Source organism: Styela clava, chromosome 5, assembly GCF_964204865.1.
Source record: "Styela clava chromosome 5, kaStyClav1.hap1.2, whole genome shotgun sequence".
In the NCBI taxonomy this organism is placed as follows: domain Eukaryota; kingdom Metazoa; phylum Chordata; class Ascidiacea; order Stolidobranchia; family Styelidae; genus Styela; species Styela clava.
The window spans coordinates 18,971,856-19,116,034 of NC_135254.1; the positions used below are offsets into that span (position 1 = coordinate 18,971,856).

At 34.7% G+C, this 144,179-nt stretch overlaps 9 protein-coding genes and 1 long non-coding RNA gene across 20 annotated transcripts; 8 read left to right on the forward strand and 2 right to left on the reverse strand.

Moving 5' to 3' along the window:
- Positions 1-1,755: 1,755 nt before the first annotated feature.
- LOC120344333 (uncharacterized) lies at positions 1,756-17,994 on the forward strand. The gene is made up of 5 exons (XM_039413499.2): positions 1,756-2,372; positions 2,712-3,817; positions 4,197-4,717; positions 12,756-13,115; positions 13,670-17,994. Exons 1-5 carry the CDS (start codon positions 1,931-1,933, stop codon positions 14,079-14,081), a joined length of 2,841 nt encoding a protein of 946 aa, XP_039269433.2. The 5' UTR covers positions 1,756-1,930; the 3' UTR covers positions 14,082-17,994.
- A 4,024-nt stretch (positions 17,995-22,018) lies between these two features.
- LOC120344764 (whirlin-like) lies at positions 22,019-33,035 on the forward strand. Its single transcript, XM_039414076.2, has 18 exons — positions 22,019-22,242; positions 22,931-23,089; positions 23,552-23,652; positions 23,723-23,785; positions 24,124-24,345; positions 24,856-24,980; positions 25,544-25,671; positions 26,637-26,843; positions 27,227-27,352; positions 28,035-28,163; positions 28,530-28,640; positions 29,226-29,477; positions 29,615-29,743; positions 30,042-31,100; positions 31,393-31,499; positions 31,764-31,815; positions 32,105-32,350; positions 32,605-33,035. The coding sequence occupies exons 1-18, from the start codon at positions 22,108-22,110 to the stop codon at positions 32,791-32,793; spliced, it is 3,540 nt and encodes a 1,179-aa protein (XP_039270010.2). The 5' UTR covers positions 22,019-22,107; the 3' UTR covers positions 32,794-33,035.
- A 1,808-nt stretch (positions 33,036-34,843) lies between these two features.
- LOC120344369 (serine/threonine-protein kinase Nek7-like) lies at positions 34,844-44,493 on the reverse strand. Of its 3 annotated transcripts, XM_039413562.2 has the most exons (9): positions 44,353-44,493; positions 44,055-44,213; positions 42,883-43,060; positions 41,458-41,520; positions 40,475-40,585; positions 39,787-39,881; positions 39,033-39,154; positions 37,884-38,092; positions 34,844-36,724 (listed from the first exon to the last, which is right to left on the reverse strand). In XM_039413562.2, the coding sequence occupies exons 3-9, from the start codon at positions 43,048-43,050 to the stop codon at positions 36,602-36,604; spliced, it is 891 nt and encodes a 296-aa protein (XP_039269496.1). In that variant the 5' UTR covers positions 43,051-43,060; positions 44,055-44,213; positions 44,353-44,493; the 3' UTR covers positions 34,844-36,601. The 3 variants fall into 3 exon arrangements, with proteins under 3 accessions (XP_039269496.1, XP_039269497.1, XP_039269495.1); XM_039413563.2 differs by lacking the exon at positions 44,055-44,213 and having other exon boundaries at positions 44,353-44,373; XM_039413561.2 differs by lacking the exons at positions 44,055-44,213; positions 44,353-44,493 and having other exon boundaries at positions 42,883-43,183.
- Positions 44,494-48,865: 4,372 nt separating this feature from the next.
- On the reverse strand, positions 48,866-66,526 carry LOC120344330 (histone-lysine N-methyltransferase EHMT2-like). Its single transcript, XM_039413495.2, has 28 exons — positions 66,197-66,526; positions 65,346-65,531; positions 64,887-65,056; positions 64,289-64,345; positions 63,763-63,874; positions 63,113-63,218; positions 62,518-62,638; positions 61,882-61,960; positions 61,337-61,431; positions 60,521-60,655; positions 59,933-60,082; positions 59,109-59,197; positions 58,350-58,457; positions 57,695-57,862; positions 56,233-56,406; positions 55,802-55,868; positions 55,539-55,706; positions 54,941-55,025; positions 54,160-54,356; positions 53,735-53,824; positions 53,477-53,605; positions 53,240-53,377; positions 52,752-52,886; positions 52,098-52,291; positions 51,321-51,486; positions 50,847-51,022; positions 50,410-50,546; positions 48,866-50,156 (listed from the first exon to the last, which is right to left on the reverse strand). The coding sequence occupies exons 1-28, from the start codon at positions 66,438-66,440 to the stop codon at positions 50,134-50,136; spliced, it is 3,699 nt and encodes a 1,232-aa protein (XP_039269429.2). The 5' UTR covers positions 66,441-66,526; the 3' UTR covers positions 48,866-50,133.
- Positions 66,527-68,965: 2,439 nt separating this feature from the next.
- LOC144422773 (uncharacterized) lies at positions 68,966-70,112 on the forward strand. The gene is made up of 2 exons (XM_078112573.1): positions 68,966-69,118; positions 69,198-70,112. Exons 1-2 carry the CDS (start codon positions 69,022-69,024, stop codon positions 69,461-69,463), a joined length of 363 nt encoding a protein of 120 aa, XP_077968699.1. The 5' UTR covers positions 68,966-69,021; the 3' UTR covers positions 69,464-70,112.
- Positions 70,113-74,818: 4,706 nt separating this feature from the next.
- On the forward strand, positions 74,819-83,359 carry LOC120344345 (proton-coupled folate transporter-like). 3 transcript variants are annotated; one of them, XM_039413517.2, is made up of 10 exons: positions 74,819-76,655; positions 77,370-77,485; positions 78,343-78,504; positions 78,685-78,810; positions 79,065-79,450; positions 79,649-79,833; positions 79,909-80,071; positions 80,246-80,329; positions 80,580-80,733; positions 81,186-83,359. In XM_039413517.2, exons 1-10 carry the CDS (start codon positions 76,638-76,640, stop codon positions 81,229-81,231), a joined length of 1,440 nt encoding a protein of 479 aa, XP_039269451.2. In that variant the 5' UTR covers positions 74,819-76,637; the 3' UTR covers positions 81,232-83,359. The 3 variants fall into 3 exon arrangements, with proteins under 3 accessions (XP_039269451.2, XP_039269450.2, XP_039269453.2); XM_039413516.2 differs by having other exon boundaries at positions 74,824-77,125; XM_039413519.2 differs by lacking the exon at positions 74,819-76,655 and having other exon boundaries at positions 77,367-77,489.
- A 2,106-nt stretch (positions 83,360-85,465) lies between these two features.
- On the forward strand, positions 85,466-87,894 carry LOC120344368 (solute carrier family 35 member G1-like). Of its 2 annotated transcripts, none has more exons than XM_039413560.2 (2): positions 85,466-86,802; positions 86,941-87,894. In XM_039413560.2, the coding sequence occupies exons 1-2, from the start codon at positions 86,023-86,025 to the stop codon at positions 87,064-87,066; spliced, it is 906 nt and encodes a 301-aa protein (XP_039269494.1). In that variant the 5' UTR covers positions 85,466-86,022; the 3' UTR covers positions 87,067-87,894. The 2 variants fall into 2 exon arrangements, with proteins under 2 accessions (XP_039269494.1, XP_077969100.1); XM_078112974.1 differs by having other exon boundaries at positions 87,468-87,894.
- A 3,325-nt stretch (positions 87,895-91,219) lies between these two features.
- On the forward strand, positions 91,220-101,096 carry LOC120344352 (proton-coupled folate transporter-like). Of its 5 annotated transcripts, XM_078112629.1 has the most exons (11): positions 91,220-92,495; positions 93,165-93,268; positions 93,436-93,542; positions 94,141-94,302; positions 94,459-94,584; positions 95,180-95,514; positions 96,429-96,610; positions 97,054-97,216; positions 98,039-98,122; positions 98,217-98,373; positions 98,558-101,096. In XM_078112629.1, exons 1-11 carry the CDS (start codon positions 92,462-92,464, stop codon positions 98,595-98,597), a joined length of 1,494 nt encoding a protein of 497 aa, XP_077968755.1. In that variant the 5' UTR covers positions 91,220-92,461; the 3' UTR covers positions 98,598-101,096. The 5 variants fall into 5 exon arrangements, with proteins under 5 accessions (XP_077968755.1, XP_077968758.1, XP_077968756.1 ...); XM_078112632.1 differs by lacking the exon at positions 98,217-98,373; XM_078112630.1 differs by lacking the exon at positions 98,039-98,122.
- An 81-nt stretch (positions 101,097-101,177) lies between these two features.
- LOC120336230 (proton-coupled folate transporter-like) lies at positions 101,178-114,293 on the forward strand. 2 transcript variants are annotated; one of them, XM_078112633.1, is made up of 10 exons: positions 101,178-104,894; positions 105,055-105,161; positions 105,849-106,010; positions 106,169-106,294; positions 108,655-108,989; positions 109,906-110,087; positions 110,768-110,930; positions 111,794-111,877; positions 111,954-112,110; positions 112,251-114,293. In XM_078112633.1, exons 1-10 carry the CDS (start codon positions 104,796-104,798, stop codon positions 112,297-112,299), a joined length of 1,464 nt encoding a protein of 487 aa, XP_077968759.1. In that variant the 5' UTR covers positions 101,178-104,795; the 3' UTR covers positions 112,300-114,293. The 2 variants fall into 2 exon arrangements, with proteins under 2 accessions (XP_077968759.1, XP_077968760.1); XM_078112634.1 differs by having other exon boundaries at positions 101,179-104,137.
- A 14,629-nt stretch (positions 114,294-128,922) lies between these two features.
- LOC144422936 (uncharacterized) lies at positions 128,923-138,661 on the forward strand. The gene is made up of 7 exons (XR_013475459.1): positions 128,923-129,023; positions 129,500-129,561; positions 129,965-130,026; positions 131,051-131,169; positions 133,245-133,284; positions 133,867-133,988; positions 135,929-138,661. It is a non-coding gene; the product is annotated as an uncharacterized LOC144422936 (long non-coding RNA).
- The last annotated feature ends 5,518 nt before the right edge of the window (positions 138,662-144,179 follow it).

The following is a 144,179-nucleotide window of genomic DNA, read 5'->3' on the forward strand; positions in this document are numbered from 1 at the left end:
AACTGCACTAAATAAAACCCACTGATTGCGATGGCAGCGATAAATAATGAAGCGGTAATAAATTATGGACACGAACCCTCTCTGTCGAGGAAGACGAGTAATTGGTACCGGATACTCTTGTATCATCACAGTGCAATGCATGTAATGTATTGCATGATTTGCAATTGTCTGTGATCTGCGAGAAGAATATTTTAGCAGCTATTTCCTAAATCAAACGTTCGGAAGTCTGTCTGTATTTTGAGTGTATGTTATGTGATACAAGTTTGTATTCTGATTTCACTACCGGCAGTTTTGTTGCGAAGGGTTACACAATTCTGTTAAAACATTCTGATTTTCACCGGGGAAAATATTAACGTGACAAGAGTTCAGATAAAAATTAGAAGGCTGAGACATGTCTACACATTTTCTTCGCAGTTTTTGTGTATTTTTCAAATATGTAGCCGTGATAGGCGATTGATTTGGTTGTTGTTTATATTTAGGTATGTCACTGCATAATGAAATAGACAATATCCCAAAGTATATATAGTTTTTATTATTTATCAGGCTCATGTAAGTTGACCTGTTATTAAAATCGCAATTGAATTTTTGCGCGATGCAGACCAAAAATCGACTTCGATTACACCTGGGAACCAATAACCAAGCTAACGAAGTCGATGACTGTTTCATTTTTTTCGATTTCGCCATCATGGATTATCATAAAGCCGCCGGCCTCACTAATAATGCAAACATCTGGCAATACGATTGTTTTTAGCACATATGTCGGAGAGATGAAATTCTATTTTGCCTCTCTCCCTTCGCCACAAAATTAACGTTACGTTCCCCGTTGGCCCTTATTGATAAATCGATTTCATCCTAGTACACGTGCACCGTCTGACTCAAATATATATATACTGATATACTACTGATTGATATACTGATACCTAAAGTTCAAGCTTTTCCCCCAGTTTATATTTGTTATTGTAAGTACTCAGGCTAGCTTTCGCAACTACTCGACAAGTATAATATGTCAGGCATAAAAAATATTAGTGAGATTTTTGTTGCAATTCAGACTAATTTTGTTGCCCGCATTTTAACTGAATATATCAAAATTTATATCATTTTATTGAAGGATTTAAAACTGAAGGAAAGGATCCATAAGATGAGGAAATGTGTGGCGATAGCTTGCCAGGAGATTATAATATATATATATGTACTCACAATAAGTGACAGTGGGAGGCATAAGTATACAGAATGTTAAGAAATTAGTTGTTCATCAGTCATTATTATTTGCATGATGAGTCCCTCGTATATATATTATAGTGCCATGAAGTAATGACTAATCATTATCTAGGAAAGTGACTGCAATATGCAAGTAACTTCAGTGTGGACCTAATATAGTATAGTGCAAGATATATTTAGCAAGCGGACCACGTTGCATGTAAAAAATGCAATAATGGTGAAATAAAACCTGGCTTGAAGGTGTGTCATTTATTATATACATTTGTATACACGTTAGTACCTGGGAAATCCGCATACTCAACGGTATGCATTTTCCGTTATTGTAACTCGGAAATACTAGCATATATAAATATTACTGTATATAAATTGGTTCATATTTAGATATATTAGTGCATTTATTTGATTTTATTCTCTCGGGATTTCGGCTACCATTTAAAGAAGTTTTTGCAAAGAAGATTTTTTTCAACACACAAATGCAAAGAAGATCACAGTCTCAAATCACATTAACCTTATATTTATATATATTCTTACAGAAAAAATAGCTAGCAATACCATCGGCTCAGCTTTATAAACAAGATAATAGTTATCTATAATGCTTGCAGTGGCGCTCGTTTCAACAGCGAAGCAAACTAAAAGAGCGCCAGCTCCAAACGCCACACAAAGTTCCTGTTGCGCTGCCTTTTTCGGCCAGCTCCTGCTAATGTTTGACTAGATGATTATAGAGGCAGCGCCTCGTCTGGTGGTCGAACCATTGGAGAGCTATCCATCACCTCCACACAGATTGAAATTTGAAAAAACCCAAATAACTCGTGACAACAGAGAACAAAGTAAGCCCTACCAAAAACTATTTGCAACTAGAAATAACTGCAGATCTACGATTTCCGGCAACAGTGAAGACTTATTAAATTGTGACAGAGGGAACAAATCACGAAAGTGTTCGCACAGGACACATCCTTACGACTGCTCGGCTCAAGGGAAGCGCGCACATATCAAGTGGAATTATTTTTTGAATAATCTTCCTTTTCATGATAAGTGTCCTTTGTTATTGCCTGATTTCCGGATTCAGAAATCTTTGTATCGTCTTTCCACCTCCAACAAGAGAAAAGTACCAAGGAGTAAGACGCTTGATAGACAATTTACGCCAATTTTTACAGGTATGACGATATTTTCATGATGTTTCGTTTGTTTGTCACTTTTCACAATATGAATGACTTTGCTGCTGGCTCTCCTAAATTTCTGCTTTATTTTTCGTACTTTATGAAATGTATAACTGTAGGATGTAAGTAAATAATATAATCCATATAGAAATCTTAATCAAATTACTGATGTACCCTTAGAGTTCTTTTTTATCGAGGTTCAAAGCTTTGATTGCACTTCGAACTGACAAATTTGGTTATTTAATTGTAATTGCTGATAATACTAAATGTATTTATTGCATTTTAACTGTACCAATATAAAACCGAATTAATCAGCAGAGTTATTTTTTTTTCCAGCGAATGCAAATGAAAATAATGACAACTCTCCAAGTGCAACGTATTGCTGCAACCAGTTGACTGAGTCACAAACTGTAGACGCTATTTGTGATGCCGAAATAGAAGATTTAACTACAGAACACACGACAACATATTCAACTGAAGAAACAACCTTTGTACGCCAAAGACGAACAAGTTTAAATACGAACCCTCTGTCTTCAATCACCACGCGAACGAATCCACACGATCCTCTTTCGCTATCCCAATCAGACGATTTAAACCTTAGGTATTCATCGACTAGTGGAATAAAAGAAGCAAGGCGAGATAAATCCGAAAACTTTTATCAATTTATTCGTCAAAATATTTCATCTTCTCCAGGCTTATCTTCCAACGATAAGTTACCTGGAAAATACAACACGGCGGTCGAGAGAGAAACTTCCTCGATTGAAAGACTGGTCGACTTTTTTGAGTCGAATTCATCAAACAGAATTTTTCGTCCCAGAATACCATCAGACCAAAGACAAAACAAAGAATCTTATTTGAATTTTACAAAGACACACTCGTCAAACCAACGAGAACCAAGAGAATCGCCCAATTTTCCTCATCTTTTCCGCAACAGTTGGGATTATTTTATAAAAAACTCAACTGACTATCAACAGTCAAGCGTCCCGGTTGGTGGAATATACAATAACAACGGAAACGCAGCTAGTGCACCACCAGAATCAAAGTTCATTTGGCCTGGTATTCAGTACGGTAGTGATAATTTTTCCTCAGCTGGACAACACGAAAGCATACGTAAAACGACTTCATCATCTCCGGTATTCTTTCCATCAAATCGTATACGTTGCGGTTCCTCATTAGCCCGCGTTTCCCCAGACGTTGAGCTAATAGACCTTGAATCCACGCGCTTCCCAGTGTGGCATTCAGTACACATAGCATTTGATAAACGTCAACTCAGTAAGGAATTAAGTTCCAATAGCCTAATAGACCTTCAATCCAGTTCAAATCAAACTGTTTATGATCCTAATAAGTGGCTGAGACACAAACGCTATAATTCGGGATCTAAAAAGGCTACACGTTCTCAGGACGGAAACTGTTTTACGGAGGGCTTCAACCGGATTGATAAGGTAAGATATTGTCATAGAACTCAATAATGACCTTCGTTTTGCAATTGGGATTCGAATCGTGAATAAATTCGAGTCCTTACATATACATGTGTACTGCATGGTGTACTATTGGTGCCTATTAGTTATACTTTATCGGAGCGATCCCAAACTTATGACGCCCATCATCAATGATGATTATAGCCGTTGCATCACACTTGCGGAAATACGTAATCCACGCTCCACGCGTTATAGCTAACGTTCAGTTATTGTTAGTTGGAAGCCTACAGAGTATTTATACGATACTGTTAAAGCGGCTCGCCTATCTCAGTAATGCAGAATATTTCAAGCAATAATGTGCTGGCGGTTAATTTAAACTATGTTAACTTTTTTGCATTGCCAGGTAAAAGAAGGCTTTGAGAGCAATTTTTGTCGGATAAGATCACAGGAGGGCAAGCCATTTCGGTTATCTGAAAACAACCATCATAACTCTCAAACAGACTGGCATAGTTTTGATCGCGTAGAGAAATCCTATCCAGACAGAATACAAGAACCCAATTTTCCTTTCAACAATTTCAACCTACATCAAACGTTACTGAATCCTTGTTTAAGCAAAAGCAGCGTTTTCCTTCAAACTGACTCTAACGAAATGGGTTGTATACAGAGTATTGCAAAAGCGAAAGTTAGTCCAGATAGATGTCACTATCATGGTGTTATTGTGGAAGACATTCAAGCAGCCATTGACAGAACCCCAACCGAGATAGAGGAGAAATCGCCCATTGTGCTACGATATCGTACTCCGTACTTCAGGGCGAGTGCACATGTCATTGTACCCCCTATACCACGAAAGGAAACTTGGACAGTAGGATGGATACAGGCTTGTGATGCTATGAAATTCATCAACCAATATGGAAATTTAGGAAAGTAAGTAAAGTTTTTTTCTATCGAGTGATGTGGCGAATACCTTCAGAACATCTACCATATATAAATAACAGATAGGATTTACATATTTATCCCGGGGGAAAGGAAAACCGTTAATACGGCTCAATCACATGGTGATACAACGGCCGGTTACCGGTCCATGTAGGCTATGGGATTAGTTAGCCAGGTATATACCATATATACCAGTGCTTTCCTTTTCGGTAGTTGCGCGCTTTACGCTATAGGCATATATGCTAAACCCAATGTTCAGTCTTCATCCTATGAACATATCACTAGCCTGTAACGAATACCGTGTCCGGAAGAACCATTTCTATCAGTTTCTGACACTGATGGCATTCATATTGTTATGGTCTCTGAAAGTACCTCAATCAGGGTGCTGCTTTTCCTATTATCGGTAAAACCATGGGTAAATGGAAAATATAAATCTGTAACTCTAGCGACTTGAATAAAAAGAAATCGCGAGATATTTTTAAAAGAAAAATATCGTCCACAAGGCAAGCTTTAAATGTTGCGTAAAAAACGCAAGTTCTTTGATGTGTTACGTTAACCTCGTTTTAACTTTACAATTATTGACCATAGTAATGCTACCAATGCTACGCATAGTCGATTGGTTTACTGTAAGTACTTTGCGTGAGGACTATTCTTAGAAAAACTTACAACGTCGGTCAAAATTTTGTAGAAGACAGATCAATTCAATTCCGTTTCTGAGAAATGGCTTGTTCTTATTTTAAACGCAGCCAGACGCAAATGTTATAAAACTCGCTTAGTTTTTGCCAACAAGTTATGTATGATTAATTTGCTAGCAACCTTTATACAAACAATATTCAAAAACTTATCTTAATATTTAAATTCTTTAAAAGAGTATCGTCAGCATTTAATACATAACTGTAAGATGCCAAATGACACAACGGTGTTGTCAACTCAGGAAGTAGTCTATAAGTTATGCACTTCTGAATTATATTCTTTGAATCAAAATTCTTTTGAATCAAAAAGTGCAACTAATGCGTAGATATACTTACCTCAAAAAAAATTATTTATTGTGAATTCAATATTACATTAGTCTGCACTTTGTGTTTAGTTATTGCCCAGAGTTTCCACCTTTCACAATTTAAAAAAATTATATCAAAATATATCAAATTTGACTAGCATTCTCTGTATCAAAGGACTCAGTAACAGTCACGGTACAATATTGTAACACGCTATTATATACGCGATGTATGTTGTAATGGGAAAATTTTTTTGATTTGTATAACAAGGACGAACAGGTAATGGAATAATTGAAAGTGTTTTTAAATCACCTCTGAAATACCATGTTTATAGTTAAGGAAGTTTTTCAAAATTTTTTGAATAAGATATTAGGCATTAGCCAAAAGATATGTTGTTAGTGTAGTTTCCCTTGTATACTTTTTAAGTGGCGCTGAAACTTTAAACACAAAATGGTGGACGCAATATCAGTTTTTATACTACCAGGGGGACGAGAAGGAAGAAAAAATAATCAAATTTTGTTTGAGCTTGAACTTCTGTTTGAGTATGATTATACCCAAAAGTTTCAGAAACCTCGGACGCTTTGTACAAAAGGTATGTTCGTACTAGCATATTATGTTCCAAATTACCTCACCTCTTGGCATTAAAGACATTGGCATTGACATTTTGCACAACGGATGCAAGTCTGTCTCCAACACCGAGGAGGGCCTTTGGAACATATTCGAGAGAGAACATAACTTTTGTGTAAAACCTATTGGATTTCTGAAACTTCAGGGTATACTCATACACAAGCAGAAGTTCAAGTGTAGACGAACTTGAATAATTTACTCCATTTTCGTTCAAATTCATGAGTTTATTGAGGGGACATCCTGTACATGTAGTTTGTTTACATATCTACATAAGCTACAGTACAAGGTCTTGCATTACAAGCAACAAACGACAGACTGTCTGCACTTTTCCGTGTTTCTTTACTGCTGATTTAGTAAGCGGAGCAGCCTTTTATGTTAGGAAGACACTTATAAATAATGCAAGACGCAATGAGTCTCTGGTAGAGCTAGTATATGGATTTAAAAGTTAAGCCACAAAAGCGTGACATTACGTTGAACGGCTATGCACCATAGTCACGAACTCCTGCTATTGGTAATTCTAAAAGCTATCTTTCAACTTTGACCAAAAGATGAAAAATGACTAAATAATCTTGTACAAAAAAAGAATTGAAGAGCAGGAAATTTCGTTTATAACAAACTTAAATTGTCTGCCCCATAACTTCACATGATAAGACATATACGGTTAACCATATAAACAAACAGCCTATTTTGACTTTGCTTTTATATTTGGTAAGTCAAAATTTTCATCGTAGTCAAAATTTCAAATATATATACAGATATGAATGCGCTGCTGAATTAAACGCACCAACGTGACACTACTGTACGTTTTGGTTAAGAGATTATCATTATGGGAGGCATTCAAACAAGACCTGGAAATTTTGTACTAATTATAACAAATATTTAAAAGATTTGAACTAGTAATAACATGAAAACTTAGAAATTCTGGATGATCTAGTTTAGCAACATGACATTACGTTACAGAAAGCACTTGAAATGTTTGCAGGTGAAAGACAAACCCTAATCTACGTCATTTTTAATATTTTAAAGCATTCTGGTGAGTTCTGAAGCACAATTATTGTTCCAATTCTTACCCTCAAAAGTAGGAGTAACCCATGACAATCTTTTAACATTATGTGACTTTGCTCTTTGATATAACTGTGAACGGTTATATATATCAAATCTTTATATTTTGAAAATATTTTTCTTTTAGGTTGAAATATTAACTTGCGAATTGTACTGCTAGTTTGGAATTGATTTTAATAATCTCATTAGAAACTAGACTGATAATTATTGACAGAACTTCTCACATTAAACGTGTCTTCGTTTAAAAAAATCTAAACTGTATTCCTTTAAAAATATTTCATTTATAGTGTGACCTATTAAATGCTTGAAATTCTTAAATCATTTTGTATATATATTGTGAACATTTTATTTCAAAATGTCCTATAGATTTCAATGACACTCATTTCCGTGACTCTCTAGCGGTGTAATATGAGGTTGTTTCTAAAACGGTCTGGCATTTTGTTCAAAAATTTAGTATAACTAAATTTTGGTATTTCCAACTTAAGTTTGTCGTCTAGGTTTATATCACACATATTATATGACTATATCTACTTACTAAGGCGGAAAAATATGCAAAGCTTTCATTTAGTTTAGAAAAACAACACGCATGCTATAAGCAAGCACGAATAAGATAAATCTACCATCATTGTGAAATTTGAATATTATCAAGACAGGAGAAATTAACGCATACGCAAAATATATTGAACTTTTTTTATAAAACGTCATGTTCAATAATCACTAACATCGACGTCGTCATATTTATTTTGGTTCAAATCGCTCAAATCCCTGCAGTTTCGATCTGGCGGGTAATGTAGGTTCGTTAGGCCAGTAATACAACGAAACTAAGTCGCGTCATGCATATAACAGAAATTGGACCCGATTTGACCGAGAGACATAGCATTTCCTTAAACGAACTTTCATTTTACAATAATAGGTAAATTACCATCTTTGTAACTCTCTTAATAAGATATTTTCTTTGTCACAAATTACTGGATAAACGTAGAACAGTATTTGATCGATGGATTTTAAACTATGTGAAAAATAGAAACATTGAGCATTATTGCCAGATTAACGTTTTTAGCATGCTCTTGATTTCCGCTATAAACCGTGACCAAATTCTCCTTTTATTATATTTTTGATCCATAGAGACAACAATGTCTTCAGTAAAATCCCGCTTGCATATTTGTGCGTCACGTTCAGGCTATATCCGGAATATCACATTGGGACTTTCCAGTGCATAATTTTACCTTGTTTGTGAGGTGCAGATGATCAGACGCCATTTTAGGACCAAATTTGATCTCTGTCACGTCTTTGATGGTTGAAAGTACACGCTGATTAGAGATGGTTACTGTAAATTATATACATAAATCTTTGTCGAATTACTGTGTTCAAGCAAGATCAAATAATGTTGAAACGTCTATCACCCGCTACATTAACGTATTGAGGGAGGCACATCGTGTCATAAATGCAAGTTCATGGTGACCGTACATTCGAACCCATACATTTGCACCCGTATATCCGCGGATTCAATGTATATGAGGGTGCTAAAATCCATAGGTTAGGGCAGGGCTACTCAACTATTTTTACCGAGGATCCGCATACACATCTTCAAAATTATTTGGGTCCGGTCTTTCCTTAAATTATATTTCGGCATCCTTAAACGCGCATTTCCTCGGCCGACTAATGATTATTAACTAAACAAGATTGTTTATTATGGTGTTATAGTTCTTTCCATGTATTTTCAAAACTATAAGAGTCATTTTATAATAGGAAACCTAAAAAGTGGGGCTAATGATCCAAAATAAATAATTAGGTGCGGTCCGCCAGTTGAGTAGTCCTGGGTAGGGTTAGTATGGGTTCAAATATCAGTAAAAAAAAATTTCATAGGTGCAATAGTATGCAGGTGAAATTGTCTTGGGTTCAAATGTACGTGGGTTCAAATGTAATGGAACCCAAGTTCCTATATACGGATCTTTCACGCTTTTAGACCTCGTTGTCCATTATCATATTAATTTAATCGTTCTGTACTCTGGTTTTTATATGTCAATTTGCATTTTTCAACAAAAAAGCACATTTTTGTATGGCTTGTGTTAGCATGTAATATTGCTGACCATGAAGTTTCCGTTTTGCGTCCTCACTCAACGCTCCTGTCAAATCAGTAGAGTAATGTGTGGCAGAAAATAAGACTGCAAAATAATAAAATAAGACACTCCTTAGGTCAAATCATCTCTTTGTTCCTACTGGAATGAATGAACTGACCATGATGTCGTCAGAAATGATCCCACGGAAGCACGATTACGCATCACGCACAGCCTGCCAATGCTGGGTCCGAGTCAGTAGCTTCATTAATAAAATCTCACTGGCAAACGGCTGTTTGCATAACTTCCTGTCATCATTACAGGGTTTGTTTTGATGCTGTATATCATCACGATATAGCGAATGAAAGTTGAAACACGCATACATCGTGTTGAATTTGCAACCGAATTCAAACATATACACCAGACTGCGTGCAAAGCCACAACAACGCTATATTTTGCAATCCAGATTCTTTTAGCTTATGAAGCCTTGAAAGCTGATTTCAGTTGTTATCAGCCTCCAAGATGTACTGTTTAATGTACACAACATGTACCATACCGTTATTCATGATACATTGTGCGAACTCATCTGGCATGCCGGCAATTCCAAGGTTCTGATTGTACGCAGGAGAGATTGTAGAATAAAACAGGCGGGGTTCTGCTTCATAATATCCGAAACATTTTTCACTTCATTTACAACTTTTTTAAAACATAGCTGACATTTTTTTTTATATATGGGGGTCAATCCTTCTTCAAATATGGTAAGCATCCATTGATACCTTGCGACTAGTATCGACGAATAAGGCAACTTGTTTTGGTGAATGTCAATATAACCGAGTCAATTTTCAGTTCAATCCGGCACTCTCCCCAGACTACCGGTATTATATTCTTCCAGGACTGGCAATATAGCGCCACATGTATGAATGCTGTTTCTGTAATATTCTGTGAACTTTCGCCCGTAACTCGCATTAGTTCGTCATAAATATATTTATAAAAACATTGCACAGGGTGTTTTATATAGTGTGCTTAACAGCTGGCGTAGGGCTGATATATAATTCATACCTGCAAAGACATGCAATAGCAAAACACAGTTTTATCCTTCGTGTTGTACTCTTCAAATCGATAGCTCATAATTCTCTAAACATGGCAAAGTGGGATGACCACAAGATCTTGGTTACTGATTTTGAAAATAAATATTATATGTGAATTGTGCACCAAAGAACGTGTTATTGAAACAACAATTCCTACAAACCTTGGGAAATGTCATTATAGGAGAAGGGCACAATGATCAATGCAAGCATTTTAAAATGAACTATTTGACCGATGCGAAAATGCCACAAACATATTTCAACAATTTCCAAATTGAGATAATACTGGTATTCTTTCTTTTGAAAATTTCAGCTGAGCACCTATTTACAACAACGAAAGTAACTGAGTTGGTGCTTATATTGAATAAATGAGTAACCAAATTGAATAACTGTTACAACATGGTTATAGGGTGAAATTTATACAATGTTAACAGAAATTATTCCCAAATCTGTTCACTCAGTACACCTGCTTAAAAACAATTTTAAAACAATAAGCTTTGAATGAGAAGAAACTAGTTCAATGCTGGTTCAAGTGACCGAAATTGTCTCAGTCTAATGACCAACGAACAATTTCCACAGATGAGTGCAACGCCTCTCTGTCGAAATGCCTTTGTCAATGAGAACAAAGACTTCAAAAACGATGACAAACTATTCCTTCGGGAAGGTTGCCGCATTATTGATTAAAGGACTCGTGTATATTGCAGTGCCTTGCAGTTATTAGCTATGAAATCCATACCAAGCCTAATTTATTTCAAATATAGGCAGAAAAATGTAATTACATACCGGGGATTTTTGTAACAGTGCTATATTCTATTATTCACCTAGTATGGCCGAAGGTATCGGCGATTTCATTTTCTGCCAATACCATTAGCAGGTACATTGAAGATTTCTACTCAGTAACGATTATGAATAAATTAAAACTTTTTCAAACGGTGCTTTTGTATTGAACTTTCATAATCAATTCAGTGCTGCCTACCCTGTCTACCAATATAATCATATATTCAATTAACGGTATAGGTAAGTCCTAATAATTTATGCTTCAACATTAAACTATTTTTGCAACTTTAATAAATGTGACTTATCCCGTGTCATCCCTAACCCAAATATTGGTAGCCACATTTCAAAGTTGAATTGGATGGAATATGTATCAGTCGTAACCTTCTAGTACACCTAATTATTTTTACTAAATGCAATCCCTGTTACTTGGGGGATACATTAAACATATGAAAGAGGCTTTTATCCAGATTTGGGCTGGACTGTCTTCAACACGGAAAAATGAATTTTTATACATCAAAGATCACAATTATTTTCCATAGTTCATTTTTATAATCACCAAAACTGAAAACTACAATGACATAATTATTAATAATAATACATTCCAGTATGGTTATAGTGAGACAGTTGCCAACGCCAACAACAGTTGTAATGCGGTGGGCTTCATGGATTAGCTTTTGTGTCTTTTAATGGAGATATTGAAAAAATGGTATTTTTTAAAATGGGCGCCAACTTGTTCTTTGTCAGGATTTTTAAAATATTCTATGAGTGATTTAAATAACGCCGGTCTGGCTTCAATGTGACCGTTATTCTTTCAGTTTATGAATAGGCCTACTGCATTCACATTCGCGGCAATACGCGTCTAAGCTGGTATATTTAAATAAGCAGATGAATAAAATTGGGGCTGCACAAGAGATGAATTCAATTCTGCCTTCTGCGTAATGTAATACGCTATGCGCTATATAGGAAAGAGGAGACGTTGCCTTCCTTCCTCTGTCATGCGCTGCATAGCTATATGGCACAGCTTGCCTTTTTTGACTTATGAGCATATAAGAAAATACAACATAGGCTGGTCATCAGCAACCAGTCATTCAAATATTTTTCAATATGGTATGGATTTCCGGACATCCTCATTGGTGACTGTTCTAGTCACTGAGATAAGGATTTCGTTACGATTTTGAAGCAAATATAAAATCCTATAAATTAATGTTATTTTTGTATTTATTAAATGAATATAGATAAAAATTATTTGTCTAAAATTGAAATGAAACTCTATTTTGAACATGTAAGACTTCAAACTTGTCGTCAAGCTCCTTTTGCTTATATTTGAATGATTTCTTATAGAAGCATTTTTAAAATTTTCAGGTTATTTCTAGATAGAAAAAAACAGCCTGTCCTATCCAAGTTAATTCACTCTTTTGCTTTTCAGTTCAAGTTGGGAGATACCTGCATTGAAAGACAGGAGAATAACAGCTGTTAGTGATAGTGACGGTGTATCATATCCTTGGTATGGTAATACAACGGAAATTGCTACCGTTGAAGGTCCAACAGATACCTCGAGGAGTTTGACTCTTAGAATGAACGATAATTTTTATCCGTCAGTCACGTGGGACATTCCCGTTAGCGAAGGCTCAGAAGCGCACTTGACGCACATAGTACGTGATCAGAGCTTTACGACGTGGCTTGCGGCTGTCAATCAAACAACAGGCCGACTTGAAGTATTAAGGACTGTAAAATGGCATTTTTACCTCGAAATTGACGTAGATCCTACACAGGAATTGGGAAAAAGGTAATTCAGAATATATTATCGATTCCATTTCGTAAGGGACTTAATCTTATAACGTTAATTAATCTTAGTTACTTCGGTAAGCCTGAAAAAACAAGTGAACTTAAACGTCGGGCTAATAATACACTACTGGGGCAAGTGGAGGCAAACTATTTAACCAAATTATTCTTTCTGATATTGAATACATTCATTGGTACGAAATAGGAATGTTTATTATTTTATTAGCGTGGCTGATAGTGTTCATTCAAGATTCCTTTTGGCCCTTTATATCGACCAGACGATTGTCTTTCACTAGGATTTTGTCGTACTATATATGCATATATATCGATATAATTCATTCTGTTTTTGTACGTAATTTTTGTAATGATGAAAATGACATTTTGATTTCTCCATGTTGGCCATTATTGTATAATTATCAGGCATCATGGTAGATTGATGAAAGCCCTTTCTCATGGGCGATTCTACCATATTCGTACTAAAAATATGTTCCCTTGTCACAGTTGATATTTATAAATGTAGTATAATGTATAAGTAAATGTGAAATTCTTTGTTTCAAGGGCGCGAATAGTCAGTCCACTGGTTCAGAAGCAACCAATCATTCTAAAGAACAATACAGAGCCAATATACATTTCCAGTCCTCGTCGAAGCAGCAGCAACGGTTCTGCAACAAGCGGACGAACGAAACGTCTAAACCGTAGGCCCGGTGCAGGTGGAGATAATAACAGTAATAACCACACAAACTATATTCCAAAATCGGCACTGGTGCGACCAAGCGCAAATAATGCACAGACTTTAATATGGAGACCGACAAGGGATGTCCCAGTCATCGTAGTTCCAGCTAAAGAGGAATACAAAGAGAACAATGAGGTTGTTTGGTTCACACGAACACCTACAATGCACGGACACGATCACAACGTGCGTATTTTATCAACCCAGGAAATGACACAATTAAAGAAGAGTATCAGCTGAGCTTGGAGGAAACACAGTCACAATGTTAGATGAGTACATCGGATTTACTACTATTTTTTGTGCAAATAGGCCTTACATTTTCAAACATCTATACGGGTTCAAAGGTCACACCAATCATATAAAAAATTTAGTAAATCTGATGAATTTTTTCAACTGCGTACTATGAAATCCGAAAAGAAGCAAATTTATTTTGGCGAAGCCATACCAGGTGGACATAAACACATGTGCAATATACTTATTTAGTGACGGAACAAAAATGAATTAAACAGTTTGAGAATGACGATGGCTGCTTGATCGATAGTAAATTCTTTATGTTCCCCTGCGTTATACAAGGCAGATGGCGATTAAAAGCCACACTGCAAGAAAGCTGCACTATTTACGACTATTCAGAAAAGCACACGGGCACCGAACGCACTTAACATACTATTATACATAAGGAATTATTTATTACCGCAAAGTCGATATTGCTTTTGCTTATTGCCTTTTTTGTTTTGTTTCACTACGAAAATTGATCGAGTAACGCGCCATGCATTTTATATATTATCATAACGGGTTTTATACTGTACAAAAGTTTGTTAAAATATCCAGCATTTGCTTGCAAATGCAGTTTTGCGATATTTGGGCCTAAATGAGTAATCAAGAATAAGCTATTTAATTCTCATGAGCAATTTTCAAATCCGATTAGGTATGACTTATCTTTTCAAAATATTTAGGCTTGCGCATCGTAAACATCCACAAATGCCAGTGATTTTTACGCTTTTTATCAGTCATTATGGATCTTCATCATTATTGGGAATCGCAATGTAATGTGTCAAATCCGTCACCGACTTCCTAATCACGACAAAAGCAAACTCTACCTCTTTGAAAACAAGGCATGTCATTTATTCACGCCCACCCACTTATATCTTCCGATGGAATATATAAGGGATCTCTGAGTGCATTTGCCTTTTAGCACCAAAATGGATTAACTATTAGCGGCATATGTAATACATATGTCTGTATGTTAGCACTTTCGTACAATCTGAAAGTGATATAGCTAAAATGGCGTTTCATACTAGTAATATCGGTTGCATAATTATAATCACTAACGATGCAGTATTTCAAATAAATATTAGTTTTATTGAGGGATTGCGGACTTGCTTTAAGAAAACTCACCCAAAAAAACACCATTATGAATTCGCGTTAGCGCTAGGCTTTTGACACAGTTTTTAATTATCCTTAATTAAGTTATTTATCCGAGGAAGTCGTTGACGGCATCAGCGTCCGCGATGGATTAGAAGCAATTTTATATCCAATCTAAACAATGCAACGTTCAGAAAAACATTTCCATGCGACCCAAAATTTACTAAAAGAAAACCGCCTCGTCAGGAAACAGGAACGTACTCAAGCGCTAATCACTCAAATGATGAGGAGGAAAAACAGTCGAGTAATCGATGTCAGTTTGTGCTCAATCAATCAAACACGACCCAATTTTATACAATTCAAACTTTAGACGTCAAATCAACAGAATAGCTTTACTTGTATGAGAATTTTGAAACTTTACATTTTACTAATCACTACCTACATTATGTCGGTTTATACAGTCCCGTTTAACGGGTTCACTTGAGATTATACATGGTCAATTCAAACCCAATACCACAGAGCATCGTATTCCATAACAAATTATATCTAGCTTAAATGGTTATTCTCAATGAACGTTTCGTCAAATATATAATTATGTGGATACAACAATTTGACATCAAAACTTGGGTCTGTCATTAATATGTTCACATTTGAAATGAAAAATTATTTTTTCTGGTCCGAAGTATTTTTTTTTCATTCTAACTTTTTACCCCCACCTCAAAGATATTAAAATGCGATATATATTTGTCATTGCTATCAAAGTTCCAGTAGACACCAATTTTCTTCATTTTTAATTTTATGTTGTTTTTTTCATCAGCCCTTGTGAATATCACTGCATAAAATGCACAAGAAGTACTAACATTTTCTGGCATAATTTGCATATCAAAATGCGTTTCATATTAGATATAAAACCCAGGCATGGATAAAACACACACTGATTATTTGAAAAAGCCAGAAAATGCTAGTAATTTGAATGCATTTTTGCAGTGTGCGATGGTGTCACTGTGCTCACCACAAAAATATCTTCATAATTAATATGCAATTATCATGGTAATAATATTAATAATGATATTATTAGAGCAAAGCCTTGCGACCGTTAGACGGCTGCTTCAATTTCTTCATTATTACTCTATTCGTCTGACAAACCCGCACTATGTATTTCTATGAATACAAAATGCTACAGCACTTTGCACTAATGTAACTTTAATAATTCGTATCATTATGTATAACTTCTTCATTTTTCAAATTGTGTTTTTTTTTCTGTTTGAAATATTGCAGCTGTTGCCCCAAACTTGCATTTTTGTTTTACGTTTTTGTGCAATACCGCAGTTTAGGACAATACCACAATCAGAAATTATATCATTTTACCGTTTATGATCATTTTAACGAAAAAAAAATTGGGAAATACCAAAGGCAGGAACATTTTAATGATAATCGCTACATTTTTGCCTAAAATAGATTATATTTGCGTTGAGATTATTATGTTAAATATCAGTTACTTATGTCGCTTCAATTCATTTGATTTTTTGATTTACACCATTTTTGTTTTTGCACATTTCACAAATATTTACGTCCGTATGGTTCTTACTCTTAATGTGACTCCGATTTCGAACCTAATTCAAATGGCAATATTTTAACAAGAAAAGTAGTTTTAACGTAATTTTTGAAAAGTAAATACGAAATAACGCCAAAAATAAGTAGCACATGTGTCGCAATTTACAGATAATTATCAATTCTTCAATCCTACTGGCCAGGAAATAACGGTTATCGGATTTCTAATATTCACTTCAATGACTTTCTCTAAGGAGAATTAGTGGGATGTCCTATAAATAGCAGGTGATTTTCAACTCAGCCCTTGTTAAGACCAAAAAAACAACAACTATTACATATTTTCTGGCTACTCAAAACAAGTTTGGACTGGTGCTTCAATTTGTTTATGACAATCGGGAATAAACACTGTGTAATTGTTTTCCCACCTCAATACGGACAGTACATTAGGAAGACGAATATCATTTTTTCAACTATTTTTTTCTCGTAACAAAGGCTAGATATTGTTTTTTTCTTGCCGTGGAATATAGCGTAAACTCATTGGCTTTCACAGTATGTAGGCTAATATTGAAAAAAATGCCATGCCAATCATAAGTGATAGTTAGGCCGTGAGTAAGAATCCTAAATGATTTTTTATTGGTTTTACATTACTTTTGCTGCATATTTATATGTGGTATAAGTCAGCTATTTCCGGATATTTTTTCTCTAAGTAATTCTTACAGTCAGAAATAGAATGATGGATATACTGACGCAAACGCCATTCGAATGACCTCCTCCGCAGTTGGCAATTTGGCTGCCATCATTTTTTATGGTCGCCTAGTACCACTCGCTTCTAAATATAGGCATGTGACATTGCTCACAATAAATTGTCATTTGAATATTTTTGAAATATTGAACCATCTTGTCATTGTCGTCAAATAACGGTCAATCAAATAGATGTCAACCCAAAAATTTGTATCGTTTTCGTTTTTCTTTCTCTCTTTTATTTATAATTGCTAATTCTTCAGTCGGTTAAGAGTAAATAATCATTTTGTAGTGTTACTGTTTCTATTGCTTCATTTGTTATTATATAAAAACTGTTATAATCATAATGTTACTATTAATTAATAAAATTAATTATTATTTGTATTGATCTTGATATTATTATAATTATTAACGATATTGCTGCGATGCGTTGAATATTTTTTTAAAGCTCTTACATTTATCCGGATCAATTCCAATAAAAACTTTTTTAAAGATAAAACATTGTCTACAGTATTTTTTAGGGGGAGGGGGGCGTGAGTTATTTTTTTTAGTGTTCATAAATCATACGCATCTCAAGTTTTATTCTCAACTTCGGTTTCAAAATAATCTGACTTCGACTTCATCACATAACTAAACGTTCATTTTTGTTAAGCTTTGTCAGCATTCTTGAGCTTCGCGACTAGTGGAGTATAAACTTTTAAATCCCGTTCAATTTCACGAATTCAGGATGTTTATAAACACGCCCTCGACTCAAACATAAGCAGGAACAAATGTATACATTCGGATGATCAGAAGCGAATTATAATCTGCTGTGAGTTACACAACTACAGTCGAAACTGAGATATCAGTCTCTAGGACCGAGATTTGATCAATTGCAAACGGTGAAGCGCTAGCAACGATGGCTATGTAAGGGAGTCGTTGCTGCACGTGGAAAATCATTTGCCGCATCAGTTTCGTCTGTACCCAATCCGTTGGAATAAATTCGAAATCTATCGCAACTCCCTAACCCATAATGCAACATTGAGTTCCATTTACATACAACCAACAAGCTTCAATTACCCGTTACAGCGCAGAGTTTCTTTTTTTTGGTATTGGTCTGCCACTACAGGCAAAAATGACGCTTTGCACCTCTTTCTGTTATACTCCACTGAATGGAAAATGAACCACGGTTGGTGACAGCACATTCCGGTCATAACCTGCTTTTCAGGCTCTTTGTGAATATTCCCTCTCTAGCAAGAAAATACATTCGTGTAATCTTATAAATAGAAATGTTATTGCTCTAAACTTGAAGATTACAAAGAAAACGGATCTATTATGGTGCGACCAACTGCTGATATAGTTTTGGATCTGATATGGATGAGATGCTTTATAATATTCAAAATGTTAACAATTGGACGGAGTAAACTTATGGTGTGAATTCCTGGTACAGTTATTGGGTTACGCAACGCATTTATCCAGAAATGACATAACAAGAGTCACATTTTGAAATATATAAATACATAATCTATTATACTCAAATTATTTCCTCTCTCAGATGAAATAAATTTTATAAACTCCAATATTACATGCAATATCGAATTACATCGCCTTGACTAACTTGTAAATAAGTGCGAGATGTAGTTGAACATTCGACTTTCAATTTGTGTTCACAATAACGAAGTTGAAGTTTAGATAAGTAAGTGCGCTTCTCACAGCTTCCTATCCGAACTGTACAGCACAGAATTCACTCTTATTTTTAGTTTACCTTTCACCTAAACTCAATGGCTATAAATAGATGAACATATATATGTTTATAAAAACTTCGTTGAACGTTTCTTAGGCAATTTAATGTGCTTCCGGGTTCAGTTTTTAGATATAAAAAACTCTATTTTACTTTTCAAGTACTCATATTCATATTATTTATAGCGTACTATCTTCTCTTCTAAATTCGTTCTGTTCATTTCGTAGAACGTCTTGTTTCATTATCCATTGCGATTGTGCATTGAACCAAAGGAGGCTGCAGATTTTTTATTTTTTTGACTGGGGGGGGGGGCTCAAAATAGACTATAGACTTAATATAAAAAACCAGAAATCTGAAATAACAATGGGGAAAAGTGAAAGTGTCTTGAAGTGGTTGAAAACGATTGCTTGTATCCCTATCACCGTATGCCTTTCAGTCTGAATCACGTTCCAGAGTGGATGCAAGTGCCAATCACCTCAAAAATTAAGTGAAATTCGTTGATCAAGTTGTACTAGTGAAAAATAGTGATGCCAACTGCAGACGGCTTGGTCATTCCGTACCAAGGTCTGATCAAAAAGTGTTATATTTTTTTAATTTTCTTGTTGCATAATAAAGAAAATCCAAGACAAGCAAATCAAATTACACATGTATATACAACATATTCACGTAACATTCTTTTACTCTCTTAACTTTAACATAGGATTCCGCTTTTTATTAAGTAAAGCGACAGCGACAGATATATTTGTAACTTGTTGTAGGAGCCACGCCAATTCTATACCCAGTTCTGTTTAAAAAGTGTTATCTTTATTTTACTCTTTTCTTATTGCATAAAAATAAAATCCAAAACAAGTAAATCAAATCAAATTACACATGTATAACATATTCACGTAACATTTGCCTCGATTGATTGCATACATTTTTTCGCCTCCTCTTACACTTTGTTAACAAAAGACCAATTTTTGGAATAATACGTTGCAGTTTTTTACCGATATAATAAAACTAAGCACAAATTGTTATGCAACATGTTATTCGGAGAGTCACAATATTCTAAAAAACACTATTTTTAGCCCACAGAAAATTCATTATTGTTAGTAACAAAATATAAATATATTTTAACATGTACTTCAATTACATCTCCACAAAATCCACCAAGAAATTTGAATTCACCAAGTTGAATTCATATAAAACTTTATTTAGCACAATGATTTTTAGAAAAAAATATTTTAAAAAGATCTCAGTTTAGTTTTAATAGTTGAATAATTTTATTTTAAACGTGTGACAGCCAATTAAAATTATTTTGTAAATTTAGATTTCTTCCAAAAACCGCTGTTGTTTTTACGGGGGAATGAATTTATTTTTAATAATACATTTATACGCCAAGCTAAAGTTTATGAAAACCAAACATGTGTAAACAAAGAATTTTTAATATATACATTCTGGTGTGCAGCCAATTGGTTTAAAATCTCGATACTTATTGCATTATATTCTTTAAAATAAAAGAATAAAGAATTTCTCTTCACAAACAATGGAATTCACAAATTCTGTGTGCATTCCAAGCTTTTATAATAGTGGAATTCTTTCATATTGTTAATTCCTCATACATGTACCAGGTACGAAGTGTATTCTTAATTTTCATGAAATGAAGACTTTTCATAAAGCAGGATGTTTTGTAGAAGTACAATGGTCATCCAAATGCGCTCTTTCATCTTCTGTCTGGCATATGACAATGTGTGCAATTGTACCACCTAGCAGATGAATGTGGGAAATTATGCATGACCAATAATCTTGTTTCATCTAAGAGCTTCAACGCAAAATTTATTGTATAATAAAATAACGACTGTCAAAATATCGACTGGTGCATGCTTCACAGTGTTCTACTGCTGTTCTAGATATTTTTCACTTTGAAGATTCTATCAATTAGCTTACGCCTTCCGCTGACCGGCGTTGGTATTGGTCACATCTGAAAATTGAAGACCTCATTTCTCCCATTTGGATTCGACAATTCGTAAATCAATACAATTTAAAATAATTTCTAAGCCTCATGTAATGAAAAAAATTGAAAAAGGGAAAATGCAAATAAAAATCGCTATCATGCAAAGTCAAAGAAAAAATATTGTTGGTGGATAAGCTAGTAGCGGTACAAAGAAACAGGATGCGGTATAGTATACTGAGATGAAATTTCGATGACCGTCAATCTTATAACAATAATATGTTATATTCTCATATATATATATGCTATGAATGCTGTATAGTGTATACGACAGATATATTTGTAACTTGTTGTAGAAGCCACGCCAATTCTATACCCAGTTCTGTTTAAAAAGTGTTATCTTTATTTTACTCTTTTCTTATTGCATAAAAATAAAATCCAAAACAAGTAAATCAAATCAAATTAAACATGTATAACATATTCACGTAACATTCTTTCACTCTTTGAACTGTAACGTAAGATTCTGCTTTTTAATATGTATATACCGCTTTAAACAAAAGTAACTTTGTCAAGGAAATTGCAAAACAAAATGTATGTTTGAATATTCCGTTAAGTAAGATAAATGAGAGAAACATCTGCTAAATTGAGTTTGAATCCCAATCCACCATATGACCACGACATTTACGAAAAAATTTACACACACCACTAGGTTTAACACAACACAGGACTCGGATAGGCTACGAGCCTTGCTGATTGTTTATCGTGTTCCCTACAAATGTCATTGAATAATGAATGAAGTTGAATTTTGAGTAAGGTTGTGTATAGGGCCAATAAGCGCAAGCTTTTTAGTTTTCAAGAGTCTCTCGGACTTGGGAATAACAAACATTCGAGAGGTCGCGAAACGCACTTGTGAAGTGTATCCCACATAGAGTAGTGTGTTCGTGTGTGATATATCGTGGCGAATGGCATCAATTATAAAACGAAGGAGACCAAAAAAACAAGATAACTTGAAGATCATGAGTTACAGCGATACAACCATTCAAAGTAGCAGTGGGAGTAGCCAAAGATCAGTCAGCGATAACGTTACCAGTTTTCAGGTAAACACATTTTTTAGCAACATTAGTTTATTAAATGATGTAATGATGGTTGTAAAAATAACTTTTATGAAGCATTCAGCTTAACTGTTGCTCTTCTATACGTGTTTGGGATTATGGGTGGAGATCCATCGAGTTGGTTTGACTATGTAGCAGTGAGAATTTTATTTTAATCGAATATAGTTCGTTCAAAGCGAATTATATATTTACAAATTTTCTACCTTATTGTAATCTACGTGGATCACAACGCAAGCTTATGAACGTTTTTCTGAAGTGGTATGGGTGATTTTATGCATTTGCTACAAAGAGACGCATCAAATATTTCATGTTCTTACGAAAATTATCAACTTTATTGTAATTTGTTGTATACAATGCAGTTATTTAACATTCCACGGTAAACTTGACCGGTTGCGTACATGTTTGCACAAACGATCACAGTCCAGAAGTGTGCCTTTAATATTCATCAGAGTAGACTAGCGCATGATACAAGTTTACAAATATTGAATCTCGTGTATGTGGCGTTTGCGAAATGAACAAAATAATTGTGGTTTTATTTCTATTTGTGTTTCAAGGTGTGTAGAAGCTGAAGAATTCACCTTTTCAATAAATTCACTGAATACGAACTTCGTTTTCTATCCTTAAAACTTGGGCTTAAAAATGTACCTAACAAATGTATTCTAACAATTTCAAGGGCGCCATGAGAGTATTGTTGAACGAAGCCGATCGCGATAAGTTGACTGATATCCTGGCTTATTATCACCGAAGTAGAAATGTCTATCATTTAGTAACATCGTTGGAAAATGTGTTAGATACTTCAGCAAAAAGAAAATTACTTCCAATATTGAAGCAGGTATTGAATAAGCATATATAGTTAGATAATTCTTTTGAATTTGAAGGTTGTTATTTCGATCTGGTAGTAAAATATTTCATTTAAATGCTTTTCAGTTAATTTTTTATGGTCGATATTGAATGAATTGAAGTAATCAAACTATTTAAATCCAAGATCTCGCCCTTTGCAGATCTAGTATCCCTAGGCGTTTTAGGATTCTGTTTGCCCAATTTCTCGTTAAATTTGAAAGTCAAATACCTTATTAACAGATGCGTATATTCCCATGCTAATGGTTGAACCTAATCTGAATTAACGAAGCCCGTGAGGATTTGTATATGCGAATAAAACTGACTCTAAAATTAGACAAATTTCGATACATCCGCCATTGGAACAACAAAGGTGAAGATTTACACGACCTCGCTTTTTTAGCAGACAACTGCTTAAGACATATATATATATATATACTGTATAACTCAAAATCAGGTACTACCAAAAGCGGATCGTGCTCAGTTTGATCGTTATACATCTCAAAGTCAAGCAACCAATGGCGACAATGTTGTGACGACAGACGATTCCGGGATTGGGTAACTAATAAAATTTGAATTAGATCCTATTTTGTTTTCGAGATATTTTATTTCTTATTTCATGATTTAGATCAAACGCTACAACGCATAACAATGAAGATAGAAATGACTCTCATTACGCTGTTATAGATGGGTACGTAAACACAGAATTATTTCCCTTTTGCAACATATCGGTTAACTATTAATGGCATAAATTTTAGGCTGTCAGCATTCGAAATGTATCAGTTTCGCGATCACAGTTTCGCGAAGCGGCAATAATAGTCGTACATTCTCAAAGTACCAAATAATATAAAAAAAGATTCTGAAAAAATTTGCTAGAATTCAGTCTCAAAATTCATATATTTTTGAAATTTTGATGTAACGATGTAGACAGAGAAAACTTGTCATAGCTCTGCTGAAATTTTTGTCAATACACGGCGCCTCAAAACTTCCACAATGTATGCAAAGACAAAATATTTTCTCATACTATAGTCATACTCTGGACAACGGTAAACCAGCAAAAAGTAAAAATCGTTCGTTTGGATCTGCGGTTAGAAGAAAAGTAAAGGCAGCACTGCAACAAAGAAGTCGAAGTATGGAAAAATTAAATGGATCAGCGCCAAGAAGGCGACATTCTCTCACAACAGCGATGGATGGTCCCGAATCAAGAGCCACAATGACAAACAAGCAATCTTTAACTGTTCCTCGAACAAGGTAGCATCTACTTGCATATAATTTAGGTTCTGCTTGGTGGTACTTCAAATGTTCAAATTTGTGGCGATTGGCATTCTCCTCGATATTTCATGATTGTTAGTAATGCCAACCTTGAAATCGTCGGGATTTAAAACTATCATGCAATTTTGACAGGTTGTGTTGTACACTTTTCAAGAGATATATTTATCTCCATACTTATGCAAGTTGCCTTTTCATCTTTCAAGATAAAAACTATTATACCGTATAGTGACTTTATCTCGCGACCATTGACAGTATGGTAACGAAATTCTACAACCGTTTCCGATCATTGCAGAATCTTCGAAAAACATGTATATATATATAAATATCAAGAATTTAACATACTTAACAATAATCAAAATGCAAATAGTTATGATTTTGTTCATTTGAACAATATCACCTTTATTTTCCGATACAACCGCACTTTCGTGGTAATATATACATATAATTATTATAAATAGTTTATAATGTTTGTACGAATCCTAATTGCAGGGGAAAACTTTCGCCTTATTGGCCCCGTGATGCATATGACGATGTCAAAGTCATTTTCATGACAAAAAGAAGTCCCGATGAAACAATGGGATTCAGTATTCGCGGAGGAGCTGAGCATAACCTTGGTAATACATTTGTATATAGCACGATTCGAAAAGAAGGTCTGCTTGATTTGCGAGTAACCGTGTCTGTAGGCCAAGTTCGGAGTAAATTTTCTAACATCAGCCCAAAATTTTGATTATTCAGTCGGTATAAACATGAAAACTTTAAGCGCGATAAATTTTCACTATATAATATATATATTATATCTTTTGTGCTATATATATACGCTTTGCATATCTACACGATGGCACAAAATGAAGGTATACCGATAAGCATTCTTGGTGTTCATTGAAGAATTAATAATTCATTGCGTATACAAACATAAGGTAGGCAGGCTAGCAACACAACTGCAAAGTAGAAAATGTATTCTTTGCCAAGTGTAGTGAAACGGCGAAAAACAATAGTAGCCTTGGTCGCAATAAAAACTGCGATAAATTGTGTACTCAATCTACCTCAATTTGTCACAACCTTCCTTATTTATGCAAAATCAAAATCTTTATATTGAGAGTGGTGGAATCGTATCTTTGTTACCGATGGACATTATCAAAACGTTTCTAACAGTTGAGCCTTATTCTACTCTGTTCAGGAATTTATGTTTCCCATATCGAAATGGGATCACCTGCCGATGAATGTGGTTTATTACTTGGTGATCAGATTCTACGAGTAAACAACACGCCATTTCTTAGTGATGTCACACACGCAAGAGCAGCGCAGGTGGGGTATCTGATACGTCATATATTGTTTTGCGGCCAGGGCTGGATAAATTTGCTGGCTCATAGTGGTAATAATAACCATTCCAATTTTATTAGTATTACAAAAATTATTAATAAAAAAGAGATTGCGGCCAAGTACTCTCAGATTTCTTTACCTAACTGAATGTATTCAAGAACCAATTATGAAATCTGTAATTTTACTATACTGTAATAGTTTCGGGAAACCCGGTTGAAAACCAGTCCTATATAAACTAAACTAATGTAATGAGGGTTGCTGCTCATACTAAATTACAAAGTTTATGGATGACATAATGGACTTGACACCAAACTCCAGCGTTTCAACATATTAATGATATTGATAATATTATGAAATAATATAGAATGTTATGGTTACAATTTTTATTTAAGCGTTTCTGTCGATGATTCGAATTTCCTAACTCGCTTGTCTATTTGAAGTGTACTCGACTCTTCTTCAAATGTATTGAATGACATTTTTAGCTAAATACAGCGCGTGTTGTTCTCGTTGGTATATTGTCTTTAATTCTAGTCATCCAACCCTCAATACAAGCGGTGCTTTTCAAGAGTCGCCACGTTATGCCAGGCCAGTAATTAAATCATTGCTTCAGCTGAATGGTTATCATTTGGAATCGGGCCATTTTTTTTAATTTCGTTCTAACAAGAATGCACCAATATCTTACCACCATTCCTAAAGCTGACATCGGGGGAGCTAGTCAGTTGGGGGTTAGAATTGACATGTGCAAAATTCAGTATGCTACGCCCACTAGAAGTATTTGAGGTACGAAACTACACGAGACCCCAACAAAGGGTGATACAAACTTTCGGATTTTTCGGTGTGAAATTATAGATCTTACTGGCATTCACTAATGAATTCAACGATTGGGTGAACTCAGACATTAGGTCACTATTGCAATTGCTTGTATATTAACTATTTACTCTGCATTGCAGATACTTGCACATACTGCCGGTAAACTAGTCCTATACGTACGTTCTGTTGGACAAGTACCAGAAACTATTGTGACGTCACATAATTTTTCATGGACCGATGCTTACGGAAGGCCAACCTCCCCACCACCAGATGTTCGCCGAGGTCATGGACCGGCAAATAGAATGCTTAGGAGTGATTTGAGACTAATGCTCACAGATGAGAGAAGGGTAGGAAGTATCTGAATAACCTGCTCTTAAACCTATTTCCAGTTTCAATACCTCGATGTCAGATTTTTCGATTCGTAATTGTTGACATTAAGATACATATCAGATAAATTACGAAACAGTAATAACTCTTCTTTAACTCCTATAGTTCTGCTGTTCATCGCAGAATTTTAAGGACAATAATGCAGTGTTCAAAAGTATTTATTCATGCTCTAACAAACAGTGCGCTAAACCAAAAGCTATTTTTATTATGATAAATATTGCCCCCATATTGAATTCACTATGATTTGTGGTGTCTGTAATTTGTGACGTTAATATGATGAATAGGCAAAACGTTTGTGTTTTTATCCTTATATCATACCAGACGTGTAATGTGTATTTAACAGGTGAATTTAACAGTTGAACCGGGACAAAGATTAGGTTTAATGGTCAGAGGCGGAAGCGATTACGGACTTGGAATCTATATTACTGGGGTGGATCGTGGATCAGCGTCCGAACATGCGGGTCTTAAGGTCGGAATATATATATATATATACAGTATATGCAAATACATTTTACTCATATTGTAGCCCATTCTCATTGTATATTTTTACTTCAGGGTCTCCTTCAACCACATCTTGCCTGTTTGTTTTGCTAATTATTAGCACGAATGGATCATTTTGGAATTTGTTGTCGTTAGAAAAAAAAATATTTTTGCGATTTGCCCATTGCTCTCTCATCTTTCTGATTTCGTTTTTTATGCCTCCTCTTGTTTTTTCATAGTATTGGATACCAACTTGACATGTGAATTATTTGGCTAAATTTTTGTTGCTGTTTGTCGGTATTTTAGAGCTTGTCGCTATGAACAAATCTCCGTTCTCCGCAACCAATCGATCAATCGATTTCAAATTTTAGGATAAAATTATTCTTTTTTTCGAAGTTTCCTCCACTGAGACGTAGAGAACTTCAAATATATTTCACGCACGCTTTGCCATATGACATTCGGTGCCATTTTTCCATCATTTGGAATTTTGCTGACATTGCAGTGGCCATATTTGTCACATGACCTTCACGGGCATGTATAGCAGCATTGCCATCTTGTTGTTTGTTTCACTTTTCAACAATATTCCCCAGTCCTATTTTGTGTATGTGTATTTCTGTTTCCTGTGTTTATATATGTTAACATTTATTTATTTATGTATATATTTGTAACAGCCTGGAGACCAAATTCTTGAAGTTAACAACGTCAGTTTCAAATCTATAAGCCATGCTGATGCGGTGCATGTCATCAGATCAAGCAGAATGCTGATAATGATGCTAAGGCACGTCGGAAGAATTCCACAAGTAAGACGTTATGTCCGACATCAATCATTAAAATGCTCTGAAATAAGTTGTGACCCAAACGAATGCTTGTCTTTCGTGTCTCTTCAATTTAAGTTTATGTTAAATGTTGCATGTCGCCTGATCTTATTGTAGCTCTTAAAAAACATTAGGTATTCCTAAAAAGAAAATAGCCCCAATTCTCTGTACCGGACCCTTTTGGAAACGGAAAATTTTTTGCTTCAAAATATTAATCCTATTTCAAATTTCATTCCATTACCATTATATAAAAACGGTAATTTCACTTTTAAACCTATCGTAAGATGCATGTGCAAGTTTTATGTTTATAATGTTATGTTTTGTAATGTATTTATGTACTTATTATATCAGTGTCATATATCACAAGAAGAAACAAAGTGGATGTCTGATGAGAAAATATCATATCATAGCTTAAGATTAAGTAAAGGTGGAAGTTTACATCGGATGCCAGGAAGTGCATTGGTAATGTGTCTGGTTCTGGCTAATATTTCTTTGTTTTATACATAAGTGTTGCTTACAGGCAAATGTCGTAATTTATGTGTGCTCAACCTTAGATATAGTACAATGGTTGTGAGAGTTCGTGTATAGGGTAATAGTTCTCCATTTTTATTACGAAATATCAGGATCAAGTAGATCTACAAAGCATGATATCATGATACGAAACTGAAATCCCCGAATGTTACTTCCATTAGAAAAAGCATCTTTTAGCAATAAATACTCGATAGTGATATCATTTATTCTCACGTATCATACATATGAGTGACCTGTGAACGAGTTTTTCAATAAGGTAACCTGACAACCTGATACGAACTTGCCTATGCGAATCGCACCAACAAAAAGTTCAAAATGCGAATGATAAGCACTGTCTTCTTGCAAATATTGAGTAAAATATACACAAAGGTATTAATCCCTTCCTTAGGGTTATCAACTATATTTAGATGACATCATTAAAGTAATAAAAATTGGTCCCTTTCCTATGGGTTACTAATTTAAATATCGACTAATTATCGTTAGACCGGATGTAATTCAATATTTTCTGTATTTTAGGGTGTATTCCAGCGAGGACTTACTGGATCCGACCAAGTGACATTACGTCACGCACAAAGTTCAACGTCTCTCTCACTTTCATCTCTAGAACGCGCTCTCTCTCGAATCATGGAGGACGTCGAAGATCCCGGTATATTGGACGAACGAGAATTAAGTTCGTTGAGATATTACGTGAATGAATACATTCTTGGACATGTTTCGGTAGATGCGCTTGTTTTATCGCTTGGACAATTACTGGATACATATGAAAAAGTAATTCTCTTTTATTTATTTACCTCTACTTCCGCCTGTACGGTTTTAAGCTAATTTAGTTCTCTCTTGATAGAAAAACCATTCGAATTCGTAAGATATAAATCTCAGAAATGCTTTGATGAATGCTCTCTATTCAGTTTTCGCTCATGGGTGCAATAAGAAGATGTTTATTCAATCGTGACGTTGATAGGTTTGACGTATTAATCTTGAGGCGAGAAGTTGATGAATTGAGAAAACAGCATATGGACGGCAAAGATGACTTTGTAGTAAGTAAACAAGAAATATACTATGAATTCTCTATATGACCAATACGTTTTTTTTATTCTTATCTGTTCCATAGGAGTCAAAACGAAGTATATTATCCTGCTGTCATTTCAAATTCAAAGTTTGCTTTTAATGGAGCTTTTGTGGAAAAGCCTGAAATTTAAAGACATAAATATTTAAGGGTATTGGTTGTAGCTTCGTTTTCTGGTGGCAATATGCTTTTTTTTTGTTTTTTAGTTTATGTATTGAACATTCAAATAATGATGAAAAACTACCCTAATGGACTAATTTTTGATATAGAATAACAGCGAAGAAGCACCACATCGAAGAAAATTGTTTAGAAATTCTGATGCCGTCGTTGCGAAGCCCCGATCGCGTTCGGTCCCACCGACAAGAACTATTGAAAGCGGTCCTAGGCAAAGTTACATCGAATCACTGAGCTCCAATGAGTTGAACAACAGCTACATATCACCACCGCAATCTTTCTCAACTCCAAATAGCTCTCTAGAGCAGAAAGAAAATATTTATTCCACTCCGAGAATTATTGGGGCATCGATAGCAGACGTGCCAAGCCGATCAAAGAAAAAGATTTCGCCTATATTCAAAAACAATTCTGCATTGCTGCCATCACCAATGAAACTCGTACCTCCAGTAAAACCAAAACGAACCGCCCCTCCGGGAGTGGACGCACAAAATCAATCACCACGCGAAAAATATATGGAGCCGTCTGCGAAATCTGAGGTTGCAAGACACTCCAGTTTTAAAGGTTCGGATCATAACCCGATATACAGTACAATCAAGAAAAGTTACCCAAAAACATTTATCTCCAAACAGAACTCAAATGCCTCAAAACCCGAGAGTGAGATTTTAGGTAATATAATGACAAGTAGAGAAAAAACAGCAGAAGTTGAAAGGAAACCAAGCTTTACCACATTTGGTCATACTGGGCCGATTCAAAACTCAACTAGTCGAACTCCCAGCAGTACTATAAGTCGTTTGAACCCAATGAAGAACGAATGGAACGCGAGAAATTCTTCACGGGCACCAACCTCTCAAATCAAAGACACGCATTCCGCTCGACCATCCAGCCCATTCTCCCAGGCGTTAGAAACACAAACGCCAAAGTCAACTGGTCAAGCGTCTACCAAGTTTACAAAACCTTGCATCAAAAACTTGTCGAGTTCAATGAATTCAAACAATAAGCCTCAGTCCACAACCGCAGCCGCCATCGCTACGACCTCAACGTCAATGTCGGTGCATAGAATAAGCAACAATGTTCATATTATCGAGAACGCAGATTCTGAATCGGATTTTCCCGATGATCATTTGCCGCCGCCACCTATGTCATTCTTACGAGAGGTAAAACTTAATTAGCATTTGTTTGAAAGATGGAACATTTCCAAACAATTAACATGATCACAAAATAAACTTCTCACTGTCGTGGTAGATGTGCGACGTTTCATTTTGAAATTGATCCTTTCATTTTGAAATTGATCGTGTAATATATTTTCATTATTGTCGTATCATACCTGTTGCAGGGTGGCGACAGCAGTTTTTGTACGCGATAAACTTTCGTGAGCATCATGGGCTTCCCTTTTTCTTGTTTGTATTACATACAGTTCAACTAATACCGCTTCTATATATATTGTAGCATTCACTATCACCTCCAACAAATAGATATCCTGTAAAGGTTGATGTTCATCGGTCAATAGGATCGAATGATAAGCCTGGATATTTGGATCTGCCTTCAGAACCCAGGTATGACAACAGGCGGTGGTCAAATAGTATAGCATATATATATATATATATTTCATACTCTGTTAGCATAGCCGCACGCATTTACAGATTTTGGAAATTACGGTTATTAGGTCTTGTTGATTTACCGTGTGGGTAAAATATATGCCATTTATCAGTCAAGTGATGGACAATCACAATAGTATAGCCACTTGTCTAACCCCAGGTCTTTAATTTCTCCGTTGATGGAAAATAAATTTTATGAACATGTTTTCCATTTTGTTTCAGCATAAAATCATCTCCTAATTTACCAGGAAGTTCAGCATTTCGTAACACAACAGTAAGTAGTAAATACTTGAACATAGTCATATAATACTTCTAAACATATAGTCTGATTATTCTGCACGAATTGAGCGGAAAAAATAACTATACAGTCCGATTTATATACGTGTATATACATCTAATCTAAGCCTTAACCAATGCTTTAACACGAAGCAAGGCGCAATTCGAGCATTCTGTAAGTAGTCCGGAACTTGTGCAATTCATCCTTAGTCTCCCTAATTAATACAGTTACATGCATGCTGTTCGTCCTAGCGACCTAATCTTCTAAATTAATATTCTGTATTCAGCACAATAACAATAAAAACGTTGACCAAATCAACGCGCACGAACCATTTCAATACGCTAATTCAATTGAGAGTGACGAGTACGACGACGGTGGAATTGACTATGAAGATATAATTGATCCTAGGGAATATTTGAAAGACGTAGAAAAGCAGAAAATCATAATTTTCAAAATTGCTCCGACATTAGGACTTTCCATCGAAGGAGGCGCAAATACGAGACAACCGTTGCCTAGGATATCAAGTGTACAAGTGAGTTTCCATAAATAGGTAAAATAGGTTTTTATTTGATATAAACCTGACTTATGTGAGGTTCCATTTGTGATTTATGAATGCGACCAGATCTGTGTCTTCATGCTCTCATATATATATATATATATAATAGGGTTATTTCATTCGCATTCTGCACGATATTTAATTATGTTTGTTTGCGGTATACACACACTACGGGAGTACCACTATTTTTAATGCATTATCTTTACACCATATACTTCAAATTGTTTCAGTCTGGTGGTTGCGCTCATATGTGTGGAAGGCTCACAATTGGTCAAGTTATACACCAAGTGAATGGGATGGAAATGGCTGGCTTAGAACACTCTGATGTAGCCAAAGCAATTGCAATAGCCTTCAAAACCGAAGGTAGAGATTCTCTCGAACTCTTGGTTAGCGGTCCCCATGAAAATACTACTTCCTAATTGGAGGCTGATAAAGAAAGTTAAAGGCTCGAAGCGGATAAAAAAATTCAAACGACTTCAGCAAATAATTGTTTGGATGCTGAGGACGAGAACGTTTTTTACTCTATTCAGTTGGACCGTCACTGCCTACTGAAGTCAAAGAGGAAGAATTGGCTCGCTATGGATCTCGCCTCTCTTCTCGTGTTATTTTAGTGTTGTTCAATTGCAAATAAATTGAAATAAGTATTCAAATGGTGATAAATTTGCTTAATGAGGACAAAAACTTTCATTTGTTTAGACTAGATTCTAGAAACATAGAATTTATTGTTATTAACTTTTCTTCTATACACCGTACCTCGACTAAGTACACTCGATTGTCCCGATTTGAGTACTTTTCGCGCCGCCTTCTGATTTCATTATTTGGACCTCCTGTATGCGCACCAAGATGGCGCACAACCTGAACTCAGGTTGTGTACCAGGTTAGGGTTCAGGTTATGCGACATTTTGGTGCGCATACTTCAGGAGTACCGAAAATTAGTAATAGAATGAAAACGCGTTCTACATGTCAAAATATCCGTAAAGCGCGTCCCCATTCAATATAATCTGGCTCGAAAATTAGTAACAAAATGAAAACACGTTCTACCATATCCAATAATTTTCATTAATGTTCCTAACTAATGTTCCCCAACCCTGTCACGAGCCACTATCATGACCTGAATAAACGTTTTCCTCGGAGCCATATATAATTCTTCTAGTTCAGTGATGTTTCCCCAAAGCATCGACTTTCGTAGCTTTGACTTATCAGCAAAAAGTGACGCAAGAACAGAAATTTTAGCAGCCGCTCAGACACTTTTGTCACTGGTACAGATTTTCAGGTATGGTTGTAAGCATTCTCTCGTTTTCGCGGTTTTAAATGCTATTTGTCAGTTTTTGGCTGTGTTTAAGAAATTCAACTATGATCAAATAATTTATTGATCATTTTGTCTTCCCAACTTTGAATTTAATTAAGTATTTGGCCCGACGGTGTGGCGCATCGCGCTAAGCGTGAGGAACACGCTCGTAACCGAATCTCTGATTACCCTGCGTGGGTTGGCATCCCGTTGGGGATAATTATGTGCGAGGGGATTGTTGAACTCCTCGTCGCCGGAGGCAAAATTTAACCCTAAATTCCGGACGGTATGGCAACCCTAGCATAGATTGGACTAAACTTTTTTACCGGTACCTTTAAAATGACAGGTGATTTCGAATCAAAATGACGGTTTGGAACATGACAACCAGTTTGTAGACACAACTGGAAGCCACTCTTAAAATGACAGGTGATTAAAATGAGAGGTGATTTCGAATCAAAATGACGGTTTGGAACATGACAACCAGTTTGTAGACACAACTGGAAGCCACTCTTAAAATACGCATCAAAAATTTTGTGATGGTAAAGTATGGAAAGAAATTTCTTGGGCTCAGAAAGTTCGGGAAAACATCCATGGACTAGATCTCCGTATGCTGTACACCTCTTGCAGTGCGGTAAACAGGAGGGCTAGACCATAACGTCACTGGTGGATTCTCGTTTCGTTAAATATCCGGGACAATGAGAAACATAAATGATGAATTAAAATAATCCATTAGAAATATGAAGTTGCGCGGTGGCAAACAACGGGACATAATTGCCCATGGTGTGATACTAACTTAAGTTTTCTTATTAGGCACATTCAATAAAGCATTTCAATCCACAATATTTTATTAACTAATAAAACTACTACACTAGACAAAGTAACAGAAATAAATTACAGGAGGCACGATTTCAATAAGCACAATGCTAAAGAAGAATATTTAAAAAATCCGCAAGTAAATCTAAAACATTCTATATGAAATACTGTATTTATCGTACAGAAGTCAGTGTAAATATGAAGTGATAATACAAGTCAAAGTCTAGTAACAATACGGTAATGTAAAATCAATTGTAAAACGTGACCAAAATATTATATGAATCTAAATTTGACAAGAGCTGAACTAGGTGGTGTACATAATCTCGTTACCTTTACTTGTACCATTATGGTATCTATTATTTGTTTGAGTTCACAAAATTTTTTTTGTGCAATTCAAACTTTTATGGCTTTACACCCTAATTAAGAAAAATTAATATGGATGTTTATTATAATAGCAATTTCTGGAGAATTTTATGTTCGACTATTTCGATTCTCAGAACATGCCTTTTAAATTTTTATTCAGACTTCAACCATAGACAATGAATAATTTTAAACATCAAGACACTGTGAACATATTCTTATTGCAATGTCAAACCAATCAGGCATTTAATTGGTTTGAACAAAATCGCTATACGTGCCAAATTTCTCCTCCATCAAATTGATACAGCAGATGACAAAACTGGAAAATGCACAAAAAGGGAAATAGTGTGTGTACCAGGTTAGGGTTAGGCCATAATATTATTCTGATTTTCCCTATTTTAGTTCTATTACGAATTCGGGGACTGTCTGTGTAAGCCAAGTGAATATACCCTTGTGCCATAGACTTCAGTCCCTTTACACAACTTAATGTAAAGTAGGCAAACAAAATTAGTTACTTCCCTATTAGTACACACACCACACACTTCTGGAGCGCCAAAAGGAATTTCTACTATCAAATATCATTAGGAAACATCTTCTTTTGAACAACAACAAGTCAGATTGATCCAATTTAATGGAATATCACTAGTAGGGCTGGGCATTTCGAATCGAATATTCGAATCGAATAGTAAATTATTCGAATCGGTTCAGAGCTAAATTTCGAATCGCCGCCATCTTATTTTTATCTTTCCGCTAATGGTCGAGGTGAATTCCCCAATTTTTTTTTCATTCGAGTCATATTTTTCAACGGAATTCTAACATATGACTATTTTCTGTAGTGAGTTATTGGTAAAACGTGTTTGTTATTCTGTGTAAACGCTCAGTAATCTATCTAAGTGAATCATTCTATGTCTTCAGTAATTCATTTGTTGAGAGATTACTATAATAAAGTCGCTTACAATTATATATTTTCAAGTATTCGAGATTCGATTCTGAAATCACAAGGTATTCGAAAATGCCCAGCCCTAATCACTAGTAAGTAATTAAAAAAGGTGGAAAAAGTTTGAATAGCTACCCTAGTTTATACCAACTACATGTAAGATAAAATATACATAAACATACAACATTAATTAGGTCTAGAGTGCATGACCTTGGTAACAATATAAACTAAAGAAATCATCAATGAAGTTACACACAATTTTATGTTTTACAGTGAATACTATATATTTGGTAAAGATGTATCATTCGCGCCACAATGTTTAGATGTATGCCTTTATCAGTGCTTTGCAACATTTTCAAAAATTTAGTGTACTTTGACTATCTATTTTGGGTTCTACAATGACAAATTGCAAGCACACAAACTACAACATGATAAAATTCACTTTTATAATTGAAAACTTACAATCAAATGCAGATTCGGAAAGATTTGACTCGGAATTTTGATAATCAGATTCAAATTCTATTAAGGTAGGAAATAATTTGCTGACAGCATAGTCTCCATTAAATATAGACATTTATCTTCCAGGTAGGGTTCAGCTTGCACATCTTACATTCATAGCACTATTCACAAATCACAATAGCACAAGTCTGTACTTTTTTGGTGCAAGAGTACAGACGATAGTTGCATATACTTAGTTCTAATACAAGACAATAAGGTCATACAGTACAGTAAAGATAGGCAAATGATTTAGAATCTCTTCAGTGCAAAAGCTTTGCAGAAAATAGAAAGATACTTTTTGGCAAAGCCCAAGCAGGATCGGAAAAAATCATCATTGCTGAGGTGGTGGCGCTTTCGTTGCCTCATACATAGTTCTAGCTACTTGGTGGACATGCTCGATACCTGGACGCTTATCTGGATCAGGATTGATACACATTGATACAAGGCTTCGGAGCTGAAAAGGAAATTTGTATTGTATTGAAATGTAAAATTGTATTTATGTTTGTCAGTAACTATACAAGAAGCATACCTCAAATATAGGGCCACAAAGGATGAATGTCATATAAAATGTTCCCATAAGCCATACAAAAGTGCTCCCATGAATCAAAATCGAACAGCAAAATTTTGGGTCAAGCATCGAGCTCTGTAGCGTAGGTCTCAGAAAATGTTTAAAAAACAAATTTAAAGTAAAGACGACATCAATCACTTTCAGTCCGAAAACAATTTCATCAAATATGGGCAATAAAGATGGACATTGTATTTTCAATCTTCAGCCAAGCTCATCAAGATAAATGTTCATCAATATGACAAATATATTGTCATTCAGACGAACGAGACTAGATATAATCATAGCTTGAAACATTTTGAAGTCAGAAAATGACATGGCATATATATATATAATAATATTTTGCTATGCTAAAGCGTTCCCAGTGAAAAGCCAAATTATGACTATTTTCCATGATTCGACTAGATTACTAGTCTCCATTTATTTTAGAAAATCTGTGGTATAAAAGCAATGGTGACCATTGACCACAATGTAGAATAGTAAATACATTGCCAAAAGTTTTCTTTCATACCACAAGTGACATTTTCGAATATCTAAAATATTTTTCCACATGTGCTGCTAAGAACATAACAGGCACTTACATGTTAGAAGACACTAAGGTCGAGGGAATAGTGTCTTTCTGATTTATCACAGACCCAATATGAAAACCTTAACCAAGCCTATAAGCAAAATCGCCTGATGACGAATACAGATTTTCCTCAAAAAGTAAATATTATATTGAGTGTGGCATTTTATTTAGAGACATATAAAGTATAATATAAATCGGGCGTATTTTATTGTTTATCCATTCAATATTTCTTACAACATACCAAGTTTTCCCAGTTTACCACCAGATTATTTCATTTCAAGCACTGAATTTTAAAATACTCATAAACTAGTATTCATATACCTACAGCGTCATTATTATTTATTTGAGTGAGCAAGGTCATGCACTCACTCATAATCAGAGGAGAATCATCCTTGGATATAAAACAGTCGTACAATGGAAAATGAACTTTAAAATTGAATACTTTACTCAATTTGATATTGTAATAAAAAAATACCATACCGGTTCCGAATAAATATCTGAAGGCAAAGGGGGATATTCACAGCTTTCAATTTTCTTGCAAAGAGCATAGAGATTCATTTTATCTCCATAAAAAGGTGATTGAAGTGCTGCCATCTCATACAATAGACATCCTAGCGACCAGATATCGGATTTAAAATTGTAGCCGTTTTCGTGAATTCTTTCAGGCGACATATAATACGGCGTTCCCACTAAATAGAGAATGTATAAATATTTAGGTGAATGAATTTCAAAGTAAGTTTCAAACTGTTTTTGATAGAAATCCTGAATTTACTCCCAGTGAAGCAAAAACCACAATTTCACTTAGAAATTGACTACACAATCATGACTAGTTCAAGCTCATTTTTTAACTAAAATGTTCATCAATGTATGCAGACACAAAGATGTCTTAAAACTCAGACGAACGAGACTAGATATAATCATTGCTTGATTAATACCAGATTTTTGGCTTATTTAAAACACCAATGATATAATTCTTGATAAATATTTTATTAATTAAATAAAGTTCAATTAGGAAGGGTGTGAGAGACCTAACCAGTAAATTTCATCTGAGTACACATTGGTTAAAGCCTAACAATGTCATAATAAGACAGGAACGAAAATACAGGTCAATCCATACAGATTTTGTTATAAATAGCATAATATACTTCATAAAATAGAATCCAAATCAAAATTTTGATGAAAAAGGACATATTTAACACAAGAGATTAATTTCATCCATTAAAACCTTTTTTTCTAATATCATAATCTTTGCACAAAAAACTGAATTTGCTGGGCAATCCCACAGGTAGACAAAATATGTTCACAAATATTGACATAATAACGAGTACACATTGTATTTCATGGTTTGAGTCTCACTATACTTCAGGTATTTCATAACTTTCTCAAAACACAAATCTCAGATTACACATAGTTAAATTTGGTCCATATATGAAACCCTCACATGGATAACAGACCAAGTATGATCTATACTTAAAAAATAGACAACTTCGTTGACAAAAGAAAGATGAATCCAAGTTATCAGAAAAAGCATAAAGAGAAAAACCACAAAACTCCGGTTATTGTGATGTAATAGGAAAAGGAGGTACATAAGGTTACTAAGGAGAAAAGCCACAATAAATAAATTTCTACCTAGACTCTGCGCAAAACTTGTTTTTGATGAAAAATACCGACCAAGACCAAGATCCCCGAGTTTGACAATACCTTGTGCAGTAATGAAGACATTGGCAGGTTTTATGTCACGATGCATAACTCTGAAATTTTATATAGGAAATGTAAATTATAGGCCTACAATTTTTATTACACTATTCATTCTTAATGAATTTCGAATCTCTTATCATTTTTTAAATGTCTAACTTTTTATACAAAACAACATATAATGAAATATACAGTTCAGTTTGAACAGGAATATTTCTTTCAAGTACGCATATTTATGTTAATAAAAATTCCGAATTAACATACAATGCAACAAAATTATGAATTCACAACCAAACAGCGAATCACTAAAGTAATAAGAAAAACAAAACTTCTCAAAACAATTTGCCTACTATGATAACTGGAAATTTAATTTTAGCATAGATAAATCGGTTGTTGAGGGCAAAAACAACAGGCAACAAATTTGGATTGCTAGTAAATTTACTGCAACGAAAGATTCAAGCTCATTCGATAATGTTCATCATTGAATAGAAGACATCTTTAAACATCTTTTATTAGTCAGACGAACGAGACTAGATATATTCATTGCTTGAATAATGAAAAACAAAGAAATTTTGAATGTCAAAATTCCTAAAAGAATTTTTCTAGTATAATATACTTCGAAATTCTTTTAACTAAATTAACAAAGCATCACTACCACCAGTACAATAAAGTTAATGATGCTTCAAACCTCCTCGAGTGCATGTGTTCAACGGATGACGCAAGTTGTACAAAATATTTCCAAATTGTTCTTTCTGGAATCAACCTTCTTTGTTTTTTGAAATGCTGAAAATAAAATTTTTCCAAGTTAAGTTTTTTCCTACTGTCATTGTATATCCTTACAATTAAGAATTATAGTAGTGAACAAATTCGAAGTAAAAGATAGTGTTGACTGTTAACAGAAAAGCGATTTTCCACAACATAGAGAACATCAACCACTTTGAGTCCAATAACCAATTTCGTCAAGTATGACCAATAACAATAGACATTATATTTTCAATCTTCAGCCAAGCTCATCAAGATAAATGTTCATCAATATGACAAATATATTGACATTCAGACGAACGAGACTAGATATAATCATAGCTTGAAACATTTTGAAGTCAGAAAATGACATGACATATATATATATAACAATAATATTTTTCTATGCTGCGTTCACGTTAAAGGTCAAAACTTATGACTATTTTCCATGATTCGACTAGTTTACTTTTATAAAAAGTAGGCAAACAAAGTTAGTTACCTCCATATTGGTACACCCACTTCTGGAGCGCCGAAAAATGTTTATAAAAAGACTTCTGTGTGTCACACTTTCACAAATTTTATTTTTTTTACCAGAATTTTATTGGCATGGAAATAATAAGTGTTCCAAATCTTACCTTTATCATTCGACTGAGATCTCCTGCATCTGCAAGTTCTAAGACAATGTTGAGTTCATTATCTTCAATAAAAGATGCGAGATATCTTATAACATTCTGATGATTTAATTGCTGAAAACATTTTATTGATACAGATTTAATAAACATGAAATGGCAAAATTAGAATGACATAGCAGAATCAAGTCAAACAAAGATAGTGTCGATATTTTTATTAATTAATAAATAACTATAACTGAATAGTTTCATTATTTCAGTAATTTTTGTATAAGTACTACCCTACTTCAGAAACATACTGCTTCCGGACTCCGGAGTATTGAGCATTTTTGATACCCATAATTGTTTGCAAAATTATAAAATCTTAAAGGTCAGTAATATAGTTTTCAATAATAAACGGTGCTTTTCAATTTGAATACATATCCAATAGTGTAATAAAAAGAAAAGGAGTAAAGTATGACAGATTTAGTTGAAGGCATTTGGTCTCGAATTTTCTTCCACAAAACAAAATTTCCCTCTTTAAATGATAACCCTCAGGCCTCAGCTTATTCAGAAGAATGGCATACTGAATATAGTGCTTATACAATAATTGTAATAAAATATTTATAATCCATCTTGGAAACCATTTGCCATATAAATTACTACCTGTGCTGAAGCAAGGATAATTGCAGCATGGGCCAAGGAAGTACACCCAACAATTTGTATATGAAAACTATTACTCAATGGATTATTATATGAAGGACAACAACTGATAAGTGAATTCAAGTTGAAAATTTATGAGTCAAAAGTTGTCATCGTTTGCAGATAAGCGTGGATAAAATTGTATTGGATAAAAAACATGAACATGGATTGAAGGGTCTCCCAATATTAGATTCTTTGACTTAGCTTTTGAGCATCACTCTGGTGAATATGACAATTTAGTTAAGATTAAAGATGTTGCCATAGTTAATTCTGTGAATTGCAAATATTAATAATAGAAGCATACAAACCTTTAATAAATCTATTTCTTTTATACAATCCTGTCTTGCTTTCGCATCCATCATGTCAAATATCTAGGAAGATAAAAAGAAAATTCAAATAAAACAAAGTAAATGTTCAGAACAAAATTTTATATTCTTTCGATTAAAAAGGCCATTTATGCAGTAAAGGTGTTAACATGCAAGGAGTGCAATTAAATCATGTTTTTCTATATAACAGCTTTATCACAAAGTTAATAAATAAAATAGAATCTGGAAATAGCTGTTATAAATCTATTTAAAGCATTATGATAAAGGACAAAGGATTTGATTCATGTTATAATCAAAACCAATTCTCAACAGACAATGTATTATTGATGAATGTAAATACAGATGGGAAGCGGATGGATGGTGTTATATACTTTTGCTTCGTTTTCATGATACATGAATGAACAGTTCAAATTTACCAGTTTAATGAAGCAAACAAGAACATCAAATAAAATATAAAAAGGTTGGAAATTTTGGGTATTTCAATGTTTTCACAGGCACAATACTATTTTTGTATAGTGTACCTAACCAAACAATTTAAATTGAATCCAAAGTTTACCTTAAATACATGAACCCAAATCCAAGTCATTTTAAAGATATTAATGAGTCCAATAATATTAACATTAGCAATCAGAATTAGTTTTTTTTCTAAATTATCATGTCAGGTTTTAAAACGTGAAACTCAGTTGTAGATCCATAAATCAACACGAATACAATTAAAATTACAAATAAAAACTTCATAATATTGATCTGTTGATATTATCAACAGTATTTATTATACTTGCAGCATGTTCAAAAACCACATACTGACATACAGGATATTGTTATCAATGAAATGGTTGGATGATGAAATATTTCTCAGTAGAGATATTTTGCAAGACATACTTTACTGTGATTATATTCCCGAATAACAATGTTGAAAAAAATTCCAGAAATTTTTTTTTTTTATATGAAGGTTATACCTTTCATTCCAAGAATTCCGTGTACAAATACCCATCCCACTGATATGTATCGAGTCTGGAGCTACTGTTTTCTTGGAAGGAGCATAATCTTTCCGGTTTAGCTACCCAATTTATACCACCCTAGGTAAGTTAGGTGACGAGTGTGGGATTTGAACCAGATATGTGTAACCAACAATCAGACAATACCAGGTTCGTAAAGTCTAAAGCTTCAACCGCTATGTTTGTATGTAATTTTTTTAGGCTTCGGCTGTTGATGGGCGCTAGAGGCTTCCAGTCACTTCTTTCAGATTTTTTTATTGGCCTTGCTGCTGCCTTGGTTTCTTTCACCCTTCGACATTTTTTGGTAGTTTCCTTGATGACTCCAACATATTTCACCAACTTTTTATTCATCATTCATGACATTTTAAGACCAATATCTGAATACTGGAATATGGAAATAATACTATACCTTCACTTTCTTTAGTGCAGTCGGTTTGTTATCCAGTAGACATATCGCTCTGTACACTTCACTGAATTGACCTCGACCAATTTTTCTTTCAATGTGGTAATTTGCAAGTGAATTATATCCAAGTTCTGGTTTTAAAGGTTGTGGAAGCGGACGCAATTCCGACTCCATAGTCCACTGTCTTCAGTTTAAAGGCATGAATAAATTTCACAATATCCAAATCTCAGAATTTGCTAGCTATTCCGGCTATTACTGTATTAGTATAGCTGTATGGTAAAGAGATAAGATGTAGGCTATGGTAAAGAGATAAGAAAATAGTAAATCATCCGAAAAATGGTTTATGTCCAACAATTTAAACTATGGTAGCCTACTGTGGCATATCGCTGTGTGGTGAAATCTTGTCTACAGACACTCAGAAAGACATGACACTATCTACAGATCTATGACAACATGCAGACATGATGATATGGCCAAGCATGAACCAATACAGACAGTAAATATTCCTGTACGGCGCCAGTCTGGATTTCATGGCCTTTTCGAACGAGAAATCGGGCGTGCAATCAGAAATTCCCGCGTGCAAATAAGAATTTCTGGCGTGCAATTATAGCTCATGGCGTGCAAAACAACTGCGCCCGCTAAACTGATTTCGAACTAAGATACCTCTCAATACATCCGCGTAAAAATAAGTTGGATCATAGCAAAAATGGACGTTTGACCTTTGACCCCCAAAACATCATTTCTATATTTTGTCACTAATTTTGAGAGTGTTTGTGCGACTTTAGATACCGGTACTGTTCAGTACATCCGTGTAAAGTTATTGTATTAAAAATACGCTGAATCAGAGCCATAACTGGCCAGCGTCGGTGAGGAGGCGATTTTTCTCACGGGATTCCTATCATTCAACACGATATGGTGATTTTTGCTTCGCATTTTTCGATCAGGCTAAATCTTGCAAGCAAGTATTAGTCGACAATTGTAAAGTTATAATTTTTTGGCATCTTTATATTACTAGATTATTGATTTAAAAACTATTTAAACCGATTTACATTGGTGAACAATTGCAAATTTTCGGCGTGCAAAATTGAATTCGCTCGCGTGCATTTTTGTGGAGCGCTAGCGCCCTCGGGCGTGCATCTGCCATGGAATCCAGTCTGGCTGTACGGTATTCTTCTTACCGTATAATGGCAAATTCTTGGAATTGTTCTAAGATCTGAAGATTGAGAAAGTTCAGGGGTTTAATCAGCGACTCAAACCACTGAACTATGAAAGTTGGCTAACATTTCTTGTCAGCTTGTGGTCCCTCCGTCTGCAGGTCTGTCCGTAAGGCTCTGTTACTATATTAATTGGAATAGGATAAAACTCTTGTCCGTTTCACCAGTTACAATCAAATTGAGAACATCTGCCTCAACATAATGAACCAGCCGAATGAACCATAATGCAGAAACACTGAACCAAAGAAATATAAAAACGCACCAAACAACGTGAAGCTAAATCAAATGAGCAATGCTCCCCAACATTTTGACTGAGATATGTCATGACATCACAGTTCAACTCGTGCGTGACTTAGGTCAAGTCCTGCCCGAATGAATGGACGTTTCTCCGATCATCGGCTTTCTTATTTTTTTATTTGCGAAACATTGACTAATCAACAAGACGCCTATTTTGACGTAACAATGAAGATTTTAAAAGCTGCTCTTTTTAACCTCATACAGATTTTCCGGTATGGTGATGTTTTCTGGGGAGTTTTAGTTTAGTCTCAGTGATCAAAAATTAGTCCCAATGTACCGTGTTTCTGGGTACTATTTCAATTTTCTTCCGAAATATACCACTAGGGCAGTGGTTCTTAAACTTTTTGAGCCGCGCCCCCCTTTGAAATATTTCACAAAGTTCGCGCCCCCCTTTTTGCTCTGAAAAAATGCTTTTGTGATGGGCAGGTTGCTATATATTACAATAGCGCTGTAAGAGTGTTGGTCTCATGGCGTCATTGCTCGGATTGTTTAGGCATAAAACGCATCGGAGTACAACTTCCGCCATTCACTGTCGTATGTATAGAACCAAATAGTGGTCATCATACATTCTCGTTTTTCCGCTCAGTTTGCAATACCTGGTAAAGTCAAACTATTTTTTAGATAAAACTAAACACGCAATATACCTATGCATAAATGTATTTTCGTTTACATAAGACACGTGAAATTTCAATCAATTGTTTACTTCATCACTATTGAGCAATGCAAAAATTATTTACTGCAAAAATTATTTACTTTACTGTTTATTTACTAAGCAACAATTACAGACTTCTTAGCTCTCCTAACGTTTCCAAAATTCATTACCAATACATTTGAACAACCACCAGGTTAAAAAATACAGTTTACAAAATGGATAATTGCGAATGAATTTATGTAAATTTAAAAGCATTTAATTTTTTGTTAGTTATTATGCATGTGGATGTTTCCCCGGCCCTCGATCGCTGAAAATAAAGTCGCTAAGGCGTTTGCGATTGCATTTTGTTTAAATCTCGATTGTTTTCATCAATGTGACGTTATTTAGGCCGTAAATATTGCAAGGACAGCTCATATTGATGTGATTTGCAGGAATACGAATCAAAACAAAATGTAATCGGGCACTTTGCCACACATTTTTATGTCCGCGGATTACCGTGGCATTTTGGGGCAGTGGTGTCCTTATTTTATCGACGCAATCGCAGATTTAATTTATCACAATTAAATAAATAAAACAACCAATAAATATGTATATCGGTCATGGATTAAAAATTTTATTCAACAGAAAAACCATGACATATCCATTGAAAAAGTTGGATCTTTCGACGAGTGGCGTAATCTCGATGACTGACTCAGAAGCCGTACCGCGGGGATTTCGAATCGTTGAATATGTATTTTTCATCTACTAATATACTTTAGATATATTTTCATTGTACCAAATTGAATATACTTTCTGGAATATTATACCAGATCTTTCTAACGACGATAACAAATTCACATGAGCGCAATATATATATCAAAACTAAATATAATCGGTCAGTTGATCACGCATTATTATGTCCGTGGATTGGCGTGGTATTTTAGATTGGTAATGACTAATGAGTTTATTTTGTCGTGAGTCGCCGCAGCCACGAGTTACCTTGAACACAAATGAATTGAAATAGTGAGACATTTTGAATTCTTGTAGTTGTCATAGATTGAATATTACGAGACAGAAAAATTTATTATACCGCGAAAAAGCCGATATTTTTAACGAACGCGGAGACCGTTTCAGGAGAAGTTACATGGATATTTCCGATTCCATCCTGTGACCTCTCGCCCTCCCCCAGTTTAGGAACCACGGCACTAGGGCTTATTTTCGAGGGCTGTCTTATATTTTCATTTAACAAAAACAAAATTACAAAGTAGAAAATTACGAGATTTTTAAATATACAAAATATGAAAACCGATATCCATTTACTTATAAATAACACGTTTTTATTTAAACTGCAAAACATAGATTATCGATCATTTAAAACGTGTTGGAGAGATGTCTTGCTATCGACTTAATCAAACAAAAATAAATTCGCGTTATCGACTAAGTCTTATTTTAAGGGTAGGAGGGGGGGGGGGGGGGGTGATACGGTAGCTGTGATATCGGTGGCAGAAGAGTTTGATTCGAGGTGATGGTAGTAGAAAATTACGAGATTTTTAAATATACAAAATATGAAAACCGATATCCATTTACTTATAAATAACACGTTTTTTATTTAAACTGCAAAACATAGATTATCGATCATTTAAAACGTGTTGGAGAGATGTCTTGCTATCGACTTAATCAAACAAAAATAAATTCGCGTTATCGACTAAGTCTTATTTTAAGGGTAGGAGGGGAGGGGGTACGGTAGCTGTGATATCGGTGGCAGAAGAGTTTGATTCAAGGTGATGGTTTGACCATGCAAACCAGGTTATGATGTTTTGAAAACCAAATTGAAAGAGGCCCCCTCAGATAGTTCCCATTGTGTGATATGACTTATTTGTGAACATTCCTGAACTAATGCAGAAGGTGTATGTCTATAAATTCTTGAATGTATCAAATGTACAGTGTATATCATGTGCGAGATGATCTTAGCTCAAACCCAATTAAATATGAGGATTGGAAAAATTGATCAGTTCGGATCAAATCTTAATGCTAAAAACATTGGTATTGTAGCTTATATGGAAACCCATCATATAAATATAATGATTTTTTTAAATAAAATCGTACCGTCCTAAAGTTCAGTTAGTCATTTTGATATAGATCATTGCTTATTTTAATAGAATAGAATATAAAATAGCTACCAGTATAATTCAATATGGCTTTTCTGATCATTTCCCTCTCATGGCCCATATAATCTAACATGCCAGAGGTCTCAAATTAAAATACAAAGACGTGATCCTAATTCTGAGCACTTCATTGACCGTTTTAATTTTGTAATAGAAAAAGAAGTCTCTTGTGAGTCTTCTTATCGACTAAGTCAAAAAAAAATCTCGCGGCATTGACTAGGTCTTAGGCTATTTTAAGGGGAGGGCTTATATTAAAATCATTTTCAAAACTCAGGCTAGGTCTTATTTTCAGGGTAGGTCTTATTTTAGGGGAAACACGGTAGTTCCCTTATGTGCGCTGCAAATCTGAGAGATAAACGGCCTCGTCTCGTGGCCTAGTATTTGTTTTCGGAAGCATGAACTTGGTGGAGAGAAAGACGTAACCGACCAGCGGTTACGTGAACCACCCTACGGTGGCGAGGAGTCCAGCAGTCCTCTCGTACATAACCATCCCCGCATGGGATGCGAACACGCGCAGAGTAATCAGAGATGCGGTGGCGAGCGTACTCCTAACGCTTAGCACGATAAGCCACACCGCCGCGTCGTGATACTTATTAAAAAACAAATCGATAAATTACATACCAATAAAGCTGTATGCCTATGTAGTAATGATATACCAGTGAAAATGTTTAAATTCGCCAAGTTTGTTTTTATCGGCAATTCTATCCACGCTTTTTAATCAGAGTTTAATATAAACAACGATATCCATATATACTGGAAATAGCCAAAATAATACCACTTCATAAGAACGGATATAAGCATGGTCCAAATAATTATAGGCCTATCTCGCCGCTGTCACAGGTTGCCGAGATATATGGTAAAATCTTATATTATCGGCTCAAATATGTTTTCGATAAACATGGAACTTTGAGCCTTTCCCAGTGTCCGGAACATTTATTCAACCGAGCTAGTCATTGCTCGGCTCAAAGAAATTATAATAGATGAAAGGGCAAATAAAAAGATAACATGTTCCCTCCGTTTTTGGACCTTGCAAAAGTTTTTGATACTGTTAACGACCAAATTTTACTAGATAAACTAGGTTGTTCGAGGGAGGGCATATCATTTCATTATATTCAAGCGATCGCCAACAATATGTTCAAAAAGAGGACTGTGCCTCTGAAACGGGCTTCATTAAATGTGGAATTCGACACGACTCCTTGATCGGCCTGCTGGTATTTTTGTGCTACATAAACGATCTGCCTTATGCCTCTGAATTTAATCAACATTGTTTGCATTATATGAACCACCACACGACAGGAAGCAGTCGAACAATCCTCTCACATACAAATTTCCCCATAGCAAGCGTGTTTCTGATGCTTGCCACAATTCTCCTGTCGTCTTAATAACAATGCAAATATGATTTGTTCTAGTATATTGAAGTTTACTGCAGCGCCGAGCGAGCCTTCACAAAGTCTTTATGACAATCAAAGTTATTTTCTCATCAAATAACAGTACCAGTACTCATCTCTAACTCTGAAGTCAAATGATGAATCGTGAGTTAACGGTTTAATGTTGTTAATCATCTGGCAGAGCCAAAACCCATATATTCTCACCTATGTAATGTTATAATTGCTGTGCAATCTCGAAACTTCTAGTCCCATCTTTTACGGCAATAAAGAATGTCCTCAAAGAAACGAACACACTACCAGAACGAAAACTTGTTCCATTGCAATCTTATAAAACGATGAAAAACATGGCAAAACCATGAAACCACTCGACAGAGGGAATCACAAACAAAAATGAATAGATGTAAATGTCAAGTTGACAAAAGTATTTACCGCAGAAAAAAAAACTTTGCAGGGTTGATCCTGATTTGCATAAACCGAAATTCCATGTGAAACACTCCGGCAAAGATGAAAGCTCCAATCCCAAACTGAAGCACATGTCATAAATCACTTAAACGTACAAAATTTTGCATTCAATGTTTCTGGTGTAGGAAAACCTATTGCTACAAATCCAGCAGCATTTTATAGATAGTACTTTCAGTGGAGCAATAAAATTTCAAACAATCTTACTTTCGAGATGAGAATTGGATTGGTTTCATAAATTAAATGGCAAAATGCAAATGAGAATTTCGGGATTTTTTTTTCTACATTTGATTACAAAATTTTGCTTACAGTGGATACAATAAAAGAATTACTGCATTGCTAAGCTAAATACTTCTTCATGGGCGTCTCAAAAATGTCGTGTATCTCTTGTTTGAAAATCACTTCATTAGAATAACTTTCTATGAAGATAATACTTGGCATAAATTCTATGACATATACATGCTTTTAACCATTTTCCCGTAATATACCAACTCAGTACTGTGGGACAAGTGTGTAAAGATAAACTGGGAGATTTTCAAAAATCGCTTCAGCATCTCTTGGATTCAATTGATTGTCATTGTCATACAGACGTTGAATTATTAGCAAAAAACATCAACTTTTAAACAACTTTCAAAGTTCAGATTTGTGAAGCACTTTTCGTGTAGATAGATTAGATTTGCATTGTGAGCGAATGGATTTATCATAACTTCGCTTGGGCATGAGGATGGCATGATACCAATAACAAGAAAATTGATATTTGTACTTTTGCTCCTACACCACACAAAAGAAATAGCATTAAAAATATAGAAAAATAATGCAATGGGAAATATGAAAGAAAGTAAAAAATACTAAGGATGCAGGACTACCATCAATGTGCCAGCTATTTGAGAATAGAAATGAATGAATATATCCAATTCATGGTCTAAAATCAGAAATACAAATATACCAGAAATCTATCCCACTGCATTAAACACCAACACACTTCAGGAAGCACAAAATACTTGATCAAAAACACAGAATGTCAAATTGATAAAAAAACTGAACGAAGCATTGCAGAAGACGATTGACGATTCTTGATAACTCATGAGGTATTGACCATGAATTCATGTACTTAATCCTCCGGAATCTGTAAAGCAACACATATCATGGATAAAAGTATTGTCTGTTGGTTGCCTAAAAAGTGTATCAGTTATAATTAATCTTGAAAAGTACTTGAAAAACTTAAGCAGAAATGCTATCAAAGTGTTTTTCGCTACTCGACTTATGGAAGGCACTAACAAGTCCGCTAAATATAAGGAGACACTATGAATACAATTCATAATAAGAGCAACAATAGCTAAAACCTTTAATCTGTGACGGCAATAAGAAAAAGATGTTACCTGAAGCAATTTTGTTTTTCTCTTCCTCTTCTTTTCTAAGTCTGTAAGCTTCTTCAGAATATTTGCATTGTTGAGATCCACAACCACAATTGAATGAACGACATTTAATATCCCAGAATCGATTTCCATAATCAAATCTAGATGAAGTAAGTTACAAATAATTAATTATTACCAACCAAATACAATACTTAATTATCATGCCATTGTGGACAACAGTTTCCTACGATTTCTTGCATTAATGAAAGTGATGAACAATCATATGTGATATTTTTACATATTCAGGTTGCACGTCAAAAATAATATTAGTGGCAAATGTTGTCATTACGACCTGGCATAATATCATGATTTTGTAGCAAAGTGGATTCATTTATTTACAGCATTTATGATCGAATTGAATAAAGAGGTATAATAGAATTTGTGTTTTCCTTCAAACTCACCCTAACTCTTCACCGGCTTTAATTTCCCTTGTTGAAAAATATGCGAGTCTGGGAAATCTTTTATCGTGATGATCAATAAATACTCTCAAAGGCATCAAGTTGGGATCACAGAGATGATTGATGAAACGTGACACATTACCATAGTAACGAGCATCAATGCAGAATATTTCAGCTTCCTAAACCGGTTACAAAACCATGAAATACCAAATTTTCTGAGTTAAAATGAAATATTAAACTCAATTTACTGCTGATTTAACTGAAACTAATCCTTACGCACTCAACGTAAGCGAAATAAATACTGGATATTTGATAATCTACCTACAAGAACCATGGCTTTTTTTTGTTTTAGTTGTTATCAATACATGTAAATTGGTAATAATTACACTTTCAGCATTTCAGACAACTGCTAACAGAAAATATCATACAGTCCAGAGAGTTCAAAACTACTTTTGAAAAAAGATATCTTTTTCTTACACTATTTTCTAAATCAAACAGATATGAATCATCTTCACGGATATCAGCTTCAGCATCTGAAATTAGTTCTCCAACATACTCGCAGACAAATGCTCCCCATGGTATGGTATCAAGAGTTCGTACACTCCAGCCCATTGTTCTCGTCCTGTGAACTTGCAAGTTATATCTGTTGAAAAATAAAATGGTGATTTTAATGAAAACATCGGTAAAACCTTGGGGATGGGCATAAAGATATCTTAATGATGAGTTGTTACTTGGAAAAGAAGATGACCAAAATGGGTAATCATTTTCCAACCTGAAATCATAATTAAACATAGCAGTAGTAATGCAACTACACATGGGTATTTACATTCACTCTGCCTTACATAGCAGGTCAACCAACCTAAATTTAATACAGATAAACATTGTCTGCTAAAGATTTCAAACTAGAAGAAAACATTTTTGCACAAAAACATAAAACGAGAATATCGGTCAGAGACCGAAGACTTATCAATCGAAAGTTAGGGGATCCCCCAAAACAGCGCTCTCACTCCATAGTGACACCTTGTGTCCCATCACTAAATAATTAATAACTCGCTAATTATACTACATAATTCATCCAAAATCAATAGGCTTCTGGTACGACATATGATGAATGCACATGCAAAATCTGGAGCAGATTCAATCTCGCTTTTGTGAGATATCGCGTGCATCTAACAAACAGACAGACAAACAAACAGACAAATACCTATCAACATACTTACCGATTAAAATCGACAAGTAACAACTATTTCTAACCTTATTCCTTTCTGTACAACTCTGTTATGGCAAGATGGAGGACACCAACATGTTTCACTGCATTCAACAATGAAAGGAGCATCAACGAAGTCAAACTCTGGTATAAGATGTCCTTGCTTGTTGTACCAGCATTTGCTACTCATTACTCCACACAAACAAGACCCATCACTGCACTCATTGTAGCAATAGCATGACTGTAATTGAAACCAAACCAACCATTAATATAAAGTGCATTACCATCATTGTCAAAGAAAAGACGCAAGGTTACTCAATAAATTTTTTATCGATAAACAATGAAAAGAAAAATGAAGCGAGGTATGATCCTTGTGGTACGCCCCCAGATACTTCTAGATTTACCTTTATATATTTATGAACCAAGTGTTAAAAAACTAAGGAGGACAATGGATAGTTTATAACTATGACAAAAAAGTATTTTATATAAACATTTCACAACAAGAATATTTACATTAGGTATTGTACCCAATCTGTCACTGAACAGCGCCAAGATGTTAGTGAAATAATATAGCATCGCCAACACATACAAAATTTTATTACTCTCAAGTCTCCACTTTGCTAAATGATGCTGACTACTTGGGTAGAAATACATCCACTAGAATCGAAGAGCATATCTACATAATTAGAAAATAAACAAACCTGCATTTTGTTGGTAGGATTTTTCACAATTGATTCATTAGAAGTATGAACATTAGCAGTTACATAGTGAAAACCATCTGCGGCGTCTGTGGGACATGGCGCATCGTCAACAGAGTTAATACAAGAAACTGGTATCTAGAAAAATTTAATAATAAAATAAAAATATTATTAATTTAAAATTTTGCCAAAGAATAATATAAGCATACACCCATTCATCCTAAAATATTCAACATATATACAGCCCTCTTTAAAAAATGATTTACATAATTCTTGGTCAAGGATGCGAAATACACACATATGAATATCATTTTCGACCTAGCTGAGCTCAGCAATTTGGAATTAAAAACAAGATAGAGGGTTCTGTCCAAGATATTTCTAAAAGATAGCATTACACCATTATAATTGTGTTTCTCATTTTTATTCAAATAAGCAATCAAACTTCAATCGAGCCTCACATATATATACATAATTTTAGAATTGTAATTTACTTTTTCAAATCCCTTTGACATATCAGCACTCAATATACTTTTCCTCTGATTATCTTGTTGTCCTGGTTTGGACATTGCTTCTGCCACTTTGTGCTTAAATTTGAGCAAAATCTGAGAATCTGTATCGAGAAAAGTACACTGGAAAACAAAGAAAATAAATAGTTGAAGACAATGAATAAATAAAATATAAGCCAGTAATCTGAGCCACATATAATGCATAAAAGTTAACAAGAATACCTCCAATGCGGTCTTTCCTTCATTATTTTTGATAGTATGATCAACTCCCCAATTTGCGAGGCAAAGTACACAATCAGCATGATCTTGTCTAGCAGCAATATGTAAGGCAGTATCTCCATGTTTATTTCTCTAAATAAATTTCCAAATGATATTGAGCATTTATTTTCCTATAAAGCATGGCCTACAATTATATTTCATGAAGGATATTTTGAACAAAGTTAGTACTGTAAAACATACAATTAAAGTTATTAAACTTACATAGTTAAAGTCACATCGTCGTTGAAGACACATTATTAAAAGTTCCAAGTTTCCTGATAAAGCAGCCCAATGTAGGCACATATTTCGCTCCTGTAAAAAGTAGTTCATACATTTTATATTAACAGGGCCTACTTTGTTATTATCTCCTTTCTAGAATTAAATATTTAGAATTTCAATATCTTTGATAATTAAGAAAACTAAGTTACTATTATCACTGACATGAGATTATATTTAACAAAATTAGTATCGCTTGCTCAATCAACAACTTGATGACAAAAAACAAAAAGATGTCAAAGCAGTCAATCTAAACAAGTCAATAGGCAAGTAGTTACATAGACTTCCTTGACCTGATTGAGTTTGTCTGTAGACTTTCGTAATGTTGGCTAAACCAAGGCTTCCAAAACTGGAAATTCCTTATCTACTACCTTATCAGTTTTGGTAACGTCCGCTCCAAAATGTTCTAAATACTTTGCTGTACTTGTGTGCTTATGTTCTGTTGCCCACACAATAGGAGTCCATCCACCATCATCGGGCATATTAACTATGTTAGAATCGTTTGAAAGCAAAGCAGCACAGGATACTATTCGACCATGTTTTGCTGCTTGATGCATACATGTCATGCCTAGAAAAATATGCTGCCATTCAATATTCATTTTAAATTTTCATTTATTGATTATCGAATAATTTTAAAATTATATGCTATACTTTATGACCGATCGAACACAGATTTTGAGTAAACCTTTTGTGGGCAGGATGGTCTAGCAGTTCTAACTGTGTTGGCATTGCAGGTTACACATTTCGGGTTCACATTCCATGCCCACAACCTTAGTGGGAGGAACAAATTGGGTAGTCAATGCCAAATCCAAAAGATTCAGTCATCCTTCCAATTATAATACTATCCTAAATATTGTTAGATATCAGTGGTTACTTGTATAGGGTCATGCTCGAAGTGAAAGACACAAGCGCCGTACAAAAAATCGGCGGAACATACCGGTGTGTAGAAAAAATCATCATTTGTATTAGAATTTTGCGAATTTACATCATTGTATGTCAATAAGTGTTAATTCTAACATTTATTTTCTCAACATAATGTCTGAGGAAAGATTTTTGTATCACCTGATGTTACAGAAATTATCTTCTGAGAAATCTTAATTCAACAGTGATCAACACTCTGTATACAATGCCTAATCCTATCAAAACACGTACCTTCTGCATCCTTCATACTAATATCTGCTCCATTTTCAATAAGGAAATTAATCAATCGAACATGCTCTCTTTCCTCAGCGTAAAACTGTAAAAGCAGAACAAAAGAAGAAACCATTATATCAATTTCTGACCAAATTCTTTCAGTAAATTACAATATGACAATTTTGATCAATTAGAAACTTGTATTTCACTTTGATTATATCAGAATTATATCTATAATTTTCAAAAATATAACTCAGTCATTTTCGACATTACATTACTAAGTATCCCCTGTGCACTGTGCATGGAACACCTTGCGAGAACCTATCGCTCTAAATCAGCTTTTCTTCAAGCAAACCAAATTTTTTTTTAAATAAATTTTGTAAAACCTTGCGACCCAAGAATAAGCTCAAATACTAAACAGGATGTAGTACTTTTATGGCCGCAAACTTAATGACTAATATAAAACAATCATTTTTATATAACATTTATTTCCCCAGAGTTTTTGAAATGTTGGCGTGGCTTTCATAGCTAAATGCAGGTTTTTACCCAGTGATACTTCCCACATATACAAGTACTATTGCGCAACAATTCAATACCGAACAAATTATAATATTACCAATGCAGTTTTTCCCTTTGCATCTTTGTTGTTCAATTTAACACCGACAAGTTTAAGAAGATAAACGATTGCAACGTTTCCATTCATTACTGAACGATTGAGATTCGTAGGATTTTTCAAAAGATTTTTAAAATCAATTTCCTCAGCTTCATGAAAGAACTGAATAAGCTAAAAAACATTAAAAAATTGTTTTGTTCAGCAAGTCTAGACTAAATATTTTTAATATCCATGTTAGATCATGTTTCAAATTAAAATAAACATACCTTCATTAAATCACCTTGTTGAATTACTTGAGAAACATTTTTTGGATGAATCTTTAATTTCTTATGACTGAAACAATTAGAAGCAAATTGATTCAAGCCTTATATCTGGATATTGTAACAAATTTTACAGGGTTACATTTACATACAACCAAAAGTGTTTTGACATAACACAAAAGTTTCAGTGAATATGTTGTACTGTTTGGCAGTAAACGGAAAATGCTGTCAAACAATCCAAACGACTAGCATAAAAGTCAATAGTTTCTCAAAGTTACTCAGAAACCATTGAAACATGAAACATTGGAACCAAAATATACTCAATATTTTAATTTTTTTGAGAAGGTATGTTATGTTGCTTTTACCAAATTATGCGCTCAATCAGACATTGATTACTATTTGTATAATGTTCTAAAATATTTTAAATTTCAATATACCTGGTTTCAAAAAAATTGCATAGCGCATCTTCCACAATGTCTTTATCTTTTCCTGGAGGTAATTGAGATGTATGAACAGTAATACCAAGTCTTAAAGTCTTTACAACTCCTTCCTCTTTCAGGATTGTTGTTGTTTCCACTGTTGATTTATGCCCCATTCTTGCAGTTTTTTCTCTGTTGAGAAGATGAAATTTAACAACATCAAGGCATTCAAGTAATTAATGAAACATGATGGAAAGAGTAATATGAACTTATGGTAGTTCAATGAATGTTCGTTCTAAAATGCATGATTTGTAACGACTTCTTTGCTGTTGACTAATTTGTAGGTTGTTGCTAGTTTCCTCATTTAGTTATATAGTCTAACCTGACATGGGCAAACTACGGCCCGTTGGGTAATTAATCTGGCCCACTTGATGCTGCCACAACCAAACTAGAACCAAATTTCGATGTTTCATTTAAAAATAGCACAAGAAATTTTTTGAGATTGCGTTCAAATTCAGTTTTTGCATGAGGCTTGTTGTTTTCCACTTTTGCTTTTGTAACACTGTAAATATTGTTTTAAAATCGTAACTTTTCAAGTCACACTTACATGACCAGAATTATGTATTTGAATATTTACTTCGATGACTGTATGGTTAAAAATCGCCAGGTCTATACTAAATTACATTGTGCATACTATCAATTTTTTGTTATGATGACTGATTTCTGATTGACGAAACAATAAACATTCCAGTCTCTTACTGACTGTAGAAATCGGGTGAAAAGAGTGAGATTGAACAATGTTAAAATAAGTGACCTGTCTTGAAATTTTTAATCTAGTTTATTATCATGTTTTTTTTTTCTTCCAATTAAAGGTATGTTCAATACAAGTTATAAGGTCCATGATTATCAACAAATAGTTACAGAATATGTTATTCTATAGCTTGCCACATCCATTTTTAATATTTAACATTGGGGCTGTTGACAAGGATGCTGATGCAACATTGTGCAGATAACAATACTTTGGTGTTCTGGAATTAGGCCTAACAATCCCTAATTTTCCCAATATTTCCTTTTAAAAAAATGCTTAAGCCATTCACTCGCAAACAAGACCTTGTACAGGAAGTCTCTGATATCTAACGATATGCAAGATGCTAATAATTTATGCAAAGACCAAAATCTTTCTGGTTTTGCATTGCCTACCTGATTCATTACATCCTGGGTAAGGTGGAGGGAATAAGATTTTAACCAGAGATGTGTAACCTGCAATGCCAATATGGTTAGCTCTTTTGCTTTAATCACTAGGCTTTTAACATCACCACTCACCAGATATGATTATCAACTTAAATTAAGTACAAAGAACAAAATTTTCTATCTTTCGAAAATACTCATTGATTAATTTGTCAATTTTGGTGAATCCAACTTCTTCTTGCATTTTCAAAACCAATCTTGGGTAAAATCACGACAACATAATTCGCTGTACCTGTTGGCAATTAAACGTTTCTTCTCCATCTTATTTGCATCAAGTCCAGCCACCAACCATTGTAATTTATATTCTTGACGAGGTTCGACAGTAACTTCACGTACTGTTGACATTGGACCACCACAATGAAGACAATGTTTTGTTTGATGGTGAAGTAACATGCAGTCTCTGTGGTCAAATAGTGAAACAGGAAATTACTTATAAAGTTTGTAAATACAGGAAAAAAAGGGCATTGCCAAAAAAAGTGTATGACAATATGACTGAGGAATTTGTTAAAAAATTATACCTCAAAAGTGAGAGCATGTAGATATGAGTTCCCAAACGTGCAGAGCTAAATGCTTGTTTTTGAAAATGGTTTTTGAAAATGATTAAAGGTAACTAACTAATGGTCTCTCAAAATAAAATATGAGTTGGCGAAATTGCAATGGATAACTTGGCACTTTTCAGTACCGATAGATGTTCACGACCTAATATAAGCATGCTGATGAAAACAACCAGCAAATATAACTTTGCAAAAGCAAAAAAACTATTTTGACTTTTTCAGACTTCCGAAAAATATCAAAATTTGGGGGAGGAGGGGGTTGAACCCGGCTACTTCACTGACTGTCATTAATCCCACTAAATTATAAATATATTTTAACTAAGTCATATTTACTTATGAAATCTGTGAGGACACTCTGATGATTGCACACAAATTAGGTAAGTTCCTCCTGCACAGAACATTCCACAACCAGTGCAACATTCGTGACGAAGCATTCTTTCTCTAAACATTGGACAAACAGAGCAGACAATAAAGTAAAGTTTTTTGAACTTCTTGAAAGCCGCTACTTTCATATTCCATTTGAACTGAAAGTAATGTACAAAAAAGAACAGGGAATGTCCACAAAACAAATAGCTCTATGGAAATCTTCCGCAAAAGGCCTATTATACATATATATATTAATATATGGTACTCCTGAAGTATGCGCACCAAGATGTCACATAACCTGAACCCTAACCTGGTACACAACCTGAGTTCAGGCTGTGCGCCATCTTGGTGCGCATACTTCAGGAGGTCCTAATATATATATACAAGGGTCTCTGGGGTCGGAAGAGCAACGCTCAAATATGTGGACACTAAGATCAACTACCGCCACATCATAAAAATTCTGGCGAAAGAATTCAAAAAATGGTGCTGATAACACTATCATATGAAGTTGTTGTGCCTGAGAATTATAATTAGCAGAAGTTAGATGAAAGCGACAGCCTTCTAGGTCCTAGACACTTCTTCCATCTTCGAGTAATGAAACTTTGAAATGGACTATTATTTTAGTCATGAAGAAGAGCGATAGTCCACAATACCAACCCTGAATTTTATAATAAAACAATGATATGTATTTCAGGTATGAATTGTCCATAATTAAACAATATTTACCTGTGTTCATCACACAGTGCAAGCAATGGTGAATGGCGAGATGATCTCATCATCATTGGAGTACTAACAGAGTTTATACATTGTGATAACTGAAAACAATGCAAATTGTATAAATAGCTTTGCAAAAGCATAATAGCTTAGTACATGGTTTGTGTTGGAGGTCCCAGATTTGAGTACGAATCGTTCCTCCAAAACCCATCACCTCAAATTATAGCATAGGGATTTCCAAGCACTTTGGATTGCTACAACTCCTTTGTCTACCTGTCTGAGTTGCCTGTACATTACACAGTCTCATTCAGAAAAATGAAATAAGCGGAATGTAGTTCAGTACGTTTATACCCTTCTGTTAATATTACCTAACACAAAGTTCCAAAATAGAGCCGAACACAGCGCAAATAACTGAAAAAATTGAATATTTGAAAAATTTCGAAATACAATTCCAAAGATGAAAAGTTTTCATTGTGACAGACAAAAATTGTATCAGGTAAACAGATAAAAATTCCGCTAGATGTTAATAACATTTCAACCTTTTCTCTATTGAATTGTAAAGTTGAATCGAAACTCGAAAAATAGGGGTGCGGTGAGCCAATGGTTGAAACCCCCCCTAACTATGAAAGCATCGTGGGTAAAATCTGTTTAAATTCACAAGCATGACTTGAAAAATTCATGTATATTCATGCATCTCTTTTATTTTAGATTTTCAAAAATTCAGAAAAGAATTGTTTTTCCTCGCATCACACCAAATAACAGAGACAAACATGTCAACTCGCATATTTTTATTCATCTCAAATTCGAATACAATCAAGAATCAACAGTGAACTCACCCGACCATCAACACTGTCCAATCCCATACATTTTATTGGATAAACACCAGTATGTAATATGTGAGGACTCTTCTCTAAACATTTGCATTTTTCCACTGTACTATGAAATCCAGCAATTTGTTCATGTGACTGTAGTTCTGTATCATTGTCCTGTTATGGATGACCAGAAAATTGCAATTTTTATATTGGATCTTTCTTGTTTACTTATTAATTTCCTTTATTTATAAATAGGACAGGGCATTTTGACAAATACAATAAATATCTTTCAAGTAATCTAGATTTAATTCGAAAAAAAAATTTGCTTTGATTCTGAAACCATCAGATATTCAAATATGCCTAGCCCTATTTAAAAAAGGGTATTATCAGCTGACATAATCTGAATTTGACAGGTTGTTCAGACACATTTTTAGTGACTGACTAATTTTAGATCATCGCTTCGATTTAAAATTTACATCATAAGTTTCGAAAAATGAGAATAGAAGGTCAAACACTGACACTGTATTACATATTAAAATGTAGCATATAAATTGAATTGACTTGAGAGTTGAGAGCAAAGGTTTTTACATAACCAGTTTATATACAACATACCCTGACATTTGGAAGTATAAAATTTGAAGTTGCACTTATAGTTGAAAAGGGCGTTGTCAATGTTTCTCCAACTTTTGGACTGTTATCTCCAGGTGGTTGATACACATTGCGAGTTTCTGAAGAATTCTTTTTGTACTAAAATATAGAAACAACAAATTAGATTATTTGAAATTAACAATATACATATTATGCCGAAAAATATGGATATCTTTTCATTCCCTGTTTTAATACACCTTTATAAAACACACACCATTCATTCATTTCACCATTTTTATTCATTTGAAATATTTCTTCCACAAAAGGTTACATTTGTTTATCAGTACAAATCTTGTGCAGCTACTCCAAAAATCCCACCCATTATCTAAATGACGGTCTAATAGTCAACAGGAGAATGATATTCAAATATCGGTTGGGTACAATCGACCATAATATTCTCATTCCTATTCCTAACTTTTGAAAGGGGGAATAAAATTTCACGTCAAAAAATAATTGTCCCTCAAGACAGCACACATAATCTAAACAGGAATCAGACTTATGAATGTCACAAAAACAATACAACAATCCCATCCATTGAAATTTGAAACTTCTAAATTCTTCTGAGTAAGAACTTCAAAAATATACTATTGCATTAGGTCAACGAGGATGGACATTGGGAAATCATTGATCATGCCTGTTCTGTTGTTGATTGTATTGGAAAGGTACAATTCACCATAACAAAGTCAATGAATAGTAAGGGACGAAGTAATTGACAACTTCCTTCAATTTATTGAAAGGCATGAATAATACAATATTGCAATTCTAGCATGGAATACTCACTCTTCTCTTTGTTCTACCTTTCCATAGAAATGGATCCTTTGGACGTTTCTTCTTTACAACAGCGGCTGGTACAGTGGCAGGTTCGATATTACCATCTTAAGAATAATAAGTGCAATTTGAAAAATGGATGACACTCACATATTAGCGAAACTGGACCGAGTAGAAAAAGCATTGCGACATACTGACCAAGTGCATCGCTGTTTAGAAGATATATATTACATAAGCTTGTTGGTAGAAGCGTTAGACTTAACTATGGTGGTCTCGCAGGTTGAAATCCCATGCCCACCACCTCAACCTTGAGTGTGATAAATTGGGTAGACAATGACAAACTGGAAAGAAATCGGTCTATTCAAAAATAAAACAGCTCTTTATATATCAGTTACTGCTGTGCAGAGCCTTTTCGGAGTACTCATATTTCAATTATCGGATTTATGAATTTGGAACATTGAAATGAAAAATATTTATATGGATGGTGGATGGTCTGAAATACGAACCGTACGTTTATAATAACAAAATATAAAATAGGAAAATTCGCAATGACTCACCAGTTGCATCTTCTGTACTATTATTTTCCACAATATCTGGCAGAATTTTGTTTGGCTGCGATGTTACTTGAATCACCGACTACAAAAAAGAATAATTTTACAAATCAAATTCGAAAGAACCTAAGTAAAAAGAACATGGAAAACAGGAAAATACAACGTTATTTGGTTGATATGCTATTGAATATTCCATTAAAAACCCTACATACTTATAAATTCAAATTCTAGTTGAGTGCAGTAAGGAGAAAAAAAAATATGTTATACAGGGCAGGCCCCAAAGGGTATAAAAATTTAGTTCAAATAAGAGCTCATAAATGGTATTCTGAACATTATCATTAATTAGCGAAAAATTGTTACCTGCAGGTTTTAATAAACAGATCCAAGACATAGGCTACTAAGCGTAGAACAGAAAAAGTGAACATTGGTAATATCTTTTAAAGTAAGTTATAACAATCCAAAATACATTATAATATAAATTGATTTTGACAGCTTGCAATTTTCTTATAATATTCTTATAGATTCCATAATTATGTTATAATTTCACCAATTTCCACAGTTTAAGTAACTCAAGAGTCAAATCCAAAAGACCAATCACATCAACAGTGCCTCTGTAAGAAAGGTAGTAAATGTTATATTCACCTTTGCATCTGGGCTCAATCCAGCTTTAGCTCGTATTTCATCAAGTTGGCTTTCCAAACTAATGCTTCGATTCGATTTAGGAATAGATTTTCTTGCACGATTTCGTTGAGCAGTTCCAGGACTGGAGAACAAAATGCATTATTGTTATAAGTTTGATTCAACTCAAAATGAATGAGTAAATAAAAATTGAATAATTAATTAAAATTGAATTAAGGATTTGAAATGACCAGAATTTTTTTGGTTTAAACCACTAATAAAGAGGAGCTGAACAAACAGTTGAAATAACCAGAAATCTTGGCCTACAATCCAAACATTCCAAATGTACTTCCCATTAAACATTTGCATTTTCTTATTTAACCTTTCAAGAATAATAGGGTATGATTTTCATTTTATCCCAGGAGAGAGAAAAGTCCATAAAACAGCCAGTCTCTCATCATAATAGTTAAAAAAAAAATTGAGAACAGATAATCAGTTATTGGTTTCAGCTGCTTGAAGGTACAGGATTTAAAATTAAATATGGATAAAAAAAATAATAAATATGAATATTTCTTAACCGTGTGACTAGCCTATTATTTCCATACCAATATTTACTAACCTTACAACCATATTTTTCTGTGGACTGCTAACTGGAGAATTAGGAACATTTGTTGGAAATTGTAAAGACGGTTTAATAATTTTCTCCTTATCAACTTCATTTTGAGCTAAAAAAAATGCTCAGACATTATTTCAAACCACAAATACCAAAATGTTACAGTAAAATTGATGCTTATGCACATATTGTAATTCTTATTAGAAACAAGAGAGCTATGCTCAAATATATGGACACGTAGAGTCACATAATTTTGATGACGTCATAGCGAAAAAAAAAGTAATAGCCTTCTGGAGAAAATTTTTATCTTTAACCACTGAAAATTTCAAAGCAATTGGTCCAGTATTCGAAGAGAAAAGCGACTTTTCAAAAACGTGTCAAAGAACAAGAACAACAACATAATATTGAAACGATCATTATGTCCACTACGTGTCCAATTAAAAAATATCATACCAGATGTCCTAAACTGTAAATTAATTTAAACTTAAATCAAAATTATTAATGACATTCAAAGGATGTATTTTGGGATAGTGAAATATTTGTGTTGCATAATTCAGCTGAAAAACTCCAAAAATTGATGGATAGACATCTTTTAATGCAATATTTTTTTAATCTTGAGTTGAACACCCAGAAAAAACTTGCACAACAAAACCTACTTTGAACTGTTTTCATCTTGGAGCTGGTAGTTGGAGAATTATCATAACTGACTGGTAGTAAACTTGCACTATTCTTAAGATCGTCATGCATGTTTTTATGGGGATCAAAATCCTGAAAAATAAAAAAAAAGGAGGAAACTATGAATGGAATTATTTGGCAACTTATGTATATGAAAAAATAGAGTTTTAGATAACCAGATCCATATAATTTGTTAGTTTGGCTTTGTCAGACAAAATAAAAAATATGGTCATAAAATTTGTGAAGTGTGATTTAACACCCAGTGTTATGAATGCTCAATTCATTAACTAGAGTTGAACTCGAAGCACCATATATCAAAGACTTGAACTACTTGAGTTGAGACTAGGATGACTCATGACTTGAAAGGCTCATAACTCTTGGTTTATAAACTTCTACCAAACACTGGCAAGTCCTATGAACCACTCAAATTATTCATATCAAACATTAGAAGATCAGTGTTGTTCATGTCCAACATCAAATTTTCATATTCCATGAACTCATACTCACAGGCAAAGCAGCAATTTTGTTTAGAAGTGATTGTATTCGATCAATGATTTCAGAAACCTAAATGAGGAAAAACATGGATTTGCTCAATTCTTTGGCTGTGATACATACCCTTTTACTTTTGATTGTTGGCTTTTTTTAATATTAAATATGACTATCATACTAACAAGTGGAAATGCGTCAGAGGCAAAAATAGAGATAAATTTGCGGTGAACTGATCTTTTTTTAAGGAAATGTACAGTATAAAGGTGAATATTACCTGAGATCTCAGTTACCGGTAATAGTCAAAATAAATCATAACCGTTAACCATCTAAAATCGGTTACCCGGTTAATATTTCCCAGCCCTAGCTATAATATGCCACAGTCAAATGGTGGTTGTGTCGAAAGAGGGCTGGTTGTGTAAACAAAAAATTGTACATAACTAAAACATGTACGGTAACTCATCCAAATAAAAATATTTATGCATGTTGAGGCATTATGCCAATTACCAAACCACAACCTCATACTTGATACCAGTATGTCCAGTAGATAAATTTTTTATTATGTAAAACTCTAATCACTTCTCTATTAAAATTATTTTAAAAATGATATTACACAAACCTTAACCAACATTGAATTACATTCAGCCTGTGATATTTTTTCATGTAAATCATCAACTGATATATTTTTATCTTGACAGATTTCTTGTAAAACCAGTCTGAAATTATATGCGTCTTCATAGCCCATGTTATTCACATTAATCACAATCCCAATGAATCTCTCTGCTATTACTGAAAAATGTAACAAAAAAATTACCTTGGTGTTAAAACAGAGTGGACTTGAAACATTAATTTTAGCAATTTCATGACTCATATATGACAGAAAAGGTAAAAATAATATAAAATGCAAATTGAGTTGATAGATGTAAAATAATAATAGGGATTCTGCCATATTAAGATCATCTATTCCTATTGGCAAAAATTACCAAATTATAGTGCAAATACTCTGAATTGAATATTGAAAAGAATGGTCAAAAACCAAAAAAAAGGAAAAACACAAATAAAGTATATATGTGCGTACATTTTGATTTTGGATCATAATAATATGATGGATATTCCGATTGTTTCAATCCAAATAATTTCCTTATATGTCTTGTACATTCTTCTGTAGTTTGTAACCAAATCACAGGACATCCTCTGCTTAAATATGACTTGATTAATGTGATATGTTTACATGGTATCACAAGTTTGACAACTTCGGCAGAATCTGAAAAGTAGTAATCATATTTGAATACTTGAAATGTGTATGGGAAGGCACTCAGTAGTTTTAGGGTCAGTAGTGAGTAGTAGATATTTAAAATGAAAAATCTAATCAGGTTTACCAGATACAAAGGTGAATAAATTGAATGATGGAGCCGTAATTTGTCTCTGGTATTAGATGAAGAAATATTAGTTTGCATCTGAAATGCATTTCAATGAAAACACAGGCACTGCTTTTACTAAAATCAATACAAAAATGCAGAAAAAAAGATGCTAAAATAACAAATTAATGGTGGAAGGTTGCTATGCAAAACAAAAACCTTCTAACAAATTCATCCTAAATTATTGAGGTTACGTACATCCATCCCTGCATTCAGAAAACAGGAACATGAGAAATCAATTGCAAATCAGAAACCATACTGCAATATTTGAAAATCTGATTCAGTAGGTTGGTATTCCTACTGCAGTACTATATTTACAAATAAATTGTTTAGGAGCTTGGAATATGTGCTGGTATATGCCATGATACTCTTTAATTTAGTGTCAATAAAATTGTTAAAAATATGTTATAAGATTATTGTCTGATGGTACAACAGAAAATATAAGAATCACAGAATCAGGCAACAGCAATTATCTTATTAAAAATAAATTAATAATAAATATGCCACTCACCACTTTCAGAATTTATATTCACAGAAAACTTCAATCTTTTTTTATCAAACTTGAACGGGTGATTATCGCCCAGAGATGACGAAGTTTTCGTGCCTATACGCACAGTCCGAAAAGGAAAGCTCACATTTATAGGTCCATCAGTTATCATTTTTCCTCTCAGATAGTTACTATCTAATGGATCAAATTCAAAGCACAGATAAAAATGTAAAGAATTAAAATATTCAATACTAAAATAATATTCCATAAAGGGAATAAATTAAAAAATTGTATAGATACATAGACTGGGTCTGGTATAGTTTAGTACCACATGCACTTCTAGTTGGCCTGGCTCAACTATTTTTGCATATGTCAATCCTAACCCCTACCTGACAACGTCATCGAAAAATTACGTCATTTCGACGTCACAGTGGCGTAATAAGGCCAACCTAAGTATGAGGAACATAGTCTAAAACGCGCAGACAATCATCCGAAATCGAGCAAGCTATTTCTCTCGTTTTTCGTCACGACGATCCCGATAGGAGAGAGATCGCCGGCGTTAGCGAGTTCGTTATCAGCGGCGCAGATGCCATTTCGGGCGATCATAATTATACTTTGACAAGCCCTATGACGTGATGATGACGTCGTAGTGACATAATTTTTGGATGGCATAGTCAGGTGGGGGTTAGGAATAACATATGCAAAATTCGGGTCTAGTATAGTTTAGTACCACAAGTACTTCCAGTTGGTGTATCAAAACGAATTTTGCATATGTTATTCCTAACCCTCACCTGACTATGCCATCCAAATAATACGTCAATACGACAAACACGTCATAGGGCTTGCCAAAGTACAATTACGATCGCCCGCAATGCCATCTACGCCGCCGATAACGAACTCGCTTACGCCGGCGAGACTAATAAACATACCTACATACATCGTGATCGTTATGACGGGAAAACGAAAGAAATAGCTTACTCGATTTCGGGTGATCATCTGCGCGTTTTGGACGACCATCCACATACTTTGGTGAGCCTTATTACGCCAATGTGACGTCGAAATGACGTAATTTTTCGGTGACGTAGTCAGGTGGCGGTTAGGATTGGCATATGCAAAAATTGTTGAGCCAGGCCAACTAGAAGTGCATGTGGTACCAAACTATACTAGACCCCATAGACTATATAATGGCATCTGGGTAATGCAGTAATGAGGTACAGAAGATACACTTAACGGTTTGCAGACTGTTCGGCCCAGACCTCTCATTGGCCTATAAATCCACATGTTCAGATGTTTCAAATAGATTGTTTATCTTGAAAACTCCATAATACACACAAATCTGCAAATGGAGAAATCTTGGAGAGCGACAGCCTTTAAAACAGTTTGAAACAAAGTTTGACAAAAATATCAAATAGTCTACAACCAAATTCTGAAATTGCAAATGAATGAAATTCTTCAATCCAAATACAGAAGTACTATTCTGCTATTTGATCAATCAATCAATCATTTTATTTCGGCTCTCTGACTAAAACGGAACAATACAAAAAAGTAAACAGACAACAAATACAGAAATACAGAGCAATACAAAAAAGTAAACAGACAACAAATACAGAGATACCTGGAAGGCGAGCATAACTTAAAATAAAGTTAAAAAACGTACAAGTACGTGCCCACCCACCAAAAAATAAAATATGGACACGATTCAAAATCGGGCAGTGCTTATAACCCAATTTAAAATGATAAAAGCCAAATAATTGCTTGAATCAGTGGATAATTTACATGGAGTAAATATAAGTGTTGCGCTTGAAATAAGACAGCAAAATTCAGGTAGATAAAATTAAATGTAATAGAATCCCAACGACCTCCTCCGTCTCTGATAGATGTTTCAAATGTTCGTATACGATTATGGTAGCTGAGAAATCGCCAGGATTAGCCTTGCAGTAAATATATATAAATAAAGCTGATCTCGAATTCTGTATATTTCGGGTCTGAGATTCCTATATAGCATAGAAATATACAAGTCAAAATCTATGGGAGACATCGCTCGCTGTCAGAAATGCAAAAAATTACCAAAAACCTATCAAATGTGCAAGACAGATAAATAAATACCGTAAAACCGGCTAACTTCGGATGCCTTGTAACTTCGGATGAAATTTTCAATCATTCATATCTCAACTAAATTTCGTCGTATTGCGCTTCTGTCGGTTTCTATAGTAAGGCCTTACATATCTGAATCTGCCGTAGCCTCCAATCGCTCGATTTGATTTTTTATCATTCAAAAAATCATATTTTACCAAAAAAATGACACCGTTTTTTCGAGCGGCTCAAATCGTGACTTCTACAGACGCTACCCTCGTCAAATCACCACCAAGCGCTAGAGAGCGTACACAATGTATACAAAAAAATACAGTGATCACAAGGTGTCGTACGAGATTCGAGTAAAATCGATTATTTTGATTTAAAAATTACATCAAAATATCGACGTTTTGATGATTACGTACAGCGTGACGTCAACGACGCAAATCCCGTTCTCTCTCTTCGTAGCCGACGTCACTTTGCGTAGCTCGTGCGTTACTCGCTGCGACATTTGAACGCCAGACATCGCGGCGCCCAGTTTTGTGAAATTTAAAAATTATGCTTATCCATGATCCTAGTCACTAAATCCTACAAAAACATCACTATCGTCTCAGTCATATGTTGTTTATTTAAAAATATGGGTATGCATACGCTTAATGCATATGAAATTTGTCGATTTTTGTTTTTGCATACTTCCTCCGACACCGATAGATACCGTAGCAATTAGTAATACGTTAGGCCTGAAACCTGTATCTATACGATCATAATGATTAGATATGTCTGTTTACGATCGGCAGATGATAATAATATCTTTAACAGGTGAGCGTAGAACTCTACATACATGCACACAGCAGGAGGTTGGACCACATACAGGTGAGGCGCAAAATGAAAAAAAGTGGCAAAGTTTCTTTTTGCCGTTTTTATCCGTTTATTGTCATTTGACTTTATTAAGTGAAACGAAAGCGAGGATCGAAAGTCACACCGGGCAGGAACCTCTGCCGAGCCGATCAACGGGGAGCTCTGAGAAAATCAGAAAATATGAAAAGTGATAATCAAGACGAAACCTGCTCTGCTTGTGGATTATGGAATGATCCAAATGGAAGTACGGAAATTGAGGATGAATGGGTCGGTTGCGAAAGCTGCAGCGAAACACATTGGTTCCACAAGAACTGTTGCAAAGACCCGTCTAACCCATGTGGAAATGATTACAATTCTTGATTTTGCCAGCGTTTCCTTCAATTCATCTGTTTATTTTTAACTGTCGAATTTTTGTTCATACCTTACTTGTTCCATATTGCTTTTTGATTTCAATTTTTACTTTTGCCAGTGTTTCATTCGATTCATCCGTTTATTTTTAATTGTCTAATTTTTTGTTCATTCTTTACTTGTTCCATATTGCATTTCAATTTCAACCTACACCAGTGTTAGGTACTTTCAATTCTTCCGTTTTTTTTTTTTTTGTTAATCCTTTTCTTGCATTGAAAATAAACGATCATAAAAGAACGAACTAGCATTTTGCAATAAATTAGGAGTAGTTAAATAGTTAAGCTTCGCGAAGCGGCAAGAGTAACGTCACGTAGTAACGTCACGTACAAACGTCAGTATTCAACACGCAAGACAGGTCGTGGCGGCGTAAGGTCTATTCAGCGACGTTGTCACGCGTCATTGCTTACGCAGACATTTCTCTCTCACGACGAGTTGACGCAAAGAGAAAAGTGGCCATCCGAAGTTAGATAATTTTAGAATAGACGAATAAAGACAATAATTTCAATGAAAAAAGGCTTTGATGGATATGGAACCGACTTTATCAAGACGAGAATAGCCACAATGTATTATATTCCAAATTTGGCTTCAGTTGAACAACATGCGGCGGAGATATTGTTCAAAATATAGTGAAATCATCCGAAGTTAGCCGGTTTTACGGTACATGGTTGAAAAGCAGCATGAAGTTTTGAATAATGGGAATAAAAATAGAGTGACAATAGCTGTGAATACAAATACCTAACAATGCGTGCCAATGTCAGATAATATATTTACAGTCAACAGATCAAAGTCAACCGTGCCTTATACTCAATAGCTGTATAAAAATACAGACTACGTCCCAATAGTGTAATCTAACAAATTCACTAGCTCTAGAGCAGTAGAGCAATCGCACATTCGCACCAACCGTTGTACTGTCCGACTGTAAAGAAGCCCTGCCGGAGAAACAGAAGCAAAGTCAAACTCGCGCCGATCGGAAAAACCAAAGTGACAACTCGCATGGAGCGCTGCAGATAGTGAGAGAGAATATTTCACTTGTCAAACCAATGACATTAAACAACATGATGCGCAACTCCGGCATTTTTGTCCGAAGATCGTATTCGATAGCACGCTCCAATGCACATACTTGACGAGACGAAAACGAGCGGATGTGTGCTGCTTTCAAGGCGTAGCACGAATGGTGTTCGTGCCTGCTTTGACAGTTGTTGTCGATTTTAATGATATTTTGGAAAGTTAAGGTAAAAAAAATCGGAAAAAGGTAAGGTAAATACTATTATTGTATATCACACCCGGTCATCGCACTGTTAAGTACATGTGGGAAAGCCAGCCTTTGTCAAATACTACGAAGTTATTAATTCAGTACGGTACGTAGTTGCCCATTTGCCGGAATTATATACCAAATTCAGTAAAATATTTTTTACATAAAACATGAGATATTGGATTTATTAGCTTTTCCATTCTAAATCATATAGACTGCTTTATTTATTCTTAACGAAAATTAATAAATCTCCTCTGTTTCTTCAGATGTGAAAGTTGTGGACAAACCTGTCTAAGCATTGTGAGACTCCTGCAGCACCTTTTTATTCACAGGACAACTGTAGCAGAAGGGGAGATATCAGAAGTCTGGCGACATATCAGTGACAGTGTGATTCCAAGAAATATAATTAGAGTACTCTGCAATAGAAAAACAACCTATGGAGACATGCAAAGACATTTGACCCTCCGGTAGAGTTGTGTATGGCCCCCACATCCTGCAGGGCTTGAGGAAAATAACTAAAAATTCAAAAGCGTAAAATTGCATACTCGGTCTTATTTGTAAAAAGGCACAAAACACGCCAGACATACTTAAAACAGCTTTGGAAAATGAGGATTACGGGTAACTCACTGCACCTGTGTTATATTTGGTTCATCAACTTTTGGTAGTACTATAGAAGAAATTCCGGAAGGGGTATAATCATCATTCATGATAAAATACTATCATATATTTTTTGCACAACTTCAATCTAGACCAGGGATCTCAAACTCGCGGCCCCAGAGAACTTCCAGTGCGGCCCTCGAACGCTTAACAATAATTGTAATAGTATTTTGGAAGTTTTTTTTTGTCTAAATGTAATAGATTTTTCAAACCTTTTAAAGTGAAATTGATTATTCACACAGAATACAATTTACTGAAAGAAGTTTTGGAATAATAATTTTTTTTGTCCACATTTTGACCCAATTAAGAATACACATCAAGCTTGCAAAAGAATACTTGAATAAAACACTTGAGTGATTAAATTAAACGCAAAGTACATGAAGGAGGTGGCATTTTCGAAGAAAATGGGAGTTGTAACATTTCTGCTTTTCACAAAATTCTGAAGCACATTGTTTAATTTGTCATATTTCCATCAATACAATGAAAAAACACAATAAGCTCAGCAGTCAATATGACAAATTCGAAGACCAACTTCGGACAGAAAATTTCCATGTGTTTGTATATTAATATAATTATACAACGACTTAGTTACTAAAAATCAATATCAATAATAATTCAAGCGATCCTATACCACGCAATGTGGTGCGAAATGTCTTCTCAAAAAAATCTGTCATTTGTTTTTTTTACTGATCTATACATGAAATGATAAAAGTAACTTTTTTGCATTACTGGAGTTAATTAAACATTCGCAAAGATCCAGATTAACCCATGATCATGTGGCCTCGTTAGTTAGAGTCGGTACTATAAAATCATTACAGCCTGGCCTTAGTATGCTGGTGACACAAAAAAGATGCCAAACGTCAGGACAAATGTAATTATTAAAACATTGAGTTTATACTGTAGTATTTTTGTTAATTTTAGGTTCATATATTTAGATTAAGTTATTTTTAGTGTATGTATTATTCTTTCCTTATTCAAAGCTTGTTCAAAAATGATTTTGATGGTTGTACATAGAATTTTATAATTTTTTATAATAAATACAGTAACTTGCAAATGTTGCAATAATAGTGGAATGCAAATATTAATATGTAATTGCATTTGAAATTGAAGAAAATTTTAAAACTTAATCCAACTGTTTAGTTGCATCACAATATATGTCACAAACTAAAACTATCTTAAAAATATCTTTTAAGTATACATTATCAAAAACTGTTTGCGGCTCTTTTTACAATTTCCGAAATGCAATGCGGCTCTCGAAAACCCATAAGTTTGAGACCACTGATCTATTCCAGACGATTCAAGAATTGCTTTGGGAAATAATATCACTTCAATTATTTTGAAATAATCTCGCTATATTGAATACAAAATCGTTGCTATCATAAAGGTAAACCAATTCAGCCACTCGAAATATATTGGCCTTCACAAAGCAATGGAGGCAAAATTGAGAGTTCATGAGCTATGAACATTTGTTCTTTTCTTTGTCTTGAACTTTTCATACTCCACAGCCCCTATTAATTTTTTTTAATTTTAATTACCATGTGATGGTCATACATATCTTTAACTTGTATTTTATGTCATGATGTATTATCTCAATGTGCCAAACTATTAATTAGTGTGCATATTTTGCTTCCAGATGACATAAATGTATTGTCTTGTTTATTACCTCAGCTTGGAGTATTGACAAGAAAAAGGTGCCAGTAAATTAGATAAAAAATTTTTAACTCTTTGTTATAATCAGAATTCACAATCAATAGGAATTATAAACAGCCAACAATCAATGAGAATTATATGCGAAATCCCTCAGAATAAATTTGTCTAAAATCGGAGGAAGGCAAAAAATATAGGTAGTTTCCATCCACACAAGCATTTCAAGAAGACTTGCTCGAGCCAAACTAAATGAGCATCGTCAGGTGGTCGGTAAGGCTGCAAGTTGAATTCAGCCCTGCAACCTCCCGCATAGAAGATAATATTAATTAGTGGGCTATGAGCTAAATTCCTGAATTTAAACAAACCTATCTACGATGCATTATGTACCAGCAATGTTACCTACGATTAACTGAATATGTAATATGTCTAATCAATTCACCTACAAAAGCAAGTTCGATAGGTGCAAACTTGGAATTGTATGGAATTGTATCACAGCACAGTTTTGTATGACACCCCTCTTTAAATGAAATTTCAATGATTAAGCGCAAACATTAAAATTACTAACTTTGAACTTTGTCATTATCTGCAAAATGTTCCACACAAATCTTTCCGCTATCGCGTCTGTAATATTCTCTGATAAAAAAAAACTTTCTGATTTGATTCCAACTTTCCAAGTGAGCAAAAGTTCTTAGATATAGAGATTATTTTGTTTTGTTACAGGCGCAAAAAGGCAGGTACTACACGTAAAAAAGACACCGAGTAGCAAAAGCGAGCGGAAAACGGACGCGAAAGGCGACGAGAAATATGTGCATTGGAGCGTATCATGAAATACAATCTTCCGCCTGTAGTCTTATGGAGTGACGTCAGAGTTGCCTATCATCTTGTTTAATGTCATTGGTCAAACCAAGAAAACACAACTTATACACAATAATATATAAATAAATGATTTTGGTATACAGTATGACTATTTTATGTATTTATTGCGTTATTTTTGTTTTGCTTATGTTTATTTGTTGTGTTGTTTTTATATGGACCACAGCGGTCTGAAGTAATAAACGAATTGAATATCCCATGGATGGCAAACCATTCTAACATTCAAGGTGTAAAGTCAAAGCTGGCAATATTACATCGTTTGTGATATAACAATACCAGATCGGTCAGTTAATCGCAATTCGCAACTCGTCTTGTTGAAGCGAGTTCGCTTCGAAGCAGGGCTGCGAATTTAGATGTTTTATATCTTTACTTAGAATCTAGATAGTTTCGTACGAGGTGTAAAATTTGAAGTCTAGATATTTTTTCGGCGTGCTAGATATTATTATTTAGAATTAAATGTAAGGTTGATAAATCTTAGTCATATGGATGTTTCCCCAGCATCCATTTCCTTGTTTACTTCTGTAACAACGACTAATCAGCTATACGTAAACAGTGACGTAACCATTTAAATTGGAGCGGCCGCTCAGATACTTTGTCCGCTCCGACAGGTATTCAAGCATGGTTTCAAACATTGCCTCGTTTTCGTGGTGTTGCGTGTTATTCGCCAGTTTTCGGTTGTGTTTCCAACAAGTAAAAACAATCATACAATATTAAAAAAGGAGGAAAAGGTGCAACAGCTAGTTCTCATTGCTGCATACATTGATTAAATATATATGACCCACAGTCTCATCTTTTATAATAAAAATTAGACCCATCCATCATAAAAGGTTTGCCATCCCTGGTATAAAGTATGTCGCTCTAAGGTGCAGGGAGTAAACTACAACCAGAGTTACGCGCGTTGGGACGTTTTCGCAGGTCGTATGTATATTAGAATATGTGCCGATTTGCTCGGGGCTACGTAAAACGCAAATAGAATAAAGAGTAGTGCAAATTTGCGAAACTGACCGCGCCATCTGTTCATGCAGCGAGACGACGCAAAAAAAACACAGCCGGTTGATACCAAAGTGACTATAATCAGTAGTCACTTTGGTTGATACGTCGGGGTGCTTAACCAAAGAATACTGAAACCAGGAACTACGGGTACATGGCCGAGCGGATTATATAAACAACACTCATACGCTCACTCAAATTACAAAAAGAAGACTTTCAAGAGTAAATAATTAAATTAGCGTGTAGTGGTGTCAGCATATAATTACTGGAAGAAAGTGTTTTGCTCACAGTCGCAGGTATCACAAGGATAACTATAAAATACAAGTATTATGACCAGTTTATTAATGCAGTAATGAGACAGATATTGCGCGGCAGCACTGATCCAATGAGATGCTATACCGTACTGTATTTCAGCGTATCTTTTAGCCTTGAAATTTGCATTTTTTACTGGTATGAGGAAATAAACAAAGATGCGTATTTTACCATTTAATACTATAGTTATCTGTTTATATCAGGGGCGGGCAAGGTTTTTGACCAGGGGCCGAAAATGTTGCCCACCTAGTCTGGCGGGCCATGTAAGTGTGATGTAAAATTTTGTATTTTACTGTATTTGTATTTTTGTCTGTATTTTATGAACAATATTTGCAGTTTTACAAAGCAAAGGTGGAAAACAATATGCCTAGTGCGAAAACTAAATTTAACCGCTAATCTAAGCAATTTCCTTGAGCTATTTTAGATAAAACATCAAAATCTTGTTTCAGTTTGGTTGAGGTAGCATCAGGCGGGCCATATTGAATTACCCAACGGGTCGGATTTGGCCCGCGGGCAGTAATTTGCCCATGTCTGGTTTCTACCAACGCTCCATTCTATTATGGGTTAGAGTTAAATAACGATTGAGTTTAAAAGTCTCTCTGTGAACGGACGCTCAGATCATAGTATCCTAAATTTCACGCCAGAAGGTATTGGATTACAGGATGTTACTGAATTCAAGTGCCAATGTCAAATATCAATATGGCAGCGAAAACAAAGATCTTTTTAAGAAAGAGGCAGGCAATTTTTTTACGTTTGTACCCATCACCGTATAGGATTTGTCAGTTATTTAAATCAGGAAACGGCTGGCAAAGTCGACATAATTAATGTTTGTATTCAAATTAACACTATTCTTATTATGTGTCGTGTTAATCTCTCGCAATCGCAATACAGACGGCAGCCAAATTAGCGTCTCTTCAGTTGCAACTGACAGTCTAATTCTGAAAATACATTCCTCGCAATAAGCTACTTCTTGACAGCGACGCCAGTACACGGCATTATATCATAATAATTAAAAACATCTCCGGGCGTCTGGAGAGAGCTATTGTCCCGCAACCCTTTCCATGCTTCGCAAACAAACTCTTCGATGAGCGCATTAAAAAATCAGGTCACTCCAAAGTCCAGGTGAATTAAACATCAGCCTATTTTGATAGCTGGTTCATAGCTACGCAACTTGAGTACAAATTGGTATATTACAGAAAAGGGTTTTATTTTGTTTCGATTAGTACCAGTAACAGCGAGGTCTCTCATGAAAATCAAAACTGCAAAGTTTTTGCAATAACTTCCTGTCAGACAACGATGATAAAACCGTACCTAGCGCAAGTGTAGCATATAGAATCGTAATCAACAGTTTAACACGTCGTACGATTTATTGCCTAATAATATCTGAAGAGAGATATGGTACTCTATTCAGCAGTAAGTGAGCATTCATATAATAGAACAGTGTGTTGTCTGATTCGAGGGCGATAACGCAGTGGGTTGTAATAAACTAGCTTAAAATAAATATAAAGTAGTGATTGGTAGAATCAATGGATCTTTTGTACAAAGCCCCGCCACTAATTCAAAAATGTGATATTTTTGAAAACCACCCCGTCACATTTTTAAATATCAAATTAATAATTATCCAGTTAGGATAATTCCCAGCACAATTTGCATTCATACCCAACTAGATAATTACTAATATTCTTATTTTGAGCGTTGGTGGGGGCTTTGTACAAAAAATCCGAATCAATATGCTACATACCGTTTTCTACTCCTTGTTTCACTTGTAATTTTATTATGATTGATCAAGTATGGGACGTTTCCCTATAATTGAAACAATTACGTTTTTTGCATCTGCAACATTCTACACTCTACATACAATTGAGAATGAATATATTTATCAGGTGAGAGAATTTTTGTCTCCGTCGTTGGTTTTGTATAAATGAAACGCGACATAATCTAAATGTTCCTGGTGGAAAAACCGTCAGTAATAGTAAGAGGTATACTGAGACACGACGACCAAACGGCCCATACCGTTAAATTTGCTGGTATCATTGGGCCACCTCCGATTGTCGTGTAGTCTAGCCTCACACATTATTATAACGCATTAATTAAATTCATCCTCGAGTGTTCATGTTTTTTTTGCAGATGGTCTCTGAATCGCACAATTTTACTTCGAATCATTCCGTGAAATATTGCGAAGAAGTTGATAATGTCACACACGTAAGCGACAATGAACAAGTTATAGCAGACGAAGCTTCCAAGCAAGTGATTTTTCTTCAATGTATTTCAAATTATATCAAGTTTCATGGCCCATGTCGGGCACCTCGAATGAATCAACTCAACGTAATCTGCCCTAAACTCGACTGTGTTGTACTAAGTAGCAAATATCTCTGTCAAATTATGACCTAAACCAGTGGTTTTCAACCGTCGGTCCGCGTCAACCTTCCTGCCGGCCCCCCAAATATATTCCAATATAATTTATCATTTGCAAAATACAGGGTATTGATGGCCTGCCCATTCACTTCGTGAGTTTTACCTCCCATTGATGCGTAAACCAAACTTGGTCAGAGGTCCTTCGCCCATTTCAAACCCTGAATGGCTGGATGTTTTGTTTAGCCTATGACGTCATAACTGCAAACATCATAGCTCGGTGACACTACCATTAAATTACTGCTGATTATTCATACAACTTACTTATGCGAGAAAAGCTTTTCATCGTTATATCTCATCAAGACGAAACAGAGAAACTCTGTGGAAGTCAACGCTATATCTCGCTACGCAGAAACTTCATTAGAACCGTGTTCAACACGTGTAATACCAAAAAGACAGCAGCCAATTTATCATTAATTGAATTGTCTGATTCTGAATTTCACACTTTCGCCGTAATTACATTCGTTTAAACTATTTTTGTGTGTTTGACATTTGGGGTTGATTTTGAGAATTCGCCAGCCCGCAAAATTAGTTTTGAAATTTTACCGGTCCGCAAACTAAAAAAGGTTAAGAATACGTGTTTTGCTAAATTGATTAATGTCTCTCACATTGCCATGCTAATGATATGTTGATATCATCTTTCGATGTTGCACTACATTTTTTCAGTACTGAAAATTGCTCATTTCAGGTGGTCAATGTACACGAAGATAGTTCTGTACACATCCAATGCAATTTCATCTTTAATTATAACAGCTTGGAGCGACAGCATTGGACGGAAACGAGCATTGGTCTTCCCTCTTTTGGGTTGTTTGCTTAGCTCGACTATGCAAGCATTGATCATATTATTCAGGTTTTAAAATTCATGTTTTTCGACATATGGATTATAATTAGGCAATTACATCAGCTTTTTTATAGTCATAATTTGTTTATAATATAATCTTTTCTTAAATAGTGTAATAATCCTAAGAAGTGGAGAAGTAGCCTACTGTATCTTGTTTATCCAGTATCCACGTTATTTGAATATTCACAGATTGCCGCTGCATTTTGTTGTTATTAACGCCTTATCCTACGGCTTATCTGGTGGTTATTCGACTATGATCGACGTTGGTACTGCTTATCTCAGCGATACTGTTCAAACAGAAAAAAGAGGCAGGAGGTGACGGTATTTTCTAAACTTGATTTCTAAATTTATGAGTTGATAGATAACAATTCTACTTTGTTATGATGTAAGAATTTATTTTTTACCGCATAGATGACATAATATATTAATATATATATATATATAGTGGTAATATTTATTTCCACCGAAACACTGTAAATTGCTGTGGTTTGGCATTTGCATATTTCAGTGACTTCGAAAATCGATGCCCAACGACGAGAAAAGTACAAAACACGTTTTACTATATACAGGTATACTATTTTGGAAGTTACATCGTCACTTGGTGGAGGTTTGGCGTTGATGGGAACTGGATACTGGATTAAATATCGCGGGTTTGTCCCGTCATCCTTCCTTCTTGTCGGTTGTAGCATTGTCGCCCTCATTTTGCTTCCTTTTCTCAAAACAAATAAACCAGGGTCGCATAAGTTGGCCGCAATCGAGGAAGTCGTCCAATTAAAGTCTGAAAAACTTTCAGTTGTTGGAGATGAAACTGAATGTACAATTACTGAAGAGAAACTTGACAAAAATGAAAATTCAAAACAAAAACCGTCGGTTTGGATTCAAATTAAAGAAGTTAAAAGAATATATTCCTCGGATTATAGTAAATGCGATATTTGTGATGATACTACAGTTAATGGTAAGTCCTGGAACAAAGCTTATAAATTTCGTTGTCCAAATATATCGATATGATACAACATACATCCTTATTTATATATATAGCAAGTACAGTAATACATTCGTTTCAATTAGGAGATACGTTAGTGAAGCTAATATGCTCCCAATTTAGTTTTCCATATAATATCTTCATAAAAGTTTGTATTTTCTTTCTTTCAAGGTAAATCTCTGAGCGAATGCGCACACGGAGGAGGATATAGGGAAGGACGGGTGTGGAGACTGTGGTTTTATTTAATGGCCTTTGTAACTTACATGTTTGTTATGAATGGAATCGATATTTTTCAAACAATGTATTTTGTCTCCAGCCCTATATGTTTTACTCCTGAACTTGTTGGAGCACAAAACGTGAGTATTTTCATCCTAAAACGAGTGTACATTCCAAGAAAGGCATTTTAATATGCAATATCTTGATCACTACAGGGCATAGACGCATGCACCATTATATTCTCTCCTTTCATCGTCATTTTTTATGAGTCAATTCTACATATGAATAGTCAGACCATGTTATTAACTTCAATAACCGGGCGGCTTTTAACTTCACTGCTGATGTTTTTTGCAAATGGTGCTACATTAGTCTTCGTAGGTAAGTGTCTAATTTTAATCCCTTATTGATATATTCCAGGATATTTTTAAGAATTGGCACAAATTGTTTCTAGTTTAATTTTGAAAAGAGGACTACTCGCTGTTGACGACACCAATCTATCCAACGACTCATAAACGGGTTTCTCATATATTGATAAACATTTATTTATTACAGCCACAAGTATTGGCGTTTTCAGCAGTATAACTACTCCATACATCCGATTGAGAATCTCTAGTCTTGTGTCTACCTCTGAGCAAGGTGATATTTTTATTTGATCTTGAGGTTGTTATGTGAGATTGCTCAATAGCATTATATAATATTGTATATTGTCAAAATATGTTCACACAGAGGCGTTAAAACACCCGAAGGTGACGATTGGCGAATTGCAAAGTTCGTATAATTGATTTTTATCCTATGCAACCACTGTGCGTGCCGCCCTGACGACCCAGGCACGTAGTACTCTTTGCATTTGGTTCATAACGAATAATTTAACTGCTTTCTGCTATAGGTCCCACTCTCGCATTAGTATCTTTTGCAACAGAAATCATCAACGCATCTTCTGTTGTATTTTTGGTGATTTATCCATCGACTTTATACATTTCTCATGGATTTACTTGGCTGGTGACCGCTTCTATTTTATGTTGTCCTCTCACGTTAATGATGTAAGTATTAAGTAAGGTTTTAGGAGGCTAATATTTATTTACTTATCAAAGGTATTCAGAGCGATTTAACCAAACCTGTTCTAGTTATGAAACCGTTCTTCTAAAACGTTCTATTAACTAGATATTAAAAGTAGTGCTTTTGTATTTTTAAGTATAGTGAAAGTAAATTGGGTTTCATTTTAGATGAAATAGTGCCTTTCATTTTTATGTGAACAACCAAACAAAAAGAATGATTTGAAACGGTCTCTATGCGAGAGATTGAAAACATTGCGCAATTTCTCTATATTTTCAAAATTTTTACTCAACTGTTCACATTCGAAGTACAATTCAAATATTTTTATATTGAATACTTTGAAGCAAATATCTACCGACGCCCATGCGTCAATCGACTTGAAACAAAATATTACAGAACCCGTAAAGTATTTTAATAATAAAACAACATATTTTTGTAGAATCGTTTGGATTACAAACAAGTATGGAAAGAATGCACCAACTTGATCTACTACTATTTTTGAAGTCGACACGTAAAGTTATTTGAATACTGTCATAGTAAAAGGTAGTTAGTTGGCAATACATTTTCTCATTCGCCCACGGAAACTCGCCTAACACAACTCAATCTTTTATTTTATATGCCATTTCATTTTGCCGAGGAATTGGATAATGAAGAATTTTTTAAAGTTATAAATACTTATTCACAATTAGTCCATCAGTGACAGAATTGTGGTTTATTATCCTCATGATCATTCATATTTTTTGTGTACAAATAAGCGACGAGTAGAAATAACTATCAGTAGCTTGAACAAACTTATCCACCACCATCGTCAATCCCAGCAAGTCAATGATACTAAGTACACTCAATGCAAGTACATCGAATTCATTGTATCTCATTATATACCGATGCATATTGAAGTGAAATAAAGTTTGCTTTTTGTCTATGTTTGCAAATGTCAGACAATATTTGCACAATACACCGTTACTAGGATGGATTCATGTATAAAGCGTTTAGCTATATGGAAGGAAGCTCATAAGCAAAATTAAATTTGCCAATATCAATAGTAATCTTTGTGTGTTCGGGATTGTTAATTTTGGATGTATAGTTCAGTATAATAAGTTGTTTTGAAGTATTTTGATGAATATTTGATGATATCGTAGTAGTATTGCGCAGATGCAAAGTTCGATTTTATTCTGAACTAAAGAGCCATATAGCTATACGAGGTATCGTCGCTCACCAAAGCAAAATAGCCTTTCTTATTTAGACTTTGTTTTAAATAAAGATAAAAAAAAATACATTAAGCCTGACACCTCGCTTGGCTATGGAACGTATCGTGGGTCTGGGAAACCTTGAACAATGGATATCCTATGCGACTCGAATAGCAGAAGACACGTAAACTGAGTTAAATCTGGTCGCGATGCACTTAGTGGGACAAAATTCCTAATTCGCGTTGTGCTGCAGTGTGTACGTAGTAGCATTATTGTGGCACCTATGATCAGAATACGTCGAGTATGGTATTAACATTCTCACCAAGTATTAGGTATATTTTGAAGCGCTAAGCGACCTAACGTATTGAATATCCGCTCAAATAGGCCTTATTTTCTGTCTGTTGATCTCCGCCCTGAGAGACCACTATTCTCAGTCATTTTGTCTGTCTAGATTAGGGGTGTGCAACATTTTTTGTCGGTGTGCCATTCATTCAACTTCGGACATCTAGCTGGGTCATACAAAAAATGGTTTTTCCATGTACACAACGAATCAAAAATTACCGACAATCTGAGCGTCACGGGAAAGGAAATGCGACTATCGCTTAGACTTCAAGTGATAGAGGCACCGAGCAAGGGCGTAAAATTTAACGAGCGACAAGAGCAAAAATTATTATGTTTCTACCCATGTAAAAGCACCTTTTCAAACATGAACTTTCGGATTAGGATTCTATGCTTAATGGGGAAAATTTGCAGTGAAATACGTGGCGCTGATCGTTAGAAAATTCTCAGTTGTCTCGTCAGCCGAGTCGAAAATTAAAACCAGTGATTGGATGGACGATATATTCCCCACCCCACATTATCGAAAAGTCAGAAATATGACCAAACTACTTTTGTTTGTGTGCCAACTGCCCATACGAATAGTCTTCTCGTTGGCGCTTTCAACAGAAGGAAGGCATAACGGCGGAGGTCCACTTCACTTTTCTGGTACACGTTAAGTCCGTCACAACCGACTGACTGATCGTGTTAACTACTTAGTGCGAAAGGGCGCAAATTCTACTATGGGTCGTATTACTTAGTATTACAAAGGTGGGTAAGACACCGGTAAATTCACTAACAATTCCAGACGGCTTACATGCTATTCGCATGTAGATTTGATAGCCATACTACTTCGTTTTGTCTTTCGTGTCCATTTATTTGAGCATGGCTTTCGCGTGTTATTGTGGTATTGTCAAACATCTCGAGGTGCGCAATTTTTGGAAACGTCATCGCACACAAAAAGGAATCCCATAGAGCCCACAGAAATTGTTGAAATAAATAAAAGTAATAGCCTTTTAGCAGAAAATACAATCTTGACCACTGAAAATTTCAAAGTATTTGGCCCATTAGGATTAGGTAATGAGAAAAACGATTTCTTCATAATGAAAATAATACCAACAAGAACACAATTGCATGTCAGCGAATCTCATGCTATGTGGAAGTCGGGAGTTTTTTGATAAGATAGACCGGGGTGGTCCAAACCCAGGTCCGTGATTCACATATGGCCCGCGAGTCACATATGGCCAGCGGGTCACATATGGCCCGCGGCATTATTATCTGTGGCCCACGTCGCATTCGGAGAGTAATCAAAAAATCGCATTTAGTGTTGTTTCGTCATAAAATTAACCAGAAAAATCTTTTGACATATTGTTACATCACTAATGTCACTGAATAGACTAATGTTACGACTAGCCGAGGCAAGTAGCAAAGTTTAATGATGTTCCTGGTAGCAATTACATTTGCGGAAGGACTTTTCCTGTTTGAAATCTTACACTAAATATAAATATAGAAAGACTTTTGCATGTTTTAGTAAGTTTTTGGTAGTTTTTGCATGCTCTAGCTTGATAAATATGACAAATACTGATCAATGTGTTTCCACAATAAAAGTGTTCGTTTTGTATTGAACTGTTTACTTATTCTTGGCACTATTGTGGCCCGCGAACACTGCAAAAATAATACTGTGGCCCCCGAAGCCGACAACCTTACAGTAGACTAAGTACAGAGGTAAAGTACTGTAAAAAATAAGCTACTATAAAAGATTTGATACTGCATTCGTGATTCGAAGCTTTTGGTACTTCGAATCACGTTGATATTGGACGTATATATGGATCGTTAGTGTCACAGGACCTGGGACAACTAGAAGAGTATCGGCACTAGTAGCTGTGACACAGTTCCAACTTTGTTTAGGTGGTGATTTTGGCGGAATAGTAGGTAAAATATTTCGTTTCGACCTCCGTGTCCATACAGGGAAACATTGCTCTCGTGTTTGATAAAGGTATTGTAGAGTAGACAATCATTCAAATATTACGTAACTGCGATCACAAGAAAAATAGCTGACTTTAGTGAGTTTTGTTATCGTTGTTGCAGACACGAGTACGGGCGATCATCGCTATACTTTAAAAAGCTCCATTACGTGATTGTGTCGTGATTTTTGCATGATGTCGTCAGGTGGGGGGCAGGAATGACATATGCCGAAAATCGCCACGCCACGACCACCATAATTACTTGGTGACCTACGTGAGACCCGCCAGTACGGCAGCTGTTCCTTAGTGAGTGAACCTAACAGCGTGCTAGAAAATTGTCTTCAAATAGTATTCACGCAGCGACTGTTTTGTGTTCTAAAAAGGGGGATTATGACTGCAGTATTACTGATAGCTCTTCCAGATAAAATACTATTGAACGATTTTGACAGCAGAAATTCAGAAGATTTACAAATGTCTACACCCGAATCATTTGCTTAGGTTGAAGTTCGCGAATACATAAACCAAGCGTTGGTCTCGCGAAAATGTTTATATGCATTTGCTGAATAGGGGGAATTGCTAATGAACGCGCTTTCTTCAGATGGGGTGAAGTAATATCGCATCGGCGAAGTCGACTTGAACCAAAAAAAGGGGGAATGATAATGTTCTTGAATTGTATGTAATGCTAAATACGTGCAGTGACTTAAATTTCATTGAATTGGTCGCAGTGAATCTTTGGTATTCGTGACGTTTGCAAATATTTTGGAACACGAACACCGCACATTCTATTACACAGCTGCATATAAATGGCGTTCTGTTGAAAAGCTGAAAAGTCAACACAGAAAAGCACACAAATTAGATAACCAACAAACTTCTACTTGCCTTTTAGACCCAGTCTGTTAACGATCAAAAATAACAGTTAAAAACGGTAACGAGCAGTTAGTAACAGTTAAGCAAAAGTAGCAGTTGTGAACGGTTCCATTACATTTGAACCCACGTACATTTGAACCCATGACAATTGCACCTGTAAGCTATTGCACCTATGGATTTTTTTTTGTTTTTCGGATAGTTGAACCCATACTAACCCTAACCCGTGGGTTTTAGCACCCGCATATAGATTGAACCCGTGGATATACACATGGGTTCAAATGTACGTGGGTTCAAATGTACGGTCACCGTTGTGAACATCTCGCGTGAATATGTTCAAATTATTAGCCGCAGAATGCCTGCTTTGCAAGGATGCCATCAAGGCGAGCAGCGTTCAAAATTAACTGACAGTTTCAGTGAAGTGGCTAGCAATGTTCATTTCAAAACCTCACAGAAAAATCGTGGCGTTTATGTGTCAAGCGTGTTTTACTTTCCGGTTTATTGGCGATAAAAATTGAAATCATGTGATACCAAGAATAGGTTTGTAAATGATTATCAACGGGCCCATATCAGTTAGATATATATACATTAGCGTTTTGTAGTGTTGGTTTAATATCATCATTAATTAACACATTTGCATCCTTCTGGAGTTTCTAGATTAAGGAATACTGCCCGGCATATAATATTTTACTGACAGCTCGATCGCAAATTATTTCAAGACCAATATTAGCTGGAAGTATCAAACTTTATAATGTCGTTCGATAATTTCCGGTTGCTATTCCTGTGCTATCGGCAGTTTACAAAAACGAAAAGTATTTTCCATGCCTATGCCCCCTGACCCTGTTTTTTTTTAAATTTCAGTTCAAAAATGAATTTAAATAATATGTTGATAAACAATATAAGCGTGGCTCTGATGTAATAAATATTTATCAAGAGGAAAACAAACATGGTTTCAGTTGTCGGCATTTTTTGTGCTCTTCTCTCTGCTCTGCTATATTCTATCATGTTGATATTTGTAAAGATGATTGATTTGCATCCGGTACAAATAAGCCTATCTCGCTGTGCAGTACAATTTTTGACAATCTTACCATACGCACAGTATAAACATAATGAAGTGGATATAACGGGACCGATGGGACTAAAACTTCTACTGTGTATTAGAGGATTACTGGGTTCATCGGGAATGATGTTCATATACTTAGCAGTTGACAAGCTTCCCGCAGGAAACGCAATTACCATTTCCTATCTTCGCATGGTCATGGTGCCATTTCTGGCACGAATTCTGTTAAAGGAGAGTTTATCTATCTATGAGATTATTTTTGCTTTTGTTGCTCTCGTGGGCGTTGTTCTCATCGCCAGACCAACATTTTTATTTCCTATAAGCTACGAGGAGGAAGCAGCGAGTTTGTCGGGAATCATTTTCGCATTGTTGTCAGCGCTATGCATGGCTTTGTCGACCATCGCTGTTAGCAAACTTGGACGAAAAACCCATCCGGCTCTTCACATCATATATTATAGTTTTTGGGGTGTAATTATGTGTCTCATAATTTTGACTGCAGGTGGAGACATGAAATACTCATGCATGAACGATTTACCTATGTTGTTTTCCTTTGGAATAATTGGAAATTTGGGACAGTTTCTTATCACTATTGCCCTGCAAAGAGAGCGAGCAGGACTTGTCGTTGTTCTTCATTCAACTCAGATTGTTTTCGTATACATTATGCAGGTAAGACATAACATTATACCATGATGATCAAACCAGTCTTATTAAAGCACATAATATTTCTATTTCCAATTTTATATCCATATCCCTATAAAACTGCAACATGTACAAAAATTTGCTTGAATACTCGAATTTTTACAGGTTGCATTTCTTGGTGATGTTCCTTCATATTTAAGTTTGATTGGCGCTGCTCTCATCTTCTCGACTAGCATCGCCATATGGGTCAGAAAAGTAATAAATGGAAAAAGAGAACTTGCGAATACATAAAAAGTTTAAGCTTTTTATCTTTGTCGATTTTTTTAAAAGGTCCTCTTTCAAAAAAAGACTTCGTAAAATATACCAGCACATTTCTCATGCTATGAACAATCTGTTCCCGCTTCATGTATTCGCCTACCACGAGCGATAGAAATTTTATGCATAACTATGCGCAAACAACATGTAGAGCAGGTGTCGGCAAACTACGGCCCGCGGGCCAGATCCGGTATGCGGAGTAATGTAATCTGGCCCGCGACGCTTCACTGAATTATAGTAAGGAAACAGCTGTTTTGCCGAATATATTCTTTACGTAACAGAATTTATTGTGAGACAAGTGTAGACTAAATTATAATATAACAAGTATAAAATTAACAATTACTCGTTTAATGAGCCCATAATTTAATTATATTTAGACAAATGGAAACAAAACAAAGACAAGTTAATGCTAAGTGCAAAGGGTTCAATTGCGCCAAAATATTCAAATGAAATTTTCTGAGATCCAATGCAATGAGGAAATAAATATATATTCAATATTACTGCTTGATTTCTATTATAGAATGTATAATCCTTACGTTTTTCAACTTTCTAAAATTTATTTTGGCCCGCGAGCAACAAAAGTTTGCCAAGCCCTGATGTAGAGGCTTTCGCAAAATGAAACTTATTTCATGGAAATTTATTATGTCTAGTTTACAATTGTTACAATTCATTTCTCATGTTTCAATCAAAAGCCGTTTTTGAGTTTCTGTAAGCGTAAGAGTGCCACTATCGTCAACTGGTATAGCCTCATCGTACAAAAAACAAGAGAGCTACGCCCAAATATATGGACACGTCTGTTAGCAGTACGGTTTACCGTACCGTCAGATCACAGTCTACAAATATATTCACACCAAGCGAAGCAGTAGTCGGACACAAAATGGCGTCCGATGTCCATAGATTCATAGAACGTTCGGTGGTAAATCTAAAAAGTCGCTCTTCTCTTTGATTACTGGACCAATTGTTCTGAAATTTTCAGTGGTTACAGATAAAATTTTTCTCCAGAAGGCTATTACTTTTATTTATTTCAAATATTTCTGTTAGCTCTGTGAGATTTGTTTTTGTTTGTTATGACGTCACCGAACGTTCTGTGGGCATCGGACGCCATTTTGTGTCCGACTGTACTGCTTCGCTTAGTGTGAATATATTTGTAGACTGTGATCTGACGGTACGGTAAACCGTACTGTACTGCGAACAGACGTGTCCAAATATTTGGGCGTAGCTCTCTTGTTATAGTGTGAATTCTCTTATTTTAATCATCGGCCGTTGGAGCTTTTGCAAGCATAACAACACTACCACAAGTCTTCAACGAGCATAGCTTCACCCTGCACAAATAATCTAAGTCGTTTTAAAACTGGACAAAATGTAACATGAGCAATGCTTGCTTGGCCTCTAAACTTTATTTTGCTTGTCGCCAGATTACTGTCAATGGCAAAGCAACAGTTCAATGAAGACAGAATTCTAATTTAGTATTACTAACAGTCCATTCCCGCAGGTTATGAACGATTAACTGTTGTGAAGCATAATAGCCTCATAGATTGCGGCCTAGTGCACGTTTTATCCACTACAAGGAGATGACCTGTATGTAGAATATATAGACATTATTACAATTTATTATTATATTACCATTTTATTCAATCTTGCGTTTTATTCAAGGTGCTGCGTCAGAGCTTGGCATTTTCGAACCTAATAATCTTGGATCAACTTTCAGTAAATTTAAGATACAAGGCTTTGTAAAATATGAGAAGTGATAACACACAAATTTCGAATATTTGCATGCTATTGTAGAAAAATCTTGAATATCTCAGTTTCAAGGGGTTTATCAATAAATGAAATGAGATTTTTGAAAGAACATTCATGCACTTTGAACCTATAAATTGCAAGGTGATACATGTCGTTGATTTTTACTAATTGAAATTACTTATTTGGAGTGAAGTTTTTTTTTTCTGAAGTGCTCAAGTTCACTCTACTGATTGAAAATATTTTTTCCAGGTTATTTCAGATGAGTGCAACTTCAGCTCGGCTAATAACCTGAATTATATATATATGACTAGAATTTTCTGTTTAGCTCCTCCGAATCACTATCTTTGAGCCGTTACAACGAGTAAATAATCTTCCAATAACTTTGTTTATACTTCTCATATTGAAACGAATGAAAAAATCATCAGTGCGCAAAAAAGAAAGTGTACGTTACCATACGTTATATTCTATGATTTTGAATGGCATTGACAATGACATTCAAAGAAGAATTTAACTGTTTTTAAATTCAAAGTTGAAGACGATTCCACGTTTCTTTTACCAGCTACTTTTAAAACTATTAACTACTACTTAATTAAAACAGCAACAGAAATATATATCAGAGTTCTTAGGATGCATAGAAAATTTAGAAATAATTAAAAGTAATAGCCTTCTAGCGATAACAACAATCTTTAATCACTGAAAATTTAAAGCAATTGGTTCAGTAATTAAAGAGAATGTGTAATTTTTCCACAACAACAACAAAATGAGAATATCGGTCAGAGACCGAAGACTTATCGATCGAAAGTTAGGGGATCCCCCAAAACAGCGCTCTTACTCCATAGTGACACCTTGTGTCCCATCACTAATTAATTAATAACTCGCTAATTATACGACATAATTTTCAACTTCGCCTTCGTGAGGTATCGCGTTCATCTAACAGACATACAAATATCTATCAACATACTTACCGATCTTAAGATCGATAAGTAACAAACAGACAGACAAATACCTATCAACATACTTACCGATTAAAATTGATAAGTAAAAATACCTATCAACATACTTACCGATTAAAATCGATAAGTAATAATAACAAAACGATCCTTAAGTACACTTCGTTCCCAATATTTGATTGGAGTCCGATTGATTTAAGTACCATGGTGTACTAGTAATAAAGTAAGACAGGGTGGGCAAAATACAGCCCGAGGGCAGGATCAGGCTCACCGAAGTGTTTCATCCGACCCACTTGTTAGTTTAGTTTTTATGAATATAAATTTGAAAATTTCGACGAAAATAACGAGTCGTCGGCTAAATATAGACATGTATTATCTGCACCTGGAAATAATGTGGAAAACCAGTCACCTCAAGCTCATCCAAGATGACCCGATTGTTACATTATGCTGTTCTTTATATAAACCTTAGCCTATAGGTTTTGGACTTATTTTTTTACCAGCGTTCGCTGCGTAGCCGCAGTAATTTGCCAGCCACATTAACAAATCCATCAGTATGAGTGGGAAACGCAAAGTGGATTCCGAATGACGTGATTTTTACAAGGAATGAAGAGGAGTATTTTGTTAAAGACAATAGTCAACTGCCTGCTTAATTTGTAACGAAAGATGTCCGGTGTTCGAAGACTATAACATTAAGAGACCTTTTTTTAAACAAAACATAAAGAATTTGGCCAACAATTTTCGACACATGAGCTGAAAATGAAGGCAGCGGATATGGTTAAAAGCTGAAATAGCAACAGCGCCCCCTTATCAAGTTTCCACATACCCAACATTGAACAAGCTTTTGAACGCATGCAGTTGGTTACATCGGTCCTATTAATCATTGTGTCACTTGGTAGCTGTTAGTTGTACATCATCTCTTACGCTGGTTATTTGTAAGTAAACTGTTTTTATTCATAGTTTTATATTTCTTTTTTGCGACTCTGGCACAGTGAATAAGTCTATTATCCATAACTGGCCAACTCGGGAAAGTGATTGCCCACACCTGCTGATTGCTGAAGTAAGATATACCACGCCGAGTAGAAAACATATCCTCTTTTCTCATTTCGGTCCAACAACCTGTCAAGATTTAAGCCATGGAAAATGATTCCCATAATCTTATCTCAATCCTTGTACACATAATAATAATTCGTTTATATACATTGCCGCCTTAATTGAACCGCCAATTATTATATATATATATCGATCCGCCAAAAGTTATTACCGTTAAATGACAATGTCGAAAGCGCATTTCCTGAGCACCACGATTCTAATCATGGTGTCAGACATAGATAAGTATGTTGCCAGGTATTCAATAGAATTGCAGTCTTATAAAATGTAGTGAAAATATTGAGGTTTGTTTAATGAAGCAATAGACAAATGATACCAAGAAATGGCCGCTTACGGCACACGATTTTCTAGAAGAAAGTGGTATTTATTTTTATTATTAATTGAATTCGGAGGTACTACTAGGCCAATATATATAGATATTTGCTATTTCCACATGAGACAAATAGCCAACGGCAATATATGAAAGAGTAGGATATCTAATTTAATTAGGCAATATATTTCATGTTTTATAAGTGGTTTGTTTCAGGTATATATCTAGAATCTAGATCAAGGTGGTATATAAAACCTTTAGTTATTTTTTAATTGCTTCACGGAAAGTACTGTGGCATTTTCCGTATCTTTTCTCGTTTTTGGTTTTGTAATATCGCTTCAAATTATATTCTGTCGTGACAGATATTACTTAAAAGCCAACCGGCACTGCGATTTACCGTTGATAGGAGGAAGGAAATACATTTCCTCCCTTCTTTTAATACTCGTTTTATAATGAATTTTAAAATTTGACTATTTCCCTTCCTCGCTGCGTGAGCAGGCCTAGTGCTATCGTCAAAGAACTGACAAGTTCGTCTAAGTTGGGATTTCGAGACCTAGCTAGAAGAAACTGGACCGCGCGGCGCTAAGTCAGTTCTGCGTTTCGTTACTGCTGTCATGAGACCCACGCTTAAAAATAGAGGAGTGTAAATAAAGGCACAAAGTCTCTCCGAAAAGGAGTTGTTTGGCGCGAGCTTGTCGCTTAGTTGAGATGAAAGGCGCGACTTTTCGGCAGCGTCTGGACGTTAAAATTCCGTGATTAAAAACATCAATATTCATTCCCGACATCGGGATTAGGAAAATAAGGGGGTTGAAATCTCCGGATCGAACCCAAATTGGAATAGCTAAAAAAAACTGAAAAATATCCTGCCAATAAATACGAATGATTGCCAATGCTCTAGTTAGTATACGGCAAAAGCTAAATTGTTCTGCGGCCCGAGTGCCAGAATTTGATCTAGACCAAATAGTAAAATTACCTTCACTTGTTATTGGTGAATCTTCATAGAATGTAATTTGGAAAAATTTAACTGTATCGATCGTTTTTTTTTTATTCTAGCACTCAGATGCTAGAATAGATCGAGACCACGAAAACCAATGATTCCAGCAGAGTTTGAACTAAGTTTAATGCAAGTTTTCCATCTTCCGTAAATTACCTAGCTGAGATACTGATATATGAAGCTACAACACAACGAAAATTCCATCAGTTAAGGGGTGTTTTGTATTTTCATCAACGACCAGTTATGAGGCTATGAGATTAAAAATATAACATGGACGAGCACAAAAGAGAATTAGATTTAACAGGTTCGTTGCATTTCGAAAATAAAGTCAATTTAATTTGTGATTCGCGTCAATAACAGGAATACTTCCCGCTCGTGTCAAACACCGTAGGAATTGCTCCAAAACAAAGCGACACCTAAGTTCGTAATAAGCGAGATGAAATCAGTAAAAAGCTGTTTATTCAATAAACAAAGGATTTAGAATGGATTGAGGAAATTTTTTGCTCATTTCGTACAGGAGATGCGTGAAACACAAGTAGATATTTTCTTCAAGCGTCACTTGTCTGGAATATCATGTTTATAAACAATAATATACATGTGCATAGAACATAAATAGAGTTACAAATGGCGTCGTAGCTACCTAGCTTATACTTTTCAAGTAAGCGGCGGATTGGGAAAGATACGATATGAGTATTATTTGGACTTTAAATGTCATGTGTTTTATAGACCCAATTGCTGTATTGGAATATGATTACTGTACATTTAAAAATCGAACCAGCTGTTTATAAAACAGCACCATAAGCCCCATTCTATCTTTTATTTACCACACACATCTATTACTACTGTAAGTATATACATTTGCATTACATTTTTGTTTTTTATATCGGCTGCATAATTTCATAATAGGAGTGGGACAAATTAAGGTTACTAGTTTTATGTGTAATAACATAGCGTGTAGTGTTTCCTTCTACAGCCTTAATGGCAAAGTTACGATGTCCTCATGTTGAACTACTTGTATTTTTTGTTTGCTGTACAATCTACTCTTCGGACACAATTTTGAATGAATTCATTTATCAGGTTAGTAGTTTATTTCTTTTGTTTATATGAAATTGCGCATTTCGTCGTTTCCCCTAATTTTTTTAAATATCGATGAATGCACCTCTGTGAAGGAATATGCCTGCAACGTGTACACAATATACAGATATATTTGAGCCAAGCGCAGCTTCTAATTACTTTCAACGCAGGTCGTTTCAGAAAGGAACAATTTCACCACAGATCATACATTAAATTACTGCGCTGACAACTTTAAACAGTCAGAAGTAAGAAGAATTGTAGCGGAAGAAACATCAAGGCTAGTTTCTAATTTCTAATGATATAAAATTGTACTAGTCAGAGTATGCTGAATTGGTATTACACTTTAGAGCTGTTCGCATTGGCTTCTAAAATTGTCGCGCAGGTTACGATTCTTATTTGTCTAATTGGTGTTTCACCGAATAAGCAGCAACATTTGCAACATAGCTTGATATTTGGATTTTTATAATAATTTCATCGCTATTTCAATTCTCATTATAAAAATGTTGAATACTTTTTTTTAAAACCGTAGTAATAACTTCTGCATATAAATATGATAAAAATGCCCAATAGTAGATTTGGAAGTTATTCAAAGATAACACAAATTATATGGGGCAGATTACGTCGTCTTATCTTATGTATTCGAGTAGTGAATAGCATGATTTTCAAGGGTACAAATGCATTCATTTATGTGAAGCTTTGAAGATATTACTCTCATACTAGCATTTATTAACCGAGCTAATCCGAGCTCAGCCTTTTCTTCTTTGTAAAACGTATACACTGACGTATATAGGTACATGGTGAGAGAAAAATAAAAATGTAATGAAAAATAAAAATTGATCAACGATAATTTTGTTTATATTGAATAATTTGTACAGGTGGGGTATGTATGAAAGAGTGGCTCAGCGAATCTCCAACGTCGTGGCAGCTTTGGTAATTACTTCAGCAAGTGACCAGATCGGACGTAAGAAAGCGCTGCTTTTTCCAGTCTTGGGAACAGTGATATCTTCAACACTTCAGACATGTATAATCAAGTTTAAGTGCGTTGTATTGACATCTATATTTCGACTAAACTTAGGGAATTTGAATTGGATTAAAATGATGAATGAAAAAAAAGAAATACGTGAATTTCTCTAAAATAATGTTTAAGTAAACTTACTTACATTGACTCTTTTTTACAATTGGTTTATTTGCAGATTACCACTGTTTTTTATTGTCATTAATGGGTTTTTTGAAGGAGCGTTTGGTGCTTATGCCGTCCTCATAGATTTGTGTACCGTCTATATCACCGATACTGTGTCGTTAGAAAACAGAGGGAAAAGGTTTCATATTATATTTTAAATTTTTAACAATGTTCCGCTGGTTCCAACAGCATAGTAAAAAAGTAATCAACTCTAATGTAACATCATGAATAAATCCAGCAAAGTCGACGCGGAAGAAAATTAGTCGACAACTATGAATCATAATGCAGATGAACACTTTTTCCCGCATAATTGAAATAAACTTTATATCGTTTTATAACGAAATGTCTATGGTAAGGTAATAATTGAACAACTCCAAAATAAACAGTGAATACATTTTTGACCGAAACGTTGGAAATAATACTGAGAATGATCTCACTTGAAGTATTATTGCTTACATATATAAAAGTCCATTCCAAAATGCCAGTTGGAATCCTTTCCTTTTGGAAGAAATTGACAGAATACTATTATTTCAGTTTTTTGTATACGAAATGCATATATGCATTTAAACCAAACAATGATTGACAGGGACGTTAAAAACTGTTAAATCGCGTTAGTTAGCTTAATTGAAACATTATTAGAGCAATAAAATATTAGATAGCATGTACTCAGTAACTCAGTGAGCTAAAACGCATTTGTTTCATTTAAATCAACAACCATTATTCTCAATTTTTAGACTTACAATATTGGAAGTATTTTCACATTTCGGCGGAGGAATTTCTCTTCTCGGTACCGGATTTTGGATCAAGTATCAAGGCTTCGTTCCCCCATCATTGTTTCTAGTTTCTTGCAGTTGCGTTGGATTAGTTTTACTCGCATTTCTTCCATCCAAGAATATCGTCTCAAGATATCAGGAGAATGAAGACGCAGTCAATTTACTAACAACAGATAGAAAGGAAGAGCCCGAGTTAAATTCTACAACAAAAACTAATTTGGGCATTTGGATACAAGCGAAGATATTTTGGGAAATATGTTCAAGTGATAAAAGCGTATGTCATATTTGTATACAAGGTATGCAATTTGTGTTTCCTAACGAAATTTTCCATAGCGACTATAATTCACTGTTTGTTGAAATAATTATTATTATGTTTGTCTGAAGAAATTGGATTACGATCTATCGATAACAAATAGCATTCAATTCATGAAAATAGATCATTTTATACTAGTTTGCACTCTGATACTATCTCATTCAAGCATATTTGTGGTAATTGCCTCATACTTATTCGTATAGCACGTAAACAAAGAAGACGGGCAGGTAAATCATTATATTCACAACATAATTTTGCGGTTCAATTATTTTTGTGAACTTCGGAAGCATTTATAATGAGCATAGCCATATCGCCATAATACTTTGGTAACATTACGTTACTCAGATTGAATTGTATTTAACAATAGATTTTTATACCAAAATCGAAAATTTATTAAGATTCAATTGGTCGACGTCTTCGCTCATCGTACGTGATCGGGTATTTTTCGTTTTTATGTGTGGACTATATAACAATAGAGTGTATGGCAAAAAAACATCTTCGCTATTTCCTAAAAATTCTATGCCTTGGAACAGTATGCGACCACATGAATACCTATAGCTAATATTATTATTCAAATTCACATGATCTTTATTACTATACAGAATGACGTAAAATAATTGCTTGTCAGAATTGTTATCTACCACAATCGTTCTTATAGCCTGTTTATAAAGTTGGCGAAGGCGTACATAATAATTGATTGGACGACGAGATTGCGTTGCAGATGTTGAGAAGTACAAATATATGCTAAATATTCAGCATTCTATACCGTGTGAGATGCTACTCGCCTATTCATAGTGAAACGTTTCTCTCATTTAACTATGGTATATATTTTTCGAGTTTACTGATATAGTTCAGGTTACTAACTTAAAAAATATAATTATTGATTTCTTTTTATAGGAAATACTAAATTGTGTTCGCACGCTAAAAATATACACAGGGGCCGTGTATGGAGATTGTGGTTATATATTATCGCTTATGCGTTGTATATGTTTGTGGTAAACGGAATTGAACTTTTTCAAACAATGTTCTTCATTTCTCGACCAATTTGTTTTACTCCAGAACTTGTCGGAGCCCAGAATGTGAGTGTATTTTCAGCTAGCATGGTCTTTACCAACTTCATATTTTGGAATTTGAATACAAAATCGTTTCAGAAAAACAACCTGAACGGATTTCACAGATTTGGTTTAGAAGCAAAATTTTTACAGATTTGAGCATGTTACAATTCATTGAATGAATTTCTCACAAATACATTTATCCCAAACAGTACTTGATGAAGCAATCCTTTCGAATGTATAATATACTGAGTCTGGTACCTTCTATGTTGCATTTAACTCGTCAGCAATAAACCACCGTCTTCGATGTTATCACCCATCAGATTTCAACCAGCTTTCAAAGGTTTAGTTAACTGATTGGGATCAATATTTTGATATATTTAATGTTTAGAATTCGAATCTTTGCTGTTTCAGGCTGTAATTTCAACATGGGGTTTATATTCGATAACCGACCTAACATTTTCATTCAGAGTCTCGACGCTTCGTCCATTATTTTCTCAATATTCCTTGTCATTTTTTATGAAAACGTACTTCATATGGAAAGTCAGGCAATATTACTAACTGCAATGTTTGCTCGTTTCACTACGTCGCTATTGATGTTTTGTTCGAGTGAAGCTACTCTTATATTTATTGGTGAGTTATTCTTAGATATCTATACTGTATTTGGTGTATTATATATATAAAAAAAATATCGTTAATATTTCTAATTTATCAAAGCCAATCTTTATATTCATAATACTCGAAATATAAACAATACGAAATAGTAATTTGTTAATTTAAACTGAATATATGATTTCGTGTCGTTGGCATAATTAAGAAATTCAGTATTTTATATGCTGTACATTTGTTGAGTTTCAAATGGTCGACTCCAATACGTAGCTGTTTATCTATTTTTATATAATGCAGTACTGTACGTTTAAGTAATAACTTATAAAATTTATTTTCACAATTATGTATTATTGTATGTTATACATCTGATTATCTAATAGAATTATATTTTATTTTCTGTATCTGCTCTTTTCCCCCTACATTCTCTGTCTTCCACTGTTTATTCTACAGCCAACTAACTGCTAAGGAACATAATTTCAAGTAGATATTAGAATTACCATCGAAATTCTATCAAATAATTTTTGTAACACAACTACCATCGCTTCATCCAGTTTTTATGAAATGGGGATTACCCTAACCGGCCACCTGGTGAGTTGCGTGGCTCTTAAATATAATATCGAGTTTCCCGATACTTCAAACCTCAAGTCGATATTAGAACCTTAGATGTTGATGCTTGAAAACCAGCTTTGTTTCCCGGGTCTTCCTTCCTCCAGCAAAATTTGGAGTTAGACTTTTTTCGTAATTTTGCATGCTATCATTCCTTATGAACTATGTCGACTATGGCTATGTATGTTTCATGTGCAAAAATATTTCAATTTATGCAACTCAATTGTTAAAAATATTTAGCTACCAGTATCGGCCCGTTCAGTAATATAACGTCACCATATTTGAGAAGAGGGATATCATCACTGGTATCATCATTCGAACAAGGTAAGCAGCATACATCATGAAGATACAGATTTTCAGATTAGAATAGTTAGATACTGTATACCATATACATACATGCCTTATTTACATGTTTCAGGATCAGTATTTGCTTTGCTGTCTTTTGTCAATGGAATTATCGGGATATTCACCCCAATTGTTGTTTTGACTTTATATCCAGCAACTCTTGCTATCTCCTACTCATTTATATGGATTGTAATGGCATCAATACTATGTTGTCCACTGATTCTAATGACGTAAGTTGAATCTACATTTTAGGATCCGACCATTAGCTTAAAAGTGTGTCCTACATCATGTAAAATTTGAACTAGTGAACAGTCAATCCTAATGTCGTTTTCAGTTCACGTTCCTTAAGTATATATATATCAGATGTTTACATTCATAATTTCATTTGTCGAAAAACTGCATTGTTGTTTTTAGAATCGTATGGATAGCGGATAGAAAGCGGACAGACAAATGAATGAAGATAAATATTCCGCAGCTAATCATTTTATCGTGATTCATTCCACAATATTACATCCTTTTCCTGATGTTCAAGTTTTCCGTTACTACAAGAAATGAGATAAAAAAAAATTTTCATGTAAGCAAACAACAAAAAATTTGAATCTGCGAATATTAAAAATCTCAAATTAGTTTTTATTTTACAAATGAGTCAAACCATCCGAACAGAGGTATAGCTTCGACATTCATAATCTAGCATTTCGCATACCATGATACCGGCAGCAGGGCTGCGACTTTTGTCTGAATAAAAACACCTAGATTGACCTCAATCAATCTCAATTGACACCTAACAATATCTAGATTGGAAAACAAAACATCCAAAAAATATATCTAAATATGAAGTTAATAAATTTAATAAAAATAAACAAAACAAGAGAGTACAAATAGTTCATTATATTACATCATAGTAGATTACAAAGATCATTTGAAGTTGTTGTTGCTACAGTTGCTTCAGAGGGATTTTTATATGTTTCTGCTGTACATATGTTTTCAAACCCGAAACAGGTTTCTTATATGGCGTGCAACATTGTTATTTGGAATAGGGGTTAAATTAAATGATTGTACTAGTATTGCATTCAGTGAATCTGTTTTTCTGCCGTTTCTTAGTTTTTTTTTCACAGTTTATTGATCTAATTTTTTTTAAACATTAGCTTATAAATGACGTAGTAATATTTCTGGCTTACATTACTGTTGTCGTGTTATTGTTCCTCTTTCTGAGTTTACAAGATTGAAGTTTTGTGCTGACTATCTGCCCTGCCTATAGTGTTTTTTGTTTTAGTTCATTATATTACATCATAGTAGATTTCAAAGATCATTGGAAGTTGATGTTGTTGCTACAATTGCTTCAGAGGGATTTTTATATGTTTCTGCTGTACATATGTTTTCAAACGCGAAACAGGTTTCTTATATGACTTGCAACATTGGTATTTGGAATTGGGTTGAATTAAATGATAACTAGTATTGCATTCAGTGGATCTGTCTTCCTGCTGTTTCGTAGTTTGTTTTTTACACAGTTTATTGCACTTTTTTCAACAACAGCGTTTGAATGACGTAGTGAAATTGCTGGCTTACATTGCTTTTGCCGTGGTATTGTTCCACTTTCTGACTTTACACGATTGAAGTTTTGTAGCTGATTTTCTGCCATGCCGATAGTGTTTTTTAGGATAGCTATGTTTTATGACAGTTGACAGAATGTATGTTGTATGTTGCTAACAGAAAACAAAAACACGATTTTTAAAACAGTCGAATTTGCAGGTACGCTAGTTTATGTTTCAGCTTTCTAAGTGAGATAAAATCGTTGGCATATAGTGGCCCAAAAGTAGGTATACAGTTATTTTATTTATTTTTTATTACCTTCCAAGCAGCTAGAAAACTAATGTAAAATTCACAATAGATATATTATCTAAAAAACAAAAAGCAATTTTTGTGGTACATAACAAGTAACATAAAGTGAACTGCAAGTAGCTTCAAAGCATATAAAATAGTTTAATAAATGTATACCTACTTTTGGGCCACCACCTACTTTTGGGCCACCCTGTACGTACTTATACAGTTATATTGCTCTCTCCAGTTTTGTGATAAAAATCCCTTAGATTTCATATGATTTAAGTTTTATCAACATTACATTAAATTCTGCATACTATCGGTATTTGTTTAACATTTATACACATCGCTTTTTTTTATTACCCACTGGATAATATTTAGAAGGTTGAAAAAAATATCTAAATTTTATAGCAAACATCTGGACTCCAAATTTTACATCTAGATCATGAACAAAACATCTAGATCTAGCGGTGCTTGATCACTAAACGCCGTTTGTTATAAATTAATGTGCATCATGTCACACATAATACATACGAAGACAGTAAGCAAAATAACACGAGCCAATCGCAAAGGAAATTGACAAGTTTACGAGCTGACCGCAAAGGAAATTAACAAAGATACGAACTAACTGCACTGCCCCAGGGAAATTACAACGAACAGATGTTTTATTTCATTCACCAGCATCCCGATATAGATATAAAATTGTGAAAGCCTGTAGGTTACAAAAAACTACATTCTGTATCAAGCTATACAAAGATTTTAAATGTTCGTGAGTTTTAAAAGAACTATATTCTGTATCCTGCTAACAGATGCCGTATCGAATGCTGAGATAAAGGTTAGACAACTGGCGGTGTTAGGAGTGCTATCGAGCATACCGGACTGTAGAAAATTTTTGCGAGAAAACCGGTTATTAGCAAGTCGTATGCATTGTCCTAAGTGCAGAAGCGTAAAAAACAAATCCCCTTTTCTCATTTCGATCCAACAACCTGTCAAGATTTAGGCCATAAAAAATGATTTCCATAATCTCATCTCAATTCTTGTACACATAATAATAATTCATTTATATACATTGCCGTCTTAAACCGTCAATTATTATATATATACATCCGCCAAAGTTATTACCGTTAAATGACAATGTCGAAAACACATTTCTTGAGCACCACGATTATAACCATGGTGGCAAACATAGATAAGTATGTTAATTTGAATTCAATAGAGGTTTGTATATTGAAGCAATAATTACCGACTTTCATACGGCTCAACAAAGCGTGACGACTGCTGCCAGAACCACTTTTCAAGGGGGCGCTGCGATCTTGCTTTGTATTCGCATGTGGTTGGGCGGTAGATTATCCGAGAGATGCTGTACTAAAGTAGGTTTTTCATATTATGTCAGTGTTTCAAGGTACACGATAGACTAGTTTGACACGATATCCGGTCCTCTGACGGTACTACAGTATCGGTACGGGTGCACCACTGCCAGGTACCGTTCCGGTACTTAACCCAACCGACTAATAGACCGTCGTACTGCACATGCAATTTAACATTAGTTAGTCAATATTAAATTTATATTATTAAAAAGACTGTTGAAGCAACATTCACACACAGCGAGCTTTTCGAAGGAGGTACGACTAGCAACCGTGCGTAGTCTGAATCGGCGCGGTAAGGCAAGCGTCCGCTCAAAATATGTTGCTGGCAGCATCGGTCAAAGGTCATGAAAGTTGGTAATAGACAAACGATACCAAAAAATAGCCGCTCTCAGCACCCGAATTTCTAGAAGAAAGTAGTATTTATGTTTATTATTAATTGAATTCGGAAGTACTACTAGGCATGGTGCTACTAGGTACTACTATTTCATGTTTTATAAATGGTTTGTTTTAGGTATATATCTAGATCAAGGTGGTATATGAAGCCTTTAGTTATTTTTTAATTGCTTCCCGAGAAGTACTGTGGCTATATCCGTATCTTTTCCCGTTGTTGGTTTTGTAATGTCGCTTCAAATTATATTCTGTCGTGACAGATATTACTTAAAAGCTCACCGGCACTGTGATTTACCATTGCTATGAGGAAGGAAATACGTTTCCTCCCTTTCTCCTCCCTTACTCATTTTATGATGAATTTTATATGTCGACTAATTCCATTCTCCGCAGCGTGAGCAAACTTAGTGCTATCGTCAGAGAACTGACACGTTCGTCTAAGTTGGGATTTCGAGACCAAGATAGAAGAAAATTGGATCGCGCGGCGCCAAGTCAGTTCTGCGTTTTGTCCTTGCTGTCATGATGAGACCCACGCTTAAAAATAGAGGAGTGTAAATAAAGACACAAAGTCTCTCCAAAATGGAGTTGCTTGACGCGAGCTTGTAGCTAAGTTGAGATGAAAGGCGCGACTTATCGGCAGCGTCTAGACGTTAAAATTTCGTGATTTTAACAAACATCATTCCCGACATCGGGATGAGGAAAATGATTGGGTTTAAATCTCCGGATCGAACCCAAATTGAAATAGCTAAAAAAACTGAAAAATATCCTGCCAATAAATACGAATGATTGCCAATGCTTTAATACAGTGGTTCCCAGCCGCCGGTCCGCGAAGCTTTTTTGCCGGTCCGCAAGAAATTTCGTTGTTTTGATGCCGTCTCAATCGTTTTAGCGAAGACGAGGTTGCGTTTGTTTATTGCGCAATTTATCTTCCTTCATCATTTTTTGACATGTGCTCCATCAAATCTCGCAAGATTCAGAAATCTAAAAATCGGCAGGCGTGCTTCTTCTGTTCTGCATGCTTTTCCTGATTAATATGACAATCCATATAAAATGTTATGCATATTTCTTTGTTTCAACCAGAAAACAGAAAAGAACAGTATATTATCCCAGTAAGATATGAACTTGTTGCGACCTTGCAGGTGGTCACGAGACGCGCAAAAAAGCATGGGCCGCTGAGATCTTTCCCGGTATTTTGAGCAGATACAGTAGGATTGAGCCTGGTGCCAAGTTACCGACGACTTTGTCATTGTAATGTAAATTCATCTCGTTTGAGGCGTCGGTCAACTGCAGAGGGATTAATATTATAAACCCGATGAAAAAGATAAAGCTTGATTAAAATTGGGATTCTACTTTACAGTCCAGAATTACAAATGAATCACTTTCACAATTTTGGACAATTAATACCAATGAGCATATGTGTATATCGCCAAGTAATAGAGCAATCAAATTATTCTCCGTATTTTCAACCAGTTACTTATGCGTTATGCGAAAAAACATTTTCATCCCTAGCTTTAATTAAAACGAAGCAAAGAAATTGGCTACACGCAGCTGCAGAGCCGCGTGTTGCAGAAACTTCTTTGAGGCCTCGTTTTCAATCCTATATTAAAAACGAAACAACAGCAAAATTCTCACTAGAGTTAATTGTGTTTTTACATGATTTGACATGTACATGTTTTTTTATGTGAGATATTTTGTGTATGCCTTCGTTACGCTTAATGGATGCCCAACACTGCATTTCATTACGCAAATATATCGTATTATTTTATGTTTCACCTATTTTAATTTTTGGTCGACTTAATATTTGATAGTTTTTCTTCGTGTGAAATGTTTTCAAGTGTGCCTTTTTTGTCTAAAAGCATATTGAGTGCCCGATATTGCATTATATAAAGCACATATATGATATTTTTTTCTGTTCCTGATATTCCAATTTTTGCCGGTCCGCGAGTACATTTAATTTAATTTTACCGGTCCGCCAGGGTAAAAAGGTTGGGAACCACTGCTTTAATACACGGCAAAAACTAAATTGTTCTGCGGCCCGAGTGCCAGAATTTGATCCAGACTAAATAGTAAAATTGCCCCCACTTGTTATTGGTGAATCTTCATAGAATGTAATTTGGAAAAACATAACTGTATCGATCGTTTTTTTATTCTAGCACTCAGATAAGACGCCGTTAGATCGAGACCACGAAAACCAATGATTCCAGCAGAGTTTGAACTGAGTTTAAAGCAAGTTTTCCATCTTCCATAAATCACATAGCTGAGATACTGATATATGACATGATATATAAGACTACAACATAACGAAAAATCCATCAGTTATTTAAGGGATGTTTTATATTTTCACCAACGACCAGTTATGAGGCTATGAGATTAAAAATATAACATGGACGAGCACAAAAGAGATAAAAATTAGATTTAACAGGTTTGTTGATTTTTGAAAATAAGGTCAGTTTAATTTGTGATTCGCGTCAATAACAGGAATACTTCCCGCTCGTGTCAAACACAGTGGGAATTGCTTCAAAACAAAGCGACACCTAAGTTCGTGATAAGCGAGATGAAATCAGTAAAAAGCTGTTTATTCAATAAACAAAGGTTTTAGAATGAATTGAGGAAATTTTTTGCAGGAGATGCGTGCAACACAAGTAGATTTTTTTAAGCGTCACTTGTCTGGAATATCATGTTGATACACAATAATATACATGTGCATAGAGAATATATTCATTAAATAGAGTTACAAATTGCGTTGCAGCTACCTAGCTTATATTTATCAAGTAAGCGGCGAATTGGGAAAGATACGATATGAGTATTATTAGGATCTTATGTTTTATAGACCCAATTGCTGTATTGGAATAGGATTACTGTACATATAAAAATCAAACCAGCTGTTTATAAAACAGCACAATAAGCCCCATTCCATCTACGATTTAGACCACACATCCATTCCTACTGTCAGTATATACATTTGAATTACACTTTTGTTTCATATCGGCTGCATAATTTCATAATAGGAGTGAGACAAATTAGGGTTACTAGTTTTATGTGTAATAACATAGCGTGTAGGGTTTCCTTCCATAGCTTTAATGGCAAAGTTACGATGTCCTCATGTTGAACTAATTGCATTTTTTGTTTGCTGTACAATATACTCTTCGCGCACAATTTTGAATGAATTCATTTATCAGGTATGTAGGTTATTTCTTATGTTTAAATAAAAATGGGCATTTCATCGTTTTCTCTAAGTTTTTTTAAGTATCGATGAATGCACCTCTGTAAACAAACATGCCTGCAACGAATACACGATATATACGATCTAAGCGCAATCTGTAATTACTTTCAACGCAGGTCGTTTCGGAAAAGAACAATTTCACCACAGATCATTCATTGAATTACTGCGCTGACAACTTTACACAGTCAGGAGTAAGAAGAACTGTAGCGGAAGAAACATCAAGGCAAGTTTCGAATGCCACAACTTTTTTAAATTGTACTAGTCAGAGTATACTGAAAGAGTATACTAATATCTTTGATATTTTACGAGTTAAAGCTCCAAAGTGTTCGCATCGGCTTTCAAAATATTTACGCGAAGGTTCCGATTCTTAATGTCCAATTTCCAATTAGTGATTCTTGAAAACTGTAGTAATAATTTCTCCATATAAAAAGGATGTGCATTCTCAAAGTAGATTTGGAAGTTATTCAGAGATACCAGTAATACCGAATTATATGGGGCAGATTACGTCATCTTATCCGATTGCCTATTTGAGTTTTTCCTAGCATGTTCTCCCAAAGATACAAATGTATTCGGTTATGTGAAGTTTCAAAGACATTACTCACTTACTAGCAATTGTTAATCGACCTAATCCTATCTCAGTCTTTTCTTTTTTGTAAAACGTAAACGTTTGCTTCGACCAATTCGTGCTTGATTGTCCCACATTTTAAAAATTATGCAAGCTGGTACTCCCACGGCTATTCTTAACCTAGTTGGTCGAATAAAAACGACAGTCAACATATATATTATTGGTTTCAAACTAGTCATATAACAAATCTGGCTCGCGTAGCGTAATTTAGATAGTGAAAAATAAGATCGTTCGGACTTTAAATTGATCAACGATAATTTTCTTTATATTAAATAATTTGTACAGATGGGGTATGTATGAAAAAGTGGCTCAGCAAATCTCCAACGTCGTGGCAGCTTTGGTAATTACTTCAGCAAGTGACCAGATCGGACGTAAAAAAGCTCTGCTTTTTCCTGTAATGGGAATGGTGATATCTTCAACATTTCAGACATGTATAATCAAGTTTAAGTGCGTTGTATTGACATCTATATTTTAGTCTAAACTTTTAAGAAATTTGGATTGGATCAAAATGATGGATGAAAAAACGAAATACGCGAATTCTTCAAAAATAAACTTTCAGTAAACTTACTTACATTGACTCTTTTTTACAATTAGTTTATTTGCAGATTACCGCTGTTTTACATTGTCATCAATGGGTTTTTTGAAGGAGCGTTTGGTGCTTATGACGTCCTCATAGATTTGTGTACCGTCTATATCACCGATACTGTGTCGTTAGAAAACAGAGGGAAAAGGTTTGTTATTTTATTTTCAATTATTGACGTAATTAATATATTTTGATGATGTTTTACTGGTTTCAACAGTATAATTGAAAAGTAATCTAATTACACATTACTACCAGTGAATAAATCGAGGAAAGGCGACGTGGGAATTTACTTACAATTATGATTCAAAATTGCGGATGAACACTCTAAAATAGAAATAAACTTTATATCGTTTTATAACTAAAGGTTTATCGTAGGGTAGTAATAAGGGAATAAAAACAAAACTCTATATTAATAAAATAGTAGCCTTAATACAATGGGCGTCGTCTAAAACGTTAAAAATGAAACTGAGAATGATTTTACTCAAAGTATTATTGCTCACGATATACAAAATACAATTCCAAAAAACTAAGCGGAATCCTATATATATAGAATATACGCACATAACCTTTGTAAGATATTGACAGAATACTATCCCTTCATTTATTTTGTATACCTTGACCCGGCAATGATTAGTCGGTATTGAAGGTAAAATTTGTTTGAATAACCTTAGTCAGCTTAGCAGTAATTGGGAATTGACAAACCCGATAGAGCATATTATTACGTAACAACTGCACGTTTCCCTACTGCCAAGTTTTAGGAATAACCTTGACTGGCAAACGCTCTTTCACAACGGTATTCACAACGGTAGCAGTGGCATCAGCCTAGTAGCTTTGTAGTAGACGTTTCTCAGACATAAGGACAAAAACATTTTGTAATAGAAAGACCTTCAAAATAAAAATAAAATCTTAGAAATAAAGGACGTTATGGCAGCCCTGCTTGATTTATCACGAAACCAATTCAATTTAAATACATAGTACCAAAATTATGCGGCAATGTTTCGACTTATGGTAAATATTTGAAGGAAAGGGGAGTGGGGTGCAGGGAAAAGACACGTTGCCTAACACAACAATATTAACCAATATTTCCAACTCCCGAGTTGTCATGGCCTGATTCAACATTGAGTAACCGACATAAACTCTACTTTAACTTTGTTTCAATTCATTGCAATTCAAATTATTATCATCCTTAGTTTTAATCAAAACGAAGCAAAGAAATGGCTGAACGCCGATGCAGAGTTTCGTTTGCAGAAACTTTTTTGATGCCTCGTTTGCATCTTATATTGGAAACGAAACAGCGGCAAGATCCTCACTAAAGTTAATTGTGTTTGTACATAATTTGGCATGTAGCTACATGTTTTTTCATGTTGGGTGTTTTTTGTGTGCCGTACTTACGCATAACAAGTGCCCAGCGCTGCATTTTATTACGCAAATATATTATGGTATTATTTTATGTTCTACCAATTTAAATTTTTGGCCGGCACATTATTTGTTAGTTTATCTTCATTTGAAATGTTTTCTGTGTGCCTTTTTACCTAGAAGTATAGTGAGTGCCCGTCATTGGATTTATTACGAAAATTTATGTTATTATATCATGTTCCATTCACTTCATTTTTTTGCCGATTCGCGAGTACATTTTATTCAATTTTACCGGTCGGCCATGTTGAAAGGGTTGGAAACCGCTGGTATAGCATATGGTGAAGAGAACCACACAATATTATCGAAACTTCCTGTGCAATTCCAGCTATCTTTGAACTAAATTTCCGTTGTATTGTTCATAGGTGACATCATGATTTCAAAGTATCGCATTTGCAAAACACATTCAGGCTTATAAGAGATTAATATCGTTTAAAAAAATCGCGGAAGTTCACGTCAATCATTTACTTTCTGTTCGCACAGCGCAACGCAAATTCAACCCTAAATATATCATAAGGTATTCTGATTATAATTTTGATCAAAGACCTTATTATATTTTTAAAAACTGACATATCAGAAGTAGAAATGCATTAAAATACAGAAATTCATGGACATAGAACACGTTGAATTTTTCTCCTTTGAAAATTTGCAAGGTTTACGCTTTGTCACGTGATTTGTAACTCCGAGAGTCGAAATCGCAGACTTTCAATAACGATAAAATGACTCAAAACTTCCCACTAAATCTCTAAAAAATTTAATTTTAACGTCTGTTTACTAGAAAAAGTTTTTACAATTATATATTCAAATTAACAAATTGAATACAGTATAAAAAATGTAATTTGTTTGTGGCAATTTCATTGAGAATGCGCCCGAAGAGCCGAGCTTATTGGCAGCGGTGGAATTTTTGTATGTGTGTGTGAGGTTATCTGGGTATTCAGTATTGATACATTTTTGTTCATGACCTTATTACCGATCAGTCGATCACGGTCGAAAGCAGGTTGGCCACCCCTGATATATTAGATAGTATGTACAACTCAGTAAGCTAAAACCCATTTTTTTCCATTTAAATCAACAACCATTATTCTCAATTTTTAGACTTACAATATTGGAGGTATTTTCACATTTCGGCGGAGGAATTTCTCTTCTCGGTACAGGATTTTGGATCAAGTATCAAGGCTTCGTTCCCCCATCATTGTTTCTAGTTTCTTGCAGTTGTGTTGGATTAGTTTTACTCGCATTCCTTCCATCCACGAATATCGTCTCAAAATATCATGAGAATGAAGACTCAGTCAATTTATTAACAACGGATAGAAAGGAAGAGCCCGAGCTAAATTCTACAACAAAAACTAAGTTGGGCATTTGGATACAAACGAAAATCTTTTGGAAAATATGTTCAAGTGATAAAAGCGTATGTCATATTTGTATACAAGGTAAGCAATTTGTATTTCCTAACGAAATTTGCTATAACAACTATAATTCACTGTTTGTTGAAATAATTATTATTATGTTTTGTCTGAAGAAATTGGATTACGATCTATCGATAACAAATAGCATTCAATTCATGAAAATAGATCATTTTATACTAGTTTGCACTCTGATACTATCTCATTCAAGCATATTTGTGGTAATTGCTTTATACTTATTCGTATAGCACGTAAACTAGGAAAACGGGCTAGTAGTTCATTATATTCACAACATAATTGTTGCGGTTTAATTATTTTCATGTACTTCGGAAGCATTCATAAAGAGCATAGCCATATCGCCGTAATACTTTGGGCACATTGCGTTACTCAGATTAAATTGAAATTAGTAATAGATTTTTATAACATAATCAAAAATTCATTAAGATTTAGTTGGTCGACGTCTCCATTATTCAAACGTGATCGGGTATTTTTCGTTTTTATGTGTGGACTATATAACAATACAGTCGAGTATATGGCAAAAAATCATCTTCGCTATTTCCTAAAAATTCTATGCCTAGGAACAGTATGCGACCACATGAATACCTATAGCTAATATTATTATTCAAATTCACATGAGCTTTATTACTATATACAATGACGTGAAATAATTGCTTGTCAGAATTGTTATCTACCACAATCGTTCTTATAGCCTGTTTATAAAGTTGGCGAAGGCGTACATAATAATTGATTGGACGACGAGATTGCGTTGCAGATCTTGAGAAGTACAAATATATGCTAAATATTCAGCATTCTATACCGTGTGAGACGCAACTTGCCTATTCATAGTGAAACGTTCCTCTCATTTAACTATGGTATACTTGTCGAGTTTACTGATATAGTTCGGTTTACTAACTTAAAAATAATTATTGATTTCTTTTTGTAGGAAATACTAAATTGTGTTCGCACGCTGGAAATATACACAAGGGCCGTGTATGGAGATTGTGGTTCTATATCATCGCTTATGCGTTGTATATGTTTGTGGTAAACGGAATTGAACTTTTTCGAACGATGTTCTTCATTTCTCGACCAATTTGTTTTACTCCAGAACTTGTCGGAGCCCAGAATGTGAGTGTATCTCCAGCTAGCATAGTCTTTACCAACCTTAAATTTTGGAATTTGAATACAATCGTTTCAGAAAAACAACCTGAACGGAATTAAGGGATTTGATTTGGAAATACAATTTTTACAGATTTGAGCATGTTACGATTCATTGGATGAATATTTCACAAATTGTATCCCAAACAGGACTATTGGGATATGCCATTTCCGTCATCCTGATTCTATGCCATTTCTCCTGACCTGTATCAAACATGTTTGTGTTATTTTCTATTTAACTGATTGGAATGTTTGGTTGTATTAAGATCTTTTCCAACAGTAAGACTTACATTAGGTTAACTGTGTTGTGCTTCATTCACAAACATTGGATTTATACAAAGACACTCAAATTGGTAACCTGTAAGGAATCGGATCATCAGTCTTCCCAACAAGTACTTGATGTAGCAATCCTTCAGAATGTATAATATAATGAGTCTGATACCTTCTTTGGTGCATTTTACTCGTCAGCAATAAACCACCATCTTCGCTGTTATCCCCTATCAGATTCCAATCAGCTTTTAAAAGTTTAGTCAACTGTTCGAAATCAATATTTTGATATATTTAATGTTTAGAATTAAAATCTTTGTTGTTCAGGCTGTAATTTCACCTTGATATTCATATTCGGTTACCGACAGAACATTTTCATTCAGAGTCTCGACGCTTCGTCCATTATTTTCTCAATATTTCTGGTCATTTTTTATGAAAATGTACTTCACATGGAAAGTCAGGCAATATTGATAACTGCAATGTTCGCTCGTTTTACTACGTCGCTATTGATGTTTTGCTCGAACGAAGCTACACTTATATTCATTGGTGAGTTATTTGTATTATATATATATAAGAAAATACCGTTATTACTCCTAATTCATCAAAGTCATTTTTTGATATTCATTATACTCGGAATATAAACATTACAAAATAAGAATTATTTTCACAAATTTCCTCCTAAACTCAAATTGAATATGGGATTTGGTGTATTTTATATGATGTGCTTTTGTTAATATCCAAGAGGTCCAATAATATTCTTTTGGTCATACTTTATACTTGAAGAACCACTCCGATACATAGCTATTTATATGTTTTAATATATATATTGCAGAATTGTACGTATGTTTAAGTAATAACTTATGAAACCTGCAAATCTTATCCCAATTTCATATTTAGGTATATATATACATCTGATTATCTAATGGAATTCTAATTGGTTTTCTGTATCTGCTCTTTTTCACCTTCATTTTCTTTCTCCTACTGTTCATTTTACAGCCAACTACTAAGTAACATGATTTGGAGAAGATATAAGATCTTTTACCCAAAATCCTGTCAAATATTTTCTGTAGCACGACCACCATCGCTTCATGCAGTTTTCGTGAAATGGAGAATACCCTAACCGGCCAACCTAGTGGGTTGCGTGGCTCTTCAATAATGATATCGAGTTGGCCATGTTGCAAAAATATTCAATTTCCCGATTCTTCAAACCTTACTTTGATATTAGAACCTTAGGTGTTAATGCTTCAAAACCAGCTTTGTTTCCCGGGGCTTCTTTCCTCCAGCAAGATTTTGTGTTAGACTTTTTTCGTAATTTTTTGAGCTATCATTTCTTATAAACTCGACTATGGCTATGTTTCATGTGCAAAAATCTTTCGATTTATGTAAACTTTATTATTAAAAATATTTAGCTACCAGTATCGGCTCGTTCAGTAATATAACGTCACCATATTTGAGAGGAGGGATATCATCACTAGTATCATCATTCGAACAAGGTAAGCAGCATACAGCATGAAAATACAGATTTTTCATATCAGAATAGTTTAGTATAGACTCATTTACATGTTTCAGGATCGGTTTTTGCTTTGCTGTCTTTTGTCAATGGAATTATCGGGATATTCACCCCAATTGTTGTTTTGACTTTATATCCAGCAACTCTCGCTATCTCCTACTCATTTATATGGATTGTGATGGCATCAATACTATGTTGTCCACTGATTCTAATGACGTAAGTTAAATCTATATTTTATGATCTGTCCATTAGCTCTAAACGGTACATCATGCACACTTTGTAGACCTACTAGTGAACAGTCAATCCTGATGTTTTCCTTATGTCCATTTGTCGAAAAACTGCATTGTTGTTTTTAGAATCGTATGGATAGCGGATAAGAAGCGGACAGACTCAACAAATAAATGAAGATAAAAATTCGCAGCTACTCATTTTATCGTGATTTGTTGCACCCTTTATCTGTTGTTCAAGTTTTCTGTTGCTACAGGAAATATGATAAAAAGTTCAAATAAGCAAACAATAATAAAATTAAACTTGCGAACATTACAGCACATCTGTATTTTTTTTGTTTTGCTAATAACCCAAACGTATGCGAACAGCTGTATAGCATCAACATCAATTATTTTTTAATAATCCAGTATAGACCTTATTCATTAAAAACCCATCCTACGCGCAAAAAGAAAAGTGATTTAAAAAAACAATTTTAACATTAGCTCTTATGGGGAATGTGATCACCAGAGCAGAAATTTGCATTTTTTGTAATTTTCTAGATATCTTTCATTGTATACGTGAGCAGTTTTGAGGATAGAATATTTTTTACATCTTTTTTGATATTTTTATCATGATGAACATGGTCAAGATTTTTGATAATCGTTCATTGAAATTTTAATGTGCGCGGTGTTTCCGATGACGTCATTCTCACTAGACCATGAGTATCTGCCAACGCGCCGTGCTCCGTGGGATATGCGCTCCAACTGCTTGTGATAACAGAATGCTGTACTGGAATACCGGTACCGGGACCACAACTGGCGTTCAACGAAAGACCTATTTTGGTTTTTATTGGATGTTATATATTTCATGAATTCCATGAAACTATGTACATTTCTGATACACCTTTCAAAATCCAATGGCCTAACTCAGTTCATATGTTGACACCATGTACCTATCCCAAAATTGGTGATGTTCAGGGCTGGATTTAGACCTTGAGAGACCCGTTCATATTTTTGAGCTCAGAATTTTTCTCTAAACAACACCACATGTCATTGCTTAAAATTTAAAAATATGAGTGCATTAAACTATTCATTCCCCCAATTAAAAAAATAAAAATTTACTTGAGGCAGTTTTGCTTTCAATTTCTTTGATCAAACTACCGCTACAGTCATACTTTAACATAGAAACTTCCAGCAGAATGCGCATAATAATAATTTCCCCCATTATGATGCAAACGACGCAATAATGGCTGTTTACAATGTGGTTGAAACCAGTTGTGTACAGAATTTTCTACTCTGAAAAGCTTGATATATATATATATATATATATACTTTTCGTAAGGTTCAAACTTGTCAAGTTTTCAAAAGAATTACAAACTTCGAAACCGAATTTCGAGGCTCTAGGTTTCAGCCTGCCTAGCCTATTGGTAAATCCAGCCCTGGTAATGGTCCCTACAGCAAATTGTTGTCCCTAATCACTCAGCAGATTGAAATAAATGGTTTTCAGCATTTATTAGCAAAGATAGATATTTCAATTAAACATATAGTTCAACTTAAAGCCTGTATAATGATATTATGAATATATGTCCCATTATTACTGCATTGTGAGAAGGCTTTCCACACTATCAAGTCTATAAGGTTTTAGCGTCTTCCAATGTCTCAGATGGAAACTTCAGTCTTCATTTCGCATATTCTTTTCATTAATGCCATTAGCATTCGAAGCTTGACTGATTCCAATGTACCTTTTCCATTGTTGTTTAATGTAATATCCTAAACATGACTTCAAATTTTTTTCTCACTTCAATCATCACATGTTTGAATACCCGAGCTGACTTCTACTGATTTGTTATTAGTTTACAATTTTTTTTTTTATAAATTAACTGTTATACTTGCTAAGTGTCCACTAAGTGAAAATCTACAAAAAAAAGCAGTGGTTTAATAATGGACTACATTTTTAACCGAATCCAAAAATATTCCGTAACTTAGTCAATCCTTCCTCCAAGGAGTTTGTGTTAAATTGTTCAAACATCTTAATCAACTGTCAATTTTGATAGCGAACATGGGGGGCAGGGGGGAGCTGACTGTGATGGTCGTATCGCTCCACAGTCTATCCGAATAACTGTGTGTTTTGTATATAATTTTTATTGATTCAATGCTTGTATTTTGGTTGACGAAATAAATCTTTCTCTCGTATTCAGTCATGTTTTTTAACCTAGTTAGGAGACCGGTATTGTGTTTATGGTAATTTGTTTATGATTTGGAAGTGGCAAGAAACGAATTAGTTTTTTATTCATACACAAACGTAAGTTTATGAAAACTAGTAAAGCATCTTATTTGTAAATTAACTGTTTCAAGTTACAGCAAATGCGTTAACTGAAATCGAAGTCAAACTTTGAAATGTGGTTTTGAGTATTGTGCTGCCAGAGCAATCAGTCATGCACAAGATAACAGCTGCCATTATCATCTACTGCTACATAATATCTGAAATGGTATGCCACTCATTGTTGATCAATTCATACCAATATAAAATAAGTGATGTTTTAAAAAAACAATTGCTATAAAAACATAGTTAATATCTTGCAGGGATTCGATTGATCGGAGTGTATACATCAACACCATATCCATCAGCAAAAGACCTTCTTGACATTAGGAATGTTTTGATTGATTTGAACGTGACAGCACGTCTAAATAATTCTCAATGCTCAGATGGTATTGTTGCTTCCGACATCTCAACAAAATAATGCAACGACACAAATATTACATTGTCTGACTTATAAATATCAACTTATTTTATTATTGTAGAACAATGTAGCAAATAAATATTCAGACGTAGGATATAGTAGAATGTTTCTTTTAGAATAGTAACTTTGCTTTCGACAGGCCTGGGAAGCGTTATTTTTACCTTTTGTATAATCTGATGCGATCGCTCAATTATGGAAGTGGAAATAAGTTGAGAGTCAACAAACGAAAGTCGATAACTCGGGAGAGATAACAAAATGTGTCGCAATACCACAGGAACGCTAATTAAGGCTTTACATATTATCAGTAATTCTGTATATCACAATGCGAAACATATTGAACATAATTGCTTTTGGGTCACCGATTTTAATGCTCGTTCGATATACATTGTTTAGAATAGCCTACTTTCCATATTTCAAAGAATTTGATTCTATTCAATTATCTAGGAATTTTGGTTTACAAAAAGTCGATCAAGTTTCCAAGTAATGAATTTTTAAGGAACACTGAGGCAAAAGTGTGCGAAATGAACTAGAAAGTGCTTTGATATATTTAAACAGCAATGGTCTAGGTCTAGGTGAAGTATAGGGTCCCATAGTAATCGGGGAAAAATTTGAAAAAATGAATAAATTTTATAAAGCTGCTCTGGCTGCTGCTGTTGACCATCTATGTTAGGGTCGTCAAACCCGTGGCCCAAGGGCCACATGTGGCCCGCCGGAGGTTTCCGAGTGGCCCGCGTGGTATTATTCGAATCCCAATGTCTTTCACAAATCTGAGCCTTTATTGAAACTTCTAATAAAAAATGTCGTTCAAACGCACGAGAAGCAACACCTAGCTATCGAAAGCTTCTTTTATGTCCATTTATGGCCGTTATTGCTAGTGAGACATGTTTGAATTTATTTTTATCGTCTGCCATGTATTTCTATCTGTTTTCCTGTATTTTTTTTGTGAAGCTAGAAGAGGCAGTTTTATGACCTATATATTTGACAGCATTCACTTCTACGAGCAATTTTTTTCACAGATGAACCAAGTAAAATCCCCCGTGAGACACTAATTTCTGACAGCCACGTGAAAAATCCGCTCCGCATTTCTACATCGTCCATTGCACCTATGATTGACAAACTTGTCGGATAAACGCAGTGCCATACTTCCCATATATATTATGTGTGGTTAAAACTTTTGACTTTACTGTATCTTCGTATTTTCGTTGTTCTTATAATTTAGGTGCTTTGTTTGTTTTTTCTTTGATCTGCAGTGGGTGAAACTAGAATATAACTACCATGTCAAGTGGACCGCGCAATCATTCGTAAACTAAATGTGGCCCTTCGTCCAAAAAGGTTGGACAACCCTGATCTATGTTATGAGCTTATGTGCCTCAATGATTTATGTTACATAAGCTGAGTGAGACCACGGACCATGGTGAAAAAGATGATGCACCCCGAAACAAGTTTGAGACCAATCATATTCATAACTCATTTGATATTGGTTATGAAGGTTAATAACAGTACTGGGAGCACCAGCACAAATGTGGCAACAATACTCCATAATAGACTCCATCTTCAGATTGGTATCTTTCGTTCAAATCATCGAATGAAGTATTTTCGAAAGTTGTCAGGTGATAAAAATCATAACAAAATGACCTCGAAGGCAGTGCAAAATTTTAAAAATTATTTTTTATTCTGGGTGAGTTACTAATCGTCCTAAGCGTTAGGAATACGCTCGCCAACGCATCTCTAATTACTCTGTATGGGTTCGCAGGTTCAAATCCCATGCGGGGATAGTTATGTGCGAGAGGATTGCTGGACTCCTCGCCACTGTAGAGTGATTCACGTAACCGCTGATCGGATACGCCTTCCTCCACCAGCAAGTCCATGGCACCGAAGACAAATAACTAACTAATCTCATACCCGACATGGAATGGTAACCGGACGAGAGGCCGTAGTTCGCAATATGGTTTAAGCTTATTTTAAAATACAATGTTAATAATGACATAGTCAACATCTCGCAGGGATTCAGTGAATCGAAGTGTACACACCAACACCATATCCATCGGCAAAATTCCTTTATGACATTAGGAATACTTTAATTGATTTGGACGTGACATCGACTCTAAATAATTCTCAATCCTCCGATGTTATGAGTGCTTCCGACTTCTCAACGAAATAATGCAACGACGCAAATATTACATTATCCGACGGTTCTTAGGACTTATAATTATCTACTCATTTTATTATAGAACAATGTAGCAAATAAATATTCAGACATAGGCTATAATAGAATGTTTCTTTTAGAATAGTAACGTAGATTTCGGCAGGACTGGAACGCATTGTTTTTAACTTTTGTATGGTCTTATGCGATCGCTTCATTGTGGAAGTGGGAATAAGTTGAAAGCCATCAAATGAAAGTCGAGCACTCGGACGAAGTAACAAAATTTGTCGCAATGCCGCGGGAACGCTTATTAATGCTTTACATAGTATCAGTGATTCGTTATGTCACAAACATATCTACCGTAAATAATTTTGGGTCACCGATTTTATTGTTCGTTTGATATACTTTAGAATACTTATACTTTAGATATACCTAGAATACTTTCCATATTTACTATCTATTTTGAAGGTAGGTTACCACGGAAAATTTATTTTCGAGAATATGATTCTATATAATTATCCAGGACTTTTGGTTTACGAAAGGTCGGCTAAGTTTTCAAGAAATGAGGGATTTTTTAGGAACACTGAGGAAAAGTGTGCGAAATGAACTAGAAAGTGTCTTACTATAAGTAAACAGCAAAGTTCTAGGTTAAATATCGAGTCCTGTAAGAATCAGAAACAAATCAAGAAATGGATTTATTTAAAAAACGTTGCCTTAACTGCTGCTGCTGTTAACCATCGGAGTTTTAAGTCAATGTGACTCAACACTTCATTGGTGAAAAAAATAACGCATCCCGAAATAAGTATGAGACCAGTCATATTTACAACTCTTGATATTGCTCATGAAGCCTATACTAACAGTACTGGGAGCGCCAGCGCAAATGTTGTAACGATACTCCATACAGCGTCAATTAAGTGAATAGTTCAAGTAATGCTCTAATTTCCAATCATTGTTATATTTGGCTTAAAAAGAGCTCTTCACCCCTTTGATTATAATCTGAATCAGACCTTGTAATATCTTTCATCAAATTATGCGAGGAATTGTTTTTACGACCCATATATAAATATACAACTTTTAATGATTTTATATAAAAAGATGTCTGACATGAAACGTTACCAAACTTGAGATATATGAACATTGACAGCTTTTATCCCGAACGTTATTGACATCGTTATGAATTAATTTAGTCCGAAGAAATGACTAACTTCATATATTATGGTTAAAATAAAATTAGCTTCGGAAATAAAACAAAATTTTTCACGGCGTGACTGAGTTTTCCTTTAAAATATATCCGTGCCAATTGTATACCGTCATAATATCAAAAACTTGCTGCGCATGTTATCGTTGTTTTTGTTTGATTTTATGAGCATTACGATTTTTTTATTCATACAAAGCATATTGAAATATCTAAAATAATATTCTTTCAGTTGTGATTTTGGAACCTAGTTTTGTAAAGCGGTGCCTCGAAGCAATATATCTTGGGAAAACCCGAAAACATATTTGCAATTAAGATTTGTGGTACGATTCAGCGGGTTCGTGCGAACCCTTTATTGGAATGAACGCGTTCTTGTTTTAGACGTTAAACAAATGCAACACCGTAGTTAACGATTACAACTATATTTGGCGTTCAGTAGAACCTGTTGTTGGTGAGTCGATACAAGAGAAAACCCATTTTTCAAATTTTCGAACCCAGCACTGATTAAGATTCAAGAATATTTCAACTTCTTTTAAAGAATTTATTCCTCAGTGGTATTTTTCATCTAAATCTTCAGATGAAATATTTTCGGAGGTTGTTATTAATTGTCAAGTAATGAAAATTTTACAAACGATCTAATAGGTGCTGTGAAGTTTCATTTGACAAATTACTATTATTCGGGGTGAGTCACCGTGAAAATAAGATTGTTTAGTTTGAAGGACATTTAATCATCCCATTTTGTGGCCGGAACATGCTTTTGCTTAGTTCCAGAAACAGATCAAATGTGCTAATAAATAAATTTGAGTGTGATTATAACCACTATTGCAGGGGAAGATGGGGCACGTTGGGACATGGGGCTCAGTGGAAAATCAGCTCTCGCACTGATACTATATCCGCAATCCTGTCCGCGGTTCGATGTTTCAATCCGCCCTTCGGTGAGTTACAACGTCCCCGCGAATGGACAACGGACGGTTAGAGCGGCGTAAGCTATGAGGTGAAATTGGTTTTGGGAGGTTGAAACTAAAATTTCACCGTTTCATTTTTTTTCTACTTTAGCCTTTCCAACATGACAAACCACCGTCTGATATTTTTCAGCTTTAGTCCACTGTAAAATATTTATAACGTTGGCGAGTGGATGAGCCTTCTGAATTTCGCCGTGGGATGGTCTGAAAATATTTGTTCCCTATGGGGAACAATGGACCGGGGTTCAGTGGGACATGTCCTACAGGGCACAATTCAAGAGTGTTTGATACAAAAAGTGCTCAGAGACCTAGAAATTCGGTATATTTTGTGTAAGGTTATGATTTATTTCGACCCATGGCCCAATATGGAATATATTCGAGAATCAATAATATTTCCAGATTTAGATTCGAGGAAGGAAATAATCAAATTTGTTTGCGGAATTTTTTGTCAAAATATCTGAACTATTTCAGTTGAACATTGATTTCAAAAATATTAAATCTTCAAATTTGAAGTCTCCCTGTTCTTTAGACGATTATGCTGATTAATTGCTTATTTTTAAGGGCATACTTCGTTGAATTTTGACAGACTGACCCATTGTGCCCCAGGGTCTGTCCGAATGTGCCCCACAAGTGGAGTACAGTGGGACACTTGGCAGACGTTTTTCAAAGCATTTTGGTAGTAAGATGTGTGTCGCAAGGGAATTTCTTAGTCGCTGAATAAAAACTACATTTACCCCACTATGCATTAGTCCTGTCAACTTAACTTTTCATCACCAGGTGTACCCTAACAAAACGTTGTAGCTCATGATTAACTTCAATATCAAGTCTCTCATCAACACGTTCCAGTCAGTATTTGGTTAATTTATAATATAAAATATCGAGTTAAAATAAATTCGAAATGGACCAAGACCAAGAAGAGCCGGAACTCGGGTACAATGGAGAGTAAATTGCCTTTCCCCTCAACTCGTCGTTATTCAGTGATAATGCATGTATTGATCCAAACTTTTCAACTTGTATTGCATTGTATTTTGCAAATTCGAGTCCGTATACAGTCACCAAATCAGTGGGTGCTTTGTCTATGATTCATGCTTTTTTGAAGAGAAATTATAACAGTTCGATGATTGAAATCTATCCATCTTGATTTTTCTCAAATACCGATGGGCCGATTATAGAGTGCCTTTTATTTATTTTCAAAAATAGCACATTGCTCGCTTGTACGTATTGTGCTATAAAATCTAATCTATCACCTAATCGATTCCCCTACTAGTTAAGACCCGTTTTATGGTGGCCATCGGTTATTACCTGTTGCATATTCATTTATATATAGGTGAGGTTTAGAACATCATTATTTTCTTAGATATTTGTACCAGTGTATGGATAATTGTTACATTGATGACAAAATAATTTTAATGACGACACTAGGGATGATAATCTGTAATATCTTTCGAATTTTGAACAAACCTACTTATTCATACTAGACTTAAACCAGGAGAAATTTTAGGCGTTTTTGGATATTGAGATGTGACGTTAAAACAAAGTAAGGCCAGATATATTCGAATAAGAGAAAATTGTTTGCGAATCATCTAACCTTCCATGGCCATATAATTCCGTTTGGTATCCATGTCTTTCAGTTGCGTTTCGTTCTAGCAGAAGGAAATGAAAAGTTTGGATTTTCGGATTCCGGTTCTTCTTTGAACGACATTTTCTGTCTTTGAAGTCGTCTTTTTCTAAAGCTTCCGGTTTTTGAAAAATTTTTCACCATCACGATTGGAGACCACACGGGTGGTTTGTTGTTGTATAGATGTTATAGATTCCATTTTAACATATTATAGTAATTGGACGTATTGATGTACAGCCTAATTCTAAACTGCTCTCTGTGTCCTAAAGTACCACTAAGAAGGGGTATATAAATGAACATCTTCCACCACTCAATGCCTTATGCATCAGATGAATGCTTGATCAAATTTACCTTCCGACCGATATATCTCGAAACAATATGAGCTAAGAGGTCACTGATGACACACTTTTTTTTATACAACCACGAATTTCCCTATAATTTGCATTTACGTGGTTTTTAAATTATAGGTGAATTTCAATAAGCAAAATATATAAAGTTACAACACATTTTATCTAATAAAACGATATTCTTTTCTCTTATTCGCGAACTTTTCAAAGTTATTTGCTATTATACTGTATATATACTACGTTGTCGAGTTTAAGGAAATGTTAGGTATAGTCATAACATAAGGTGATTATTAGTCACTACTCAGCTACATTCAAAAAGGCGGTGGACATAAACGGTAAAGTGTTGAAGATACCGACTAGGTAATTTTCATATGTTAGTACTCTAGATATAAACTCTGCATAAGTAACAATTTAATTAGTATATATGTATATGTCAAAACATATTTAAACTTCACCTGCTGTGTACCAGTATATCATAATCCCAATTGTTCATCAAAACACATAAAGACACAAATCTTTGAAAAGGTATGGCTTTTAATAGACTAATACTCAAAAATCTGAATTCGGGTAAATTGAAAATGGTTTGAAAATAAAAATAAAATTCCGATTCCGAATCGGACAATAAAATTATTTGTAATAAGCATTAAGGTGGACAAAATAATTTAAATAACAAATTCACTCGAACAATGTGTATTTGGCAGCAGAACCTTCTATCTCTAACCTAAAATCATTTATAAACCAATATGTTTGTTTGTATGTTCACAATATTCTATCAAGATAAACTCAATCTACGCCCTGACCTTGAATACCTTGTGCGACTTATAAATTCGTACCTGTTCTCACTTCCTTATGCACTTTAAAATAAATTTTTTGGATTATCTTATAATAATTTTATTGAATTTCAGCAACAACAAACGTTTCATTTCGACATTCTGGCACGGCTTATTTTATATTTACTTAAGACTCGCAACAATTCTTTAATCGCTCGGTTTCTACCTTTTCGTATGGTTTCGACCTCGCAACCAAATGGCTTTACATTCCATAACTCAAACCTATAGATAGTGTATTCAATATGTAAGGCCGATGAAAATTCTTTTTTTAAAAATCCAAGCAATTGCAGGTTTCTTACTTGGTTAGTCATAATAATTTGTCTATGACATGAAAGGTAAGGTGATCACGAGCAAAGGTAAAATATATTTAGCATGGTTTAGGTTATTTATGCATCAAAACTTGGTATATATATAGTAAAAAGATATCACCTATAGGGAAGTTGATTAAGACGTGGGTTCCTTCGTGTTGTCATCAAATTGTTACAGGCGGATATTTAAATTTATTTTCCGGTCGTTGCTAATATACATAAACCGACAACACAGTTGCTGATGCATCATCGGCACAGTTTTGAAGACAATAAGTTATAGTAGGGAATACAGAATTACCGTAAGCACAATTACCTAACCAAGGTAGCCGCTGACAGGGGGATCGAATGGTCATTTCGCCGTTATCCTGTCCATTCTGGGCAAAGTCATGAATATGTATATAAATATTTTCAATTTTGTGTTAACTTTGTTGTGCCCGTTTGCCTGCATGGATGGCTAATAAAAAACGATTTGATTGATTGATTGAATTATTCGTGACTATGATTATTTTAAGTTACAGTTTTTAAATGATAATTTTGATACTTTAGGAAATCATATAGCACGGATAATATTTTTTTAAGATGCAAAGAAATTTCAAAATAACGTAACACACGCATTGGTGTTGGTAATCGAGCAGTAGACTGCGTTTGAGTGGAGTTGTAGCTCATTATACGTTCATCGAAGAAAAATACCACTGGGCAACTGTATTTTACTAAGTAGCCTATGTGTTTCAGATAATGAAGAAATGTTGTCTTTCAATCGTGGGTTTACCTTATCAAAATAGTGTATTTACCAATCAAAATCATATTAAAATTAAATGAATATATCGATTTATCGATATTTTTTTATATAAACAAAACCAGCTACCCAAACTAGTAAATATCTGACATGTGGGATAGTATGAGTTGGACCCTTTGTACAATGCTATTAGACGTACGGTCATTTACATATAACAGATTGAAGAATTTGGGAAAAGGGAAGGACAAAGAAATATTTTACATGCATACTTGATTATAATTTTACGCCACGATTTGAATCAGATGCTAACCACAAGTGTTTACGTGTTATACGGCTATGATAAATTTAGCTTTCAATAAAGCACCCAGAATAATAGTAGATTTTCAAATCATATATATTGCACACCGTCTTCGAGGTTATATTTATGACTTTATCATTGGCACGTTATGAATTTACCTCACCTGAGGATTGAAATGAAAGGTACCAGGTATCTATCCAAAGTGGTGTGCTCTGTTGCAAATAAGCTATGAATAAACACGCAAGCAAATCTATCAATATCGCGCTGGGTAGGAAATGAGGTTTTTCCTATTTTCGATATCTGTCTTATTTATTCGGATATATTTGTACATGTATCATGTGTATGGTGTTAGTTTATTTTAATTTTTTTTTACGAATCAAACTAGACGAATAGAATTAAGAAGCAATTTGAAAAGACTTTTCCAATGGTTCTGGAAAACTTCGAGATGAATACAATTCAGCAGCACTGAAGTGGTACTCTCCCCACCATTCCATATAAAACTTGTTTTCGCATCTGGTTGGTACGCTTGCACAGAAAATCGTTTGCAAATTGTCATTTGCTAACGGGCCAATTGCTTTGAAATTTTCAGTGGTTAAAGATTCTATTTTGCTAGAAGGCTATTACTTTTATTTGTTTCTTAGTTTTCTGTGAGATCTGATATTTCATCCAAATTGCGCTGTATAATTTTATTTACGGGAACACGGTTTTATGACATCGGGACGACTGGTACAGGTAGTTTTCCAATTCTAGTCGATTCCGCGGAGAATCGATTCTGTTATCGAATTCAGACTCGATTCCGCCATCCCTAGTGAGGAATTGATTATCTGTGTGTAATCGTATGATTTTATGGAGCTCTATAGTCAACGCAAATTCCCACCTCATCGCTAACCTTTTTTGGTACAATCTTTGGGAGACGAATAAGAGGAAGCGGAAGGAGCTGTTTCTCAAAATTTTTATAAGTTTTTAAGTTGGTCCCTGACTTTTTGACGTAAATAGAGCGGGAAAGGTGTAGCTTTAGAATGCACTGGTTGCCCGGTTGTAATATTACGGTGGATCGTGTTATGTTTCGCTCTACAATCTGTCAGGGCAATACATGAAGTTGAAAGAAATGAATGAAGTTTGCTATTGATTTATTGTTCTGACAGAGAATTCCATACCAAATATGGGGGTATTAGAGTTTGGGCTGAAGAGGCGTGAGTTGCGTAAGTCGACCAAAAGATCGTGTTCTGACAAAAAATCAGCTCCTAATGTTGGTTGCGTAACACGTGCTATTTAGAAAATGAAAAAATTTGTGATAGTTTCATATATTGAAAGAGTTATTGAAAGACTTTTTGACCCTACCATGTTATTGGTGTATCGTTGGTCGAGAACGTTACAACTTTCAAATGTGAGGGATTAAAGAAACTGTTGCTCCTGTATCAAAAGGAAATGTTCGACCGCCTTTTCTATCAAATAGCTAGAGAACGTTTGTGTTTGAAGAACTGGAATGAAATTTACGAACTAAATTTATATGTCGCTGTGATGGTCTTTACTAGTCAGGCAGAAAAAATACCCTCGTTTGCAAAAGGTAACCGGCTGGACGCAGTCGCGTGCTGAATTCCCATAACGCTAAAAGTACCAGCAGGACGTTGTAGCATTGGATAAAGATTGGTGATTGGAGTGATCGACTTTGTTATTACTGCCATAAATAAAACAACTTTTACGAACATTATTAACATTATTATTAAGTTTTTTAACTGTTATATATAGCCGATATATATATCTGCCGTTTACTGCCGATATTATATATATGCAAACACGCAATATCGGTCGAGCTCTAAATTTATTCCTGAGGGAGTGTGACAATAAAAATTCATGCCTCCAGTCTCAACGTGAATCGACATACCAAAGGATACAAGGCACAACTGTAGTTTACCGGTTTTTGTATTTTGTATTTCACCGGTACCTGTGGGTGGCGTTCGTTTAAAGAAGATATATAAAGCCTTCAGTTATTTTAAAGTTAATTCCCGAGAATTACCGTTGTATTTTGCGCATCTCGCGTTTAATGTCGCTTCAAATTATATTCTTTCGGGACAGATATTACTTGAAATCAAACCAGACACTGCGTGATGGGCAAGGAAATATATTTTCGCCGTGTTCTCATATGTCACCTTTCTTGCGACACTCATTTTATTACGAATTGTTATATTGATTAATTTAAAAACTTGCAGCGTGAGCAAGCTTAGTGACATCGTCAAATACCAACCAAGTCAGTCTAAGTTGGTTTTTGGGACCTAGCTAAAAAAACTGGATTACGCGGCGTTAAGTCGGCTCTGCGTTTCGTCACTACTGTCACATGGCAGACGCGAGTGTTTTTTCTAAAATAAAGGCACAAAGCGTTAGAAAAAGGGTTCGAATTTCGGGATCCCAACCCCAACCCCAAAAAAACTCAAAAACTTTACTCCATTAGATACAAATATACGCTAAAATTGTTCTGTGAACCGCACTGAATGTATCAGCATCACAGAGTTTGGACCTCCCTGGTCTACCTTATCAAGAAACTCCCGACTTTGCTGACCAATATATCGTTGAAATGCGATCGTGGAACCGCCACATAGTGTAAATAGTTCATTGGTCCAATTGTTGAAGTGAATAGAAATTTTTTCAAAATAAAAATGCAGCAACAAGGTGAATACTAGAAAGAAAAAACTACAACAATTTAAGAAAACGACTCATAGGCCCATTTCGTGTCCAATAAATAAGTTTCAGTGTTTATCTTTAGTAAAGAAGGTTAATATAATACTTGAAGACAAAAAATAAGCAAACGGTGAACTCGTAATATTTTAATAAATACCGATAAACTATATAAAATTCTGCTCTAAAATTTCTGTGATGCCCCTCTTTGCTTGTTGCCCTAAGCACGTGCTTATATTGTTTAATGGTTAATCCGGCGCTGCTTAGAGGTGATGTCACATTCAAATCAATTAAAGTATTCCTGGCGCCAAGAAGATCTTTCGCTGTTGGATATATGAAGTTGGTGTATACACTCCGATTCATCTGAATACCTGAAAAATTTGAGACTATGTTATAAATAGCGTTGTATTTCGAAAATAATTATCATAGTGAATATTGGTATGAACTAATCACGGCGCCACGGTTTCAGTTTTGAGACCTTATTTTACACACTTTGGAGTTATTTCATTTTATATGATTATGGCATCATTTATTTTGTGCTGAAAAAGTATTATAGTTTTATTTTATTTAATGCGCTTGATGTTTCCTGAAGCGGTTACTTAATAAATAAGATCTTCGCCCAAGTTCCTAAACTTGCGGTTGTATGCAAAGTAAAAGTTAATTTGTTTCCTGCATATGCAAAGTAAAAGTTAATTTGTTTCCTGCACTTGTTACACTTCAAAAATTACCTTCAAATTTATTACAATCAACAGTCAGGATAAATGTTGAATAATCCGATGCAAACACGATCTTCGTGTTGCCATTTTCATAGGACTCAGCTGTGATAATAAACACATAAATTAAACAAATGTTTGTGTTACAAGTGGTCACAGTCGAAAGTAATTGTTTACTTACAGTATACAAATATTGAAGGGATTAGATCATAAACAAGAGAGCTATGCTCAAATATATAGACACAATTAATAAAACTAATAGCCTTCTAGAAAAAAATTCCATCTTCAACTACTGAAAAATTCAAAGCAATTGGTCCAGTAATCAAAGAGAAACGCGACTTTTTAAAAACGTGTCAAAGAACAAGAACAGGAACAATAAGAACAACGACTATATTGCGGAAACTGGCTGTAATCCAATCACAATGTTTGGTTGCATTAAAAAGTCTTCCTATAAATTACAGCACAATTATTCAAACAGTCGTGGGAAGAATATTTCCCTGACAAACCGTCATTTGCAACGTTTATTATGAAAACAACCAACAGCTTTTTTACCGACTTCTCTGTTGCAAAAGATGTCAATTTCAAGATTCCTCAAGATACATCGTTAACGATTTATGATACAACATGTTCACCTACAATACTTCAAACGTCATTTCCTGACCATATACACGAAAACTATCGAGACTATGTACGTATTTACTGACGGTTCGGAAAATCCATTTGGCGTAAGTGCTGCATATTATGTGCCTCAAGCGAAAGTAGAGAAAAAACTGAAATTACATCATAAAAAGTATTAATATTCCGTGGCGAAAAAAGTTTGGGAAGCGCTAGCTTAGGGTATGGATGGTGGGAGGAAGCCGCCAGCAATCCTCTGGTACTGAATTATCCCCTACTGGATTTGAACCTGCGAATCTAAGCGGGGTAATCTTAGGTTAGAAATCAAGCGTAGTCCTAAGGCTTAGCACGATGCGCCACTCATTGCGAACGTAGTCAACTGCAGTGCACTGGCTGACATAGATACTAAACACATTAATATACGTCTATACCCTTACGCTGGATGACGAAATCTCAGGATTGTTCTTTATGGCCGTACATACCTGTATCATGATTGCTTTTTACCAAGAGGTCTACTGTAGAGACAGACTCAAAGTGCTTCATACAGAACTACAGTCTCCGCGAACTATTAGTTTACTCAAAATGACATTATTAAAATTTAAGAAGCAGCAAATACATCCGAGTTATTAAATAGAGTAATTTCAAATCACTCATTAATGTTAATCGGTAAGTAACAATTTGTTTGTGTCACGTTCTTATTACGGGGCTCCGTAAATAACAGTCTACCTCTTCACGAGCTCCATAACACCAAATATGTGAATTGAGCAGTCAATTACCGTATTTACTTCACATAGAACCGTGATTAATGCTGTTGCTGATGTTATGTCTCTGCCGTTTGGTTTGGGCGGAGAAATTACTTTTAGAGTAGGCATCGAAACAACGTCACATTGTGACTCCACTTTTAAGGACATCGCCGTCACGTTATTGTATGAAAACATTCTTGGCTGCGAAAGTCAATGAGCTAAGATTTGTACGTCAATTTAGAGAATGCATTGATATAACGCTAAACACGCCGTTATTCTTTCATTGAGTGGAAGGAAGATTACATTTTTGATGATATCCACGTGCGCGTTTACTCGACAAACAAAACAGACAAATATAATGGAAATGCTGGATTCTTTGTACTAAGCTCCCGTCACTGATGTAAAAATGTGAGATCTGAGAAAAACGGTTCCATTACATTTGAACCCGTGTACATTTGAACCCACGTACATTTGAACTCACGACAATTGCGTCTGCGTACTATTGCACTTATGGAAGTTTTTTTGTTTTACGGATATTTGAACCCATACTAACCCTAACCCATGAGTTTTAGCACCCGCATATAGATTGAACCCGCGGATATACACATGGGTTCAAATGTACGTGGTTCGAATGTACGTGGGTTCAAATGTACGTCACCGAGATAAACACCCCCAAAAATACTATGAACTAGGTATTATGCAATCAGAAAATGTATGAAGCAAATCCTAACCGACATCTTCATTCTGCAACTTTGAGATCACGCGTTAGAAGCGTGATCGGCAAGTAACGGCAACCTGGAGTAATTAACGTAATCAGTTAAAAATATTTGATTACAACAATCAGTTAGCTTTTTTCGTCAAATATTTGTGCGCGGGAAGCCACAAGCGAGAAGCCACATCGCAGTCACAAATGTTCGTCGTAGGATAAGGTTTGTTTTTGTGTAGGATGTATGGATAAGCTGACTGTTGGGTTATGACAGCGAGTTCGAAACAATATTCAGGTGAGCTAAATGTTCTTTATACTTATTGTTTTCATTGCTATTCTATTGCTTTCATTTTTCTATTGTAGGCTATAAGTGGTAAATTAGAGGTCTTCGGGCTCCCATAGTATTCGTACCAAGATGGCGCACAACCTGAACACAGTAAAAGAACCTGGTTAGGGTTCAGGTTGTGCGCCATCTTGGTACGAATACTGCCGGATCGCCGTGTATAGATTGGATCTTTGTACAAAGACCTTATCAACGTTCAAAATAAGAGAATTAATAATTATCCAGTTTAAGTTAGGAATGCAGATTGCGCTGGAAATTCAAATTTTTAAATCATTCCTAACCCCAAATGGATAATTACTAAAATCTCATTTTAAAACGTGGCGGGAGCTTTGTGCAAAAGATCCGATAGATTCAGTCCCGCTGTTCATTGAATATGCTAACTACAGTTCTGCGACAGTTTATTTATCAATATTTTAACTTTTTTTCAGATGCAAAACTATTAAAGGTTGGAGATTCAAAGGCACAAAGTAAAGAACGAGGAATAATACAAGTAAATATCATGGGTGTATAGAGTGCTCCCATAGTATTCGTACCAAGATGGCGCACAACCTGAACACAGTATGTGAACCTGGTTAGGGTTCAGGTTGTGCGCCATCTTGGTACGAATACTACCGGATCGCCGTGTATAGATTGGATTTTTGTACAAAGACTTTATCAACGTTCAAAATAAGAGAATTAATAATTATCCAGTTTAAGTTAGGAATGCAGATTGCGCTGGAAATTCAAATTTTTAAATCATTCCTAACCCCAAATGGATAATTACTAAAATCTCATTTTAAAACGTGGCGGGAGCTTTGTGCAAAAGATCCGATAGATTCAGTCCCGCTGTTCATTGAATATGCTAACTACAGTTCTGCGACAGTTTATTTATCAATATTTTAACTTTTTTTCAGATGCAAAACTATTAAAGGTTAGAGATTCAAAGGCACAAAGTAAACAACGAGAAATAATACAAGTAAATATCATTTAAACATTTTATTTGTATTTTGACGCCTATTTTATTCCTGTACATTACTGTTTTCGTTTAGAATGCTAAACAATTAGATGCGAGCGCACCGCGTCTCGGGTCTTGCGATCAGAGTCGGCATCGTTATGCCACTTATTTGATCGCGTGTTTTCCCTCGAAATTGTAAGTTTTATATTTTCACAAGTTTTAATAATTGTCTTTCGAATCAAATTTCCAAAAAAGTAAGACCCACGTTCACGTTTAAAATGCTAAATAGTTCGATGCAAGCCAACATTGTTACGCTGCTTATTTGATCCTGTGCATTCTATCGAAACTTAAGATTTAGATTCTGTACAAGTTTTAATAATTGTGTTTTAAAGCAGAAGTCCGAAATAGTACTATAAATATAATACCTTGTATCAAATTGGTGTCCTATTTGCGACCCTTAAAATTCGTTGCTCGCTTCTCTGCTGGATAGTGATCTCCAGTTTGCGATCCCCATCGTGAACAATGTGATAATTCTACAAGTTACTGATCAGAGGTAATTAATTAGTCATATACTCCATGAAACAGTTATAAAAGTTCATTGGGTGTTTTACTGTTATTGTAATATTTGCAACTCAGTTTGAAAACCACACCTGATATGTTATAAAATATTAAGCTGAATTTATGAAATTGAATGATTACATATACCTGTAACTGTAGAGTCGATGAAAAGCAATTTTAATGGTAATCTATAATATTTGAAATTTAATGGCAATCGCTGAATGAATTTTATTCGTCTAAATTTTCTTAGTTCTGTGTATTTAAAAAAAAATCGGAGAAAAGTTTGGCTTTTATGAAATCGAATGTCGAAATTTATCCGTTACGTATTTTATTGAAACTAACGTCTATTTTTTGCTTTGCAGTGTCTCTGTCAAATAGCATTTGTCTGAATTAACTACCTAAAGACATAGTTGGCTCAACGAAATTTAGTTTAATTCAAATTTAGAATTGGCTTGCACAAAATCATGACATATATATTGATTTTCAGCTTTTTAAAACACTGCTTGGAAGGTGACAGGACAATTTATTATTGTACCAAAAGAAATTCGTCAAGTGCCAGCTTTTCAACACTGAGTGAGATGGAGGCCTATCAAGTCTGAAGAGCAAGTATGTAACCAAATCATTTGAAATCTTTTCAATTTAAATGTCTATAGTATAAATAAATGATATATTGTATTTTTTCGGAAAATCTACATACAAATATTACTTTCAATATATTGAGTATGAGCTCAGTTTTGGTTTGTGTGTCAAATAACATTTTCTAAAAATTACAACCTCAAAATTTGATCATAACATGATTCGCACAACTACCGTTTTATTCTGGCTGTTGAGTCGGTCCAGTGAATAAGGCTAGGGCCATGTTTTAGAAATAAAAATTAAGCTTTTTTCCGTTCCCGCCCAATAGTCGAGGTACAAGAATGGATTAAATTGATCCTATTTTTGTCAGTTTGGGCACCAATGCGCGCTCATAATTGTTTATGGCAAAATCTGTTAAACCAAACCATGCTCATTTCGTAGAATCGCGGAATTAAAATATTCTGTCCTACGAATTAACTGTAGCAATATCCGGTGAATAATGGCATAGTCAGTACAGCGCAGGTGCTAACTGCTGTGTTGTCCCATCTGCTGTCGTTTCGTTTAATCGTCCAAACCGAAAGGCGAATTACTATGTTGTAATGTCAGTCTATTTAAAGGTTATTATGCCAGCATAAATAAAAGGCGTTTCACCGCAATAGGGTGTCACGTTGTGATTACGACAAACAGTGAAATTTTTTCATAGTGATACTTTTAGTTCAGCAGTGTATATCTGCAGAGATACTGAAAGAATTTGAACTTTGCCTCGTTATGTGCAATTCGGTTAAAACACAACCCCAACTTAATAACCATGCGAATAATAAAACTTATTTTTTAACTTGCTGTTTTATCATAGGGTGCCTATATATACTAATATGTTTGACATGTTTGGAAACGTAGTCCTGGCCTTTTTCATTAATCTGATGAGCGTTTTTGCCACAAATGGTAGTTGACACTAACTACCATAGTATATAAAGTAATCAGGCTAATTTTTTAAATGTAACTGTAGCTCATTGTGACCTGTACGCTCTGGTAGTTCACAGTTGATATTCATGCCAATGATGTTCCCAACTAGTTCAAACTGGAATCGCCCCAAATTTCTAATAATGATATTATAAGAGTGAGTAATACTATGTGAATTAAAATAGCCGTTAATCTTACACCTTAAAGAACTTGTGTTTCAACTAAAATTTCCAAAAACGATACTGTATAAATTATATTCAACCAAGTGTAAACTCCTTTTTGATTCTTATCCCCTTGCTAAAAGTCCTAAGTTATCATACCATCCACGTTCATAACTATTTAAAAATAGAGACATAGAAATATGCGTCATATTTTCCCTATTGTTAGTGCGGGTCACGTCATGTTATGCCTAATCATGTGTATTAAGAATAGCTTAATTAATGTAAACTCTTCTATATAATTTCTACTGAATGGTCTCTTTCATATACGGCACTCACCGTCAATATAAGATATAGTAGTTTCAAAACTCTAGAATTCTCACATTTTAAATTAGATATTAGGAACTTGGGTGTCGCTGCTCGATAGCCAGTTTGGTTCCCCGCGACGTCCCTTCCCCAGTAAAACGGTGTAAACTTTCTTTGTGTCGTATTTTATGGTTGTGATACTTTTTACTGGTTGGAAAAATAAACTTGACTTGACTTGATTAATCGTGTATCTTACCCCCTTTGGTACTAGTTAACCATGACATTCGTGTTCACATGTGTTTCGAACTAAAATCGCATTAAGTTTCCAATAACGATATTATATGAGTGAGTAGAATCAAGTGCATCAATATGCATCAATACAACCGGGAATCGTACACCCTTTAGTACTGGTTAACAATGGGATTTGTGTCCCAAACTAAAATTTCGAAGGTTACTATATATATACATGAGATCCCACCAATTGTAAATCTACTATAGTCAGCCTATATCTCTATTGCTAGTAGCCTTATGTTCATAAGTGTTTCAATCTGGGAATATATTCCTTATTTCTTTATCGTTTATGCCCTAGTTATGATCTGTCATGTTCTCATACCTATATATATATATAAATAATGTCTAAAATATCTTTGGCTGAAGTTATTTATAAATGTATATTTTCAGGTCTCTGGGATGGGAAGGAAAGACTATAGAGAACTTGAAGGTAAAATATAACACACTAATAAATAATTCACTAGTTAAAATTTAGATAGTGAGATACAACATAGCACACTGACAGATCATTCCGAATAAGTAATATTTATAATATTGAAAATCTGCAAATAATATAGAATGAATTTAAATGAATATCAGTACAAGTTGTCGTCCTTGCATCTTTAGAATAAGCATAGCTTATCACAAGAGCGTGGACAATTTTTGAGGGGCGTAAAGGTAATTAGAAACAGAAATATTTGTTAAATTTTATCTTTTCCGCCTTATTTTTGATATTTACATTTCTTAATAGCCGTATTTCAATGAATAAAAATATAATTTATATGATGTGTTGCAATATTATACACTGACAAATCATTTCAAAGTAATGTTAGTAAAAAAGGGGGAAATCTGAATAATTTGTCAATGAACTGAAAATTAATATTTTTATTTTATGTATCCAAAGTATGAGCATAGCTTCTCTGTGCTCCTGTCAAATTACATTTTCCGTAACTTATAAATCTAAAACCTAATATTGACTTAGTTCGAACAACTATATTTATTCAAATCAATATTATACAAAATTTACTTACAGTTCATTATCTCGCATAAAGTTCAGCTTTCTGAAACTCTTCTTGAAAGCGGAAAAGACATGCGGAGTTATTTGCCCGATTATGCATCACTGAGAGAGGTAGATGCATCGAGTCTAAAGAGCAAGTATGTTATTAAAATCTTCTGAATCTTTCTAATTTACATTCATCACAAACAAGTTAGAATACTATATTATAAAAATCGGTGAAGAAATAAATGATAAAGAGGTGAATCCGCAACCCAATTTCTTGATTGCGGCATGATAAAATATTAAAATTAAAATATAAATCGGAAGATATCACCATAAGTTTTGTTTTAGCAGTCTCGCAGCAGATTGAAAACGCTTTTTAGACATTGTAAATCTCAAAATTTGGTGTTATGTTAGAATTTCTTCAAAATATATACCATAATAGTAACTGAAATCAAAACACAGTAAAATGTGCACGCGATGAACCTTTTGTCTATTTTAGAACTAACTACCTATTGAGCCGCATACGACTTCTTCTCGTTATGTGACGATATATAAAATAATTAATGCAAAATATATCGATCGATTTTTTTTGCAATAATTTAAGTTACAATCGTTCGTATTTTTCCATATCTTGGGATATTTCAAACGGTGAAACCTTAAAAAGCCTGCGGCGGGGCGTCTTCAGTTTTGTTACAATTGGTTTCATTGTTCTTCATTTCAAGTCCGCTGATTGACGCGGTATTTTTGAGTTGTAATGATTTTATATTGTCGTAAGACGTAAGTCGTCGCAACTGCAGGTTTCATTGAACACAATCAAGCCAATAAATACCGCATTTTAAATATTGCCGCATCCATGGGCGCAGTCAGGATTTTCCAGTGGGGGTTACGATAAAATTAAAAGAGTGCGCCAAAAGTGCAATTCACGACGACGTAATGCGTTTAATAAACTAAAATGTATGGTCGTTCACAGCGAAATTCTTCAGTTACGTTGTAGCCCGTCTCTCTTTGCCTGATGGTGTTGGTGAATCTTTCACAAGTCGTATTTTAAACGTCGACTATTAATCCGTAGTCAGCGGGTACCTGCATTTAGAAATAAAACATAAAAAATTCGGGAAAATAATTTCAGAGAGAAGTAAAACTCGCAGATGTCAGTAGTGTCATAATGGTTTATATGTACAAAAATACGCTCGCATGTAGCGCCGATCAAATGCATGAAATGTGAAACTATTACATGAAATTTATTGTTATGAAGTTGAACTTTTATTTCTATTCAATGATTATTTACTTGCGCCGTGATCAGTGGCGGGCAAAATCGTATTTTTTAATCGAGTTAATCGAATATTGTCATTTTGAACGACATAAATTGGGATGTCGGCCGCCGAAACCCCCGCCGTGACAATATTTTTTTTTCGGATTTTACTAGAACAGTGCGTCGTTTTTTATTTCATAATTTTGTCGTAATCGAAGGCCTCAGTGAATTATTAGTCACCGCGATCGTTTTAGCGGCCGACATTCCAATTAATGTTGTTAGACTATATTAAAGCACTTTTTTTTATTCACTAGTAAATATTATTTATCACGGCGGATATCGTAGTTTTTATATTTCGGACATGATTGTGAGTTCACATCGGCAAAGAGGGACAACAAGTGCATTCACAACACAAATTAATTTTAATATGATTTCTATCTTCTGTGTAGGATTTCTATCACAGTTTGTAAATTACAGTCCCAATTTTAGGCGAACAATATCATCATTATTGACCCCGGGGTGCGATATTTTTGAAGCGGATAGTTGGACATTTCTTTGCGATTAATTTTAGATCGTGTCGGTGTTACTTTCGTGTTAAATAATAATTAAAGAACTTCGCAAATTGGTAATCACTACAATACTTATTGTTGAATGTTCACGTAACTCAACTTTGTTAAAACACTACCACATGAATAAATCGGCAATAATGGAATTTCTACGTGGTCAAAATAATATTGTTTATGTATTTTTAATATAAGCTTACCTTTGATTTACCTCTGTTAATAAGCATTTTTTCTGATTTATAACTCCAAAACTTGATAATGAAACTATATATTTATTTTTCAGTTTTCTAAATCACTGCTTGAAAGAGTCATTGCATCAAACGGACATTGTTATTAGTCTGGTGCCTCACGGAGTGAGATGGAAGCCTATATAGTGTAAAAAGTAAAGAGCAAGTATGAAATCTTATAAATCTTTCAATTCATATTTTGTCAGATATATACTGAAATATCATGTTAAATCCCGCTAGTCAGGAAGAACTGCAAATATTTGAATTATCCTCACAAGATGTCCATAATATTCCGCCCAATTTTATTTATATAATTTCGTAAAGTCATATAATGCAATGGTTTCCACCCGCTAGTTCACGGGAGGTGTGCAGTTTTTAGCTGGTATGCAATAAATGTTTCTGCTTTGTTAATTTTGTATGCACAATTCCCGAAAACTGTTCCTTTTCGGGCGTTCTCCCATCGTTTGATAAGTATCGAAGTATGCGGCAGTCCGCCAGCAATTGGGTTATAATACTGGTAATGGGACAATTGCGGCTGCATTAATACAATTGGTCGGGCCTCATTTTATAGTATTTATTGTATTCGTACTTTATGGGTTTATTTCACTGCCATAGCGTTTTGTTAGGTTTTCAATAGTCTAGCTAGAATAGTAGTTTTTAACCAGGGTTTAATCGACTTTTTGTTTTTTGTTGGGGTAACAGGGGTTCGACGAGGTTCCTTTAAATTAAAACAGAGTTTTCTATTATGGGAATTTCTATCACATCGTCTACTGATTATGCAAATATAACAACAGTTCATCTCAGATATTTAAACTTACATGTTCAACAACCTATAAATTTGCGTTGCTGTTTGTTTAGCGTTGCGCAGTTGTAAGTTTGTAAGTTTTAGTGAACCCGTCATCTCCACAGATGTCGCGCGCTTTGGTGTTTGTGCTTATATGATAGTGCGCTTTGATGCTTTCTGCTTATGACTTTGAAACATCTTGGGTTGTTATGGCAAACCAAGGATTTTCAACCTGAATCTTTTCATTTTCTATAACCTTGCATGAAATTATGCTTCCCCTTTATAAAGTCTTAATTGGGTTCCTAATTTCAACCATCTGGTACAATGGGGTTTGGCGGGAGCTTTCAGGATAGCGCAGGGGTTCGACAGGCTCGTTAGGGTTTAGAATTGGGAAAATCTACGGTGTATTATTTTATTTGATGTTGCCTTATTGCTAGAGCAGACAGGTACGAATAGATTTGTTTAAATATATATCCAATTCATATCTAATTTATCAAATTACATTTTCGGTCAATCATAAATCCAAAACTTGACATAGTTCATATAGTTCACATAATGTCATAGTTCGAAAAATTATTGGTACATTCAAATTTTAACCCCCAAGCCGAAATTAGATCGAAATAATTAAACATTTTTCTGAAATCAATAATTTTTTGTAAAATTTACCATCTTCCAATACACCATTGTGCACCGCAAGTTTTTGTTGAATTAAGTTTTTGGACACGTCAGTGTACATAACGATCGTTTCAATATTATGTTGTTGTTCTTGGTAGTATTCTTCTCTTTCATCATGATGAAATCGCTTCTCTTTTCGAATACTGGACCAATTGCTTTGAAATTTTCAGTGGTTAAAGATTGATATTTTTGCCATAAGGCTATTACTTTTACTTCTTACAAAAATTTCTGTGGACTTCAAAGATTCGCGTTTTTTATGTGGCAGAATAAAAAATAGCGACACCTTGTGACGTGTCCATATATTTGAGTACAGCTCTTTTGTTTGTATTAGTCCTCGATTTAATGGAATATTCAAATACTTCCCCGCTAGATCGGAAAAGTTCAGAATAATTCAATATTTTTGAAAAAACTTATAGTGCAATATAGCAATTATCTAAGTATATTACCACATTTGTGAATGTTTCTTTGAAAAATGAGAGATTTGATTTGAAATTAATGCTTCCATTGAATTGAATTTAAATCCGTCGTTAACTGAAAGCTTTAAAATAACAAGTTAGTGGTTGTCCAGCTTGGGTTGGGAGGAATTAAAAAATTTTCAATCTGCATTCGGGGGTGTTTTTTGAAATAAATGATTTCGTTGAATTGAATTTAAATCCGTTGTTAACTTAAATGCCCAACCCAGATTTGTGTTTGGTAAATTTTTATTTAAATACAAAAAATTCTGATAAATAATAATTTATTTCTAAGTCATTGTCGCGTGAATGTCCTAGCCGTACAAAAATACATTTGTGAATGCTAAATGATGTGGATTGTTTTTTACTTTGAGTAAAACAGTAAAGATGCAAAGTAAGAATGTTAAGCTAAATAGTGGGGAAATGAAAGAAAACGTATTAACAAAAAAGCGCTGGATGTTTCCACGAATTTAAGAAAGAAATGAAATGGTCACTTCTAATTCTCCGATGAAGCGTAATAAATTGGTAGATTCGAAAGTACGCAACATGAGGAATTTTCATTAAATTTTCAGAATTTTCTGATTTTGTCGCAACGACACTGATCAGTTTGTTCTTCATTAGGGATTGCGAATACTTTAGAATAGTTCTGTTTTATCAGCTAAATTGTTATTTATCCGAAGCTAACACTGAATATTCATAGTTTCTAATATGTGTATTGAAATGGTTTATTTTTGAACGAAAAGTTAACATGTTTTAAGCAAGCTGACAAGCTAGAAAAATCTAAGTTACACTGCACGCATGCCAGGTCATATTTATTAATCCCTCGCTCAATCGTATGTTTTTTTTAGCGGATCCTCTGCTAATAAGTGGTCATTTTGTACACGAAACTGGAAATAATAAAATACAATAATATGCAGCAATAATCGCGAAAGTCGTTCGGGTTCATTCGCGGGCCGTTTTTCCGGAGTTCCTAACATTTCAAATTTTTCATTTTGTCAGGCTAGTTTTTTATTTCACATTTTGTTTTGTCTCTGTACAACACATTTCCTATAGTTTATGATTGTTATCAAATTGCTGTGTAGTTCTTTGCGTTTCATACTTTTTCATTTCTTTTTGTTGTCAAGACTTTATGATAGTTTTTGATTTTACAGTTTTTTAATCTTGGTTTAAAAAAGACCATAATATTATAGTATGAATTTTTACACGCATTTTCTACTTGAGTCTCTCTCTTGTTGTTTGTTCTCCTTTTCCCTCTAATAATAGGTCATCTATAAACTTGTTTTGATATCATGATGCCATGAAAAGATAATATCATTTGAACTTACGGGTTATGTTCTGATAGTCGCGTTTTTTTACTATAACTTGGTTCTAATTTTATTGCTCGATTCAAATTAGAATGATTTTAAGTCGAATCACGTCCAAATATTAACTGAGAACAGCTAAACTAACCCAATATGATATGTTCATTTTGCAATAATATTTTTTGCCTTGAATAGTAATTTTTTAACAAATGTTCATATTACTATCGTGTATTATTCACTTGTTTTATTTTATCATTAATTGCGGTATATTGACTTTTCACTTATTTCAATTTCGGTTTGGAATGATTGAAATGAGTGTTTTACCTTCTGCTTAAAACAAACATCAATGTCGTTATACAGTTAGTGCTGGTCAAAACTAATTTAAAAAGTGTTCGGTAAATGGTATCGGGTATCGGTAATATCGGAAATTTTTTGGTATCGGCATTCGTATCGATATCGGCTAAATGTAGACTTGGAGTGATCGTGTTCGCGGTATTAGCCTCGTTAGGTAGGAGCAATGTAGTTTCCCAACCGCGCGAATAGAAACGGGAATATGATTATGACATGATTTTAGCCATTTATCAACCCAACTAATTTGGCTATTTTTACAGCCAATTTTTTATATTGACATTTTTAACATTGCATGGAAATTATGAAGAAATATATCGAATGGGAATTTTTCGATGTGTAAAATGCAAAATACGACGTCATAATGGCATAAAATTCTACGCACGCAACTCGATGTATCAGTTAGACAGAATGAGTGAACATTTATTTATTTTACCACCCACAGTAGCCAAACCCGAATAGATAATGACATAGTTCGAACAACTATATCTCTTCTCTGTATTTCTCTCTTGTGAATTAAATAACTTGATAATGTCTTAGGTCAACGAAATTTAGTTCCACCTAAAGTAAGATGGACTCGGTATGCACATAGCATGGCATTAAATTGATATTTTCATGTATTTTTAATATAAGATTAGCTTTGCTTTACCTCTGTCAAACAGCATTTTTGTGATTTATGACACCAAAACTTGATATTGAAACTATATATTTATTTTCAGTTTTCTAAAACACTGATTGAAAAAGTCATTGCATCAAACGGAATCGACAGTGTTAACAGTATGGTGCATCACAGAGTTAAATGGAAGCCTATTTAGTCTAGACAGGGGTTCTCAAACTTTTGGTGTTGCGGAGCCCTCGAAAGGTTGAATATTATTCGCGGAGCCCCAAAATAAATTTTAAAATTGATACTCTCAGATTATTATTCCCGAGCAAGTTAAAAGTACTTTATTTATTCTAAATGCTGAACCTTTTTTAATAGGGTTAACACAAGTCATAAATATATCTAAATTTTATACTAAAGCTGTAAATTTGACACTTGACGAACATATTAATAAATTAGGGATCGAATCTTTTCTTTTTTGACATTTTTGGAAAACTTAATTAAAAGGCCGTTAGTAACGTGCGCTATTTCATTTTGTTACAATCGCCGATTTTTTCCATCAGCATGGCGTGTTTTAAACATCTTTACGCCGCTGTTTATTCTCCCTAAATCAAAAATTTCCCTCGGCATATACATGTATTGTTACACAATGACGACGTTAATTGCTTTTTTGTTCTCGTGGGGAATTATGAGTTCAATGTGAAAAACATGTTACCATATTATAGTCATCGGCGACGAAATGCTAAAAATAATAATCAATAAAAAGGTAAATCCACAACTCAAATTTCTTGATTGAAAAACGGCATTCTAAAATATTTAAACTGAAACTTAAAATGGAAGATCACACTTTGGTTTCAGCAGACTCACCTCAGATTGAAAACGCTTCTATAGACATTGTAAATCACAAAATTTGGTGTTATGTTAGGTTTTCATCGTAGTAGCTGCGAAATCGAAACACAGTCAATTGTGCGCGCGATTTAACTTTTTTTTCATTCTGAAACTACCGACGCAGCCGCACGCAATCAATTGTGCGCGCGATCCGCGATGTACCTTTTTTCATTCTGAAACTACCGACGGAGCTGAATGCAATAAAATAATTTTCAATTGTTCGTATTTTCCCCAGACATTGTGATTTTTTAAACGGCGATATCTTGCTTAAAAATAATCTCAAATGCGAAAGAACAAATCAAGTTTGACAAATCCCAAGATCGCAAAAATACGACACCAATTTATTTATAGTTGGCAGTTTATCACATATTTTATGTTATTTTAGAACAGTACTTCTTACATTTTAGTAATCCTAATAGTAATCTCGAATCAAACGTGAGTAACGATGAGCACAACTACATTATACCGACGAGACACGTCAAATGCTCCATCGGTCTTGGATTGAATATTTTACGCAACAGAAATCTCGTTATCCGTTTTTTTAATCGCGAAAAATGTTGCGCGGAAATTTCCGATTCCAATTTTGAACCACCTCCCTCTTAAGAATCCTGGCTGCGCTACTGCTCATAAATAATGTCATTTTTTAATTCCGGCCCTTTACCATATTTCGAGGCTATATTGTTGTCAGATGTTATCAAAGCTGTTATTGCTTCTTTGAACAGTTACAAAATTTTGAGTCAGTATTTTGAAGAGTAATCGAATAGCTCGCGGAGCCCCTGGGTTTCTCTCGCGGAGCCCTGGGGCTCCGTACGGAGCACTTTGAGAACCTATGGTCTAGAGAGTAGAGAGCAAGTATGAAATCTTATAAATCTTTCAATTCATATTTTGTCCGGTATAAACTGATATATGATGTTAAATCCCGCTAGTCATGAAGAGCTGCAAATATGTGAATTATTCTCACAAGATGTCCAAAATATTTCGCCCAATTTTATTATATAATTTCGTAGAGTCATGTAATGCAATGGTTTCCACCCTCTAGTTCACGGGCGAGTGTGCAGTTCTTAGCTGGTATGCGATAAATTTTGCTAATTTGGTAATTTCGTATACATAATTCCCGAAAAGACGCGGGTTATGTTTCCTTTTGGGCGTTCTCCCATCGTTTGACAAGTATCGAAGTATGCGCCAGTCGCCAACAATGGGGTTATAATACAGGCAATGAGGGCATTTGCGGCTGCATTAATACAATTGGCCGGGCATCATTTTATAGTATTTATTGTATTCGTACTTTATGGGTTTATTTCGTTGCCATAGCGTTTTGTTAGTTTTCCAATATGCTAGAACAGTAGTTTAAATCGAATTTTTGGTGTTCGTTGGTGTTGTTTCAGGGATTCGACGAGGTTCCTTCAAATTAAAACAGTTTTATATTATGGGACTTTTCTATCACATCGTCTACTAATTATGCAAATTTAATTACAGTTCATCTCAGATATTCAAACTTACACTTTCAACAACTAATAAATTAGCGTTGCTGTTTGTATAGCGTTGCGCAGTTGTAAGTTTTAGTGAACCCGTCATCTCCACGGATGTCGCGCGCTCTGGTCTTTGTGCTTATATGATAGTGCCCTTTGATGCTTTCTGATTATGACTTTGAAACATCTTGGGTTGGTATGGCAAGCCAAGGATTTTCAACCTGAATCTTTCAATTTTCTATAACCTTGCACGAAATTATGCTTCCCCATTTTTAAAGTCGGGAATTGGGGTCCTAATTACAACCATTTGGTACAATGGGGGTTGGCGGTAGCTTTCAGGATAGCGCAGGGGTTCGACAGGCTTGGAATGGTTAGGGTTTAGAAATTGGAAAATCTACGGAGTGTTGTTTTATTTGAGGTTGCCTTTTCGCTAGAGCAGACAGGTACGAATAGATTTGTTGGAATATTTATCCAATTCATATCTAATTTATCAAATTACATTTTCTGTCATTTATAAACTCCAAACTTCACATAGTTCATATAGTTAACATAATGTCATAGTTCGAAAAATTATTGGTACATTCAAATTTTAACCCCCAAGTTGAAATTAGATCGAAATAATTAAATTTTTTTCTGAAATCAATCAATTTTTGTAAAATTTATCATTTTCGAATACCACATTGTCCCACCACAGCTTTTTGTTGAATTAAGTTATTTATTCAATCCTCGATTTAATGGAATATTCAATTTTTTCCCCGCTGGGTCGGAAAAGTTCGAAATAATTCAATGTTTTTGAAAAAACTTATAGTGCAATATACTAATTATTTAGGTATATTACTACAGTTGTAAATGTTTCTTTGAAATTTGAGAGATTTGATTTGAAAAAAATGCCTCCATTGAATTGAATTAAAAACTTAAAGCTTCAAAATAACAAATTAGTGGTTGTCTAGTTTGGGTTAGGATTCGGGTTAGGAATAATTAAAAAAAATTGAAATCTGCATTCGGTGGTGTTTTTTTGAAATAAATGCTTTCGTTGAATTGAATTTAATTTTGTTGTTAACTTGAATGTCCGACCCAGATTTGTCTTTGGTAAATTTTTATTTAAATACAAAAAATTCTGATAAATAATAATTTATTTTTAAGTCATTGTCGCGTTAATGTCTTAGCCGTACAAAAATACATTTGTGAATGCTAAATGATGTTTATTGTAAGAGTAAAACAGTAAAGATGCAAAGTAAGAATGTTAAGCTAAATAGTGGGGAAATGAAAGAAAACGTATCAACAAAAAAGCGTTGGACGTTTCCACAAATTTAAGAAAAAAATGAAATGGTCACTTCTAATTTTCTGATAAAGCGTAATAAATTGGTAGATTTGAAAGCACGCAACATGAGGACTTTTAGGTAAATTTTCAGAATTTTCTGAATTTGTCGCAACGACACTGATCAGTTTGTTCTTCATTAGGGATTGCGAATACTTTTGCAGAGCAATGCTGTATTATATAATGATATTTTGCGAAAATCCTAAGCTATGTAATGAAGAGAGATAAATGAACTGCAAAATTCTTGTTTCTAACACCCTTTTTTATACAAATTTCTCACACTATATCTCCGCCATAACAAAAACGCTTGATCTTATGTTTGAAAGTTGCACAGCAACAGATTCATAAAAAAACGCATGTTACTTTTCGGATTTTGTCTCCCTTAGTGAATTCATTAGACACGACTTAGTTTTGGTGGTAAAAAATGTAGATCAAACAGCAGGGTTGTACAAATTATATTACAGGAAGACC

Excerpts from the sequence above, each read along its gene's own strand:
- LOC120344764 (XM_039414076.2), top strand. The coding sequence starts at position 22,108 with ATGGCATCAATTATAAAACGAAGGAGACCAAAAAAACAAGATAACTTG. Across the intron at positions 23,653-23,722 it reads ACAGACGATTCCGGGATTGG|ATCAAACGCTACAACGCATA; the intron begins GTAACTAATAAA and ends TTCATGATTTAG. Across the intron at positions 31,101-31,392 it reads CTATGTCATTCTTACGAGAG|CATTCACTATCACCTCCAAC; the intron begins GTAAAACTTAAT and ends TATATATTGTAG.
- LOC120344345 (XM_039413516.2), top strand. The coding sequence starts at position 77,033 with ATGGGACGTTTCCCTATAATTGAAACAATTACGTTTTTTGCATCTGCA. Across the intron at positions 77,126-77,369 it reads AGAATGAATATATTTATCAG|ATGGTCTCTGAATCGCACAA; the intron begins GTGAGAGAATTT and ends TTTTTTTTGCAG. Across the intron at positions 78,505-78,684 it reads GCATTGATCATATTATTCAG|ATTGCCGCTGCATTTTGTTG; the intron begins GTTTTAAAATTC and ends GAATATTCACAG.
- LOC120344369 (XM_039413562.2), bottom strand. The coding sequence starts at position 43,050 with ATGGAGTCGGAATTGCGTCCGCTTCCACAACCTTTAAAACCAGAACTT. Across the intron at positions 41,521-42,882 it reads CTGCACTAAAGAAAGTGAAG|ATATTTGACATGATGGATGC; the intron begins GTATAGTATTAT and ends TTATCTTCCTAG. Across the intron at positions 39,882-40,474 it reads ATCTCAGTCGAATGATAAAG|CATTTCAAAAAACAAAGAAG; the intron begins GTAAGATTTGGA and ends TTTTATTTTCAG.
- LOC120344352 (XM_078112629.1), top strand. The coding sequence starts at position 92,462 with ATGGACGAGCACAAAAGAGAATTAGATTTAACAG. Across the intron at positions 97,217-98,038 it reads AGCTACTCTTATATTTATTG|CTACCAGTATCGGCCCGTTC; the intron begins GTGAGTTATTCT and ends AAAAATATTTAG. Across the intron at positions 98,374-98,557 it reads TGTCCACTGATTCTAATGAC|AATCGTATGGATAGCGGATA; the intron begins GTAAGTTGAATC and ends TGTTGTTTTTAG.
- LOC120344333 (XM_039413499.2), top strand. The coding sequence starts at position 1,931 with ATGATTATAGAGGCAGCGCCTCGTCTGGTGGTCGAACCATTGGAGAGC. Across the intron at positions 2,373-2,711 it reads ATTTACGCCAATTTTTACAG|CGAATGCAAATGAAAATAAT; the intron begins GTATGACGATAT and ends TTTTTTTTCCAG. Across the intron at positions 3,818-4,196 it reads GCTTCAACCGGATTGATAAG|GTAAAAGAAGGCTTTGAGAG; the intron begins GTAAGATATTGT and ends TTGCATTGCCAG.
- LOC120344330 (XM_039413495.2), bottom strand. The coding sequence starts at position 66,440 with ATGGAATATTATTTTAGTATTGAATATTTTAATTCTTTACATTTTTAT. Across the intron at positions 65,057-65,345 it reads TTATGATCCAAAATCAAAAT|TAATAGCAGAGAGATTCATT; the intron begins GTACGCACATAT and ends TACATTTTTCAG. Across the intron at positions 52,292-52,751 it reads ATCCTACCAACAAAATGCAG|TCATGCTATTGCTACAATGA; the intron begins GTTTGTTTATTT and ends TTTCAATTACAG.
- LOC120336230 (XM_078112633.1), top strand. The coding sequence starts at position 104,796 with ATGGCAAAGTTACGATGTCCTCATGTTGAACTAATTGCATTTTTTGTT. Across the intron at positions 104,895-105,054 it reads TGAATGAATTCATTTATCAG|GTCGTTTCGGAAAAGAACAA; the intron begins GTATGTAGGTTA and ends CTTTCAACGCAG. Across the intron at positions 106,295-108,654 it reads TTAGAAAACAGAGGGAAAAG|ACTTACAATATTGGAGGTAT; the intron begins GTTTGTTATTTT and ends CTCAATTTTTAG.
- LOC120344368 (XM_039413560.2), top strand. The coding sequence starts at position 86,023 with ATGGTTTCAGTTGTCGGCATTTTTTGTGCTCTTCTCTCTGCTCTGCTA. Across the intron at positions 86,803-86,940 it reads TTTTCGTATACATTATGCAG|GTTGCATTTCTTGGTGATGT; the intron begins GTAAGACATAAC and ends GAATTTTTACAG.
- LOC144422773 (XM_078112573.1), top strand. The coding sequence starts at position 69,022 with ATGTCTGTTTACGATCGGCAGATGATAATAATATCTTTAACAGGTGAG. Across the intron at positions 69,119-69,197 it reads GGAGGTTGGACCACATACAG|TGAAACGAAAGCGAGGATCG; the intron begins GTGAGGCGCAAA and ends GACTTTATTAAG.